At 44.1% G+C, this 144,179-nt stretch overlaps 2 protein-coding genes and 1 long non-coding RNA gene across 3 annotated transcripts; 1 reads left to right on the top strand and 2 right to left on the bottom strand.

Moving 5' to 3' along the window:
* Positions 1-31,394: 31,394 nt before the first annotated feature.
* On the bottom strand, positions 31,395-32,572 carry LOC138674174 (uncharacterized). The gene is made up of 3 exons (XR_011320517.1): positions 32,381-32,572; positions 31,984-32,147; positions 31,395-31,439 (listed from the first exon to the last, which is right to left on the bottom strand). It is a non-coding gene; the product is annotated as an uncharacterized lncRNA (long non-coding RNA).
* A 29,815-nt stretch (positions 32,573-62,387) lies between these two features.
* Positions 62,388-89,650, top strand: LOC138674173 (uncharacterized). Its single transcript, XM_069762086.1, has 6 exons — positions 62,388-62,511; positions 73,526-73,615; positions 79,651-79,816; positions 81,726-81,854; positions 85,141-85,866; positions 88,635-89,650. The coding sequence occupies exons 1-6, from the start codon at positions 62,399-62,401 to the stop codon at positions 88,677-88,679; spliced, it is 1,269 nt and encodes a 422-aa protein (XP_069618187.1). The 5' UTR covers positions 62,388-62,398; the 3' UTR covers positions 88,680-89,650.
* A 5,025-nt stretch (positions 89,651-94,675) lies between these two features.
* Positions 94,676-122,940, bottom strand: CIB2 (calcium and integrin binding family member 2). The gene is made up of 6 exons (XM_069765567.1): positions 122,604-122,940; positions 104,569-104,603; positions 100,937-101,048; positions 98,743-98,890; positions 98,305-98,500; positions 94,676-95,852 (listed from the first exon to the last, which is right to left on the bottom strand). The coding sequence occupies exons 1-6, from the start codon at positions 122,652-122,654 to the stop codon at positions 95,831-95,833; spliced, it is 564 nt and encodes a 187-aa protein (XP_069621668.1). The 5' UTR covers positions 122,655-122,940; the 3' UTR covers positions 94,676-95,830.
* Positions 122,941-144,179: the final 21,239 nt, after the last annotated feature.

Raw genomic sequence — 144,179 nt, 5'->3', positions numbered from 1 at the left:
AATTCCCTTGTCGCCTGGAGAACAAGTTCTAAAGTGAAAAAGAAGAGTCCACAAACTTGATGATCAGTGAGAGATGGAACCATACACCGTCTTACCGTCAAACTTTGATAACACCAAAGTGTGCCTCATAAGTGAAGATGGAGGAGAAACCTCAACAGCGGTGTCAAGAGATCATCTGAAGGTATGCCCTAGCCAGTTGAAAAAACAGGAAATGGATCAAGATATCTTTCAACCTAAGGAAGAAGAAGAAAAGAAAATCCATACCATTCTTGGAGACTTTCCTCAGTCATGGACACAAGTGAACCAAGCCATCGTAGTGCCTGTCTTGACCTTTCCCCAATTAGTCATGCCAGAAAGAAATGTGACTCAGGGCCAACCTTAAAACCAATGGGCTCAAGCAGCAGATACCACACCAGCAGTGGAACAAGAGAATCCACCCCCTGCTATCGGTGAATCTATCATGCCCACAGTGAGTAGAAGTATTCCTAAGAGATCAAGTATACCTGTGCTATGTAGAATCACTAGCAAGAATAGTGAATCTTGGCAGGACATTATCAATCCCTGTACTGCGTAGATCTACCCGTAGTACCAGCCCGTTACAGAGACTAAAATATAAGATGTCAATAATTGTTGTTACCTGTTTAAAAATGTTTGGTTCTGCTGATTGAAAATCTTAAATGGACAATAGGGTAATGGACGGTGAATTGCCCAAAAACTTTACTGTAAATAGTTGGCACCTCTTAAGGTGCATCCTATTGGTTCTACCCACATTGCCAGCGTGGGTAGGGCCTTGATTGTCCCTAAGACCGAAGAAAAAAAAAATGGCACGGACGAAGACCTGGTCTGGATGTTGCGCCTTGTAGTCCACCCAAGCCTACGTTGGTGGTTTAGAACGGGTCCCCAGCATCATTACTGTTGTTGGTGCATAAGGACACCCTGGTACTAAAATGACTGTACCTTTGTAAATATGTTTTGCAACGTTCAAGAAAAACAGCCTCCCATAAAGGGAAGAAAAGCTTATTTATCTGTTGAAATGCACTTCCCAAAATATTTGCATTATATAACCAGTTTATTGTTGTTTTTGTTTTCCCAGTCCAGGAGTACTGGATTTAACGGGGGGAGTGTAACACAGAAGTAGACCAGAACAGAAGTCAGTTGCTAGGCAGTTAGAGTTAGACAGTTGGTGAGAGGAGAGCGAAGGGAGAGGAAGGAAGGTTAGGGCCATGGAAATGAGTCATTCTGCGGTTCTTGGCAAGGAAAATGAAAGCAGAGCAGTGAAAACTGAGAGTGAAGGAGACTGAGAGGGAAAAGAAGCACATCAGAGTGAAGAGCTGGAGAGAGAAGCTGCGACTGGGCTTCCTCCATGCTGAGCGCAGATACCGGTAGCCAGAAGATCGAGGTTGTGGGGGTAACTTCATACCCCATGGCAGAAACTGGTGGACAGCTGATTGTAAGTTACCTGTCCACCATTAACACCGGAGGACACAGTAGCAAATAAAGCCCAGGTCATCATAGAGATCCTGTAAAAAGACTTGAGCTACCTGTCAAACGGGTAGTGTCCTACCTAAAGGGGGACAGAGAGAAAACGTGAGGACCTTGTGTGAGGCCTAAGGCAGCAAGGGACCTGAGCTCCCGCTGAGCAACCCCAGAAATACTCGGCGAGCTATGAGCATCTCGAGCAGAGAGATGCTTGGGCGAGTACTGAGTAGCGGCGAGCATGCTCGCTCATCACTACCTACCAACAGGTAAGCATGATGGAGGAGCCATAATGCTGTGGTGTTGCTTTGCTGCGTCTGGTACTGGAGAACTTGACCATATCACAGGAAACATGAAATCAGAGAATTATCAAGAGATTTTAGAGCAAAATGTACTACCCAGTGTAAGAAAACTTGGTTTGAGTTGAAAATCATGTGTCCTCCAGCAAGATAATGACCTAAAGCACACATCCAAAAGTACACAGGAATGGATGAAATAGAAAAAAAAGGACTGTTTAAAATGCCAAGAAATGAGTCCTGACCTCAATCCCATTGAAAATCTTTGGGGTGAGCTGAAATCTGAAATATTTTTTTGGGGAAAAAGAACCCTGCAAACATTTAAGAGCTTGAACAAACTGCAAGGGAAGAGTGGGATAAAATATCTCAGTGCTGAGAAGTGTAAAAAGCTTATACATGGCTACAAGAAATGATTGAAAGCTGTGTTCAATGCCAAAGGGTGTACAACCAAGTATTAACCCCTTTCTGCCAGCTGACGGAATAGTACGTCAGCTGGCAGATCCCCTGCTTTGAGATGGGCTCCGCGGTGAGCCCACCTCAAAGCCGCAACATGTCAGCTGTTTTGTACAGCTGACATGTGCGCGCAATGAGCGCGAGCGGAATCGCTATCCGCCCGCGCCCATTAACTAGTTAAATGCCGCCGTCAAGCGCTGACAGCGGCATTTAACTAGCGCTCCCGGCCGCGCGGCCGGAGTTGCTTGCACTGCTGACCCCCGTCACATGATCGGGGGTCAGCAGTGCATCGCCATAACAACCAGAGGTCTCCTTGAGACCTCTATGGTTGTTGATGGCCGATTGCTTTGAGCGCCACCCTGTGGTCGGCGTTCAAAGCAACCCTGCATTTCTGCTACATAGAGGTGATCTGTACTTCACCTCTATGTAGCAGAGCCGATCGAGTTATGCATGCTTCTAGCCTCCCATGGAGGCAATTGAAGCATGCCAAAATTAAAAAAAAAAGTGATTAAAAATATAAAAAAAATAAAAAATATATAATAGTTCAAATCACCCCCCTTTCGCCCCAATCAAAATAAAACAATTAAAAAAAAAATCAAACATACACATATTTGGTATCGCCGCGTTCAGAATCGCCCGATCTATCAATAAAAACAAAGGATTAACCTGACCGCTAAATGACGTAGCGAGAAAAAAAATCAAAACGGCAAAATTACTTTTTTTTGGTCGCCGCGACATTGCATTAAAATGCAATAACGGGCGATCAAAAGAACGTATCTACACCAAAATGGTATCATTAAAAACACCAGCTTGGCACGCAAAAAATAAGCCCTCACCTGACCCCAGATCACGAAAATTGGAGACGCTACGGGTATCGGAAAATCGCATTTTTTTTTTTTTTTTAGGAAAATTTGGAATTTATTTTCACCACTTAGATAAAAAATAACCTAGACATGTTTGGTGTCTATGAACTCGTAATGACCTGGAGAATCATAATGGCAGGTTAGTTTTAGCATTTAGTGAACCTAGCAAAAAAGCCAAACAAAAAACAAGTGTGAGATTGCACTTTCTTTGCAATTTCATCACACTTGGAATTTTTTTCCCGTTTTCTGTTAGATGGCATGGTAAAATCAATGGTATCGTTCAAAAGTACATCTCGTCCCGCAAAAAATAAGCCCTCACATGGCCATATTGACGGAAAAACAAAAAAGTTATGGCTCTGGGAAGGAGGGGAGCAAAAAAACGAAAATGAAAAAGCTCCGGGGGTGAAGGGGTTAATTAAGGGGGCCTTTATTGCTGCATATGCTGTTTATTATGTTTCTACTTTTGAAATTGCAACATGTAAGTTGAAAAAAAATGTTTTATTGTTGTATTAATTTGGACCACTAATTAAAAAATGATTAGGATATAACTTTGGTACATTTCCATTTATTTCTGAAGATATTGTACAGTTTATGAAAAAAAAAAACACATGGGTGCCAATAATGATGAGCAGCACTGTAATTGAATTTATAATATGGTAGCATATGTAAAATGTACAAAGTATGTCAAGTGGTCCAATAACAAGGTAATTCAGAAATAAATTTAGTAATCCATGGATATGTGTTAAACTTTGAAACAGTCTTTCATGCACAGGCCAAGTTTTTGGGGATAAGTGGCGCCTTTTCTTATTCTTCTTTTGTAACACACTCTGCACCGATTTTGCTCTCCTTATAGTTTGAAGGACCTCGTGTCCCTCAAATGTCCCTCAAATTTGTTCATGCTGGTCTTGATGAGGGACATGCTGGAGTCCGACGCTCCTGATTTATGAAGAGGTGCATAACTCTTCATGAATTTGGAGTGTCTGATGATTGGCATGTGCCTCTGTGCACTATACCAGACATCTTACTCCAGTCAAGGTCTTGGAGTATGGAATGCTACAGCACATCATGAATAAATGGCGTCATGCCCCTGCTGCACTCCCGTCCCGCCCCAACTCTGCCAAAACGGGCATTTGGCTTGAAAAATGTAGGCGCATCTGCCTAAGGTTGGTGACTTCTAAAAGCTTTTACTTCAGAATTGTGGCATTAAAGTTTTGATCAGTCGGGCCCAAGAAACGTCATTGGGACAGTAAACAGTAAAACTAGGAACATTTTATCTTTGGGAAAAAAATCTCTCTCTTTTCTTACATTTCCAGTAAATGTAGTTTTTGGCTGGGGTGTAATCTGGTGGGTAGAAGATGGTGGTCAAATATAATGAAGTTGTTATAAAACATTGTTGTATTATTGTGTATGAATTTTTCTTTTTGCTTTTTTATTTTCAGGCATGTATTGCAAAATAAATTCTTTAATATATAACAAAAAATTGCATGAGTGTTGCTAGTGCTCCTTCACTGCTCTCTTAATAATTAATAATGTTTAGATTTCTGGTTATCAAATAATATTGTCTTAAATGCCACTAGAAAAAGTAATGACGCCACCTGAGTCCCCCCTCCCCTGAACAGACAGCCAAGAGCCACACATCATGGACTCGTAAGCCACTGGCTGGGGACCCATCTTAGAATATAGCTGATACATTCACATAATAGTATAATCAGGGAAGCAACTGACAGCAGATTCTTCAATTCCTCAACCTTCATAATCTGATACAAATCTTATCACATTTTTCTTCCTTCCTTGTTACATTTGCTAAATCAGCCGATTGAACACACAATGAAGTCGCTTATCATTTCCTTGAAGCAAATCTTCAGGGTCAAATGCATCCCTTAACACATTTCATCTATTCTTTACTAAAAAAATACAAAAAAATACAATACATTCTATTTAGCAATTCTTGTAGCAGCAAGAAACACCCCAAATTGGTCCTTTGGGTGAATTAGGGAAGCCCCTACATGAAGTTTTATTTTTCCACTAAATCTCTGCATATATGTATGTAGTGTAGTATAGGGGATAAGCAGATAGATTTTAAGGACTCCAGGCTAGTGTCCTGGTCAGTGGCACCTGGCGGCTACATGGAAGGTTCGAAAATCTCCTACCCTCTGCCCTGCAATATGTCAGGACTTGGGGGGGGGAGCAGCACGGTGGCTCAGTGGACAGTTTGTTTGTTCTCTCCATGTTTGCGTGGGTTTCCCCCAGGTTCTCTCGTTTCCTCCCACATTCAAAAGACATACTGATAAGGAATTTAGATTGTGAGCCCCATTGGGGACAGCGATGATAATGTGTGCAAACTGTAAAGAGCTGCGGAATATGTTAGCGCTATATAAATAATAAAGATTTTTTTTAAAACGCCATCTGTGCATCATGCCACACAGAAAACTTCGTGCTAGGCTTGGATGATCAAAGGCCGTGCCAAGGATGCTGGAAGTTAAGAGTTTTGCATGTCTCTCGTCTAGGTGCCAGGTACCACTGACCTGGATGCTGGACTGGAGTATTGTGGAATGATCCTCTCATATCTAGTATGTGTGTTAATATACTTATCTACCGCCATCTTCTTCAGCACTGAATGCGTTTATCATTCCTTCTTCTCAGTGATGTCAACGATCTTCAGACTCTTCATGTTACTCTATGAGTGAGTTGAAAGTCTTTTTTACAATGTAGATCTGGTTCAGAAGGAATATTCATGGGGATCCTCTGCACTGCTGTATTGTTGAAAAGACGTCAGTCCAAAATGAAGTTTAATGAGAAACAGTGTTTTTTCTTCTACGCGTTTCAAAGTTACATGAGCTTCTTGTTCAGGAAAAATGAAGGACCACATGTAGAGATACAGAAATGGATTCTTATATACGTGCCATTTTTAAAAAATTGGGTGCCAAGTGTATCACTTGACAATTCAGGCAGTGTCAAAGTTCATTATGATCGAACTTAATACATTTCATCATGACTATGTAATAAGATACACAACAAAAAGTTCACATCAGAGTGGACCATCTGGAAGTCCTTTTTAGGATAATTTAAAATATAGTATTACCGTACCTACTTAAAATACATTAAAAGACAGAAAATAAAACATAACAAAATTATTGGTCTAGAACATACGTTTCTCTAGTAAAAAATATGTTGATGTGTAGCATTTTTATGTGTGCAGCTATTATGTCTGGTGCTATATATGTGAAGTCAGTGAAATGTGTAGAATCATTGGGATCTGATGGTTCCTATTTTGTTGGTTTGGATCGCCCCCAGACACAGGGCCATGGGTTCTCGGTACTGGGCCTCTCTGGTTCGGTTCTGAGGCTGTCACGGTGGCTAGACCCGGTCCGCGACCCTGCTAAGGGGCGTCCAATCAAGGTGGTAGAGGTACAGTCTATCAGGGGTTCGTGACGCCACCTGTGGTGTTCGGTCAGGGTGACCGACGCTGCTGTGGGGTCCGCTGGGGTGATGGAATGGCAGCTGGATGGTATAACCTCCCACAGGTGAAGTGTGTCCCCAGGGCTTCCCAGTAAGGTGGATGGTGATGGTGATGGGGTGCAGGCAATAACGAGGACACAGGGTTGCAGTCTCTTTACCTCTTTACTGAAGACTTCAGGATACTCAATCCAGAGCACGTTTAACAGGGCTCTCAGAGACCGGCCGGTCTGATGGGCACATCCAGAGTTTCCTTCGCAGATGGAAATCGTTGCCTACCACTAGCGCCTGTGTGTTGTAGTCCTACCCTGCTGAGCATTCGGAATAGTCCTCACAACTGCTGTTCTCGTTCGTTCGTTCTCTACAGCTCTCTCTCTCTCTTCAGTTCCAGATGTTACTAGTTTCTCATCCCCATGTATGTTTTGGCTAGGATGCACCCGTATGACGGGAAGGCTTGGAGGTCTTCCGGGATCCTAGAGACGCCCCTCTCCCAATGTTGCCCCCTATGTCTGCTTAGGAAATTTAAGGTAGACAGCCAACCTATAATTGACTGTCCGGCGGAGTTTGAAGTAAGGCTTGAAGTCAGTTACTCCTGCGGTGTTCCGGCCACCGACTACGCGCCTCAGTAAGATGTTGCCTCTCTCTCTCGGCACGACTCTTACTGGCTCTCCTTTGTGCTTGATCTCGTTTACACTGTTCCACAATATCCTTCCCTTCGTGTCTCTCTCCTGGATACCGCCGCAGGGTGTGCAGGTGCGGTTCCGTTACATTCGGTTCTGTTCGCTAGGCACCTGCCAGGTTCCCACGCCTGACAGGGACCCCCCTGTGCCTTCTCCCTGCAACACCCCCTGCCACGGGATGTTGCCTGGTTCCAACCCAGTCAGCTTCTGACTAACTTCCTCCCCAGCCCCTAGTTTTACCAGTGTGAGGAGTGGCCCAATAAATAAAGCCTTTTTCTCCCCCCTAGTGGCCGGAGTGTGAAGTGTAATGTGTTCTGGTGATACCTGGTCAGGAGAACTCCTTAGTGCCGTCAGACGTACCGCCACTCTCCTTAGCGGCAGAGTGCCATACTGCAACGACCAGATCTCTGTGGCGCTGCAGGTTTATTTTTATTAGTTGATTGTTTCCACAAGTTTTCATATTAGTCTCATGTTTTATATAAAATTCTAGGTGTACATTCAAGTATTTATTATTCTAGTCCTGTGGTTTTATTGCCACTGGTGTTAAGTCACATTTGGGTATCATTCTAAAACACATTACCGGGTTTCAGGAAAGAAGAGTGAGGGAATGATGTTTTGAAAATTGGATTCAACTTAAAGAATGCTGTCTCATTCAGGATTAGGTAGCTTTTGGAAAGTGATCCAAACCAGATACATCTGAACAGTGGTGGTTTTATTACTGGGCTGTCACATTTGCTGGAAGCATCTGTAAAGGATAGTAGGCTCTGTAGGCTTATGGTACTTTCACACTGAACGATATCGCTAGCGATCCGTGACGTTGCAGCGTCCTGGCTAGCGATATCGTTCAGTTTGACAGGCAGCAGCGATCTGGATCCTGCTGTGCCATCGTTGGTCGGAGCAGAAAGTCCAGAACTTTATTTCGTTGCTGGACTCCCGCAGACATCGCTGAATCGGCGTGTGTGACGTCGATTCAGCGATGTCTTCACTGGTAACCAGGGTAAACATCGGGTTACTAAGTGCAGGGCCAGCCAGCTGGAAAGCAGAGCACAGCGGTGACGTCACCGCTCTGCTTTCCAGCTGGCGCTCACAGTCAGTGCAGAGAAGCACAGCGCCGGAGGACAGATACCGGAATGTAAGTATGCAGTGTTTGTTTTTTTTTTACGTTTACACTGGTAACCAGGGTAAACATCGGGTTACTAAGCGCGGCCCTGTGCTTAGTAACCCGATGTTTACCCTGGTTACCCAGGGACTTTGGCATCGTTGGTCGCTGGAGAGCTGTCTGTATGACAGCTCTCCAGCGACCACACAGCGACGCTGCAGCGATCGGGATCGTTGTCTAGATCGCTGCAGCGTTGCTAAATGTGACGGTACCTTTACATTGTGTAAAGAAGCAGGAGGTAAAGTTCTGAATGGCAGGTATGTGTCTCCGAGATGGCTGGCCTCGGTGATGTAGGTCCAGGAACAGAGTGTTTCAGTAAAACCATGTTACTGAGATGATTTTGAGTGGAACATACTGTATTTTGTTTTTTTTATTTAGGAGCAACAAAATGAGCTTGGGTGAGAACGTTCACACCCATATACTCCAGCCTGGGACTTCTAGGTCTTATAAAAGGCAGCTGGGTTGGATCAGGTGATTCTGTGCTGTTGGAGAGAGAAAAGACCATTAAATGGTGGACAGACTGTGCCTAAGCCTAAATAATGCCTGGCTTGCTGTGTCAGTGAGACCGTGTTGTTTTACTGAGCCTACCCTGAGAAACGACTGTTTTTTATTATTGAACATTTTTGACTGAACAAAAGCTGTTTGGTTAATTTTGGAAATTTATGCAAGAAAATAAACTTTATCCTGTTTGACACTAAAAATACATGCCTGTGTGGACTTTTGTGCCTATCAGAGAGCTTGAACCCCTACAATTGGTGTTGGAATGCGGGCATGAAGTTTCTGAGATCACAGGTGATTGCGGTGTATAGACTGACTTTCCTGGGTAAAGGAAGCTACAGCAGTTCAAACACGGTCAGAAACCATGGAGTAGCTGGTTAATCAACTGGTCCTGGCCAATCTGCAGCAGCAGCAACAGGCAGCAACAGTGGCAATAGCAGCAGCAGTGGCAACGGCAGCAGAAGATGGCTCTTTTGACAGCTGCAATTCTGCCAATCTAAGGTGACAATACACAACTGAGGAGGACTGTGAGGGTATGTGCACATGTTGCAGATTTTGCTGCGGATCCACAGCGGATTTGGCCGTGCGGATCCGCAGCGGATTTGGCCATGTGGATCCACAGCAGTTTTCCATGCGATGTACAGTACCATGTAAACTTATGGAAAACGAAATCCGCAGTGCAAATGCAATGGAAAATTCTGCGCAGAAAAGCAGCGGTTTATTTTCCGCAGCATGTCTATTCTTTGTGCGGATTCCGCAGCATTTTACACCTATTCCATAATAGGAATCCACAGGTGTAAAAACGAAGGCGAAATCAGCACAAAAACTGCACAAAATCTGCAGTAAATCCGCAAGTAAAACGCAGGGCGTTTTACCTGTGGATTCTGCAGAATCTGCGCACAAAAATCCGCAATGGTATCCACAACGTGTGCACATACCCTTAGAGAGCCACTGCAGAAAACGTCTCCAAGTGATGGCATTGACGCTTTCCTGACTGTGTTTGAGAGAATGACAGACTCAGGGAAACTGCCTCCAGAGAAATGGACAGCTGTCTTTGCTCCATATCTTACTGGGGAGCTTCAGAAAGCCCACTGACATGACCTTGCAGGATGCTAAGTGCAGCAAGATGAAGGCAGAGATTATGGCTTGTCTGGGTGTAACCTTGGCAGTCAGAGTACAATGCGTGCACCTCCAGGGCTCAGGGACAAGCCTCACAGGTCCCAGATGTTTGACCTGCTACATTTTGTGCAAACATGGCTGCAGCCAGAAACCTGCTCCTTTGCCGAGTTAATAGAGTGGTTGTAGACGGTTTATACACTCACTTTCTAGGTCGGTACAAAAGCTGGGATGCTCAAGGAAAGCTCAAGAATGCAAATAACTTTGGGAGCCTTGTGCAGAGATACCTGGTTGTGGAAAACTTTCTGAGCTGTCAAGGGGGCCTGAGGTTAGGATACAGAGGTACCCAAAGTGGGCTGCTGACACCCAAATCCTCGCTTGTGAGGCACCTAAAGACCTAGGAAGTGTGAAAGCCACTTCCAAGGAATCCAACTGAAGCCATTGTCTGCTGCAGATGTCATGCCCCAGGACATAGAGCAACTAATTTGCCTACAGCCTCAGAGCCAATGGACGGCCCGATACTCTGGCATATTTGCATATCCCACGTGCATTGCCGTAACTTAATATGGAGAGGGACTTTAGCTGTGCCAGGTGTCAGTGAACGGCATGACCGTGACTGGACTCCTAAATTCAGGAAGTTTTGTTACACCGATAACAGGTGAGGTAAGGTGTACCCATGGGGATGCCACAAGTATCCCATGGTTCGGGTTGATATGGACCGACTATGGTACCTTGCAGGGCCGGACTGGGACTAAAATTCAGCCCTGGCATTTGATGTTACACAGGCCCACTTGTCACATGGTGACTGTATAATATCTTTGTAAACTTGTAGGCAGGGCCGGTTTTAGGCAAAGTGGGGCCCTAGGCAAAGTTTAAAATGGGACCCCAAATGCTAACATATTGCACATCACACAAAAGCATTTACATGCGCTGAGTTCAGGGCGCTAAATGAGTTTGATTGACAATACTGAAGTTGTTCAACACTTGTTTCCCGGCCTCTTTCCGCCAGCTGAGGAATAATGATGGGACAGAACCATCACTAACAGATCACTAACAGATCACCATACCGTATCATGTTATCAGCAGCACATCTACAGTTTACACCGGCGATGTGCTGCTGAGAACAAGGATTTTTGTTCCGGCAAAAACAATCTGAATATGCAGCATTTTACTTGTTTAGTAAAATATACCCCATAGTCCTCCATATATTATAATGTGCACCACAGTCCACCACAGGGCTGCCACTAGAAATTTCGGGGCCCCATACTGGCAAAATTTTCGGGGCCCCCTTGAAACTCCGCCCAGGCTCCACCCCAGCCCCGCCTCCAGGCTCCACCCCACGAACTGTCCACAGTCCCACCACTCTCTCTTGGAAAATCTCCACTTCTCACCTATCACACATTAACAGTTCCAATCACCAGATCACACATATAGCCGGCAGCTTTTGTTTTGGCCAAAAGATTTTTTAAGCCGCCACCACAACAAGGTAGACACTTTTGGCCGGGCCCTACTCTACTGTAACCTACTAAATATTTGTTAAAATATGCAATACAATTTAGGTATATTTTTATTTATTTTTCAATTTTTAAAATGACCTATAATGCTACATACAAGGAACAAATACCACAACACTATGACCAGATGACATATTACCACCACAGTGATCGAATAATATAAAATACAAGGAACAAATACCGCTACACCATGACCAGACCACATATTACCTCCACATCATGACCAGACCACATATTACCAACAATGACTGAATACTACAATACTGATCAGTAATACAAAAAAACCCCACAATACTATCACCATCAGTGCCATTATGCACAGGAGATCTGTAATTAGTAAGCAGTGTCTGTGTACAGGTAATACAGTGATCACTGGTGACATTACACACAGGAGCTCTGTATATAATGTATAGATAATACAGTGATCACTGGTGACATTGTACACAGGACCTCTGTATATAGTATACAGTGTATAGTGTAAGTGTATAGGTAACACTGACTCACCAGTGACGTCTCTAGGTGAAGTCCTTCATCTTTCATCCAGCACAGACCGCCATCACTTTATCCAGCCAGGACTCGTCTCTGCAGGAAATAAAACAGTTATCTCGAGTTCCGCTTGTAGAACACATTACTTAATTTTCCCAACTTCTACATTACACCACATGAAGAAGGCAACATAGTATCACTCTACACAGTAACAGGACCGCCCCCCCATTTAAAACAGTATACTCAAAAAATAAAATAAATACATCACTGCAATAATAATATCCCTTAATTAGCCCCTATGGTAATATTCGCCATCCTGGCCACCGTGTGTCTCATTCCAGGCTCCAGCCATATGTTCTCCCATCCTGCCCTCATGAGTATCCATTCTACCCCATATGATCTCCCCATCCTGCCCCATCTGTCTCCATCGTATCCATCCTGCCCCATCTGTTTCCAATCCTGCACCATCTCTGTCCAGCACTCTGCCCCATCTCTGTCCAGCACTCTGCCCCATCTCTGTCCAGCACTCTGCCCCATCTCTGTCCAGCACTCTGCCCCATCTCTGTCCAGCACTCTGCCCCATCTCTGTCCAGCACTCTGCCCCATCTCTGTCCAGCACTCTGCCCAGCACTCTGCCCCATCTCTGTCCAGCACTCTGCCCCATCTCTGTCCAGCACTCTGCCCCATCTCTGTCCAGCACTCTGCCCCATCTCTGTCCAGCACTCTGCCCCATCTCTGTCCAGCACTCTGCCCCATCTCTGTCCAGCACTCTGCCCCATCTCTGACCAGCACTCTGCCCCATCTCTGTCCAGCACTCTGCCCCGTGTCCAGCTTTCTGCCCCCCATGTGTCCAGCTTTCTGCCCCCCATGTGTCCAGCTTTCTGCCCCCCCCGTGTCCAGCTTTCTGCCCCGCCCCCCCTGTCCAGCTTTCTGCCCCGCCCCCCCTGTCCAGCTTTCTGCCCCCCCCGTGTCCAGCTTTCTGCCCCCCCCTGTGTCCAGCTTTCTGCCCCCTCTGTGTCCAGCCTTCTGCCCCCCCTGTGTCCAGCTTTACTGCCCCCTCTGTGTCCAGCCTTCTGCCCCCCCTGTGTCCAGCTTTACTGCCCCCTCTGTGTCCAGCCTTCTGCCCCCCCTGTGTCCAGCTTTACTGCCCCCCTGTGTCCAGCTTTACTGCCCCCCTGTGTCCAGCCTTCTGCCCGTGTCCAGCTTTACTGCCCCCCTGTGTCCAGCGGCCTTCTGCCCCCCTGTGTCCAGCTTTACTGCCCCCTCTGTGTCCAGCTTTACTGCCCCCTCTGTGTCCAGCCTTCTGCCCCCCCCGTGTCCAGCTTTCTGCCCCCCCCGTGTCCAGCTTTCTGCCCCCCCCTGTGTCCAGCTTTCTGCCCCCCCTGTGTCCAGCTTTCTGCCCCCCCCGTGTCCAGCTTTCTGCCCCCCCCGTGTCCAGCTTTCTGCCCCCCCCGTGTCCAGCTTTCTGCCCCCCCCGTGTCCAGCTTTCTGCCCCCCCCGTGTCCAGCTTTCTGCCCCCCCCGTGTCCAGCTTTCTGCCCCCCCCGTGTCCAGCTTTCTGCCCCCCCCGTGTCCAGCTTTACTGCCCCCCCCGTGTCCAGCTTTCTGCCCCCCCCGTGTCCAGCTTTCTGCCCCCCCCGTGTCCAGCTTTACTGCCCCCTCTGTGTCCAGCTTTACTGCCCCCTCTGTGTCCAGATTTACTGCCCCCTCTGTGTCCAGATTTACTGCCCCCTCTGTGTCCAGATTTACTGCCCCCTCTGTGTCCAGATTTACTGCCCCCTCTGTGTCCAGCTTTACTGCCCCCTGTGTCCAGCTTTACTGCCCCCTCTGTGTCCAGCCTTCTGCCCCCCCCTGTGTCCAGCTTTACTGCCCCCCTGTGTCCAGCCTTCTGCCCCCCGTGTCCAGCTTTACTGCCCTTCTGTGTCCAGTGGCCTTCTGCCCCCGTGTCCAGCTTTACTGCCCCCTCTGTGTCCAGCTTTACTGCCCCCTCTGTGTCCAGCCTTCTGCCCCCCCTGTGTCCAGCTTTACTGCCCCCCTGTGTCCAGCTTTACTGCCCCCTCTGTGTCCAGCCTTCTGCCCCCCCTGTGTCCAGCTTTACTGCCCCCCTGTGTCCAGCTTTACTGCCCCCCTGTGTCCAGCCTTCTGCCCGTGTCCAGCTTTACTGCCCCCCTGTGTCCAGCGGCCTTCTGCCCCCCTGTGTCCAGCTTTACTGCCCCCTCTGTGTCCAGCTTTACTGCCCCCTCTGTGTCCAGCCTTCTGCCCCCCCTGTGTCCAGCTTTACTGCCCCCTCTGTGTCCAGCCTTCTGCCCCCCCTGTGTCCAGCTTTACTGCCCCCCTGTGTCCAGCTTTACTGCCCCCCTGTGTCCAGCCTTCTGCCCGTGTCCAGCTTTACTGCCCCCCTGTGTCCAGCGGCCTTCTGCCCCCCTGTGTCCAGCTTTACTGCCCCCTCTGTGTCCAGCTTTACTGCCCCCTCTGTGTCCAGCCTTCTGCCCCCCCTGTGTCCAGCTTTACTGCCCCCCTGTGTCCAGCTTTACTGCCCTTCTGTGTCCAGCGGCCTTCTGCCCCCCTGTGTCCAGCGGCCTTCTGCCCCCTCTGTGTCCAGCTTTACTGCCCCCCTGAGTCCAGCCTTCTGCCCCGTGTCCAGCTTTACTGCCGCCTCTGTGTCCAGCCTTCTGCCCCCCGTGTCCAGCTTTACTGCCCCCCCCCTGTGTCCAGCTTTACTGCCACCCTGTCCAGTGGCCTTCTGCCCCCCCCCCGTGTCCAGCTTTACTGCCCCCCTGTGTCCAGCGGCCTTCTGCCCCCTCTGTGTCCAGCTGCCTTCTGCCCCCTCTGTGTCCAGCTGCCTTCTGCCCCCTCTGTGTCCAGGTTTACTGCCCCCCTGTGTCCAGCGGCCTTCTGCCCCCCTGTGTCCAGAGGCCTTCTGCCCCCATGTCCAGCGGCCTTCTGCCCCCGTGTCCAGCTGCCTTCTGCCCCCTCTGTGTCCAGCTGCCTTCTGCCCCCTCTGTGTCCAGCTGCCTTCTGCCCCCTCTGTGTCCAGCTGCCTTCTGCCCCCCTGTGTCCAGCTGCCTTCTGCCCCCTCTGTGTCCAGCTGCCTTCTGCCCCCCTGTGTCCAGCTGCCTTCTGCCCCCTCTGTGTCCAGCTTTACTGCCCCCCCGTGTCCAGCGGCCTTCTGCCCCCGTGTCCAGCTGCCTTCTGCCCCCTCTGTGTCCAGCTGCCTTCTGCCCCCTCTGTGTCCAGCTTTACTGCCCCCCTGTGTCCAGAGGCCTTCTGCCCCCCTGTGTCCAGAGGCCTTCTGCCCCCGTGTCCAGCGGCCTTCTGCCCCCTCTGTGTCCAGCTGCCTTCTGCCCCCTCTGTGTCCAGCTGCCTTCTGCCCCCTCTGTGTCCAGCTGCCTTCTGCCCCCCTGTGTCCAGCTGCCTTCTGCCCCCTCTGTGTCCAGCTGCCTTCTGCCCCCCTGTGTCCAGCTTTACTGCCCCCCTGTGTCCAGCTGCCTTCTGCCCCCTCTGTGTCCAGCTGCCTTCTGCCCCCCTGTGTCCAGCTGCCTTCTGCCCCCCTGTGTCCAGCTGCCTTCTGCCCCCTCTGTGTCCAGCTGCCCTCTGCCCCCCTGTGTCCAGCTTTACTGCCCCCCTGTGTCCAGCTGCCTTCTGCCCCCTCTGTGTCCAGCTGCCTTCTGCCCCCCTGTGTCCAGCTGCCTTCTGCCCCCTCTGTGTCCAGCTTTACTGCCCCCCTGTGTCCAGCTGCCTTCTGCCCCCTCTGTGTCCAGCCTTCTGCCCAAACCCCCCCCCCCGATCGCCGCTCTCCGCTCTTAATAGAAAAAAAAAAAAGTTCTACTTACCTGCCGCGCTCCTGATCTCTCCACGCAGCTGCACTGTGCACTCGCCGGCGACTGACAATGACGTCAGACGCCGGCGACCTGCACGCTGCGGCTGGCGGCTGTTAACTATTGACGTGCGGGCGCGGGCCCGCATGTCAATAGCGTACAGCTGCAGCGCCGGCCGCCGCTAAGGGCCCGGTTCAGCCTGCGGCTGCCGGTAGGGGCCCGGTGAGCAGGTAAGAGGGGGCCCGATGCGGGACCCTCTGCTCACCGGGCCCCTTATGCCAGTCACGGCTGTAATGCCCTGATGGCGGCCCTGGTCCACCATATAGTATAATACACTCCCTAAAGTCCTCCATATATTAAAATACACTGCTCAGTCCTCCACATAGTATATTACACTCCTCATAGTCCTTCATACAGCATAATACACTCCTCATAGTGCTCCATATAGTATAATGCTCCGCCATAGTCATCCATGTAGTACAATTCACTTCCCATAGTATAATACACCCCATAGTTCTTCATATAGTATAACGTATTCCCCATAGTCCTCAATACAGTATAATGCAGCCCACATACAGTATAATGCAGCCACCACCGTACAGAGTATAATGCAGCCACCCCAGAGTATAATGCAGCCACCCCAGAGAATAATGTAACCCCCCAAAGAATATAATGCAGCCCCCCCATAGAGTATGATGCAATCACCCCTCATAGAATATAAATATAATACAGCCCCCTATAGAATATAATGTAGCCCCGAATAGAATAGAATACAGCCCACCTCTCCATAGAATATAATGCAGCCTCATCAAAGAGTATGATGCAATCATCCCTCATAAAAGCTAATACAGCCCCCATAGAATATAATGCAGCCCACCTCCCCATAATATATAATGTAGCCCCCCATAGTATATAAGACAGCCTCCCCCATAGAATATAATATACCCCCTCATAGTATATAACACAGCCTCCCCCATAGAATAGAATATACCCCAGCAATAGTATATAACACAGCCACATAGCATATAACACGGCCTCCCCCATAGAATATAATATACCTCCCATAGTATATATCAAAGCCCGCATATAATATAGCACAACTTGCATAGTATATAGCACAGCCTGCATAATATAGCACAGCCCGCCTAGTAGTATATACAGCACAGCCCGCGTAGTAGTATATACAGCACAGCCTGCGTAGTAGTATATACAGCACAGCCCACGTAGTAGTATATACAGCACTGCCCGCGTAGTAGTATATACAGCACAGCCCGTGTAGTAGTATACACAGCACAGCCCACACAGTGGTATATACACAGCACAGCCCACAGTGGTATATACACAGCACAGCCCACACAGTGGTATATACACAGCACAGCCCACACAGTGGTATATACACAGCACAGCCCACACAGTGGTATATACACAGCACAGCCCACACAGTGGTATATACACAGCACAGCCCACACAGTGGTATATACACAGCACAGCCCACACAGTGGTATATACACAGCACAGCCCACACAGTGGTATATACACAGCACAGCCCACACAGTGGTATATACACAGCACAGCCCACCCAGTGCTATATACTCAGCACAGCCCACACAGTGGTATATACAGCACAACCCACACAGGGGTATATACTCAGCACAGCCCACACAGTGGTATATACAGCACAACCCACATCTCATCCCCCCGATAACGGCTCCACAGTCCAGTTAAAAAAAACAACAAAAAAAACACTCTCCTCACCTTTCCTCTTGCCCGCGCTGCTGCTGGCTCCTGTCTCCTGTCTCGGTGGCTGCAGTCTGCCCGGGACACAGCAGGTGCGCGATGATATGACGTCATCGCGCACCCGCAGTGTCAGAGGCAGAGCGGGGAATGATGGGAGAGGGAGCATCAGCGGACGCTCTCTCCTCCATCATTGCATTGAACTATACCGGCGTCATAGACGCCGGTATAGTTGAATGTGGCGGCGGCACTGGCGGGGAGAGGGGGGGAAAGAGTGCAGCGGTCCACTACTGGCACCGGCCCTTCTGGCATTTGCCAGAAGTGCCCGATGGCCAGTCCGGCCCTGGTACCTTGTCTCACAAAGTGGGAGTTGTGAAGGACTTGTTGCATGCTATGATCAAACAAGACTTTCTGTTGTTCTGCGGAAAACCACAGCACCCGGTAGCTCAAGTGACAACTAGTTTCAGCTAAGATAACAACGTCATTCATATGATGCTACCAATGAATTTCCGTTTACTGTACTGGCTGTCGATGAGGATGAGAACACATCCCCTGATGACAATATCCCCGCACGTGAGGTGACCACGGTATAGTTTGGGACTGCTCAACTCAGGCTCAGGGACTTAACTCTAAAAGGTGCTCTAGAGAATGTAACAGTGTTGAATGGTGTTTCCCAGGAGCCAGGGGCCGATAATCGGTTCCCATATTTTGCTATGAATGGTAACCTGTTGTATAGAGTGACCAAAGTAATGGGCTAGGTAATAGAGCAACTACTTGTGTCTGAACCCTACAGATGTATCGTGTTAACTATGGTTAATTCCCATGTAATGGGGGGTCATCTGAAAGTAGACAAGATCCAGGAGTGGATCTTCCAGAGATTTTACTGTCCCAGGTGTTTTAGGGAAATTAGTTATTGTTAGGCTGACCTTCCCAGTGGCTCACTTCCACAGACCCTTAGTTCCGTTGCCAATTATTGTGATCCCATGCTAATGAATAGGCATGATTTTGGTGGGACCCATGGTAAAGTACGTCAGAGGACATCAGTACGTTTTGGTGGTATTAAATTATGCTACTCGGTTCCCAGAGGTGGTGCAGTTGAGAAAATCTTCCTCTAGATGTGTTACTCGAGAGTTGTTCCAAATATTATCAAGAACAGGGCTTTCTAAAGATAGATTAACGAGTCAGGGGACACCATTCATATCAAAGAACATGAGGGAAATGTGTAAGACCCTTATATTGCAGCCCTGTACCTCAGTGTACCATCCGCAGGTGGATGACCTGGTAGAGAGGTTTCATAAAAACTTAAAGGCAATGATAAAGAAGGTGGTAGATAAGGATATTCGGGATTGGAACTGTCTTTTACCCTACCTATTGTTCTCCATCAGGGAGGTGCCACAAGCATCCATGGGTTTTTCCGCTTTTTAACTATTATATGCCCGACACCCCTGGGAACTCCAGGACATAGCAAAGGAGACATGGGTAATTGAGACTACACCCTACAGAAGCCTAATAGAGCATGTGGTTTAGATGCAGGAGAGGATGGATGAAGTCATGCCTATTGTAAAAGAGCACCTCCTCCAGGAACATGGGACCCAGTCCAGGTTGTAGAATAGATCAGCATCATCCAACTTATCTATAGTGGCCTCTCAGGCCAAGAAAATTGCCAAACTGCATCATGTGAGTGCCATGACAGTTGGAAGAATATGAAGTGAAGTCCGTCCAGCCATTCAAAAGCCAAGAGATGGACGTCCAGGAAAATTATCGCAGTCAACATGTCAGCTCATGAGGAGGCCTATCATATCTTGGGCGACAAACACTGCAGTAGAGGTGTCTCGTATGCTTCGTAATAGTGAGATCACAGACGTCCATGCAAGCACCGTGCGACTTACGCTCACAAGTCTGGAATGGTGTCCTGAAAAAAGGTGAAGAAGCCCCGACTTCAATATCGTAACAAGAAGCGTTGGCTCAAGTTGGCAAAAAAATACGAAAAGTGGACAGTAGAAGATTGGACACAGGTGATTAGGAGAGGTGATATGAAAGTCAATAGACTAGGCTCTGATGGGTGCATATGGCCCTGGAAGAAATAAGTGAAAAAGGGGTTAACTGATCGAGAAATTGAATGAACTGTCAAATGAGGTGGTTGAAGCCTGATGATATGGGGTTGTTTCACTGCCAAAGTCATTGGATACTTGCTGACATGTGCCTGCCATAGCGGCGGATGGAATCGTAATCCATCCGCAGCTATTAACTAGTTAAATGCCATTGTCAAACGCTGACAGTGGCATTTAACAAGCACTTGTAGCACCTGAGCAAGGTTTTTTTTTTTTTTTAATTTAGGTTCTGGGTCACCTCCCGACCGACCGCCCCCCAGCCCCCCCCCCTGATCGCCCGCCCACCTCCCTCCCACCTGCCTCCCACCCTCCTTGAAGACATCATACTCACCCTGCTCCAGCGATGCCTGGTCTCAGCATCTGCAGCTCATCCTGAGTAAGCGGTCACGTGGTACCGCTCATTAAGGTCATGAATATGTGCATATTCATGACCTTAATGAGCGGTACCACCTGACCGCTCACGCAGGAAGAAGGTGCTGCGCTGGAAGTCGGGACAGAGCTAGAGGGATGTTCTACGCTGCGGCGCAGTGTGGGTAAGGTAAGTATGAGGGACCGGGGGGACAGAGAACAGGGGGGATGAAGGAGGACGGTAAGCCGAGCCATGCAAGATGGGAGCGGGGGGGTTGAGAGATGAGCCATGCATACAGTGGGGGGGATATGAGCCATGCATACAGGGGGGGAATATGAGCCATGCATACAGGGGGGAATATGAGCCATGCATACAGGAGGGGGGGAATATGAGCCATGCATGCAGGAGGGGGGGGAATATGAGCCATGCATACAGGAGGGGGGGGGGAATATGAGCCATGCATACAGGGGGGAATATGAGCCGTGCATACAGGGGGGAATATGAGCCATGCATACAGGTGGGGCCGTAGGGGGGGGGAATACGAGCCATGCATATGGGATGGGAAGGAGATGAGCCATGCATATAGGAGGGGGGAATATGAGCCATGCATACAGGAGGGGGGGAATATGAGCCATGCATGTGGGATGGGAGGGAGATGAGCCATGCATACAGGAGGGGGGAAATGAGCCATGCATATGGGATGGGAGGGAGATGAGGCATGCATACAGAAGGGGGGAGGAATATGAGCCATGCATACAGGAGGGGGGGAATATGAGCCAAGCATATGGGATGGGAGGGAGATGAGCCATGCATACAGGAGGGGGATATGAGCCATGCATATGGGATGGGAGGGAGATGAGCCATGCATATAGGAGGGGGGATATGAGCCATGCATATAGGATGGGGGAGAGATGAGCCATGCATACAAGATGGGAGGGGGGCATTATACAGTATTGAACATCATGTGGGGTCATTATACAGTATGGAGCATCATGTGTGGCCGTTATACAGTATTGAGCATCATGTGTGGCCGTTATACAGTATTGAGCATCATGTGTGGACATTATACAGTATGGAGCATCATGTGCGGCCGTTATACAGTATTGAGCATCATGTGTGGCCGTTATACAGTATTGAGCATCATGTGTGGACATTATATAGTATTGAGCATCATGTGTGGCCATTATACAGTATGGAGCACTGAGTGGCCATATTTTTTTGTTTATAATTGTTGTATATGAAACAGTGTGATCAGCAGAGCAGTGCTAAATGGGTGTGGTTGGGACGTGGATATGGGTGTGACTAGTTGTGAAATGGGTTTGGTCAGAGGCGTGGCCTAAAATTTGCAATCTTTATACCTCTTTCCCTTCAAAAGTTGGGAGGTATGATACCGCATTTGCCAGATCACGGCAAAGTACCGCAAATCCCATAGGGAATGAATGAGGCTAAACGCAGTGTTGCCGTAAGTGATCTGTTACGCAGCAGATGCAGAAAAACTGCCCGATCTGCTGCAAAAGGCTACTTTCCCATCAGCGATTCTTTCCAAAGTCACTGCCGATAGTGTCATACTCACCAAAGGGGGAGGCAGCACTAAAAGTGCCTAGGGCAGCAGAAACTCTAAATACGGCCCTGTGTGCACCAGTGACCCATGTCATGTGATCGGGGTAATTGGTGCATTGGCATAACAACTAGAGGTCTCCTGAAGACCTCTATGGTTGTTGATGCCAGATTGCTGTGAGCGCCACCCTGTGGTCGGCGCTCAAAGTAATGCTGTAATTCTACTACATAGGAGCGATCTAAGCATCGCTCCTATGTAGCAGAGCCGATCAGGCTATGCCGGCTTATAGCCTCCCATGCAGACTATTGAAGCATGGCAAAAGTAAAAAAAAATGTTTGAAAAAATATGAAAAAAATATATATATATAAAAGTTCAAATCACCCCCCTTTCACCCCATTCAAAATAAAACAAAATCAAACCTACACATATTTGGTATGTTGCCTTCCTTTCGGGGAGGGTGATGTCACGCTTGGAGGCAAGGGAGATTCTTTCTATCAGGTAAGGCACTCACATTCAACACATCTGGATCTAGGCAGGTGGGGGTGCTCAGGACCCAGATTCAGGGGAGCTTCCTTAGACTTTATGTATCCTGGTCTGGAGGAGGAGTCAGCCACTTGTAGCCAGTTGTAGAGGAGTGAGGAGAGAGGAAGGACATCTTGAACAGACAGAGAGGCCAGCAGCCACGTGGGAGCTGTAGCCTCTGGAAAGAGTAAGAACTTGAAGGAGTTGAATAGTGGAGGAGCTTAGATGGGAAAAGCACAGAAGAAGAAGAGGCTCAGGAGGGGAACAGCGGAAGGACACCCGAGGTCCTGTTGTTCTCCAGGACGTGCGACAGAACCGGAGGGCATAGGACTGTATGTCAATTGCCCGCATCAAATCTGAGTGAAGCAATAACCTGAGAGCCTGAGTCATGATAGAGACCCTATAAACAGGCTTGCACTGTCTATCGTACAGACATCTGTCTTAGGACAGGAGAGAGGGGACTTGAAACTAAGCTTCAAGCGGCAGGGACCTCACCAACTAAAATAGCGCAAGTAGGAAAGGGATCTCCTATTACCTCCAAGCTGGCCGGACCACAGCTACCCTGCACTTGGTACCCTGGACTGAGGACTGCTATCATCAGTAAACCAGGTAAAGACTGCACACCAGTGTCCTCGTTCTTTGCCATACCATCCACCACACCATCAGTGCCCTACACCTGGGAAGCCCTGGGGACCCCGCTTCACCTGTGGAAAGCATCACCATCTTGCTGCATACCATCACCCCAAAGGACCCCTTAGCAGCATCAGCCCTCACTGACCGAACACCACAGGTGGCGTCACGAACAATAGACTTTATTCGCAATACCCCTTAAAAGACCTTTCCCCTTTAATTGGGCGCCCAGGGCCACAGACTGGGTCATAGCCACCGTGACATCCCCTTTAAGACCGTCCCCGGTACCGAATACCCCACGGCCCTGGTAGGGCGTTCCACTAGATTTTGGGGTAGGGATTTAGGAGCGACCAAAAAAGCTTGGGTGGGAAAGGTCACTCCTATACACTCCAGCCCGAGTCTTGCAGGTTTGTCAACTGCATTGGATCAGGTGTGTCTGGAGAGGAAAAAGACTATTAAATGGTGGACAAACTGTGCCTGAGCCTAAGCAATGCCTGTGTGGATGAGACTGTGTTGTTTTACTGAGCCTACCCTGACAAAGGACTGATTTTTGTTATTGAACATTTTGGCTGAAGAGAAGCTGTTTTGTTTATTTTGGAAGTTTATGCAAGAGAATAAACTTTATACTGTTTGACACTAAAAATATATACCTGTGTGGACCCTTGCAGGTATCAGAAAGCTTGAACCCCTACAATTGCAAAAGCCACTTCCAGGTCACGCAGAGCATAGTTTGACCCTGAGAGTAACTGGAAAGATATACATATACCGAACATACAGACACTGACATCCCAGCATACAAACACACATACCCATTCACATATTTGCATACCACATACATATTAATATATACAGTTAGGGCCAGAAATATTTGGACAGTGACACAATTTTCGCGAGTTGGGCTCTGCATGCCACCACATTGGATTTGAAATGAAACCTCTACAACAGAATTCAAGTGCAGATTGTAACGTTTAATTTGAAGGGTTGAACAAAAATATCTGATAGAAAATGTAGGAATTGTACACATTTCTTTACAAACACTCCACATTTTAGGAGGTCAAAAGTAATTGGACAAATAAACATAACCCAAACAAAATATTTTTATTTTCAATATTTTGTTGCAAATCCTTTGGAGGCAATCACTGCCTTAAGTCTGGAACCCATGGACATCACCAAACGCTGGGTTTCCTCCTTCTTAATGCTTTGCCAGGCCTTTACAGCCGCAGCCTTCAGGTCTTGCTTGTTTGTGGGTCTTTCCGTCTTAAGTCTGGATTTGAGCAAGTGAAATGCATGCTCAATTGGGTTTAGATCTGGAGATTGACTTGGCCATTGCAGAATGTGCCACTTTTTGGCACTCATGAACTCCTGGGTAGCTTTGGCTGTATGCTTGGGGTCATTGTCCATCTGTACTATGAAGCGCCGTCCAATCAACTTTGCAGCATTTGGCTGAATCTGGGCTGAAAGTATATCCCGGTACACTTCAGAATTCATCCGGCTACTCTTGTCTGCTCTTATGTCATCAATAAACACAAGTGACCCAGTGCCATTAAAAGCCATGCATGCCCATGCCATCACGTTGCCTCCACCATGTTTTACAGAGGATGTGGTGTGCCTTGGATCATGTGCCGTTCCCTTTCTTCTCCAAACTTTTTTCTTCCCATCATTCTGGTACAGGTTGATCTTTGTCTCATCTGTCCATAGAATACTTTTCCAGAACTGAGCTGGCTTCTTGAGGTGTTTTTCTGTAAATTTAACTTTGGCCTGTCTATTTTTGGTATTGATGAATGGTTTGCATCTAGATGTGAACCCTTTGTATTTACTGTCAAGGAGTCTTCTCTTTACTGTTGACTTAGAGACAGATACACCTACTTCACTGAGAGTGTTCTGGACTTCAGTTGATGTTGTGAACGGGTTCTTCTTCACCAAATTAAGTATGCGGCGATCATCCACCACTGTTGTCATCCGTGGACGCCCAGGCCTTTTTGAGTTCCCAAGCTCACCAGTCAATTCCTTTTTTCTCAGAATGTACCCAACTGTTGATTTTGCTACTCCAAGCATGTCTGCTATCTCTCTGATGGATTTTTTCTTTTTTTTCAGCCTCAGGATGTTCTGCTTCACCTCAATTGAGAGTTCCTTTGACCGCATGTTGTCTGCTCACAGCAACAGCTTCCAAATGCAAAACCACACACCTGGAATCCACCCCTGACCTTTTAACTACTTCATTGATTACAGGTTAACGAGGGAGACGCCTTCAGAGTTAATTGCAGCCCTTAGAGTCCATTGTCCAATTACTTTTGGTCCCTTGAAAAAGAGGACGCTATGCATTACAGAGCTATGATTCCTAAATCCTTTCTCCGATTTGGATGTGGAAACTATCATATTGCAGCTGGGAGTGTGCACTTTCAGCCCATATTACATATATAATTGTATTTCTGAACATGTTTTTGTAAACAGATAAAATAACAAAACTTGTGTCACTGTCCAAATATTTCTGGCCCTAACTGTACATATGCAGCGCCCCAGAGTCCTGGTCATTGCAGTGATGTCGTTCTTCCACCAGGGGGAGCGATGTTACGTTTGATGGCACCAAAGGAGTTCACCCTGCCAGGTATCACAGCCACACACACACTTCACACGCCGGCCACCAGGGGGAGCAAAAGGTTCTATCTATTAGGCCACTCCTCACACTTGGGTAAAACTGGGGGTTTGGTTAGGAAGTGAGAGCAGTTGGAGTCAGGAGAAGGAGCCAGGAGGAGGAGAGGAGAGGAGCAGACTGGGCTCGGCCCAGGAAGGAAAGAAGGACATGGATCTGCGCCTGCAACCCATGCGGCAGCCTCCTAAGAAAGGACAAGAAAGGAAGTGTGCCATAGTGAGTGAGCACAGAAGTCATAGCAACAGGAGTAAAACACCAGTGGGAGACCAGCTAGGAGAAGGCTGCCTCCCACTGAGCGCAGATCCGGTAGCCGGAACACCGAGGGAGTAATAGACTCTACGCTTTACTTCAGAGACCGGCAGGACAGTCGATTCCAAGTTGGCTGCCCGACCTAAGAACCTAAGCAGACAAGGTGGCAACGCGGAGGAGGGGCGACGCTAGGGTCCCTATAAAATAGCCTCAGGCCACCACCGTCATACGGGTTTGTCCTATCCATCTGGGGGACAGAGAGAAGAGTAACAAGAGTGAGGACCCTATGGGAGCTAATGCACGTAGGGACCTACTACGTTACTGTGCGCAAGGGGAAGGCTACTGATTTCCACCTGGATAGGGGGACTCTGGAATTGCCATCAGACCGGCCGGACTCTACCTACCCTGTCATCCGGCACCCTGGAATGTGGATGCTGAAGCCTTCAGTAAAGGTAAAGAGACTGCACCCATCATGTCCTCGTTATTCACCGCGCCGTGCACCATCCACCATCACCATCTACACTTCTGGAAAGCCCTGGGGATATACTTCACCTGTGGGAAGGTATACCATCTAGCTGCAATTCCATCACCTCAGCGGACCCCTAAGCAGCGTCGGTCACCCTGACCGAATACCACAGGTGGCGTCACGAACACTACCGTTATCTACAAACTCTACCCTTTTATTGGGCGCCCCTCATAGGGCCACGGTCTGGGTCGGGCCACCGTGACATCCCAGCCGAGGGAACTGAAGGACCCGGTACCGAGTACCCCATTGCCCTTACGTGGGGGCGATCCACATATAAATATACAGACATGTAAACATAGTTTTACATACTGTATGTATGTATTTAAAGAGCATGTATTTACCTATTGAAATTATACAGCTAAATAACCTCATATACAGACTACCAGAGGGAAAGATAGAATATTTCCCCTGGGTCCATATGAAAAATAAAGATTGTGAATAATCTTCTACTCGGCCATGGTGCATTTGCCCTTCATCTTGTTGTGGGGGACACGTACAGTGTCATAATTAGAAATTGTTACTGTTGGGAACTCTATAAAATATGGTACAATGACATTTCTTTCAATTTAATTACACCATAAAACTTGAATTATTGTATTAATAGATATCTTCCACGATTTATACATCTGTAAAAATACACTTTCATGCATAACAGGCTCTTTTTTTTTATTTTAATCCATGACAGAAATGAGTGTTGCTTATTTGACATGCAAATCTGGATTTTTCCATTAGGTTTGCAAATGATGTAACATGCACCTAAGTACTGTGAAATAATTTACATAACTGACCTATAATCTCTAGCTGTTTGCATCCCTCTTACAAAAAATGCTTTTAGTTGTCAGTACTGGGTTTCATACTTTCCATTTTAATATGTACTATACAATAATCTTTTTCAAGAGGGATCCGCAGCCTGAGATGGAGACCAGCATGGTGTCATACCTGCCAAGTTGTTTTTCCCTGTACTGCTGTGAGCACAGTGTCTCTATAAATTAATCTCTGACAATCTAATTGCTGGGGAAAGGAATCATTTCTCTAGTAATAAGCCTCCCTCAGATTACTTACTTTTTCAACATATGGAAAAATTAAAAAGACTTGATGAATGATTTAAGAATAAAGGTTTAACCCCTTTCCAAATAGGCGATTTTCTATTTATTTTTTCGGTTTTGTTTTTCCTTTCATCCATATGAGGGCTTGTCTTTTGTGGAACTATTTGTACTTTTGAATGACACCTGTAGCAAAGCCAGATAGGACTGTATTAAGTCCTAGCACTGCAGGCCTTCATGAGATGCACCTCACTAGTTTTGACTTGGAACCAGGGCCTGTGTTCACTAGGTGTGTCAGTCTGCTGAATGGAGCAGAGTCGAGTGTACTGAAGGTGGTGAGTGTCCAGCCAAAATGTTATGTTAGCTGGGAGAGAGACAAGACAGAGTCTTTCTTTCAATGGAGACTGCATGGATGAGTAAGGAAAGCTGAGCAGTCTATGTGTTGGAGCTGCAAAGTAACATGAGAAAGCTGCAGTCCTTTCTAGGTGAATACCTGGCTATTTAACTGGCTGGCAACAATTAAAGCATTGCCAGTTGCAGCTTAGCTCAAGTGGTGTGTGTTTGATATCTGCTCTGAGTTCTTATAATCTGATCTTTGTTGCCTGACCATGGATTTTGCCTTTGACCATCCATTTGCCTAACCACTTTGTCTTGATCCCCTAATTCTGTTTCCCGAACTGTGACCTGACTACTCCTTTGTCTCACTCCACTGTTTATGACGTACCCTCCTGTTTTTTGACCTCGGACTCCTAGAGTTCTCTGACTTACAAGCATGAGAAGTGACTCAGCTTCATAGCAGCCTGTTCAGTGTGATCTGTGTATGGAGTTGAATACTTCTGTTTGGTGCTGGAAGCTGCTGGAGCTCAGGCTGAAAGGGATATTGAGACTGGTATGATTGTACTTCTTATTTGAGTAAAGTTTACACCAGGAGAAAAGACTGTAATTTGTTCTAGTGAGCCAGCACTGACATACTGTATATGTGTTCTGCTAACTGAACTGTTTATTTGCTGTTATAACTTTGTGCCCAGTAGGGGCTGTTTTTGTTTTTTGACTCCATATAGTTTTATGAAAGCAATAAAACTGCACACGTTGGACCAAAATGCATTGACTGTGTGAACACTACCTAATGCCTATCTGAGAGCGTTCCCTGGCTTTTGGGGACAGGTAGAGTGAATGTAACAAAGCCAGGTAGTATTAAATCCCAGCACTACAGGTCTTGATTAGATGCACCTACCTAGTTTTGACTAAGAACCAGAACCTAGTTGTGTCAACCACTATCCATTTGACAATCTGAGATATATGTCTTGATCAGTAAGCGTAGAAATCAAGAGTAAAGATAGAAAGGGGCACACCAATATATAATGTCACAGTCACCATCAAGGGGTGCAATACTTAGTCTATAAATAGAACAGGACAAACGAAAAGAGAAAGGGTAGACTAAAAATAGTATGCACAACCCAAAATATAGAGACAATCGGTAATACCATAAAGCAAAACACCTTTATTAAACACCTCAAAAAACATGTTAAAAACATTTAAAAACAAATGTACAAATCCCTATACCCACCATATCCCATAATAAATGACAATCCCATAATACAATAGGAAAACAGTAATATCCTACCCTAGATGCACCTAGTCACATATGCTCTCCTGCAAAAATGTGCCTATACAGGCCGCAAAGGACTCGACCACAATATGTCAGTATCCACTGCTAATAACCAAAAAATGAAACATCCATGCAATACATGGTCCTGAGATTGGAATGTGATAGCATGCTATATAACAGCTGTGGATACAACCTGTCCTGCGTCAATTCTGGTATATGGAGATGCAGCAATGTCAAAGGGCACAGAGCACCACAAGGGTTAAATCCACATAGAGCCAGGGAACATAACAGCCCCAAAATGGCCCTGAGGTAGGAGAAGGATAAGGTGGGAGCGCACCCCACGCGTATCGCTGCCTCCGCAGCTTCGTCAGGGGAAGTGAAACTAAAGGTGCAACAGTGTGTGCTTAAATAATAAATCCAATAAGGTAAATTGCATACCGGTGTGGGAGAGAGAGAGAGAGGTAAAAGCCGGAAGACGCCGGCGACGCCATGACGACAGGAACACAATCATAATGAACGGCAATCCTAGAGCGTCCAAAGGGTCACATGCGCACGCGCAAACCGCGGTATCCGATAGGACCACGTTGCGCACACGCCGTGCCAGCCGGCTAGATGGACACATCATAGGACACAGGGCAAAGAGAAATGGAATAAAGTCCGAGGACCAGACTAAGCTAGCGAGGCCGGCTAGATGGACACGTCATGGGACACAGAGCAGAGGGGGTGGGATAAGGACCAAAAAGCCAGAGAGGGGGGAAGGGAGGGAAAAAAAAACAAAAACACAACAGGTAAAAAGAGGGCAGAGTGAGCATGTTGCAGCAAGACACAGAGGCACAAGATATCCACCCGCAGAATACCGGGAGATATCACAATCATAGACATATACTAGTAATTAAAGGCAAAACCGCCAAAGGACACAAAAAGACAGGGCATATAAAGCCACCCAGAAAACCTGAAAGGGAGAAAGGAATATTATTATTGTTGGCAAGTGCACAGGTATAAGTGCACGTAAACACCTATACAGCAACCATATACAGTATATAACAATATCAGACAAAAAACACACACATATATAAATATAAATATAAACAGACTGATGTCCCTTGAGTCCGTAAGTATATGTACGAGTATTCTCTCAATGCCGCTATGTAGACGTTTCCGGTCCCCAGCTTATAGTCCCATAGTCGATGAGGCCGACACCATCCAGATCTATACGAGAGAAAGCACTCTTCATCACAAGCCCCTTCCGACTTGCCAATGTCAAATGCGCATCCGAGCCCATGGTCCATAATAGGAATTTGCCATAGAATCCGCATTATAGCTGTGAGAGCAAAATCTCTTCTGCATAAGATGTCCTTCCATTTGCCATAATGGCATACCGCACATCCACCCTCCAGGGTCCACTTCATTATCCAATATGTCAAAGACCTCTGCATCCATGTTGGTCCCCACAGTAAGCTTGTAATATCCATATCCCAATTTCCAGGGATGATCATCACCCTTTTGGGTGCGTCCTCAGCCTTCCTGAATGGAGACAAATGCAAAATTAGATATGGGCACCAAATCCGAAGGGAACCAAATCAGACGTCCCAGAAACTAAAAATACCCCAATGAATCTACGCGCCAACTATCCTAGGAACCCCGTGAAGAGCAATTCCTCATTTAGGCCCATGGGTGCGACCGCCTGGAGATCGAAAATCCACCTGGACTCAGCACGCAAGAGATAGTTAGATATATTGCCACCCCTTTCGCCACAGGAAACCCTCTGTAACCCCACAACTTGCAAATCAATGGGCGAACCCCTATGTTTCAGCAAGAAATGCGCCGCCACAGGAGTCAAGATTTTACCTTTGCCTTGGTCCGTAGCCGCCAGGCGTATGGTTGATACGTGTTTTTGAAACCTCTTACATAGTTCTTGGGATGTTTGCCCTACATAGATCATATTACAAGGGCAAATTAGCACATAAATAACATTTCTGCTCCTGCAGTTGATGTAAGCCTTTAACGCATGTCTGCTGGAGTTTGTGGGGTGTGTAAATATGTCCCGGGTAGGCGTCATAAAGGGGCAGACATTACATTCCCCACAGGGGAATGATCCCTTGAGGACAATACCCCTATTAAGTTTGACCGTGGGCCTAGAAAAATGGCTCCTGGTCAACAACTGCCTCAGATTCGGGGCTCTTCTAGATGTCAATAACGGCCTATTGCTGATGACTTGTGTGGTTTGCATATCTGTTTGCAAGATCGGCCAATGTCTAGTGAGGATGTGTCTTACCTGCCCCCAGCTGTCATTATAGTCCGTGATGAACCTCGTCTGCGATTCTCGGGAACGACCCACAGGAATCAAAAGTGAGGCCTGATCATGTTGTCTTGCTCGCTGGAAAGCCGTGGCAACCACTCGTTTGGGATAACTCCTCTGTCTGAAGCGGTCCGTCAGATCCCGAGCTCGCATCAGAAAGTCTTGATCCCGAGTGCAATTACGTCTAATGCGTAAAATTGTCCCGTCGGGACGCCCACCTTCGTGTGCCATGGGTGAAAACTGTTGAACTCCAAAAGAGCGTTAGTAGCAGTGGGCTTCCGGAAAAGGTCCGTGGCCAACTTGTTCCCTTGTACGAAAATTCTCAGATCCAGAAAGCTAGTCGAACTGTTGGAAATAGAGTGGGTTAAAAAGATATTATGGGGGTTGGAATTGAGGCTGTGGATGAAATCAGTACAACCCTCCCTGCTGCCCGACCAAATAAAGAATAAGTAATCGATATAGCGATGCCGATTCCGGACATGATGTTGATATGCCAGGGATGGGCACACAAACACCTCCTCCCACCAACCTAAGAAGATGTTTGCGTAGGTTGGTGCACATTTCGCCCCCATTGCCACTCCAGCTGTCTGTAAATAAAATGTTCTGTCAAACAAAAAATAGTTGTGATGAAGAACAAATTTCAGCAGATCCAACAGAAAAGAATCATGCCCCCGATCCGAGTGTGACAGTTTGTCTAGGCAAAAAGTAACCGCATGCAGGCCATCACTATGCTTGATGTTGGAGTACAAAGACTCCACATCACAAGTTACCAGGTAGAATTCTCCCGGCAGTTCTATCCGTCCACAGACCTCAATAAAATGGGCAGAATCCCTTATAAAGGAGGGCAAGGCCGTGACTATTGGCTGGAAGAAGAAGTCCAAATACTCACTTGCCCGCTCGCAGATACTCCCAATGCTAGAAACAATCGGCCTTCCTGGTGGTTTCTTCTCGTCTTTATGTATCTTCGGCAACATATAAAATGTTGCCGTGACCGGATGTTCCACCCATAAATATTTTTTCTCTTGGGGCGAGATAATGCCGAAACTTAGCGTCCTGCAGAGTAAAGAGTCAAATTTAGACGCAAACACTGCCGTGGGATCTGAAGGTAATTTTTGATAGCATCTGGGGTTAGTGAGCTGTCTATTGGCCTCCTCTAAATATGGTTCAATTGACCACAGCACCACATTGCCCCCCTTATCCGCCTCTTTAATCACAAATTCCTTGTTGCTTTGTAAGTCCCGCAAGGCCCGTTTTTCGGCAAGATTAAGGTTAGAGGATCTACCCACCTGTGTTGGCATTGCCAGAATGTCTCGTTTCACCAGCTCAAAGAATATCTTGATTGCGGGTACCAAGGAAAAGGAAGGCGTTTTAAGGGATCTATTTCTGCCAGGGAACTTTCTTCTGGTACACCCTGATTCGTTCTCCTCCAGTAGGGCTAGTAGATCTTGAAAGGCTTGGCGCTCATCCTCAGGTATTGATTGTAGAATATCTGTTTTTTTGTAGATAACCTGAAATGTGAGGTTCCTACAAAACAAATAGAGGTCCTTAACTAAAGTAAATTTGTCGGCCGTATGCGTGGGAGCAAAAGTTAAACCCCTCTTCAGGACGGCAAGTTCCACCGCAGTAAGTTCATATTTAGAAAGATTTATTACCTGGAGGGTGGATGTAGAGGCTCCAGAGGTCTGTTCCGTATCAGGGGGGGAGGAGGCTTGATTTATTTCCGTCTGGTTGAGTATTTGTGGGGGTAAGTCGGATTGTGGTCCCTGTAGCGCGTTATGCGTTTTCTTGTTCCCCCTCCGTCTCCTCCCACGCCTGGTCCGTGGTCTACCTCGCTTCCGGTGGAAGATAAAAAATCATCACTAGAGCTTTCTTCACCACGAGGTAGAGAGGTGGATATTGTAGCTGCTGTCACGGAACCATGGCCATAGGTTCTAGTACAGCGTGGGTTATCCATTTTAAGTACCCACCAGACGTGTAAAGAATCTGCAGGGTACTGCTTCAATGGAGATAGAAGCCTTGCTTTAATGCCTGAGAGACGCAGCCAGTTGGCTGCAGTCGTCTGTTAACAGCCTGCTGCAGGGGACAACAGATGGAGCTTCCCAGGCTCAACCAGGCGGGCGCCGGCCACGGAGGTCGAGGCCTCCGGTGCGCTTAAGCCCTGATGTTGTTCCCCGGGTCCGATGCCGAAATAGGAGCCCCTCCGGGGACCCTCCGGTAAGCAGTGCCGGTCCATCGGCTTTGCGCCGCAATGCCGGGAGGAATCCATCCGAGCAGCAGGGCCTACATCGGGGGGGAAAAGCCATCCTCCCCTCCGTCAGTGAGCACACAGCGTGGGGTGGCAGGAGCTGCGAGCGCCAGCAAGTCTGCTAGCCCCGCTCAGCGCGGGAGACTTAGGGAGTCTAGGAGACGGGGCCATATCCAGCGGCCCCTCAGCGCCAGGGACAATGCGAGCGGCAGATGGCCGGCCCAGGTAACAGCGTGCTGCCTGATGTAGCGTAGAGCGGGATTGGGCTTCACAGCACCACACCAGTAGCATGCAGAGGGCAGTCAACATCAGCCTCTGACGGGCGGCAGTTGGTCGCTTTGGCCTCCAGTCCTAGTGACACTTCGGTAGCAAGGAGTAAAGCATCTTCCAACGGGCAGCAGGATGCTGGCCTTGTTCCAATCGCATCGCCCACATCAGCTCAGAGGTCTGCAGCACAATTGCATGGCGGTGGCGACTGATGATGGATGTCGGTCCTTGGAACAAGAAAACATGAGAGCTGCAGATGTCAATTGAGACCAGACCAGGACATGTTTGGGATACCTTCATCAGGATTCCGGATCTTAAACTGCTGGGTTCACAGCGCCCAGGCAGCTATGTGAGAACAACTATCCTTTACTTTCTAACCCTGGTTTAGCTTCCCCTGATACTAGGAGCATAGATGTTTTTTCAGGGAAAGCTGGCGGGGGTATGGGTTTGATCCTTAGGGGTCTATGTGAGCTAGCAGGATTATGGGGTCCGGGCATCACAGAGGGGCATTACCGTCTGCTGCCTGGTTGGGGGATCCAAGGGCGTTCGCAGGAATCGGGGGGTTATCTGAAGCTGTAGATATGAGTGGCAATGCGGGGTTAAGTGTGGGTGTTGCGGGTTCTTCAGGGGAGAGTGGTGGGGCAGCTAGAGCTATGACGCCAGTCGAAGGGTCAGGGATCGTGGCTGTAGTTGAGGGATCGTCTGGGGAAAAAGAGAAAGAAGACACAATTCGTTTGGACGATTCAGCCAGGGGGAAAGTGTACGTGTGTTTTGAAGGTCCTTTGGTGGCTCATTTAAAACAAGAGGTGAGGGAGAAAATTTGGAAAGCAGAGTACATAGAGATATTTTCACTACTACCCCTAGAATGTTTTAATTTGGACAGAATGAGGAGGGATGATTCAAAGAAAGAGGATGAAGAGAAAAGGAGGTATAGGTTAATTCCGAGATCATTTTCGAATTGGCTGCAGGTTTTTGCTATCCTAGCTAGCGTTATTGGTGAAAAGGCCCCTGAAAACTGCTCGGGCCTTTTTTGCTACTTGGACGCAATAGGGGAGGCGTACAGGGTTTATGGTGGCCAAGGATGGTTGAGGTATGACGAACAGTTTTGTCAACATAAAGCGTTCCGGCCTCGTATCCGTTGGGATCACAAGGATATAGCGTTGTGGATGAGGGTCATGGTCCCGTATTGTTTAGGTCAAGCCTGTCAGCCTTTTCACAGGGGCGTCGGGAGTTCAGGGCAGTCAGGACACTCGGTGGCATTGCTGAAAGGACTGTGTTTTTTCTTTAATGAGGGGATGTGCAAATTTGGGAACAAGTGTAAATTTAAATATGAATGTTCGGCCTGCGGGTGCATGCACAGTGCAGCAAAATGTTTCAGAGGTAATAGGCAGAAAGGAGGTGATTCAGCTGAAAAAAGGGGTGACTCTGGTGCGGTGGGACGTGATGGAGGGCTTTCTAAGTAGATATCCTGATACATCGGCAGCAGCTTTGCTGCGCAACGGTTTTAGGGAAGGTTTCAAAATCCCATTTGTTGAGCATGAAGTTCAGTTATCTAAAAAGAATTTGAAATCAGCGTCACAATTTCCTGAAGTAGTCTCTGGAAAATTAAGCAAAGAGGTGGCTTTGGGTAGCATGGCAGGGCCGTTTGTAGAGCCTCCTGTCGTTAATTTGAGGGTGTCACCTCTTGGGGTGGTCCCTAAGAAAGAACCGAATAAATACAGGCTGATCCATTATTTATCTTTTCCAAAAGGCTCCTCAGTTAATGATGGTATTGACCCTCAATTGTGTTCAGTAATGTACACGTCGTTCGATATGGCTATGGAGTGGGTTCGTTTGTGCGGTAGAGGGGCCAAGCTGGCAAAAACTGATATAGAGGCTGCTTTCCGTTTATTATCGGTTCACTCCGAGAGTATGCATTTGTTGGGTTGCTTTTGGGATGGCGTTTTTTTTTTTTGTTGATCATTGTCTCCCTATGGGTTGCTCGCTTTCCTGTGCTTACTTTGAGGTGTTCAGTACTTTTCTGAAATGGGTGGTAAAAGATGTGCCCGGGTTAAGTTTGTGTATCCATTATCTGGATTATTTTTTGTTTGTTGGTTCTGCTCAAACAGTGGATTGTTCTGTTTTGTTGCACACAATGGAAAGTGTGGCGAAACAATTTGGGGTACCATTAGCAGAAGAAAAGACAATGGGTCCGGTGACGGTCTTGAGTTTTCTGGGAATCGAAATCTACACTATGGCAATGGGGTGCAGGTTACCGGCAGACAAGCTTATTGCGCTACGCCAGGAGGAGCAGTTAGCTTAAAGAAGATAAACTTACGAGGTTTGCAATCATTGTTATGAAAATTGAATTTTGCTTGCAGGATCATGCCGATGGGGCGTGCGTTTTGTCGGCGTTTATCATTGGCAATGGTAGGGGTAAAGTCCCCTTTGCATTTTATCAGATTGAAGAGAGAATTTTGTGAGGACTTGAAGGTGTGGGCAGTTTTTCTCGATGAGTACAATGGCAAATATCTTTGGATCCGGCCAGTGGTGTACGCCGCCTCCTTGAGCCTCTTGGTTAATATCGTCGAGGAGAGCGGTTTTGGTCTATTCTTTCAAGGGAGCTGGATGGCAGCGGAATGGCCTACGGCTTAGAAGGAGCAGGGTTTAACGGCAAATCGGATATTGCTTCGATTGTTTCCAAGAGTCGTGGCGTTGTCCTTGTGGGGCGACAAATTAAAGAATTCAAAGATCTGTTTTCCTTCCGAACACGTGGGGACGGTAACAGCCATAAACTCGTTGTCAGCGGCAACACCAGCTGTGGTGAAGGTATTGCAACATTTGGTTTTCTTGGGCCTTAAATTTAACTTATGGATTGTGTCTGAGGTTGGTTCTTTGAGCCTGATCCAATCGTTGACGTTCTTTCTCACTTTCAGTGGCAGCATTTCCGGGAGTTGGCACCACAGGCGGAGGCATCGGGTCTGGAGTGTCCAGTGGAGCTATGGAACCTGCCGTGCGGGCTGTAAGGGATTTATTTTCCAGGTCACTGTTGGACAGATCGTGGACTCAATACGGTCAGGCGTGGCGCTTGTGGGAATCTTGGAGGGCTACCATGGAGCAAGACATGGATGAAGATTGTAGATTGTTGTTGTTCCTTGGTCACTACTGGGAAACAGGATGGTCTGTAGCGAAATTGAATACGTTTCTGGCAGGGCTATCTTTTAGTTTTAAGATCAGGGGTTTCAGGGACATAACAAAATCCTTTTTGGTGCGTCAAGTGGTTCGAGGCTGGAAAAAAGGGTGGAAGGCAATGGATGGCAGGTGTCCCGTGTCTTATGAAGTGCTATTAGCTATCGGACATCACTTACGGGAGGTATGTTCCTCTGATTGGGAAGTGGTTTTGTTTAAGGCGGCTTATTCATTGGCCTTCTTTGGGGCTTTTCGGTTAGGTGAATTGATCAGCCCTTCTAAGTGTAAGAAGGGTAATTTGTTGAGAGAAAATGGACGGGCGACAATTAGGTCTTCCTTGGGAGTCAGTAACGCTACGTTGGATTGGTAAAAGGGGAATGGTTTGGAAGCAATGGTTGCCTGAATTTCATCCTTTTTTCCGTTTGGACAGAGTGCCAGAAGTGGTAGTTATACATTTGGTGGGGAATGATTTGGCCAAAAGGCCTTGTAGGGAGTTGAACAAAGATATTAAATTTTATATGTTGACGTTATGGGCCATGTTTCCGAAGGTCCTATTAATTTGGTCTGATATCATCCTGCAGAAAGTTTGGCGAGGTGCCAGGTCTATTGACGGAGTGAATAGAGCAAGGATCAAAGTGAACAGGGTATATCCCGGTTCATGGTGTTCGGAATGGGGCGTTGGTAGTGAGGCATGTGGATTTAGAATCGGGCCAGGGCGGTTTTTGGAGATCTGATGGAGTACACCTAAACGCGGTGGGGACTGATATGTGGTGTCTGGCTATTCTTGATGGCATTGAATTAGGTTTAAAGGTGTGGAGGGACCTCAATGGCTAAGATGTCAGTCCATTTATGTTCGTGGCAGGGGGAGGTCCTCGAAGTCGTTGGAAATGGAAAATGGCAGATTACTGGGGGGATCTTGAGAGGTCCTGGACTCCCCATGAGGGAATTTAACTAGGCGTGGTTCGATTATCCCGCTGGAGGGGTATTCAAGGGACCCTTGGATGGGTTTTTTGGTGGACCAGGTTGATTGTTATCTATCCCTGAGCTGGTGCTTAACGGCTGGGGGTAAGACTTAACCTGGAGGGGCCAATGTGGAATTTGGATAATTGAGGTTTATAACTTTGGGGCTTCGAGGACCACTCCTCCTATTTTTTCGATTGTTAAAAATTGTTTTATACTTTATGTTAATAAAAGGCTGCTGTGGCCATTTAAATCCAAATAATGACTTTGACTGTTTATTGGTGCAAGGGTGCAAGGAAGAGGTTTTTATTCTATCGGTATGGAAAGGCTGGGGGAGCTTGTATTAGGGGTTATTGGGAGGGTTCAATTTAGGTCACTGGACTCACGCATACCATTATGTCAAGAGAGGCCGTACTGGGCCCATGGCACCTAAGAGGAGGCTGACATGACCTGGTTACGTGGGACCTGGGGAGCATATGTTGGTAATTGGCTGGGTATAGGAATAGTGGGGGTTAATTGGCATGTGAGGGGAGGGACAATGGTCAGTTTTCAAAATAAGGAGGTGGGGTTAAGATGTTGAGGGGAGGGGCAGTATAAGAGGGAGCACGTACCTCACGCAGGCATCCATTTTAAATATCCACCAGAGGTGTAAGGAATCTCCCACCCACCCTCCCTTTTTTGCTTGTTAGAAGACGGGGTTGAAGGCTTTTGAAGGGTTTGGTTTCTTCTCATTCAGGGAGTGTTTTAAAGTGAATCGTTTTACGGTATTGATTAATACTAACTTTGCAAGTTGTCATGGCAGTGTGGCGGGGGAGGTCCTCGAAGTCGGTGGAAATGGAACATGGCTGATTACTGGGGGGATCTTGAGAGGTCCTGGACTCCCCATGAGTGAATTATCTAGGCGTGGTTCGATTATGCCGCTGGAGGAATATTCAAGGGACCCTTGGATGTTTTTTTTGGTGGACTAGGTTGGTTGTTATCTATCCCTGAGCTGGTGCTTAATGGCTGGGGGTAAGACTTAACCTGGGGGGGCCAATGTGGAATTTGGATATTTGAGGTTTATAACTTTGGGGCTTCGAGGACCACCCCTCCTATTTTTTCGATTGTTAAAAATTGTTTTATACTTTATGTTAATAAAAGGCTGCTGTGGCCATTTAAATCCAACTAACGACTTTGACTGTTTATTGGGGCAAGAAAGAGGTTTTTATTATATTGGGATGGAAAGGCTGGGAGAGCTTGTATTAGGGGTTATTGGGAGGGTTCAATTTAGTTCACGGGACTCACGTATACCATTATGTCATGCTTTATCACATGGTTTATAGATACTCATAAAAGGCGAGTGTAATTTTGATTTTTATCGCCTGCCATACTCCTCGGATAAGATCCTATGTTGCGCTGATCTTTCCTACAGCTCTGTGACAGTCTGCTGAATGAAGCAGAGTCAAGTATGCTGAAGCTGGTGAGTATCCAGACAAAATGTGAGCTGTAGCTGGGAGAGAGACAAGTCGGGGTCTCTCTCTGAATAGAGACTGCATGGAACAGCTTGGAAAGCTGAGCAGTCTGTGTGTTGGAGCTGCAGAGTAACGTGTGGAACCTGCAGCCTGTTCTGTATCAATTGTGCACAGAGTTGAATACTTCTGTTTGGCGGTGGAAACTGCTGAATCTCAGGCTGAAGGGGATGCTGAGACTGGAAAGATTGCACCTTTTATTTGAGTAAAGTTTGCCTCAGGAGAAAAGACTGTAATCTGTTTGGCTGAGCCTACGCTGACAAACAGCATATGTTCCCTGCTAAATGAACTGTTTATTTTCTGTTATACGTTATTGCTCAGAAGGGGCTGTTTTTAATTTTTTAATCCCTTGAAGTTTAATGAAAGCAATAAAACTGTATATGTTTGGACCAGACCGCATTGTCTGTGTGAACGCTATCTAATACCTACCTGAGAGCAGGAATCCTTACACACCATTAACTTTACCATATCATGCACTGGAAAAGTAGAGAAAAAATACAAATGTGGTGAAATTGCACGCCCCCCTCAAAAAGAAAAATTCTGCAATTGTTTTGTAGTTTTTTTTTTTTTTACGGCATTCATTGCATATGTAAAAATTACCAGGCAGTATGATTCTCTAGGTCAGTATGATTATGGCAATACCAAACTTGTATATTTTAGCTATTTATACTTAAGTAATGTAAAAAAAAAAGTGTATTGTCATTTTCATAGGCCTATAAAAAAATTTTATTTTTTCAATGCAGTTGTGTAAAGGCTTAGCGTGTCAAGTTGATGATTTTACTGTTCCAAATTTGGGATAGTTATAGCATTATGTGTGACGATGGTGCGGACCCACTGCGCCACTGGCCAGGTTTACCCTAAAGGGGCATAACTAAGTGGCTACAGGGCAGAGGAAAGTACGCCTGCGCCGGAGCCGTGGCTGAAGATCAGAAGAGGACGTCATGGAAAGAAGATGGGAGGCGCCGCAGTGGACCAGAGACGCCCATCCGACCTGACCAGCAGCGGGACCGCCCCTGGGTATTGCATTAATCTGCCAATTTGTTCATATGTCCTCTGCATTATTTGCACATTTGCGCTGTATTGTTACATGGATCCTTGTTATTGCATTTGGGGGGATGTAGGTAGGTCCGTTTAGTTTTTAAATGTTTTTAAATGTTTGTTTCTCCCTTCTTTGCCTTTATGTATGGTGAGTTGTTATAATAAAATTTATTACATTAGGCTGATCCCACTGTGTGCATATTCCCTTTTCTCTTGTGTTTTTTCAAAAAACCCTATGTGCACACGTCAGGATTTTCTAGCAGAAATTTCCTGAAAAAAAACGGACATTTCTGTCAGAAATCCGCATGCGTTTTTTTAGCGTTTTTTCACGTTTTTACGTGTTTTTTGTGCGTTTTTTTTGCGTTTTTTCTCAGTGCATAGAATAGCGGGACTAACGTGAAAAATCCGCAAAATTAATGAACATGCTGCTTTTTTTACCGCAATGCGTTTTTTTTCGGAAAAAAACGCATCATGTGCACAAAAATTGCAGAATGCATTCTAAATGATAGGATGCATATGTCTGCAGTTTAAACATTTTAGTCCAACACATCAGGAACACATTCCTATATACAGATATATAAAAAAAAAAAGACCTATAGATTATAAAAATCAGGTCCCAGAATGCTAAGGTTCACAAAAGTAGAAATTTATTAACAACATACAGAATAAAATATTGCTTTCATCATTTATGAAGACGTGCCTCCAATCCAATAACCGACTTTACATGACGTGCAGATATATCACAGTCAGAGGTATAATATTTATACAGAATAGCACTTTTTATAGTTGTTTTCCCTCAGTCTTGCTACTGATGGTACCGTGTATATACCATAAAGGGCCACTAGTGTATACAGGGGATCAATTTGTGCCACAATGAATCACATGTACATAAATCAACTGAATAATGGCTATCAACCTATAGTATTAATCCAGGTAAAATTCCCCCATATAACACCAAAATGACGTATTATCCCAATGATCCACAGGCAGGCAACTAGGGCTAACCCCCTAGGACATATCAGATGGTAATGCAGCCTAAAACAAACATAGGCATGTCTCTCACTGCGTGACTACATGCCCCAATCTATATGGCGTCCGGAGGGTTAAATACCATAAGTCTGCACAGCCATGGGCAAAAAAATCATCAGTAACCTTGCTCACGAATCATAATTACCTCCGCACATGTGTCACAGAAAGCCGGTGTGTAACCCCTACGCGCGTTTCGATGTAGATCTTCGTCTGGGGGCGTGTATAGAAAGAGGAAATGAGGGTCTATTTAAATGAGACCTCAACCAATCACCGTAGTATCCCTGAGCATGCGTGTTAAAGTACTGGCATTGCTTTATGCGCCGATGCCCAGTGACGCAGACATCACATGTCCGCGTTGTCAAGCAACCAATATGACTCACACAGCTGCCGCACACAATGCCGGCTGTCACCGTTATCCAATGCGTCCACGTGCTACGATGCGAACGGCAAGTGCCTATATTATTAAACAGCAAATACCGCCGCCTGAACCACCATGTAACAAAGTTCTACATAAGGCACTGCAATTACGTTATGCGCAAAAGTGATTGGTGACGTAGAAAATACACGCCTGTGTTGCTAAGCAACCAAATAGCCGCCACTTAACCAACCAAAATCACCACAGTTTGCGCAAGCGCAGAGATAGACTACGCTCATGGTAACTCAATGTGGATGGATATATACATGGGACGCCAGATGACGCGGATGATACGCGCCTATGTTACTAAGCCAGATGACGCGGATGATACGCGCCTATGTTACTAAGCAACCAAATGGTCGCCAGCAAACTAACAAGGTCTTAGTGGTCAACGCAGGCGCAGAAGTAAACTGCGCTCATGGTAATTCAATATAACTAGACGTATGCTCACGTGCACCCAATGGCACCACGTGGCCAACAGCCAACATATGTCCATCACAAATCCCGATTGATACAAAAATGGACTCCACCAAGGGTAAACACGATTGTGCTTAGAATATAATGATAGCCTAACTGCCCGTATGAAATATTACTACGGTGGTATATGACCCCCCCAAATAAAATAAATAAATTAAAGGACATCTGGATTCGACTAAGGTTGTCATAATTGTCTAGAATGTATTAACATATTGTGCCAATATCAAATACACTGGGTGCTCATATTGATCATGTTAAAGTGAATGTAAATCAGGGAGACCAGTCTTGTTGGCGCATGTCAATACGGGAGCCCATGTAAAAAGGGGGGTCCACGCGCCCCCGAAGCGACCACCCCAGCCTACCAGCCATAAGGGGTGGGAAGCCGGAGTGATGCCAAGCCCAGGGGCGAGATAACCCAACATGTGGCACACGCTGACATGCGCTCACCGGTTTACCTGAGAAAGGTAATGAGTGAAGTATACTAGTGGTAAATCACATAGTGTACGTGAAACTAGTAATTGTAACCATAAAGTGCTAGTGCTAATGTATATATAAGTGTCACCAATCTGGACTATAAAGCCATAAAGTCCAGATGGATGTTATTAAAAAACATATTGCCATAAAATCCAGGTAAGTATAAAAACCATACCACCATCTTCATAATCAGAAAACCATCATACAATAAAGTGCTGTGTGAAGAACAAAAAAAAAATAAAACACTTTAGACATCATAGATGACTTTTGTCGGATTATGTGTCCCATATTGATCTTACGAAGGAGAGAGTTTTTCATTATCCAATGCAATTGTCAAAAAGTCCTTTTTTCTAAGAGTTCAAAGTACTAGGTCCTCCTTGACAAGCAGGTCAGGTATAAATCAAATGTCCATTCATTTCAAGACGGGATGCTCTAAGGTTCAAAGCAAGGTCCTCCTTGACAGGCAGGGTAGATACAGATCATATGTTCATTCTTTTCGATGCAATGCCAGTTTAAATTCATGGACCAGATACGAAGTAAATGTCCATCTTTGCTCATTCTACCAGCTTGATGGTATGAGGTTGAGGCTCAGTTGATGTTAAAACTATAAACTAATAATGTGAAAGACAATGAGGATATTGAATTACCATGAGCGCAGTTTACTTCTGCGCCTGCGTTGACCACTAAGACCTTGTTAGTTTGCTGGCGACCATTTGGTTGCTTAGTAACATAGGCGCGTATCATCCGCGTCATCTGGCTTAGTAACATAGGCGCGTATCATCCGCGTCATCTGGCGTCCCATGTATATATCCATCCACATTGAGTTACCATGAGCGTAGTCTATCTCTGCGCTTGCGCAAACTGTGGTGATTTTGGTTGGTTAAGTGGCGGCTATTTGGTTGCTTAGCAACACAGGCGTGTATTTTCTACGTCACCAATCACTTTTGCGCATAACGTAATTGCAGTGCCTTATGTAGAACTTTGTTACATGGTGGTTCAGGCGGCGGTATTTGCTGTTTAATAATATAGGCACTTGCCGTTCGCATCGTAGCACGTGGACGCATTGGATAACGGTGACAGCCGGCATTGTGTGCGGCAGCTGTGTGAGTCATATTGGTTGCTTGACAACGCGGACATGTGATGTCTGCGTCACTGGGCATCGGCGCATAAAGCAATGCCAGTACTTTAACACGCATGCTCAGGGATACTACGGTGATTGGTTGAGGTCTCATTTAAATAGACCCTCATTTCCTCTTTCTATACACGCCCCCAGACGAAGATCTACATCGAAACGCGCGTAGGGGTTACACACCGGCTTTCTGTGACACATGTGCGGAGGTAATTATGATTCGTGAGCAAGGTTACTGATGATTTTTTTGCCCATGGCTGTGCAGACTTATGGTATTTAACCCTCCGGACGCCATATAGATTGGGGCATGTAGTCACGCAGTGAGAGACATGCCTATGTTTGTTTTAGGCTGCATTACCATCTGATATGTCCTAGGGGGTTAGCCCTAGTTGCCTGCCTGTGGATCATTGGGATAATACGTCATTTTGGTGTTATATGGGGGAATTTTACCTGGATTAATACTATAGGTTGATAGCCATTATTCAGTTGATTTATGTACATGTGATTCATTGTGGCACAAATTGATCCCCTGTATACACTAGTGGCCCTTTATGGTATATACACGGTACCATCAGTAGCAAGACTGAGGGAAAACAACTATAAAAAGTGCTATTCTGTATAAATATTATACCTCTGACTGTGATATATCTGCACGTCATGTAAAGTCGGTTATTGGATTGGAGGCACGTCTTCATAAATGATGAAAGCAATATTTTATTCTGTATGTTGTTAATAAATTTCTACTTTTGTGAACCTTAGCATTCTGGGACCTGATTTTTATAATCTATAGGTCTTTTTTTTTATATATCTGTATATAGGAATGTGTTCCTGATGTGTTGGACTAAAATGTTTAAATGTTTAAATTCTGTTTTCAAACAGAGAGTCCCTACTAGTATAATGGATTACAGAGCCAGGGAATCCGCTTGGCGTAAGAAAGCAACTAATATGTTCAACGGGAGTGCCTCCGGATCCAATACTGTTACATCTGTATCAGATAAAGAATTGTTTAGACAGTATAAGAATGTAATGTATAAAAAAACTAGATTGTGGTGGACAAAAACAGCGTTGGAAAATTATGTGGAACATGAAATTGTACCCAGGGGTCTGAGAGTGCAGTTATTTCCGACTTTTGAGCTAAAGGATGAAAAATTGATTAAACGATGGAGCAATGCTGCTTCAGCATGCTCGCTTGAATTTCTTAGGATTATTATCGATAGCAATATACAGGCTATTTCTGAAATTGAGAATGAATTGGACAAATTGGAGGACTCTATGAAAAAAGAGATCAAAAAGGAATCATTGGAGGCGTGGTCTGGTGATTTCAATAATGATATGGAGAAGTGGGAAAATGAGATTTGTCAAAGAAAAGTGAAAAAGTACCACAGAGATGTAAAAGACTATGAGGAAAATAGAGTCTTTAGATGGCAATGGAAAAAGAATTATACAGAAACGAATAGACAAAGGCAACCTTCGTTTAGTTCATTTTCATCTACATCGGAAACGAGTACGTCTAGCCTAAACCGGGAGCCAAATATGATCACCAGGTTTGCATCCCGAAGAAATGATCAAAAGAGACAGGCAGACATATTTACACGTACATCTAAAAATAGAGAAGACAATTTTAAGGTAATCAATTTGTCTAATCATTCTCTTACCGATATTCAGCTTCAGGTTCTTGCCAAAGGTCTAACATTTTCCCCTTCTAAAAATTTAGATCCGTTCGTAGCGGTTAAAGACCTCCATCTCTTCTCCCGGAAAATAGTCTTAAAAAGGATGCATTACAAATCAGAGATAGACGATATGTTCCCAGGTACTCAGGAAAAAGAAGCATTGGCCGATTTGGAAGCCCTTGCCGAGGAAAATAGCACCACATCGGTAAGCAATAAATTTCCTATATCTCTCTTAGGTAAATCCAAGAGGTTTCCCTCTCTCGCTCTCTGTCCGGCGGTAGATGTTTTCACCAGATTGGTAACCACTGAGATTGAGAACTTGTGCCAACATGGTTATGGAAACTCTAACTGTAGCAGGGCTGAGAGAGAGGCAATTGATTCATTAGCTAATCTTGCCGATGTGGTGTTTAAACCCTCGGACAAGGGCGGTAACATAGTAATTTGGCCAAATGCTATGTATGAGAGGCAGGCTTCAAGATTACTGAATGATAAGGAATGCTACCGTAAATTGACTGGTAGTCCCATGCAGTCCTTTCAGCAAGAACTAATTCAAATATTGGAGGATGCTTTCGCTGCTGGTATTATCCCGCAGAAATTCTTGGAAATTATTAAAGATATGCATCCACGGCTCCCGACCTTATATTTAATCCCCAAAATCCACAAAGATCCCATGGATCCACCTGGGAGACCAATAATATCTGGTAATGGGGGCTTATGTGAGGTGGTCACTAAAATTATCGACCATTATTTAAAACCTTTGGTGAGTGAACTACCGTCATACATACAGGACACCAACTCGGCACTACGTAGAATTGAAGGCATCCAGTTACATGACGACGCGATTATGGTAACCGCGGATGTAGAGGCTTTGTATACCTCCATACGTCATAAGGATGGCCTCAAGGCTGTACGTTGGTTCTTGGATTCTAGCAATATGGACAAAGATATCGTCCAATTGCTTATGCAATTACTAGAATACGCGCTAACACATAACATCTTTATCTTCAAAAACAGCACGTATTTACAACTACAAGGTACGGCAATGGGGGCCAGTTGCGCGCCCTCATACGCGAATTTATTTCTCGGTGCCTGGGAACGGGAGGTTTTTGTCAGTGAACCTGTACCTCATTCCAGCCAGGTTTCTGGCTGGATGAGGTATATTGATGACATATGGTTCATATGGGAAGGTACGGTGGGGGATTTAACTGCATTTATGAATCTTCTAAATGATAACAAAGTAAATGTGAAACTTACCTTTAAGTTTGGCCGCAAGGTAGAATTCCTGGATCTTTGTGTTAGCACTGATACAAATGGCAATCTTTATACAAATCTCTATAGAAAGCCCACGGCAACCAATGCATTCCTACATGCAACATCATCCCATCCTCAGGCCACAATTCGAGGAATTCCAGTGGGGCAATTCCTGAGAGCCAAAAGAATTTGCACCAACTCTGAGGATTTTATTAAACAGTCACGAGATCTTGCTGATCGCTTTCAGGAAAGAGGATATAGTAGGAGAATAATTAAAAGGGGCTTTGTAAGGGCTAGCAAGAGCTCCAGAGTAGATTTGCTGTACGGTAACAGTGGACACACTACCAAAAAAGTTGATTCTGACCAAGTCAGATTAATTACCACATTCCATAATAAGTGGTATCAGTTTCGGGAAATTATAAACAAACATTGGGATGTGTTGTTCACCGATCCAATTTTAAGAAAAATGTTACCTAAAAAGCCACAGATAACAGCTAGAAGATCAAAAAATCTCTCAGACACTCTGGTTCACAGTTTTTATGATCCAGTAAGACTAAACAAATCTAAAAAAATGACCAATGCGGGTTTCTATCCATGTGGCCTTTGTAAGGCTTGTTTAAATACTGTCAAAACTAAGAGCTTTACTAATTTTGACGGGACTAAAAATTATGAAATAAGGAAGTATATCACGTGCTCGACCAGAGGAGTCATTTATCACGCCACTTGCCCATGTGGCAGAATCTATGTTGGTCTCACCACCCGTGAGTTGAAAATTCGCATAAGAGAACACTGCAGGGACATTGAAAGGGCTAAGGCAGTAAGTGATGAAACAAGCCTAAAAACTCTGCCTAGGCATTTTAGGAAATATCATGCATGCAGTGCTGCAGGTTTGGTGGTGAGAGGCATAGACGCTGTCAGCCTGGGGATAAGAGGTGGGGATATTGGGAAAACTCTAGCCCAAGTTGAAAGTCGGTGGATATACCGATTGGGCACTATGGCTCCTCAAGGTCTCAACGAAACCTTAGGATTTGGAGCTTTTTTGTAATTGTCTCTTCCTCCTTGTCCCTTCTTTTGTCTGATACAGTTTTATGGGTTTATGTGGGTTTTTGTTTTATGTTAATTTTAACCTCATTGTCTTTCACATTATTAGTTTATAGTTTTAACATCAACTGAGCCTCAACCTCATACCATCAAGCTGGTAGAATGAGCAAAGATGGACATTTACTTCGTATCTGGTCCATGAATTTAAACTGGCATTGCATCGAAAAGAATGAACATATGATCTGTATCTACCCTGCCTGTCAAGGAGGACCTTGCTTTGAACCTTAGAGCATCCCGTCTTGAAATGAATGGACATTTGATTTATACCTGACCTGCTTGTCAAGGAGGACCTAGTACTTTGAACTCTTAGAAAAAAGGACTTTTTGACAATTGCATTGGATAATGAAAAACTCTCTCCTTCGTAAGATCAATATGGGACACATAATCCGACAAAAGTCATCTATGATGTCTAAAGTGTTTTTTTTTTTTTTTTTTTTGTTCTTCACACAGCACTTTATTGTATGATGGTTTTCTGATTATGAAGATGGTGGTATGGTTTTTATACTTACCTGGATTTTATGGCAATATGTTTTTTAATAACATCCATCTGGACTTTATGGCTTTATAGTCCAGATTGGTGACACTTATATATACATTAGCACTAGCACTTTATGGTTACAATTACTAGTTTCACGTACACTATGTGATTTACCACTAGTATACTTCACTCATTACCTTTCTCAGGTAAACCGGTGAGCGCATGTCAGCGTGTGCCACATGTTGGGTTATCTCGCCCCTGGGCTTGGCATCACTCCGGCTTCCCACCCCTTATGGCTGGTAGGCTGGGGTGGTCGCTTCGGGGGCGCGTGGACCCCCCTTTTTACATGGGCTCCCGTATTGACATGCGCCAACAAGACTGGTCTCCCTGATTTACATTCACTTTAACATGATCAATATGAGCACCCAGTGTATTTGATATTGGCACAATATGTTAATACATTCTAGACAATTATGACAACCTTAGTCGAATCCAGATGTCCTTTAATTTATTTATTTTATTTGGGGGGGTCATATACCACCGTAGTAATATTTCATACGGGCAGTTAGGCTATCATTATATTCTAAGCACAATCGTGTTTACCCTTGGTGGAGTCCATTTTTGTATCAATCGGGATTTGTGATGGACATATGTTGGCTGTTGGCCACGTGGTGCCATTGGGTGCACGTGAGCATACGTCTAGTTATATTGAATTACCATGAGCGCAGTTTACTTCTGCGCCTGCGTTGACCACTAAGACCTTGTTAGTTTGCTGGCGACCATTTGGTTGCTTAGTAATATAGGCGCGTATCATCCGCGTCATCTGGCTTAGTAACATAGGCGCGTATCATCCGCGTCATCTGGCGTCCCATGTATATATCCATCCACATTGAGTTACCATGAGCGTAGTCTATCTCTGCGCTTGCGCAAACTGTGGTGATTTTGGTTGGTTAAGTGGCGGCTATTTGGTTGCTTAGCAACACAGGCGTGTATTTTCTACGTCACCAATCACTTTTGCGCATAACGTAATTGCAGTGCCTTATGTAGAACTTTGTTACATGGTGGTTCAGGCGGCGGTATTTGCTGTTTAATAATATAGGCACTTGCCGTTCGCATCGTAGCACGTGGACGCATTGGATAACGGTGACAGCCGGCATTGTGTGCGGCAGCTGTGTGAGTCATATTGGTTGCTTGACAACGCGGACATGTGATGTCTGCGTCACTGGGCATCGGCGCATAAAGCAATGCCAGTACTTTAACACGCATGCTCAGGGATACTACGGTGATTGGTTGAGGTCTCATTTAAATAGACCCTCATTTCCTCTTTCTATACACGCCCCCAGACGAAGATCTACATCGAAACGCGCGTAGGGGTTACACACCGGCTTTCTGTGACACATGTGCGGAGGTAATTATGATTCGTGAGCAAGGTTACTGATGATTTTTTGCCCATGGCTGTGCAGACTTATGGTATTTAACCCTCCGGACGCCATATAGATTGGGGCATGTAGTCACGCAGTGAGAGACATGCCTATGTTTGTTTTAGGCTGCATTACCATCTGATATGTCCTAGGGGGTTAGCCCTAGTTGCCTGCCTGTGGATCATTGGGATAATACGTCATTTTGGTGTTATATGGGGGAATTTTACCTGGATTAATACTATAGGTTGATAGCCATTATTCAGTTGATTTATGTACATGTGATTCATTGTGGCACAAATTGATCCCCTGTATACACTAGTGGCCCTTTATGGTATATACACGGTACCATCAGTAGCAAGACTGAGGGAAAACAACTATAAAAAGTGCTATTCTGTATAAATATTATACCTCTGACTGTGATATATCTGCACGTCATGTAAAGTCGGTTATTGGATTGGAGGCACGTCTTCATAAATGATGAAAGCAATATTTTATTCTGTATGTTGTTAATAAATTTCTACTTTTGTGAACCTTAGCATTCTGGGACCTGATTTTTATAATCTATAGGTCTTTTTTTTTATATATATGTCTGCAGTTTGTAATGCATTTTTATCGTGAAAAAACATGAAAAAACCTGAACGTGTGCACATACCCTTAGTAGTGCACAAATGAGGAAATATATCTTTATCTTTTTACTGCATCCGCTCTACACTGGATATGCTCTCCTGTCTCCTAAAATGCACACTTCTAAGAGGTCTTTTGATCAATTGGTGGCAGTCTAAAGACCTGGTCTTCCAACAATCTGCTCAGAATGAAAGGTACTATCACATGTAAAAAAACAAGCTCCCAAAAGTTTAGTCACTCTCTACCGTGCATTTACGTATTTGATTATCAATTATTATTATTGGGTAGCACGGTGGCTCAGTGGTTAGCACTGCAGCCTTACAGCGCTGGAGTCCTGGGTTCAAATCCCACCAAGGACAACATCTGCAAGGAGTTTGTATGTTCTGCCCGTGTTTGCGTGTGTTTCCTCTGGGTACACTGGTTTCCTCCCACATTCCAAAGACATACTGATAGGGAATTTAGATTGTGAGCCCCATTGGGGACAGCGATGATAATGTGTGCAAACTGTAAGAGTGAAGCGATGGCCAGGGGACCACCACGGTGCAGGAAGACTACTGTACACAAGATGAGGTGCAAACAACAAAGGGTAGATTTATTGGAAGGGAAGGAAGGGAATGAGGAAGATGCAAACAGGGGTATACAATGGCAACTGACAATTTACAAGAGTAATAAACTTTATCTTTTCCGTAAAATAGCACGGTGCTCCAACTATTACAGACTCAAAATATGTCTAACAAGCAAATGTAAACAATAAACAAGTGATGATGCTACTCTACATATACCCTCCCTGGCCTTCACTAAGCAGGCCACACGGATCCCGTGTACTGACTATTGAAGCCTACACTAGGCCCTAACAGGTGCACCAAACAGGAACAAACTCACAGTGATGTTGGAGAATCAGGTCCAGTCCCAGGGGGGCCCCCAGCAGTCCAATACGGGGGTGCGCACGGCTTTCTGTCAGCTCTGTGAAACGTAGTCTTCTCCTTGCTTCTGGATCCTAGGTATGCTCCTGGAAACTGTAAATCCCTTTCTCTGTATCTTCTTGGCTCTCTTGCAGCTATATCAGGACACAGTTCTTCTCTCTTTCAGTTATCAGCACAACAAGTCCTCTCTCCAGCAGCCTCAGCTCACACACACTGCTCCAGCTCCACACCTGCACTCTGCACAGACTAGCTCACTACGATTCTTGCGGGGGAAAAGCAGAACATTCCATCATGCCAGACAAGGGGGTGCAGCCTCTTAAAGTGACAGCGTGTTCCTTACTGTCCATAACAGCACCACCCTTTAACATGCCTCCCTTCTTAATGATGGTCGTCCTCAGTCATCACAGCATCAGGGTCAAAGTGTAATGGAGGAACGTGCAATGCTGAAACAGCACCTATAGAGGAGGCAACAAAGGTGTTAAAACAGACAGAGCACACTGTTCTACATATCGGACTGGTGGAAGCCCTGCATTAGACCTCTGGGATCTCCCATGCTCTTGGCTGTCAGGCAAGGCTTGACTATCTTCCAGAGGAACACTTGCTGCAGGAGTCATCGTGGGCTCTTGTCTGGTCTCGTCCTCACGTGGCGGTACTGGTACATCCATGGGATTACCGTCTCTGTGTGGCTGAGGACCCCCTACTGTGTCAGGGACGGTCCACCGCTCATCATCAATTTTACCATCAGGCATGACAGATTCAGGAAGTGGAATAGCGCCTTCAGGCGACAATGGCGTAGAACAGACCTCAGACCGGCAAGGCCGCAGCATATTTCTGTGAAGTACTCTAGGGGCGGATGCCCCAGTCTCAATCTGTACCTTTTAGACAGGGCCATTAGCATACACTGGCTAGATAACTTTGTATGGCTGTACTTCCCATCTCTCACTTAGTTTTCCCTTGGGGCGTTTCTCTCTGACTAATACTCGGTCTCCAGGTTGGAGCGGTAACTCTTGAGTCGGTTTGCGTCCCGCATGTTCTTTTTTTTGCAGCTACTGACCCGTCAACCGCAATTGCAATCATTGCCAAGGTGACAGTTTGCTCCATCAGCTCCTCTGACTGTTCCAAATTCAGCTCAATGATCTCTCGTCCAGCTCGTCCAAACAACAGTAGATAGGGGGTATAACCCGTGGTGGAGTGGACCCGATTGTTGTAGGTCCAGACCAATTCCGGCAGAGAGTCTGGCCAACACGCCTTCTTATCCTCCTCCAACGTTCTCAGCATTTGAAGTAAGGTTTGGTTGAAGCGTTCACAAGCTCCGTTGCCTTGAGGGTGGTAAGGGGTGGTCCGGGACCGCTCGATGCCATACATACGATACAATTCTTCCATCACCTTGCCTTGGAAACATGCGCCTTGGTCGGAATGGATGCGCTTTGGGCACCCATACACCCGAAGTCTTGACAGATGGCTTGCGCCGCCGATTCCGCAGTCTGATCTCTAGTCGGAGTGACTACTCGAACTTAGAGAAATGATCGGTCATCACCAAACAGTATTGCAGCCCCCGGGCCGAGTGTCCCACGAGGAGGTAGTCGATCATCAAGACTTCTAGCGGTTCCTTAGTTTGTTTGGTCTGGATGGGTGCCCTCTGTTCGGTACTCTTAATGAGGTCATATACTCGACATTGTCGGCAAACCTCTTCCACCACAAACTCCAACCGGGGGCAATACACATACCGTTGTAACCATTGGTAGGTTTTCGTGGGGCCGAAGTGCGCTCCAAATTCGTGGGCTTCTTTAGCTACTTCTTGAGCCATTTTTCCTGGGATGACAACTTGCCACCTTACTTCCATATCTTTTGGCTGTTGCCTCTTACGATATAGCGCTGACTCTCGCAACTCCAGTCTATCCCACTGATGTAACACACTCCTCATTTCAGAGTCCAGATCATCTCTCTCTTGTTTGCCAGGCTTCCGCTTTTGAGTTACCCACCATTTCATCTGTATCAGCCCTTCGTCTTCATCCTGAACGTGTCCCCATTCCTCATTGGTTCTCCCCAGGGACCGGGGTAATGCGCAGGCCTCCCTTCTTGACTGGGCTGCAACCATTGGGGGCTTAAACTTGCGAAAGTCTGGGGTTTCCTCCTCTTCGAGTTGCTCATCAAGATCCCCCACTGGAGTCTCCACAGTCACTCTTGACAGCCCATCAGCATTTGTGTTTTCGGTAGCAGAGCGATAACGGATGGTAATGTCGAATTTGGCTAGGCGAGCCACCCACCGTTGTTCTAAGGCCCCCAATTTAGCATTCTAAAGGTGGGCCAGGGGATGATTGTCTGTTCGATCTTGAATCTTGGTACCTGTCAGGAAGCCTGCAAACTTTTCTGTCATGGCCCACATGATGCCAGGTATGCCAGGAGCTCTAACCGGAAGGAGCTGTAATTGTGAGGGTTTCTTTCGCTGTCTCGCAGGGACCTGCTGGCATACCTGATGACTCTCTCATGTCCATCCTGTATCTGAGAAAGTACTGCACAGAGTCCATGAAGGCTACCATCTGTGTATAACAGGAACAGTTGATCGAAGTCTGCGTAGGCCAAAATCGGGGCTGAAGTAAGGGCATTCTTTATAGCCTGGAAGGCCTCGTCTTGTCCCTGTGCCCAGGGGATGCACTGGGTCTTCGGCACTCCAGCGGTCCCCCTCAGCAACTCATTGACAGGACCCGCCACCTTCGCGAAGTCTTTAACAAACCGGCGGTAGTACCCAGCGAGTCCCAGGAAGGCATGGAGTTCTCTCACTATTCGAGGGACTGGCCACTTCTGGATAGCAGCCACTTTTTCTGGCGAGGGTAGAACTCCATCTTGTGACACTATGTGGCCTAGGTACTCAATCTCTCTCTTGAAGAGGTGGCACTTCTTTGGCTTCACCTTCAGGTTATGAGCCCGCAGTCTTCTGAGTACCTGTCCAAGCCGGGCAAGGTGTTCTTCGAATGAGGCCGAAAACACAATGATGTCATCCAGATAGATCAGGGTAGCCTCAAAATTTAAGTCTCCCAAACACTTTTCCATCAGCCTTTGAAATGTGCCTGGAGCATTGGAGAGCCCGAAGAGCATCCGGTTAAACTCGAACAGCCCCATAGGGAGGATGAAGGCGGTTTTCTCTTTGTCTTTCTCTGCCACGGCTACTTGCCAGTATCTGCTTGCTAGGTCCAGGGTGGAGAAGTACTTGGCTTTCCCCAATGCTGTCAAGGATTCCTCGATGCGGGGCAACGGATACGAGTCTCGAACAGTGCAGGCATTGAGTTTCCTATAATCTACAGAGAACCGGATGGTCCCATCCTTTTTCTTGACGAGCACCACCGGGGCTGCCCAAGGGCTCTGACTACTCCGCACCACTCCTGAATCCAGCATCTGCCTCAGTAATGTTTTCACCTCTTGATACATCTTGGGCGGGATCTGCCGGTATCGTTCTCGAATTGGACGATGGCGGATGGGGATGGCGTCTCTTCGTCCCCCGCAGCAACTGCTAGGGTCCACCCCACACCTTCTTTCGGTGATGAAGACATCTCCTTCTGACACACCACTTCACCCTTATGTAGGTAGACCAGGGCCAGATCTGTCCCTCGTGGCAAGGTGACCTCCCCGGGGCCCACATTCAAAGCTCTTATGGGGACATGTCCTCGCTGGACCACAGCTATCGTACGAGCTATGACTTCTTGGTCCACTCCTCCGCCTACCACAGGCTGAACAACCACTTCAAGGTTGCGGTGAGTCCCCACTGGAACACTGGAAGGTATACTATAGTTTCTCGCTCTGGAGGTAGAATTACAGGTTCTTTACCAGGAGCCCTGATGACCCCTACCGTCTGGTAAGATGGCACACTCTTCTGCGTCCCACAGACGCGGATCAGTCGTTGAAGGGCTTCTTGAGTAGGCTTATGTGTAGTAGCCTTCTTCCAATATCCAGGTCCCCGTTTGGTAAACATGATCTGATCGAGTTCACGTAGGATGTTCATTCCCAGTACTACAGGCACATCTTCCTTGATGGGCTCAGGGACTAGCAGGATCCCTTTTCTCCCAACTTCTTGCCCACAGATTTGAATATTCATCCACATGACCCCTGTGACCCGGATCGGTTGTTGGCAGCAAACAACCGGATCAATGTCTCTTTTTCTGGCTTGACCAGGTCCTGGAAATGCTGCTTGAAATACGTTTCTGGCATCGTTATCACTTGTGACCCAGTATCTATCAGGCAATCCACTAGAACTCCTTCGAATTCAGCACGTAGGATGGGGCTCCCAGTAATCAAGTGTTCGTTATGATATGGAGCGGCCTCTCTCCTCACCTCCCCCGCAGAGTGCCGCACTACTGCGGGGGTTTGTAGTTTAACGGCGGCTTCCGCTGGCCTTGAGTATAGTTCCAACAGTCTCTGGCAAGGTGCCCCCGTCCTCCACATTCCCAACATTGGATGCCTCCTCCTCGCCGGGGGGTACCTCGAGCCTGTCCTCGTGCCTCCGATGCCTGACGGGAGGGGGCTTGCTCCCACTGATCCCTTATCGGTCGGGCTGAAGTATGGTTGCATGAGTACGGTGGGTCAGACTGTTGTAGTTCCCCCACTCTTCGCTCCATCTGGGTCAGTTTCTCTTGCACGTTGACAAGGGACCACTGCAAGTCTTGCACCACCTGGACCAGCACCTCCTGATGGTTTGGGTCCCCTCTGGTATTGGTGCCCTGGACACGCATCACCCCAGACGTATAGCTCTCTTCTTTACTTGGGGCCACTGTTTCCGCCAGGATTTGACGAAACGTAAGAGCCGGATCTGCCCGGACCCGTTCTGACAGTGCTCGCCTCAAGGATGTGCTGTGCAGTCCCAGAATGAATTGCTCCCGGAGTATCCGGTCTTTAGAGCCAATGCCGCCAAATCCATCCGCCTCCTTTCTCTGTACCTCTGCTAACACTCCTTGCAGTGCTTTTGCATACTGAGAAATTCCTTCTTCTTCCTGCTGCAGCCTAGGGAAAAATTTGGCGCGAAGGTGTCCGGCACTAGCAGTCTCGCCGTAGATCTCTTCCAGGAACTTCACTAGCTCCTTCAGGGTGCTGTGGGTTAGTTCTGGCTGTAGGCAGACGTTTCTACGTGCTTCTCCCTTTAGGGCAGTTAACGCAATGTCCACTTCAAGGTCTGGGCTGATGTTATAAATCTTCAGGGTGCTTTGCAGCCGGGACACCCAGTCGGACAGTGGCATATTCTTGCCGTCAAACTTTGGTAGCACACTAAATATGATGCCCATAGGGAGTGTCCTTGCAGGGGTTCCACCAATGCCCACAGCATCTCCATTAACATGCCCGGGGACCACCACGGTGCAGGAAGACTACTGTGCACAAGATGAGGTGCAAACAACAAAGGGTAGATTTATTGGAAGGCAAGGAAATTAGGGAATGAGGAAGATGCAAACAGGGGTATACAATGGCAACAGACAATTTACAAGAGTAATAAACTTTATCTTTTCCGTAAAATAGCACGGTGCTCCAACTATTACAGACTCAAAATATGTCTAACAAGCAAATGCAAACAATAAACAAGTGATGATGCTACTCTACATATAACCTCCCTGGCCTTTACTAAGCAGGCCACACGGCTCGCGTGTACTGACTATTGAAGCGTACACTAGGCCCTAAAAGGTGCACCAAACAGGAACAAACTCACAGTGATGTTGGAGAATCAGGTCCAGTCCCAGGGGGCCCCCAGCAGTCCAATACGGTGGTGCGCACGGCTTTCTGTCAGCTCTGTGAAACGTGGTCTTCTCCTTGCTTCTGGATCCTAGGGATGCTCCTGGAAACTGTAAATCCCTTTCTCTGTATCTTCTTGGCTCTCTTGCAGCTATGTCTGGACACAGTTCTTCTCTCTTTCAGCTATCAGCACAACAAGTCCTCTCTCCAGCAGCCTCAGCTCACACACGCTCCTACAGCTCCACACCTGCACTCTGCACAGACTAGCTCATTACAACGATTCTTGCAGGGGAGAAGCAGAACATTCCATCACGCCAGACAAGGGGATGCAGCCTCTTAAAGTGACAGCGTGTTCCTTACTGTCCATAACAGCACCACCCTCTTACAAGAGCACTGCAGAATACGTTAGCACTGTAAAAAAATAAAGATTGTTATTATTAATAATTATTGGCCTCAGAGGCGTAGCTAGGTTTTTAGTTCGGGGGGGGGGGCGAAGCTTCTGAGTGGGCCCCTAACCAGGTAACCTTGACTACAACTCGGTGACACACCCTATTAGTGGAGGAGATCCTCAGCAGATGACCGCGCTGTTACTGAAAATAATCTCTATATAAAGGCCAATATTGATATTACCGCCATATGGCCAGTGGTAGATACCAGCCCTGCAGAACATATAAGTGATCACAGCACAGTTACAGATGGTGACTTACCGCTGACGATCTTTCTGATGGAATCGTTCACTTTTCCCGTCTTTTCCATCTGGCCCAGACCAACATGACAACTTCTTCCAGCCTGGACTCGTCTGCAGAGAATACAACAAAGACACATTTCACTTCTCACATTCCAGCCCCATCACCATGTATTCCCGACCTACACAAACTCCTCATCCTTCTGATACCCCAATGCTGAGCTGCTGCTGCCGTATGTGTCACTATTACTACACCTGATACCCCAATACTGAGCCGCTGCTGCCGTATGTGTCCCTATTAATGCCCCTGATACCGCAATACTGAGCCATTGCTGCCGTATGTGACCCTATTACTGCCCCGATACCCCAATTCTGAGCCGTTGCTGCCGTATGTGTCCCTATTACTGCACCTGATACCCCAATACTGAGCCGCTGCTGCCGTATGTGTCCCTATTACTGCACCTGATACCCCGATACTGAGCTGCTGCTGCCGTATGTGTCCCTATTACTGCACCTGATACCCCGATACTGAGCCTTTGCTGCCGTATGTGTCCCTGTTACTGCACCTGCTGTGTGGTTCTCTGTACCCTCTAAATTCTGAGCACCCCTCTATAATATAGTAATGCCGGGTGCAAGTGCACTAGAAAACAGTGCCCACATTTTGCCCCCTAGAAAATAATATTGCCCTGTGTGCCCCTTTGATAGTCACAGTAACCTGAGTTCCCCTATAACAATAAGTGCCGACTTTACATTTAATAATGTCCTGAGTCTCCCCCCGTACAGCTCCCCTATACAAAGTATAATGCCCCCTAATTGTATAGTACCACCCACACAGTATACTGACCCCTTAGTAGCCTCCAAACTGTTTGATGACTCCAACACTGTATGATGGCCCCTTCACTGTAATCCCCACACTGTATGATGGCCCCATAGATAACCTCCATATAGTATAATGTGACAGATAGTCCTCAATATAGTACAAGGCCGCACCCCCATAGGCAGACCCTGTAGTGTAAGACAGTACCACTATAGGCAGACCCTGTAGTATAAGACAGTACCCCTAAAGGCAGACCCTGCAGTATAAAGCAGCACCGCCATTGGCAGACCCTGTAGTATAAGGCAGAACCCCATAGGCTGACCCTGTAGTATTAGACAGTACCCCTATCAGCAGACACTGTAGTATAAGACAGTACCCCCATTGGCAGATCCTGTAGTATACGACAGCACCCCATAGGCAGACCCTGTAGTATAAGGCAGCACCCCATAGGCAGACCCTGTAGTATAAGACAGTACCCCTATAGGCAGACCCTGTAGTATAAGGCAGTTCCCCTATAGGCAGCCCCTGTAGTAAAAAACAGTACCCCCGTAGGCAGACCCTGTAGTATTAAGCAGCACCCCTATAGGCAGACTCTGTAGCATAAAGCAGCATCCCCCATAGGAAGATCCTGTAGTATAAGACAGCACCCCCATAGGCAGATCCTGTAGTATAAGGCAGCACTCACCCCATAGGAAGGCTCTATAGTATAAGACAGTACCCCTATAGGCAGACCCTGTAGTATAAGGTAGTACCCCTATAGGCAGACCCTGTAGTATAAGACAGTACCACCATAGGCAGACCCTGTAGTATTAAGTAGAACTCCCATAGGCAGACTCTGTAGTATAAGGCAGCACCCCCATAGACAGACTCTGTAGTATAAGGCAGCACCCCTCCTTAGGCAGATCCTGTAGTATAAGACAGCACCCCCCATAGGCAGACCCTGTAGTATAAGGCAGCACTCCCCATAGGCAGATCCTGTTGTATAAGGCAGCACCCCTCATAGGCAGACCCTGTAGCATAAGGCAGACCTCATAAAAAAGCACAATAAATAAATACTCACCTCTCTTCCTCCTTGTTCCAGCGGTGCTCCTTGCTCCTGCTCATCTCCTGACAGTGGGCGCCGGCCGGGGACGTCATCGCGCCTGCTGTCAGTGTAGGCATCTGCGACGTCAGACGCTGACAGGGGGAGGATGGGAAAAGGAGCGCAGAGCAGCGCTCCTTCCCTTATGAATGCGGTGAACTGTATCGCTACATGCCGATACAGTTAACCTTGCGATGACAGGAGGGGGGCCCACTGCTGGCAGTGGGCTTCCCCGCCTGCTCAGGGTCCCCATAGCGGCAGAGCAGGGTCATTGATTCAGTTGCAGTTACAGTAGCGTAGGTCCGGGTGGGCCCCCTTAAAGCTCGAGGCCCTGGGCGACCGCCCCTTCAGTAGCAACGCTACTGATTGGCCTATCTAAAAAGGCTGTAAATCACCCAATGCATGAGTAAAATGTTTATTGGTTTGTGAAATTATTTTTAAGCATAGTTAAATATCATTGTTCTCAGCAGTAGATCATCCTGTGTAAACAAATGCTGCTGCTGAGAAAATAGCTATTATGTGCGCACAGAATGATCATGTTAACAATTGTCCTCCTGTGCACATGAAAGTCTGTCTATACAGGCTATTAAACATTTCACTCTGAAGTCTGTTTTCAAATTTCTGACCAGGACAAATAATTCAATTTTGACCACTGTCACTTTATGAGGTAATTCTGGAATGCCTCAATGGATCCTACTGATTCTGAGATTTTTTTTGTGACATATTGTAGTTCATGACAGTGGTAAAATTTCTTTGATATGACTTACATTTATTTGTGAAAACATCGGAAATTTGTAGATATATAGATTGCACAATCCAATTTGTTGGGAAATTTGAGTACAATTTGACACCCAATATGTAGAGGAAAACTACTGTTTGGGTGCACTGCAGGGCTTGGAAGGGAAGGAGGGCCATTTGACTTTTTGAATGCAAAATTTGCAGGAATAATTAGGGGACGCCATGTCACCTTTAGAGTACCCCTGATGTGCCTAAATAGTGGAAATCCCCCACAAATGACACAATTTTGTAAACTAGACCCTTCAGGGAACTTATCTAGATTTGTGGTGAGCACTTTGAACCCCCAGGTGCTTCATAGAAGTTTATAAAGTAGAGTCTTGAAATAAAAATCAAATTTTTCCTATAAAAATGTGTTTTAGCCCCATATTTTTGGGTAACAAGGGTAAGGTGAAAAAATGGACCCCAAAAATTTGTTGTGCAATTTCTCCTGAGTACACCAATATCCCATAAGTGGTCGAAAACTACTTTTGAGGTACAGTGAAGGGGTTAACTAGCAGGACAATTATATAGCATGGGTCATTCCGGATAATACCAAACTTTAAAAAAAAAAATGTTTACATTGTCCCACTATGGGACATCATCTTTACACTGACAGATCGTTAATCTGATGCTCTGCAATGCATCTGCGCTGCAGGGCATCAGAGTAGCGTCTGACAGGCAGGGAGGAGGCATGGCGGCTCCTGCTCTGAGTAGTAGCTCAGAGGCCACCTTCCCCGAAGGACCCTGCAGCCATTTTTCAGCCCAGGGTCACCATTAAGACCATTGACACAATGCGATCACATCGCGTTTTGCCAATGGGAGCAGACAGGCAGCTCACTCCCTCTGCGATTCTCCTCAATGTCGCTATCACTATTTAGAACAGCATCAGAGGGGTTAAACACCCATGATTGGTGCTGGATGCAATCGTTTGCATTGGTGCAGGGTGTCATCTTTCATATAGAGTTGACACCCACACTCAGTCGCAGTGGTGCTCAGCGTGAGCCCGTGCGATCGAGAAGAAGTATATGTACGGCGGTTTGCGGGAACATTGAATGGCTTCATAACACCGGTCTGCAGCTGATTAAAAGCAGTAATGTGAGTGTACTCTTAGATCCAGGTACCTTATACAGTAGATGATGACTTCTCTGATCGAAATTGTTCTCAACCCATTCTTCATCTGGTCTTGATGCCATTATGACTTTTCACAACCAGAGTTCGTTTCTGCATATTTTCCCCTACTGTGGTCATCTTGAGCACTTTCCGACACAATGCCCTTAAAATAACAGAGCTGCTCTTTTTCATGGTGAGCCCGCATGCTTCCCTTCTCCATACTGAGACCCCATAATACACCTTTCAAAAATATTTATTTTTTTATTCTTTATCCTGGTGTTGCCTCCAATTCGATTTGTCCAAAGTTGGGGACAGTGATGCCAGTGTTGATTGGGCACCGGTATAACATGTCACATCAACTGCACGATAGCCACCGTGGGAACAGCGCTTGCACGGGAGGTGAGTATAAGCTTTATTATTTTATGGGGGCCAAACATTTGATCAAGAAGGTGTTTTCCTAGTAGTGACCAACCCCTTTAACTTTGCCATAGAGTATCAATGAGCAATGATAAATGTGGTTTGTTCTTTTACTCTGTGATGTAACCTTGTTATGTTGTATAATCTTCAATAAAACAGGTTTAAAGAAAAATACAGCCCCAGAGTAACTGAATAGATGTTCCTCCCTTGACAGCCAAAGTTACAGTGTACACTTTTGTTCATTTTCAGACATATTTGCATGCATGAAAATCATCATGTACTAGTAAACGCTGATACAATGAAGTACAATATGTGCTTTTTTGTAACTGTTCAATGCTGTCGTACATGACCCAATGTAATATGAGAAGAGGGAGGCTAGTCTATGAATAGATTCATGCTCTCTTTCTAAAACAATAGATCTATTTAGATATTGAAGGAAAATATGCAAATTATCTATCCTTGTTTTGTGTATATATAAGACACGTTATAGGTCTTGGCATTCTTACACACAAAAAGGAACTCATCAGGGAATGTCAAAAAATGACTTAAAAGGGACATTAGGAAGAACTCCAATGGAACTACCAGTGATGCAGGGTTCAGATGATGCTCTTCCCGACTGGTTTCATGGCATAACGTCAAGAAGGTGAGTACACAGATGCAAATGATAATATTGTATTATTGGCAAAATGAACCCCACCAAAAAAAATGAAAAAGAAATGCAAAGAAAAAGAACACTAAGATGTATAGTATGTGTATATGAATCTGTATGTACAGTTGTGCTAAAACTTTTCATACCCCAGCAGAATTTTTGCTCTCTTAGCCTTTTTTTTCAGAGAATATGAACTTATATGAATATAAGTTTTTCTCCACTCATGGTTAGTGGTTGGATGAAGCCATTTATTGTCAAAGTACTGTGTTTTCTCTTTTTAAATCATTATGACAGCACAAAACATCCAAATGACCCTTATCAAAAGTTTGCATACCCCATTCCTTAATACCATGTATAGCCCCCTCTAACATCAATGACAGCTTGAAGTCTTTTGTGGTAGTTGTTGAAGAGGTTCTTTATTTTCTCAGATGGTAAAGATGCCCACTCTTCTTGCCAAAAAGCCTCCAGTTCCTGTAAATTCCTGTGCTGTCTAGCGTGAACTGTGCACTTGAGATCTCCCCAGAGTGGCTCAATGATATTGAGGTTTGGAGGCTGAGATAGCCACTCCAGAACCTTCACTTTGTTCTGCTGTAGCTAATGAAGGTCGACTTGGCCTTATGTTTTGGATCGTTGTCATGTTGGAACGTCCAGGTATGTCCCATGCTCAGCTTCTGGGCTGATGAGTGCAAATTTGCCTCCAGTTTTTGCTGATAATGTGCTGCATTCATCTTTCCTTCAACTTTGACCACGTTTCCTGTGCCTTTGTAGCTCACACAACCCCAAAACATTAGTGATTCACCTCCATGCTTTACAGTAGGAATGGTGTTTCTTTCATCATAGGCTTTGTTGACCTCTCTCCAAATGTTACATTTATGGTTGTGGCCAAAAAGTTGAATTTTGTTCTCACCACTGCAAATTACCTTATTCCAGAAGTTTTGAGGCCTGTCTCTGTGGTGGTTTGCGTATTGTAGGAAAGATACTTTGTGGCATTTGCGCAGTAATGGCTTTCTTCTGGCGAATCGACCATGCAGTCCATTTTTCTTCACGTGCCTCCTTATTGTGCACCTTGAAACAGCCACACCGACCATGGTTTTGTTTTTACAGAGCCCCTGATTTTCCATTTTTTAATCACAGTTTGAACGCTGCTTACTGGCATTATCAATTCCTTGGATATCTTTTTCTATCTCTTTCCTGTATTATACAGTTCACCTACCTTTTCCCGTAGATCCGTTGACAATTCTCTTGCTTTCCCCATGACTCATAATCCAGAAACATCAGTGGCTGGATGAAAGACGCAAGAGTCTGTCTGGATCCCAGAAACTCACTCAGCTTTTATGCACACACACTAATTACAAGCAAACAGGTCACAGGTGAGGATGTTACCTTTAGTACCATTCAAATCAATTTGTATTAACTTCTGTGCATGTTATCAGGCCAAAATCACCAGGGTATGTGAACTTTTGATCAGGGTCATTTGGATGTTTTGGGTTGTCATTATGATTTAAAAAGAGAAAACACAGTAGTTTGACAATAAATGGCTTCACCCAACCACTTACCATGTAAGTGGAGAAAAAGTTTTGGTGTTATCATTCATATTCTCTGAAAAAAGGCCAAGAAAGCAAAAATTCTGCCGGGGTATGTAAACTTTTGAGCACAACTCTGTTTATTGCTTGGATATGAAAAGCTTGAATATACCATACTATTGAAATTTCACTATATGTACATGGTTACAGTGAATATTATTTCCAAATGTTGTGCACTTATAGGTGACATATCAAACATATTTACACACACACACACACACACAAACACACACACACACACACACACACATGCCTTTATGAAGCAAGGCTTTGCTAGAAACCAAATTCTTCTTGGCTGCATTAATAAAGATAATTCAATGGAGATGATTCATTGTACTTGCCAGTCTTAATGAAGGGCTCACCGGAGTATGAAGCGCCAAAGAGAAGCACAGCACCTATGAATTAGATGCATCTTCTCCATGGCGTGCACCTCCGTGCTTCTTGCCAGGGACTTGAGTAACATTTCTGGGGTAAGAAACACCAGCACTGCTGAATTTGACGGGCAAGTGTAGCCATGACCTGCCCTGGCTTCTCCCATATTTTGGCAGAGCTCCTTCAAAGAGGCATAAAAACGCCAAATGTTGCACAATTTTTATGCAATTCCATGTTACTAAAAAATGTGCAACTTTTCAAATTGTTTTACGCCAGTTTTCTGACTTAAATACTTTGATGAATCTCCCACAATGTCAATTTATATAACCCATATATATGTCAGAAATAAAAAAATATGTTGCACATGTTTCAATCAACCATAATGTTTTGCAAAAAAAAAAACATTTACTCTAGGATAGAAAGAGTGTGGACACGGCACTTCCGCGTTCGGTGCTCAAGTAGGATCCTATGTCCTAAATAATCGTAGATAAAACTTGGCAATCAAAAGTCTGTATAGATGTTATTTATTAAGTGCAAGCAATCCCAAATATAAATGTAGACACTTCGGTCAACACATGACTTTCATCAGTAATGCGGATTGCTGTAGTGAAAGATAAAGAAAATGGTAATGCTCTACAGCACGTGCTGCCAATCCACAGGGTCAATACTTTCTTTATCTTTCACTACGGCAATCTGCATTACTGATGAAAGTCACGTTTTGACCGAAACATCTACATTTATATTTTGGATTACCTGCACTTAATAAATAACATCAATACAGAGTTTTGAGAGGGAAGTTTTATGTACGATTACTGTAGAACAGGGGTCCCCAACCTGTAGCTCGAGAGTCACATGTGGCTTGGACCTTGATGTGTGGATCGTGGCTGTCTGCTAGCTTGGTCTACCAGGTGTAACAAACAGCTATTAATAGCAGATCTCTAGATGGGGAGTTTTGTGTGTAGCCCTGCAGATCTGAATGGAGGTAACACAGGAAACCCTGGAGCTTGGCATACTGCCTTGGTGAGATTTCAGTGGAAAAGCTTTGGCTGTTATACTGCTAATAGGGGTTCTGGGTGTCACTACTCCGAGCGAGGCAGGAGCTGGCTGAAGCACGAGACCCTCTCTCCGAGCTGAATTTTGCTAGCGACCAGGGCCGTATTTAGAGTTTCTGCTGCCCTAGGCACTTTTAGTGCTGCCTCCCCCTTTGGTGAGTATGACACTATCGGCAGTGACTTTGGCAAAAATTGCTGATGTTAAAATAGCCTTTTGCAGCAGATCTGGCAGTTTTTCCGCATCTGCCGCATAACGGATCACTTACGGCAACACTGCATTCGGCCTCATTCATTCCCTATGGGGCTTGCGGACATGTGCGGCACTTGCAGTTTTGCTGCGATCTGGCAAATGCGATACTTGCAGCAATGGAAAAAATGCTGCTAGCAGTGTTTTTTTGTCTCAACGCAAGTGCAAAACCGCAAGTGCCGCACATGTCCGCAAATAGACATCACAACCTGTCCCTGTACCTTGATAGCTCATCCCTAACCATCCCTCCCTGACCTAAAACTACACTATAAAGCTTTAGAAAAACAATTTATTAACTGACATATTCCTATGATAATGAGGACTCCAGGCTACGGCGTAGACTGGGACAGGCAGTCTCCGGATCTCCATTCTCTCTGTGCACACCCTCAGTCCCTGCTTCACTGCCTCACTGCCTGTGCACAGACATCCCTCCACCGGACCCGATAATCACCGCTTGCAGTAGCATACCGGCAGAGGTGTATGTCGGTTTTCTGGCACCCGGGGAAAGAATTCATTTTGGCGCCCCCCCCAGCACACATGCGATTTGCACACTTAGTCATGTACCGACGAGCTTCTCTTCCTAATACTCTGAATTTTCAGTGAAAAACAGAGAGAAGCAGAAGAGAAGCTTGTTGTCACAGGACCATAAGGCTATGTGCACATGTTGCGGATTCTCTGCGGATCCGCAGCATTTTTTGCAGTGCAGAAACGCTGCAGATCCGCAATTGATTTACAGTACAATGTAAATCAATGAGAAAAAAAATGCTGTGCACACTTTGCGGAAAATCCGCTGCGGAAAATCCGCTGCGGTTTAAAAGAAGTAGCATGTCACTTCTTTTATGTGAATCTGCAGCGTTTTTGTACCCATTCCATTATAGAAAACCGCAGGGGTAAAAAACGCAGCAAATCCGCAAGAAAACCGCAGCAAAAACGCACAAAAAATGCTGCGGAAGCACACAAAACAAATCCGCAGGTGCGTTTTCTGCCAGGAGAGGCAGAATCCGCACCTGAAATTCCTAAGCCTAATCCGCAACGTGTGCACATAGCCTCAGTGTGAAAGTCGCATGTGAGTGAAGTGTCCATGCGACGACTACTGGAACCTGCGGAGCGAATCCTGACATCGCAGGCTACTGAATTCTCATAACGCATGCACTGCACACTTTTAGGATTCTCCCTTGCCGGTGGACAGTCATGTCAGCACAAGCATGTGATTTGTATACTTCTGACCACATTCCGACTAGACGTTCCCAGCCTCGCTCAGTTCATTTTCATAGAGTGAGGCCACACATGTCTAGTCAGCACATGACCGCATGTATGTAAATCGCCGGCACGAGAGAATCCTGACAGCGTGCAGTGCGCACTGTGAGAAGTCAGAAGTCTGCAGTCACAAAGAATGACTGCAGACTCATCACAAACCTGGACATCCCCTGTAATGCTCCTAACATAAATAAAACATAAGAGTTAGTTAGTATCACAAATAACATTTATATCCAGGTACCTTATAGATGACGTCGCCTCTTGAGCCGTTCTCCTTCTTTTCTTCATCTTGTCCAGACCCCATGATGAGTTTTCTCATCCACAGCCGTCTCTGCAGACTTCCATCTTCTCCGCTCTTTTGCAGAAAATCTCCACATGATGCCCCTAAAGATACAAGTGTCATTATAATGCTCCTGAATGAAAAATTGCCCCTCACTATATTGTCTGCACAAAACATGACCCCCACACTGTCCATCTTATGGTACATGCTCTTTACACTGACCTCTCCTTTCCATACCGGCCCCCTCTTCACACTGTCCTCTCACACTGTATACCCACTATAGGGCCCAGTATTTATACTGTACTCCCCTCCTTGGTATACTGTCCACTCCTGGCTGTGCCCTTACACTGTCCCCCATGCTACGTATCCACTACTCAGTTTCTATTCTGTGCCCACTCACTTTTCTCCCCCCATACTGCCTCATCACACTATTCCCCTCCCTCCTCATACTGTCTCCTCTCACATCCCTCCTGTTCACCATACTGTCTCCTCATATATTTACCCCCTCACTTTCTATACTGCCTGCTCACCTGACTCCCCATACTGTGTCTGCACACATCCCATCACCCTCACTCCCCGTACTCTGTCCACATACATTTTTCACATCACTACTCATACTGTGCCTGCATACATTCCCCCGTTCGCTCCCTATACTGTCTGCACCCATCCCCCGTACTGTTTCCTCATACATGCCCCCCCATTGCCCATACATGCCCCCACTCCCTTAGTACTGTTTCCTCATACATGCCCCCATTCCCCCGTACTGTTTCCTCATACATGCCCCCATTGCCTAGTATTGTTTCCTCATACATGCCCCCCATTCCCCTGTACTGTTTCCTCATACATGCCCCCCATTGCCTAGTATTGTTTCCTCATACATGCCCCATTCCCCCTTTTGCTCTTCATTTTGTGTCCTCAAATCTCACCCCACACATTAAATCCCCCATCCCCGCTCCAATTCTCCCCACACATAATAAATCCCCCTATCCTCACTCAAATTCTCCCCACACACAATAAATCCCTCCATCCCCACTCCAATTGTCCCCACACATAATAAATCCCCTCATCCCCACTCAAACTCACCACACACATAATGAATCCTCCCATCCCCACTCAAATTGTTCCCCACTCCCATCTTGTATGAATGGCTCGGCTTCCCCCCTTGTATGAATGGCTCAGCTTCCCCCCTTGTATGAATGGCTCAGCTTTCCTCCCTCTTGTATGGATGGCTCAGCTCTCCCCCTTGTATGAATGGCTCAGCTTTCCCCTTTGTATGAATGGCTCAGCTTTCCTCCCCCTTGTATGAATGGCTCAGCTTTCCTCCCCCTTGTATGAATGGCTCAGCTTTCCCCCCCTTGCATGAATGGTTCAGCTTTCCCCCCTTGTATGAATGGCTCAGATTCCCCCCCTTGTATGAATGGCTCAGTTTCCTCCCCCTTGTATGAATGGCTCAGTTTCCTCCCCCTTGTATGAATTCCTCAGCTCTCCCCCCCTAGTATGAATGGCTCAGTTTCCTCCCCCTTGTATGAATGGCTCAGTTTCCTCCCCCTTGTATGAATGGCTCAGTTTCCCCCCTTGTATGAATGGCCTAGCTTCCCCCCTTGTATGAATGGGTCAGTTTCCTCCCCCTTGTATGAATGGCCCAGCTCTTCCCCTTTGTGTGAATGGCTCAGTTTCCTCCCCCTTGTGTGAATAGCTCAGTTTCCCTTCCTCCCCCTTGTATGAATGGCTCAGTTTGCTCCCCCTTGTATGAATGGCCCAGCTTCCCCCCCTTGTATGAATGGCTCAGTTTCCTCCCCCTTGCATGAATGGCTCAGTTTCCTCCCCCTTGTATGAATGGCCCAGCTTTCCCCCCTTGTATGAATGGCTCAGTTTCCTCCCCCTTGTATGAATGGCCCAGCTTTCCGGCGCTCCTGCTCCCATCTTGCACGCATGATGGCTCGCTCCCCCAACCTCCCTCCACCCTCCTTCATTCTCCCCCGTCTTCCCTGGCTGTCATACTCACCTTTCCACAACGCGCCAAACCCAGCTCTGTCCCGACGCGGCAGTTTCTTCCTGCGTGAGCGGTCACGTGGTACCGCTCATTAAGGTGATGAATATGCGTCCATATTCATCACCTTAATGAGCGGTACCACGTGACTGCTCACACAGGACGAGCTGCAGGCGCTAAGACCAGGCATCGCTGGAGTAGGTGAGTATGACATCCTCAAGCGGGAGCAGGGGTTGTGAGGTGGGAGATGGGCGGGCGCAAGCGGGGAGGAGACCCCAGACTTAAGTTTAAAAAAAAAAAAAACAGAACAAAAACCTTTCTCAGGTGCCGCCCCCCAGACCCTTTCCCCCCCCGCATCGTCCCGCCCTAGGCACGTGCCTTTCATAGCTGAATGTGGCTTTCAAGGTCAGGAAGGTTATGGACCTCTGCTCTAGGACAACGCATTATGCTATATAAAAGCTTTGCAAATTGCTGCACTACAATCCTTTTCTGTTTTTCCTCTTGCGTTGTCATGTAAAGAAACTAAAATTGATGCATTTAAATACTTATTCAACATATCTATTGATATCCACTGACCCGAACAGCTAAGATCTTTGCTTTAATCCTGGACAAGTGCCCAAATGTCCTCAACAATCAACAATGCATGATCATCTACTACAGTCTCTTCTAGATGATCATTGATATTTACTGGTCACTGCTTTAAAAAGGGCAGAAAAAAATGAGTCAAGTGAACGTGTGATATCAGAGGAAATTCCAGACACAACAAATAGAAAGGGATTTCCTCTGAAAATTCCTGGGGTCACTCAGTCACTACAGCATATAAAGTAGGGGAATAGGCGGAGGTCGGCCTGAGCAATGAGGGCACTCGCAGATTAGGTATCATATTCCCTTATAGGCTTTGGGGTACTTTATTTTACTATTATGGGGCATTGTGGTTGCTGTTTTGGTTTGCAATACCTGCTCTTTTTATGTGGCCACTGAAGATGTCTCCATTAGGGTGGCATTGCTGATGTCATGCTGTGGCACTGTGATTGCCTACCATTGGTCTGCTTAGATACCTCAGACCAGCTGGGTGCTATGCCAAGATACCGTTTCCTTTTGGGGACTATACCCTGAAACTTTTAAGGCTCTAGTGTAATAGAGTGCAGGGTTGACTATGTCACCATGGAACAGATAGACCAACTGTTGAGGGGAATTTATTAACAGGAGTAAGATTCTCCTCGCAGGGAGTAAACAGGGGGTTAATAGAGATAAAGCAAATAGTAAACAGTTAAGCGGAATCGAAATGGTTAATGAGTGTTCTTGTAACTTATCAGTCCAGGGAGGTCCTGACTGGAGGCTCCTTATGCCAGCGTGGGTACAGTCACCAGCAGCGCTTGAGATCCTGAAGTCTCTCCTCTGTTTCCTAGGAACTGGAGACTCCGGGGTTAAGTCTTTGCAGTCTTTTCTCCCAGTGAAGCTGGAAGCAGGAAGTAACTCAGCCACTCTGCTGCACAGTCTCTGTATATTAGCCTGGCAGTCTTTCTGCAGTAGCAATGCTACACACACACCGAGCAGTTTACTTGTCACACTCAGGGGTCCTGGCTTGTCACTGTGGTCACCGGGGCTGCGCGCTCAGGTCACTGTCAGGGGATACGTCTTCTCTGATTACGGAGGCTTCCAAGTCCACACTCTCACATCCAGCCATCACTACGGCTGGTATCTCAGCCTCAGTGCCCTCACGGGGAGCACTCTCTCTTGGGGAGTGCGGCGCTGCAGCCTGCTTTCTCTCTGGCGCGCTGTCCCCTCTGTCTCACGTGCTCTGCTCTCCCGTTCTTTCCTGACCACACCCCTCTCTCTTCCTCTCTGCCCCCAGCAGTCACATGATCCCCTCTGTGCAGGGCAGAAAGTCCTCCCCCCAACAACCAAGCTGTCCGACTAAGCGGTTCCAGGTAAGGAGCAGGGAAAGCAACCTCCTTACATTAGCAAAGTCCTTGCATATTTCAGATAGAAATTGACCAGCACACTCAATCAGGGCAAATAGCTAGTGTGAGCAGCAAAATCAAAATTTTTACAGTTGGAAAGGTTTTATTATTAAAAAAAATCCTACATAGATTTTTTCATTGCCACATCCATAATGACCCATACATTAAAAGAAACACATTATATATCCTCCACAGTGAACGCTGAATAAATATAAAAAGAAAACTGATTTCTTGCTGATTCTGTTTCCCAACAAAAAGCAAAATTGGAGCTGAAAAAGTCTTCAATATCCAAAAATGGTAAAAAAAATTAAAAGTTATCCTGCAAAAAAGGTATCCCTTAGGGCTAATTTACACGTCCCACTTTCACGTGTGAGCGCTACTCATGTTTTTCATGAATAGCACTCGTACCTATGATAGTGTATGATTCCATTAACATGTCATTGTTTGTGGACCGAGAGGTCCATGGAAAGTTCCAGAGACATGTGTGATTTTCATCTGACGGATCAAAATTATCAATGCTATCAATATGTCCAATATATCAAAAGTATCGTCATAATCATAATGACCTGCAGAATAAAGTACTCCTGTCATTAACACTAAATTATCAGTACTGTTACAATAAGCCCCCCCCCCCAAAAAAAAAAAATCAATGGGGCCCAGGAGCTGGTTACTGATGGGCCCTTGGCACCCCAGTCCGACACTGTGTGCTCGACTGTCTTTTTTTGCTGCTTTGTTGGCAGAGTTTAGCAATTCCAGATGTTTTAGCCTGATTCACCAATTGCAATTTAACTCCAGTCCCCCCTGGTGTATTTTTAAGTACGCCAGCACTTTTGGCACAATTGTTGGGACTTTTTGTGGCAAAACTTGCAAAAACAGTTTAAGACAGAAGAAAGCCCATTGTTGACTTTGTGCCAAATTCATTAATTGTGTGTGCCCTTTTGTTGAATTTCTCAGTGGCATCATTTTGGGGTTCATAGAACTTATTATCGACTTGTTAACAAACTTTTTTAACTATTTATTGGAAGAAATATATACAAAACAACAGTTTTGCCAATTATTTTTTTTGCGTTTGAAATTTTTTTTCTATTTACCGTGCTGCATAAATAAAGTGTTAATATTATTCCAAGGGTAAGTAAGAATATGGCAATAGCAAATTTCTAAAGTTTTATCTTTTTTTTTATTCTTTTGTGCAATTAATACACTTTGAAAAAAAAAATAGTTTTGATATCATATTCTGAGCGCTATAAGTTTCATAATTTTCTATCAGCCAAGCTGTTTGAGGGCTTATTTTGTTGCTAGAGAAGATGTACCTTTTACTGGCACCACTTTTTGATCACTGTTTAACGCTTATTTTCAGCAGTTGGCATGAGCAAACAACATTAAATCTGAAATTGTATTTAAATTTTACTCACAATTTATACTTTATGTTTTATTACTTTTTTACAGGAAAAATCACTTAAAGAAACATAAGAAAAAACTTTTGGGGGTCATTGTATTGTAAGAGCACTAATTTTTTCATTTTTCTGATTATAGAACTGTATGAGGGCTTGTTTTTTTGCCTAACAACCTGTAATTCTATTGTTACCAATAAGAAACTCATATGACTTTTTGATCAATTTTTATTTATTTATTTTTTAAGCAGAAGTAACAAAAATGGCAATTATGGCATAGTTTTTCATATTTTTTTTAATGGCATTCACCGTGCCGGATGAAAATTAATACAGTTTTACAGTATGGACTATTACTAGTGCGGCAATACCAAATATGTGAAGTTTTTCTGCAGGGGGGTTGGGGTTTTTTGTTTTCAGCTATACCATATTTTTACTATTAAAACTGTGATTGCATTATTTTTCTTTCAAAGTACATACTAGTCCTAAATGGAGACTTGGACATGCAATCCTTGGATCATGTTGATGATAAACTGTAGTACTCATGTGCCTTATCTCTCTCGTCAGTCTTTGACTGACAGTTAGCCAATCAGGCTCTGCCCCTGGAGTGATCTGATCTGCTGAAGTATAGGGCAGACAGAGTCCATTGACAGGCACCCGACAGGCTGACAAAGGGAGTCATCTACTTATTTCATATTGCATTTTTTTAATTATTAAGTTTTATTGTTTATGACAATTTCATGGTGTGCGTATTTTTGACAACACACAACATGGTGTTCTATTCTATGAATGTACATTTTTATATTGAATAACTAAATGTATTATATGAATATTTTTGAACTTAATTAGTGTGAACGCACTGAATTTCATTTCAGAGACTGTGAAGAACTTCTGAAAAACAAGGAGCTGGGACACTTCATTATCAGATTAAGCCAGAGAACATTTGGATACATTCTGTCATACAAGTGAGTTTAATAAGAAAAACATTAAAAAATGGTTAGAACGTACTCCATCAATGTTGGTCAATGCAATATTTACAAGAGAAATAGATATGAGCAGGATAATGAAGTAGTAATTATTGGTACTGTACAGTTAAAGGGGGTTGTCTAGGATCATCTTATTTTTTTTAACTATGTGTATAAAACCTAACATAGAAATAACAAAAAACTGACTGACACATCCAAACTAGTGTTAATAGGTGATAACTTAGGAGCAACTACCTCCATGTACAATATACAAAAAAGTTGCACTCTATCGTGCTAAAGCATGTCAATATGAAATATGAATAGCTATTCGGCTTCTGCATACTAGAAAAAAAATGAGATGCTGTGCACACAATTTGGCCAAGTTATGTCTGCCCATCAACCAGTGTCAAGGTAGTCTCCTGCTAGTGATTCAGCTATTCTTCCGGGCTCCTCTGTCAATGGGGCATGACTGCTGACATCATGCTGATTGATAGCCGACTCCACGCAGTGAAGCAGCAAGGAGTCGGCTGTCAATCAGCATGACATTGGCAGTTATGTGTCCTCAACAGATGAGAAGCTGTTGCTCTGTTGACAACGCTGTTAGTTCTTCAGCCCATAGTGGAAAAATGTAATAGTCCTGGATAACCCCTTTAAATCTCTTTAACCCCTTATTACCGCCGATACGCCTTTTAATGGTGGCAGTTAAGGGTACTTATTCCTCAGAAATAAATGTTACCACTAACATGAAGTACAGTATGTCACGAAAAAACTGTTTCAGAATCAGTAGGATCCGTTGAAGCGTTCCAGAGCTATAACTTCATAAAGTGACAGTGGTCAGAATTGTAAAAATTGGCTTGGCTAATAAACACCAAATTGGCTCTGTCACTAAGGGGTTAAAAGATAACCTGTTTGAGAAAACCATCCACTTATCCAAGACCAGATATTGTTACCTCGGCTCCCGTGGCTCCGCCTCCTGCCGCCAGCCCGCTCGCTCTCCCCGCTGCGTCCTCTTCTTCCCGGGGCTCGGTCCTAGCGTCGCGATGGGCGTCCTCTTCTCTCCGGGGTTCGGTCCAGGTGTCCCGGCGTGCGTCCTCTCTCCATCTGGGTGCGCGCTTCTGTGGCTTGCGCAGGCACAGTCAGGTCTGACCGTGTGCGCTCCCTCTCCCTCTTCTCTTCCTGCATGGCCTGACCCGGAAGTTCTTCCTGCCAATCGGTGTCCAGCGTCAGGTACTTCAGGCCCTCCTTCCTTCTTGGAGGTGCCTGATTATTGAGTTACTTTGCTTTAGTTAGGTCGCGTATTTGCCCTTTGCTCCTCTGGTCTTTTGCACTTTAACCCCTGGTTCCTCTCTTGTCTTCCCTCAGCCTCCGTCTACCTCCGTTCCAGTGTCTCTCCTCCGTTCCTGCTCCCGTGTACTTCCGTTCCAGTGTCTCCCCTCAGTGCCTGTGCCCGTGTTTCTCCTCCGTTCCTGCTCCCATGTACTTCCGTTCCAGTGTCTCCCCTCAGTGTCTGCACCCGTGTTCCTCCGTTCCAGTGTCTCTCCTCAGTTCCTGCTTCCGTGTTTTCCCTCTGGTTTCTGTTCCTTATGGTCCTCAGCTTCCCCTTTTGTCTCTTTCATTGAGCCGATCCCTGGTCCTGGCCTCCGTGGTTCTTGAGGTCACCGCGCTTGCCTCCTAACAGTCCCTGTATAGGGGTTGGTTCCTCTGGAGTGCTCGTTCGGGGTAGCTTTGGTTCCACGGTCCAGTGGGTCCACTCCTTGTACCCTATACCCTCTGGCATAACAGATATCATGTTACAGACTTTCATTTCCACTATGTGCTATACATACTGGCCATCTTACCTGGGAGAACCGCCCCTATATCCGATTTTTTTTTCAATAGACTCACTGTATGTCTCTCATTTGTGTTGTCCTATCCTTTGAGCTATATCATTTTTTTTTTTATCTACCAGCTAACACAGAACAAAGATATATTTTTCTTGCTAAATCCTTGGAAAGCATTTCAGTAAATGCTCCAACTTTAACACATTTGAAATTGATGTTATATTTAATGTCATTTATGTGCAATTTTCCTACTTGTTTTTTTTTCTTGCAAACTTCCTGCTCTCTTGGGATTACCCTAATATAATTCGGTTCTCAGTTGCTAATGGTTTGGAGAATGATAATATCAATGATAGAGGAGACACTCAGGCTGTCATGAGCATATGATCACTTATATGAAAACTGCTTCCCCATCTATGTCTCTGCTTCTAGCTGGCGCCTCACTGGTGAGGCCACCTTAGCAGTCTGAGAAGGACTACTAATACAATAATATATATATATATATATATATATATATATATATATATATATATACACAGTACAGTCCAAAAGTTTGGACACACCTTCTCATTTAAAGATTTTTCTGTATTTTCATGACCATGAAAATTGTACATTCACACTGAAGGCATCAAAACTATGAATTAACACATGTGGAATTATATACTTAACAAAAAAGTGTGAAACAACTGAAATTATGTCTTATATTCTAGGTTCTTCAAAGTAGCCACCTTTTGCTTTGATGACTGCTTTGCACACTCTTGGCATTCTCTTGATGAGCTTCAAGAGGTAGTCACCGGGAATGGTTTTCAATTCACAGATGTGCCCTGTCAGGTTTTATTAAGTGGGATTTCTTGCCTTATAAATGGGGTTGGGACCATTAGTTGTGTTGAGCAGAAGTCTGGTGGATACACAGCTGATAGACCTACTGAATAGACTGTTTGAATTTGTATTATGGCAAGAAAAAGGCAGCTAAGTAAAGAAAAACGAGTGGCCATCATTACTTTAAGAAATGAAGGTCAGTCAGTCTGAAAAATTGGGAAAACTTTGAAAGTGTCCCCAAGTGCAGTAGCAAAAACCATCAAGTGCTACAAAGAAACTGGCTCACATCAGGATCGCCCCAGGAAAGGAAGACCAAGAGTCACCTCTGATTCTGAGGATAAGTTTATCCGAGTCACCAGCCTCAGAAATCGCAGGTTAACAGCAGCTCAGATTAGAGACCAAGTCAATGCCACACAGAGTTCTAGCAGCAGACACATCTCAACAACAACTGTTAAGAGGAGACTTTGTGCAGCAGGCCTTCATGGTAAAATAGCTGCTAGGAAACCACTGCTAAGGACAGGCAACAAGCAGAAGAGACTTGTTTGGGCTAAAGAACGCAAGGAATGGACATTAGACCAGTGGAAATCTGTGCTTTCATCTGATGAGTCCAAATTTGAGATCTTTGGTTCAAACCACCGTGTCTTAGTTGATCAGTAGAAATCAACTAGTAAATTTGTTAATAAGAGTGGATGCTAACATATTGATAATATTCTATTGTTACAGACAAGCTGGAAGAACTCCTATGGGAAATATATGCAAATAAGGATTTACACTTTAAGGCCGGCTTCACGCTCAGCGTATGAAAATACGGTCCGTATATTACGGCCGTAATACGCTGAAATGTCCCGAAAATAGTGGTCTGTAGCTCCTCCGTAGGCAGGGTGTGTCAGCGTTTTTTGCGCATGGCATCCTCCGTATGTAATCCGTATGGCATCCGTACTGCGTGGTTTTCTCGCAGGCTTGCAAACCAACATACCGCTATAGAAATGATCCATGTGTCCCAAAAAGAAAAAAAAAATATATATATACTGTCTATATATATATATATATATATATATATATATATATATAAAATGTCATTAGACACATATATGTATATATATTAATATTTTTTCCAGCGCTATACAGCTTGAAAGCCGGTAATTCAATTACCGGCTTTTTCTTTCTCCTTCCTAAAACCCGACATGATTTGAGACATGGTTTACATACAGTAAACCATGTCTTCTCTCCATTTTTTTTGCAGATTCCACACTACTAATGTCAGTAGTGTGTATCTGCAAAATTTGGCCGTTCTAGCTCTTAAAATAAAGGGTTAAATGGCGGAAAAAATTGGCGTGGGCTCCCGCGCAATTTTCTCCGCCAGAGTAGTAAAGCCAGTGACTGAGGGCAGATATGAATAGCCTGGAGAGGGTCCACGGTTATTGGCCCCCCCTGGCTAAAAATATCTGCCCCCAGCCACCCCAGAACAGGCACATCTGGAAGATGCGCCTATTCTGGCACTTGGCCACTCTCTTCCCATTCCCGTGTAGCTGTGGGATATGGGGTAATGAAGGGTTAATGCCACCTTGCTATTGTAAGGTGACATTAAGCCTAATTAATAATGGAGAGGCGTCAATTATGACACCTATCCATTATTAATCCAATTGAATGAAAGGGTTAAATAAAACACAAACACATTATTTAAAATTATTTTAATGAAATAAAAACAATGGTTGTTGGAGTATTTTATTCTACGCCCAATCCAGTCACTGAAGACCCTCGTTCTGTGAAAGAAAAAACATAATAAACCAACAATATACTTACCCTCCGCAGATCTGTAACGTCCAACGATGTAAATCCTTCTGAAGGGGTTAAAACATTTTGCAGCAAGGAGCTTTGCTAATGCAGGCTGCTCCTCGCTGCAAAACCCCGGGGAATGAGTCTAAATATAGATCAATGAGCTATATTTAGCTTCATTTGCGGTGAGGCGCCCTCTGCTGGCTGTTTATAGATCGTGGGAACTTGCCTAGAAAGCCTGGGAGCTTTCTAGGAAATTTCCCACGATCTATGAACATCCAGCAGAGGGCGCCTCACCGCAAATGAAGCTAAATATAGCTCATTGATCTATATTTAGACTCATTCCCCGGGGTTTTGCAGCGAGGAGCAGCCTGCATTAGCAAAGCTCCTTGCTGCAAAATGTTTTAACCCCTTCAGAAGGATTTACATCGTTGGACGTTACAGATCTGCGGAGGGTAAGTATATTGTTGGTTTATTATGTTTTTTCTTTCACAGAACGAGGGTCTTCAGTGACTGGATTGGGCTTAGAATAAAATACTCCAACAACCATTGTTTTTATTTCATTAAAATAATTTTAAATAATGTGTTTGTGTTTTATTTAACCCTTTCATTCAATTGGATTAATAATGGATAGGTGTCATAATTGACGCCTCTCCATTATTAATTAGGCTTAATGTCACCTTACAATAGCAAGGTGGCATTAACCCTTCATTACCCCATATCCCACCGCTACACGGGAATGGGAAGAGAGTGGCCAAGTGCCAGAATAGGCGCATCTTCCAGATGTGCCTGTTCTGGGGTGGCTGGGGGCAGATATTTTTAGCCAGGGGGGGCCAATAACCGTGGACCCTCTCCAGGCTATTCATATCTGCCCTCAGTCACTGGCTTTACTACTCTGGCGGAGAAAATTGTGCGGGAGCCCACGCCAATTTTTTCCGCCATTTAACCCTTTATTTTAAGAGCTAGAACGGCCAAATTTTGCAGATACACACTACTGACATTAGTAGTGTGGAATCTGCAAAAAAAATGGAGAGAAGACATGGTTTACTATATGTAAACCATGTCTCAAATCATGTTGGGTTTTAGGAAGGAGAAAGAAAAAGCCGGTAATTGAATTACCGGCTTTCAAGCTGTATAGCGCTGGAAAAAATATTAATATATATACATATATGTGTCTAATGACATATATATATATATATATATACCTATTCTATGTGTACACATTTATTCTACCTATTCTACTGGAAGCTGTCAGTGTGATTTTACTGTACACCGCACTGAATTACCGGCTTTTCTCTCTAACAGCGCTGCGTATTTCTCGCAAGTCACACTGCTTGTCCGTGTGAAATCCGTATTTTTCACGCTTCCATAGACTTTCATTGGCGTATTTCTTGTGCAGTACGGTGACAAACGCAGCATGCTGCGATTTTGTACGGCCGTAGAAAGCCGTATAATACTGATCAGTAAAATACGGCAGATAGGAGCAGGGGCATAGAGAATAATTGTGCCGTATTTTTTGCGAGTTTTACGGACGTAGTTTCTGCGCTCTTACGTCCGTAAAACTCGCAAGTGTGAAGCCGGCCTAAGAATGAATTACATAGATTTTTTTTCTTTTTCTTTCAGAGGGAGAGACAGATGCCGACATTTTGTTATAAACCAGTTGTCAGATGGAGAATTGGTAGTATCAGGAGAATGTTATTCCCATGAAAGTTTGCCTGCTCTGATATCCTATTACCAAAATACACCTATCGAGCCCTTTGGAGAGAAGCTGTCACAATTTTTTATTAAGGTATGCTATAATCAAAAACAGTATAAAACCCCTTTCCTCCTTACTACTCAATGCAGATGGTATTTTCAGCTAAAGAAGCACTCCTCCCATCAAAATTTGTATTCTCTTAACATATTGCAGTCATCATATTATATAGCACTGTGTACTTACAATTGATCATTTTGCCTTTCTACCCAGCTAATGCTCCTCTTTTCTCTGCTTTATGTAGAAACAAGAAGTCTATTTTCCCTGCATGAACCATTTTCCTATTCAACTCCTGTCCCAGCTCCTCCGCTCCTCCCCCTGCCAGGGACTTTTGCAGTGACTCCTGACTCATACAGGCAAAACTGACCTCCTGTTTCTAAACAGAGCTTAGAAGGATTTAGCTAGTCAGTTTTTAATCATGTGATATCATAGACCTAATGGAAAAGAGAAGAATTAGCTGGGTAAAAATGAAAGGCAAAATAATCAATTCTAAGCACAGAATGGTAAATAATATGATGACTGCAACACATTAAAAGGATAAAAACTTTGATTGGAGTGCATCTTTAAGTTGGCTGTAAAATTAGTATAGATGTCGCCTGATAGCTATTTCTCACGTCCTCCTTACAGCTCCACGTGAGGAGATAGGACAAAAAAAAAGTTGAAATCCACCATCCCTTCTTTCATTTTAGATCTGTTAATCTGGGAGAGTCAGGACTGGACACCACAACACAGATTGTCACCTAGCTCTTCGAAAATGGGTGGTTTCTGTGAAAGGTCATCTATTATGCGTGGCCATCTTTTCTTTGAAGTTTCCTTTGACTTTTACTTGACATAGTGCTTTGTCTTTAGCTAAACTCTATTCATTTGCAGACGCTACACATATAAAAGTGTTGTTGTGTCTTGTAAAAGTTAAAGCAGCTGCTCTTAAGGTACCGTCACACTAAGCGACGCTGCAGCGATACCGACAACGATGTCAATCGCTGCAGCGTCGCTGTTTGGTCGCTGGAGAGCTGTCACACAGACAGCTCTCCAGCGACCAACAATCCCGAAGTCCCCGGGTAACCAGGGTAAACATCGGGTTACTAAGCGCAGGGCCGCGCTTAGTAACCCGATGTTTACCCTGGTTACCAGCGTAAACGTAAAAAAAAACAAACACTACATACTTACATTCCGTGTCTGTCCTCCGGCGCTCTGCTTTCCTCTGCACTGTCAGCGCCGGCCAGCCGGAAAGCAGAGCGGTGATGTCACCGCTGTGCTTTCCGGCTGTCCGGCGCTCACAGCCAGTGCAGGGAAGCACAGCGCCGGGGACAGACACGGAAGGTAAGTATGTAGTGTTTGTTTTTTTTACGTTTACGCTGGTAACCAGGGTAAACATTGGGTTACTAAGCGCGGCCCTGCGCTTAGTAACCCAATGTTTACCCTGGTTACCAGTGAAGACATCGCTGGATCGGCGTCACACACGCCGATTCAGCGATGTCTGCAGGAGGTCCAGCGACAAAATAAAGTGCTGGACTTTCCCCAGCGACCAACGATCTCCCAGCAGGGGCCTGATCGTTGGTCACTGTCACACATAACGATTTCCTTAACGATATCGTTGCTACATCACAAAAAGCAACGATATCGTTAACGATATCGTTATGTGTGACGGTACCTTTACACCCAAAAACAGTTACACCCTAGTTGTCAAGTTCACAAAGGGCTCAGTGGTAGGACCTACAGGATCACGTAATAATAAGTAATATCACTAGTTTTTTTGTTTTTCAATAGCAATGGTCTTGTTTTAGGGAAAGCAAACTTCAAAAGAAACAGATTCATTATGTATGACTTTATTCCTCAGTAATTTGTGGTTAAGGATCATACATTTTCTTTTCATATTATTAACGTTCATTTGTTAAGAATTTTATTTATCACACTTATAAAATTATCTATAATATTTATTCTACAGTTTTCGGAAAGTAACAAGTACGACAACATTCAGGGATCAAATTCAATGAGAGAAAAAACAGGACTTCCAAAAAACAATGGTGGCAACAACTCAAATGGACAAAAGAAGCAAACTGAGGACAGTACAGAGGTACATTTCATATATATCATCATAACAATCACATAGACATTCCAATGACAACCTTCTATTTCCCTTTAAAGGAAACCTGTCAGCAGAATTGTGCTCAGTAAACTTCTGACACTGTCAGCTTGGCGCAGTTATACTGATTAAAATGATACTTTGGTTGTTGTTTAATTTTTATTTGCAGTTTTCAGTTAGACTTCTTTTACACTTGCCATGTTTTTGCGGACCGTTTTTGCGGCCCAAATAGATGTCTATGGGGTCACAAAAACGGGCTATTCAAATTTGTCGGCATGCATTACACCATATGGCCATGAGGGCCGTATTTACAGTCGTGAAAAAATATCGAGCCTGCTCGATATTTTTCATGGCTTACAGACACGGCCCCCCTTGAGATCAATGAGGCCGCAAAAACAACGGAAGCTTGCCCAGTGTGCTAATTTTGTGGTACACCGTGAAGACCGTATTTGCGGAATGCCGTATTTTTCCTTGGACACTCCCATATACTTCCTGTTTATCACTTCGAAGGCCTGCAGAGAAACAAGATGGACCTATTCCAAACCAGAAAAACGGCGATCCGAGATTTTTGTGCCCCGTTTTTGCAGCAGACCGTGAAAATTATGGCAATACGGCGCACACAAAAGCCCGCAAAAACGGGCCGCAAAAAACGCGGCAAGTGTAAAAAAAAGTCTTAATGGGATTCTCGTGCTCCGGGGTGGCCTGTGGGGGGGTCTTTTTGCGGTGCTCTTCTTTATATATTCATCTGTATAGCTTATGGCAGGTCACTGATCCCTCAGTGACCTGCCCCCTATTTTAAATACTGCATATCTTATTGTCTTTTTTTAAAAATTACATTCATCATGCAGGCGCCGGCATTCCGAATAATGCTACTGCGCAGGCGCGGCCGGCACCATCTTGATGGAGCCAAATTTTGGAAGCAACCCGATTTTGGAAACTACACCTCTTGATGAATTCATCTAGGGGTATAGTGAGCATTTTAAGCCTCAGGTGATTCACAGAATTGTTTAACATTGGGCTAAATAAATGGTGTTTTTTTGCCACTAAAAATTTACTTAAGCCAAGTTTTCAATTTTCAAAAGGGATAATATGAGAAATTGAATGGTCCAATTTATTACGCCATTTCTCATGAGTATGCCACTATCCCGTGTGTGGTCAAAAACTACTTTTGAGGCACAGTGCCTTTGCACTGGAATGCATAAGGCGCTATACTGGAGTTCAGATGTTGCTGGAATGATTTGAGAGTGACATGTCAGATTGGCAGAACCCCTGAGGTGTCAGAACAACAGAACCCCCCATAAATGACTCCATTTTACAAACTACACCTCCAAATGAATTCATCTAGGGGTGCAGTGATCATTTTGACATAACATGTGCCTCACAGAATTGTATACCATTGGGCGATGAAGAAAGAATAATTACATTTTTACCACTACAATGTTTTTAGCCCCAAATTTTTCATTTTTTATAAGGGCTAACAGGAAAAATGGACCTCACAGTTTCTTGTGAAATTTCTTCTGAGTGCGCCAATACCCTACATGTAATGTGGAAATACTTTTCAGGCACAGTGCAAAGCTCAGGAGGGAAGGAGCACCATATTATAATGCAGATATTATTGTCATGGTTCACGTTTGCCATGACCCACTGGAAGAGCCACTGAGGTGCCAGAACATTAGAAAAACCCCATAAGAAACCCCATTTTAAGATTTACACCTCTCAATTAATTTATCTAAGAGTGAAGTGAACACATTGATAAAATGGGTGTGTCACAGAATTTTATACCATTGGGCAGTGAAAAAAATATAATTACAATTTTACGACTAAAATTTTGTTTTAGCCCCAGATTTTACAATTTCACACTAAGAAATGAGTAAAAATGGCACCAAGATGTGTCACAGAATATCTGATGAATGTGGAAATACCCCATATGTGGCTGTACAGTATTGCTTAGCCAGGTGGTGAGACTCGGGAGGAACGGAGCGCTATTTGACTCCAGGAGCGCAGATTTTCCTAGAATACTTTGCAGACTCCATATACAGAGCCCCTAAGCGCTAGAAGAGCAGAATCCCAGCAACCTCATTTTGGAAATTATACCCTTCGGAAATTTATCTACAGGTGTAGTGATGATTTGGCTCCATGGGTGTTTTCCAGAAACAAGCAGCAGTGGATGTTGCTGAGTGAAAATTGCAAATCTGCCGTTAATGTGCCTATACATTGTAGTGCCCAGTACATTGTAATGCCCAAAGATTGTAGTTCCCATTATGTCCAGCTCATGCATCTGGAGACATGCACCCTTAAATGAAGTTGGCTCTCATTACTGCAGAAATGCCAACATGTGGACGCTACATGTGGTTTAGTTACACTGGGGATCAGAAGGGAGGAAGGCATTTAGATTTGGTAGTAAAGAATTTGCTGAATTTATTTTGAGGAGTGAGGAGCGATTTCACTTTTTCAGAGCCTTTGTGTTACCAGTAATGTATAAACCCCCTATAATTCCAGTAACAGATGACGGACGTGACTGGGGACTGCTTTCTTTATGTATGAACGGATAGGACTTTTAATATGAATCAAATTGCAAAATTGCTTGTTTTTGTCATTTTAATTATTTATAAACATGAGACAATTCCTTTCAATGATAACACATACAAACAAGATTAATGGCAAACTAAATGTATGTTCATTATATCATATATCTACTAAAAGACTAAAAAAAACTTATTGGTTGTAAAATGTATAATTTACTATTGTTTTACTATATTATTTTCAAATACTATATTATTGCAAAGCTATGAGTTATTATAATATACTTCATTACCTTATCTTGCGTCCTCTCCCAAACTCTATGCTCTAGTGCTGTTTCAGTGCTTCTTTAGAAGCTCTGTTTATCTGCTGCTCAGCAAGATCTGTACACTATGTTCAAAAAGTCTGTGTATGAAATTTTCCCTGTATGGGATGGGAGCAAAGAAGCTCGCACATGAAAAATCTTATACACAAACTGTTTGAAGACTGAATAAAATGGACGTATATTGCTGAGTAGCAGTTCAAAGGAGCTTGTAAAGGAGCATGAACATAAAAAATAATGCATTATATATAAAAAAAATCATAACTTTGCAATGTGTGGAGTATTGAGTATTGAATAAAAAAGTTTACATACTGATCACTGTAACAAAAATAATGTTAGTTGGCAAAAATGTTTTTATTTTTTTTCTATAACCAGTACTATTTTTTATAACCAGTACTGTAACTAACAGCAAGTGTATTGTTTAAATTGTTGTAGGACACTGCGCCACCATTGCCAGAGAGAAATTGTTATCTAGATGAAGACGACGCTGATGAGCAAATCTATGCAAAGACTAAAAAAGAGACGAATGGAAATCCATGTTCTCCAAATACTAACAAAGATGTTCATTATTCTCATGTAAAAGAAAGACAAATCAATAAGAAGAATGTGGTGAAAACCAATCCGCAAAATGTGCTATATTCTGAAGTTAAATTAGACCATAGCGTGCCATCAGCCCTAGCGCATTTACATGTCTCACCACAGGCCTTAAATCAAGAAGCACTAAAATTATCAGCAGACAGAAGAAAACCCAAACTGATTTCAAACTTAAATGAATGTGAGGTTCTGGAAATGAGGTTTGCAACATCTATTCAGACAGTTAACAGTAAAACTTCATTCTTACATGCTGGACCCGAAAGTCCTGATAGCTCATTTTTGTTTCCTACTGCTCTATCCAACTGTGAGGCTGATGAAACCTATGCAGAAATACCCTTTAGAGACCCCCACTACATGAATGAATACCATGCAATGGACAAGATAGCAAATTTCTCTATGTGCACTACAAACACATTTGATCATGTTTCCACTCGGACATCAAAAGAATTTACTTCTAGAGAAATGAACAGGAAAGTGGCCAATGCAAGCATTGCACAAGACAATGCATATGAAACTATTTCAAGAGATATCACACAGCTAGCTGTAAGAAAACAGAATGCTGCAAAGGTATGTCTACTCTACTTTTTTCCTAAAAATGTAAAAATGACATGTTATGGCCATAACATCTGTTTAGTATACATGGGAAGCTTGACCGATGTTGTTCAAACTGCTCTATACCTTACACTGCCATGTATCTTTAGATTAGATAAATTATTTGTTAAGCTCATATGGCGACTGGATCACTGTCTGTTGTGCGCAGTCACAATATTGTTTAGCCTTAAAGATGTCACTACTTGGATAACTTCTTCTCATATCCCTTGCTTGGCCCCCATAAAAAAATAAAGCTTAAACTCACCTCCTGTGCCGGCACCATTCCCTCGGTTTCGGCACTCGCTCTCCACGGGGCTCCGATGCTGTTGTTGTTACATGTGACGCTGGTGCTCAATCAGCGCTGACGTCACTGTCCTCGCCTCCTGTCAAACTGAGCAGGAAGAGAAAGTCCGCGATCAGCTGCAGCCCGGACTTCCTCTTTGTGTTTGATTTGTCCGAAGGCGGAGACAGTGATGCCAGAGCTGATTGTGTCACAACAACCCATAAGCCCCAGGAGAGTGAGTGCCAACACCAAAGGAATGGCGCGGGCACGAAAGTTGATTATTAGCTTTATGATTTTATTGGGGCCAAACATTTTGATCAAGAAGGGATTGTCCCAATAGTAAACAACCCCTTTAAAATTAGAAATGCCCTATAATACAACAGGATAAGGAGACCTCAAAAGAATAAAATAGATTTTCATTCAATCATTTAATCATTAAAGAGGAACTTTCACCAAACTTATCATGTTAAGCCTGAAACATGATGTAATAGCAGATACAGAGCTGAATAAATTGTTGTTTTTTTTCTAATTTCATCTCTCCGTTATGAAGATATTAGCATTCAAAGTATTTAGCACGTAATGACTAAACTTTTGTGAATGTTATCAGTTTTCACTGGGGGCATGTACTTCTCCCTGTATGATGCTGACCAATCATAAGCAAGCAGCAATACAGCAGAAAAAGAAGAAATCCGAGCATGGTGTCATTACATCTCAGGAGAACAGACTCCTGTGTGAGATGTGAATACACAATGGTCTGATCTTACGGCAGAGGGATTACAAGTTGCCTGAGCACAGTCTTTTTCCTGTGCTGGTGGAGGCTGTAGGTTTGCGTTGTTGAGCATGCTGCTGGATACAGTTTACCATGGCTGCTGCTTCTTCACTTCGGGGTTTTACTTTTCTTCCTAAAATGGCATAACAAGTGACTTTCCTAATTCTTCCAGAATGAGTCTTTGTTTATGCAGTTTATTGGCGTTCCCATCAGGGTTTATTTTGGTGGAATTATAATCTAATATCGGTGGCTTTTTGTCATCTCGACTACTTACTGCATTGTCATGGTGTATTGTGCTCATCAGAATAACCTGTTTGTTTTTTGGGAATGTAAGAAACCACTGTCAAACGTATCTCCAGTAAAGTAAATAGTTGAACTATGAACATCTTTTACTTAGGATACCTTGGACAGTTCAGGCTTGCTTTTTCTTATAGTGCCCAGCATGGTAAGTTTGAGTTTTAGCGTCAGCTGCCCCAGTCGGTATGATGTAAAAAAGTTGTCACATGTCACATTTTGTCCTTGGTCCATACGTGAAATCTGAAAAGAATCGCATTCCCTGATTCTTTTCAGCTTTTTCTCCAGGCTTTTTTCCTGCATATATCTGAGTGTTTAGAGCGTTTGAACTGCTGTTGTCAGTAGGTGTCCATATCTTGATGCCTTACTGAGAGCCACAAGTTGTTCATCCACAGTGACATTTTCACCAGTATTTTATAATTTTGGAAGAATCTCTCTCCATTTATCCCAAACTTCTCTGATAGTGGCTAGTTATCAGAGAATTATCTGATGTTAGCAGAGGACAATTTTCCTGCCTGGGCAGAAGGCTGCAAGTTCCAAATTACCTTTTTGTTTTTAGACTGAATTGTTTGCATCATACTAGTTGTCTGTGTATCATGTCTCATCAGATTCAGCTTCAGAATCAGAATTCTCGTAATCACTTTCCCCGCCACTTTTGTGGTCCTCATCTTCAGACACTTTCTCTAGTTAGGTATCTTCTTCAGAATCTGAGGCGTTGGCTAGCTTTTACAGTTCAGCTTCACTCAATGGATGCCTTTGCCACATTTTTACCCAACATTCCAAACAATGGACACTTGCGACTTTCACGGGGTAAAATCAGCATTGTAGAATAAAATAGCACTACGTGAATAAACAATAATAATAATAAAATCGCAGCAAACACTAACCAGTTTAGCAGCAATAAGAGCTTATATACTACAGTGAAACAGACTTGCAGACCTGTACGCAAAGCCCATCCATGTGCCCACGAACCTGCAGGAACTGGAGAAATCGATAAACAATTGTAGATGCAATAGATAATCTACAATGATATTATAAATCATTTATGCAATTGAAAGTATGTTGGGGGATCTGTAAAAAACACTACACTACATATGTAATAATCATTGCTTCATACAAAAAAAGTTAAAAGAAAAAAAAGATAAACACTCATAATAACACCTATCCATAAACAAACTCACTAAACCATGATTTGTAGATCCTCATAATAAATAGTCTGCAGCTTCAAAAACTTTTTTTCTGGTGAAATAGAAAAACTTGGTGAAAGGTCCTCTTTAAAACCACTCATAATTAGTTAGACAGAGAGATTCAGTAGGATAATATTGGATAAGTACAATAATGTGAGAAAAACATAGACATACTAGTTACTATTCTAATTTTTTCTTTATTTCTGTACAGGTTGAAAAACCAAAAAGATTCTTTTTTGGGGACAAGAAGAAATAATCTCTTCATCTGAAGAAGAATTATTTGTCATTTGTCTTTGGAAACATTTGTGACAAATGGCTAAAATGTTAATGATAAAAACTTCAAGAAATGAAAAACATACACAACCAGAAAAGCTCCTTTAACATACAGCTGATAAAGTGGATTAACTATTATAATACATTCTGGCTAAAACAAACATGCATCTTGGCTGCTTCTCTGATTCTTATTGTTTTATTCACAGTGTATAGTGTTGTAACTGCTAGACAGGATTTCCACAATTTTTGTTTAAAAAAGGATCTGTCACCAAGTCAAAATAGTCCAGTTTTGCTCATATTTTTGCGCCCTTGTCTATTCCACTTTTTGATTTTTATAAATTTGGAACAGGGTTCCAGAGATATGGGAATTTTTATTAAATGCAAATTTTTATTATCTTAATCAATGGGGGATTCTCTGAGGGCGTGTCTCTAGGCTGTTCTGCATAATTACCCTGCAAGCACCGCCCCCTTGTTAAAGGATATAAAAAGTAGCACTAAATAAAAAGGTCCATATATCTGGAATAGTACGGTGAATTGAAAAAAATAAAAAAATCCTTAGAGGAGGAGTAGGACTAAAATAAGAGCATACATCTGGCAACTTTGACCAATTGATAGGTATTCCTTAAAGCAGTACACAGTATTGCATGAACAGAGAACTAGATGGGGTGTAAGGTGGCTGTGGCACTGTGGCTAATGGACATTCTGCATACTTATCTTAATATATTTAAGACAAAAAAAATTGAAGGACCTCAGTATAAGGCTAGGTTCACACCAAGAGAATCGGATCACACTATCCTGACAATCTGCTCAGTACTAAATTATATATGTTCCGAGGCCATAATTGTGCAAACTTTTCAAAAAACTAAGTTTTGCTCTGCATACCTCTGTATAGTGAGGGCCAGAGATGGACACTGACAGCTTGGTGCCCTTGTGCAAGAAATGTGTCTGGCCCCCCTTCCTTTTATGGGGAGTCTGGGGACAAACCTATATATATACAGTGGGGAAAAAAAGTATTTAGTCAGTCAGCAATAGTGCAAGTTCCACCACTTAAAAAGATGAGAGGCGTCTGTAATTTACATCATAGGTAGACCTCAACTGTGGGAGACAAACTGAGAAAAAAAAATCCAGAAAATCACATTGTCTGTTTTTTTAACATTTTATTTGCATATTATGGTGGAAAATAAGTATTTGGTCAGAAACAAAATTTCATCTCAATACTTTGTAATATATCCTTTGTTGGCAATGACAGAGGTCAAACGTTTTCTGTAAGTCTTCACAAGGTTGCCACACACTGTTGTTGGTATGTTGGCCCATTCCTCCATGCAGATCTCCTCTAGAGCAGTGATGTTTTTCGCTTTTCGCTTGGCAACACGGACTTTCAACTCCCTCCAAAGGTTTTCTATAGGGTTGAGATCTGGTGACTGGCTAGGCCACTCCAGGACCTTGAAATGCTTCTTACGAAGCCACTCCTTCGTTGCCTTGGCGGTGTGCTTTGGATCATTGTCATGTTGAAAGACCCAGGCACGTTTCATCTTCAATGCCCTTGCTGATGGAAGGAGGTTTGCACTCAAAATCTCACGATACATGGCCCCATTCATTCTTTCATGTACCCGGATCAGTCGTCCTGGCCCCTTTGCAGAGAAACAGCCCCAAAGCATGATGTTTCCACCACCATGCTTTACAGTAGGTATGGTGTTTTATGGATGCAACTCAGTATTCTTTTTCCTCCAAACACGACAAGTTGTGTTTCTACCAAACAGTTCCAGTTTGGTTTCATCAGACCATAGGACATTCTCCCAAAACTCCTCTGGATCATCCAAATGCTCTCTAGCAAACTTCAGACGGGCCCGGACATGTACTGGCTTAAGCAGTGGGACACGTCTGGCACTGCAGGATCTGAGTCCATGGTGGCGTAGTGTGTTACTTATGGTAGGCCTTGTTACATTGGTCCCAGCTCTCTGCAGTTCATTCACTAGGTCCCCCCGCGTGGTTCTGGGATTTTTGCTCACCGTTCTTGTGATCATTCTGACCCCACGGGGTGGGATTTTGCATGGAGCCCCAGATCGAGGGAGATTATCAGTGGTCTTGTATGTCTTCCATTTTCTAATTATTGCTCCCACTGTTGATTTCTTCACTCCAAGCTGGTTGGCTATTGCAGATTCAGTCTTCCCAGCCTGGTGCAGGGCTACAATTTTGTTTCTGGTGTCCTTTGACAGCTCTTTGGTCTTCACCATAGTGGAGTTTGGAGTCAGACTGTTTGAGGGTGTGCACAGGTGTCTTTTTATACTGATAACAAGTTTAAACAGGTGCCATTACTACAGGTAATGAGTGGAGGAAAGAGGAGACTCTTAAAGAAGAAGTTACAGGTCTGTGAGAGCCAGAAATCTTGATTGTTTGTTTCTGACCAAATACTTATTTTCCACCATAATATGCAAATAAAATGTTAAAAAAACAGACAATGTGATTTTCTGGATTTTTTTTCTCAGTTTGTCTCCCATAGTTGAGGTCTACCTATGATGTAAATTACAGACGCCTCTCATCTTTTTAAGTGGTGGAACTTGCACTATTGCTGACTGACTAAATACTTTTTTGCCCCACTGTATATATATATATATATATACAGTATATATATAGCCACACACACATACGTCTATATATTACATAGTCTCCTTTATTGTGTATATTGCCGTCCCTTATTATACAGTGCCCTCTCTTGTTATGTACAGTACCATCCCTTACATATTGGATTATATAGAGCCCTGTTTTTTTATTACAATTTAGATTGTGAGCCTCATTGGGGACAGCAGTGATAATGTGTGCAAAACTGTAAAGCGTTGTGGAATACGTTAGTGCTATATAGAAACAAAGATTATTTATTATTATGGACTGGTCATCTGGTCACCGGCTCCTCCATCAGCAGTCATTTTATATCTAAAAAGAGAGGGGACTATGTAATAAAAGAGGGCGCTGTGAATAACAAAATTAACAAGAACACACTATGTAAGAGACAGCACTGCACATAGCAGCAGAGGAAGCTATATAAAATAAGGGACTACACCGTATATAACTAGAGGATGTATGTAATAAGGGAAGTTGTTATACATAATAAAAGGGTAAACTATGTAACTAAGGATGGTGTTATACAGAATTAGTGAGTACACTATATCGAAGGAACTGTGTTATACATAATAAGTACATACACTATATACTAAGGGACTGTGTTAGACATAATAAGCAATAATAATATCTTCCTCCACCTCCCCTGTTCCTAAGTCCATTATAAGTCCCCCTTTCTCCCATCCCAATCCCCCACACCCCTCATTGTCCTCTTCCCCGTGCATTCCATTATTGTCCTCTCCCCTACCACATCATTGCTCCATTCCACCACCTCCATCATTTCCTCCTACCCCACCACCCCCATTATTGCCTTTTCCACCACCACCATCATTGCCCTTTCCACCACCTCCATCATTGCTTTCTCCCCTACCACCCCATCACTGCCTTCTCCATCACTCCCATCATAGTCTTTTCCACTACCACCATCATTGCCTTCTCCCCACCTCCATCATTCCCCTTTCCACCACCTCCATCATTTCCTCCTCCCCACCACCCCCATTATTGCCCTTTCTACCACCACCATCCTTGTCCTTTCCACTACCACCATCATTGCATTCTCCCCCACCACCCCATCATCTTTCTTTCCACCACCTCCATCATTGCTTTCTCCCCTACCACCCCATCATTGCCCTCTTCATCACTCCCATCATTGCCCTTTCCACCACCTCCATCATTGCCTTCTCCTCCACCACTTCCATCATTGTCTTCTTCCCCACTACTCCCATCATTGTCTATTCCACTACCACCATCATTGCCTTCTCCCCATCAATGCCCTTTCCACCACCACCATCCTTGCCCATTCCAACACCTCCATCATTTCTCCCCCTTCCACCCCCATTATGGCCCTTTCCACCACCTCCATCATTTCCTCCTCCCCCACCATCCCCATCCTTGCCCATTTCACCACTTCCATCATTTCCTCATCCCCCACCATCACATCATTGCCCATTCCACCAGTTCCAACATTTCCCCCTCCCCCTCCATCCTCATCGTTGCCCTCTCCATCACCCCATCATTGCCTTCTCCCCATTATCCCCATTATTGCCCTCTCCTCCACTTACACAGACACACACAGCACCATTCACCTCTCTGCAAATTCCCCCGCAGCGCTACGCATGCACGCACACACAAACACCACCACTCATCTCTACACACACACACAGCACACATACATACAACAAAACACACACAGCACCTCTCACCTCTCCGCACGCTCTCCCGCAACTGAAGCATCACCGTCGGCAGCTTCCTCTCTTTCGCACAGCCGGCCGCTGAATGATTATGTCATCCAGCGGTGCTGCTGTCTGTGTGAAAGGAAGTGCGGGCAGAAAGTAGGACAGATTTCTGAAGCTCTGCTCTGCTGCTATATTCTCTTGTAGGCAGCGGAGCTGCAGGGATCAATCCCTGCCCGCCACACATAAGGGCAATCTGGTCAGGGGCCTCCGGGAGCCTCGGGGTTGGATAAACAGGCCAGATTACCCTCATTATTAGCCACCCTGCAGGGGCCCTCATCCACCTCCGGGCCCCGATGCAGCTGCCCAGGTGGTATGTTTGCCCATGGTGAGTGCATGTTTTACAGTGCAGGTAGTATATATACGGGCAATAGTAACTGCATCTGCCATATTACTAGAACATTATCATTCTGCCCAAGCATTTACACTGCTGTGTTGTTAGAGCATATCCAGTATGCAACTTACGAGTTCTAAAGTAAATGTCAGGTGCATCATACCTAGGCTTTCTTGGACTTTTTTATTATGCTTTGAAAAAGTAAATTTTTTTTCTCATTTATTGGAAAATTACCACATGCAGGTTATCCTGACTTTGTTTACTTAATGCATTCATGTTTGGTTCATTCAAGACATCTTAACGGGTGCTTCTCATGACTGAGGTTCACTGATCCCAACCTGCTAACATCGGTGCGCACTATGAGAAGATGGAGAACAAAATTTCTCCATCTTCTCCATTGTGCGAGTCCACAGTACCCGGACTTCTGATGATTTCCATGCGCTTATTGACTTGCATGGGTGAGTTTTTCTTATTAAATAAAGGGACTGCACATGGATGACAAGTTAGAAAAAAATCGTCCTGCTCTCCTGGAAGAGAATAGGAGAAATTTTTATAAGCTAGTGTGAGCGAACCCAAAGGGTACAAAACACTTGGTTATGTTCTCATCCAGGAGAGTGGGATGAGTTTTTCCTCACTTGTCCGTGTGCAGTCCGTTTTGTTACTCAGCACCCATTAATATAATTTATAAATATAAATATTGTTATTGTTATTAATCTTTTATAGGTCCATTTACAGTTTCCTATGCTGCAGAATTGTTATGTATCCATAAAAACTGGATGCCATAAAGATGGTCTGTGTGGCCGTATAAACCTTATAATCTACTTTGTATATACTAACCTAATAAAGAAGATTGTGCATACTAGAGCTGGATCTCTTTCATTTCTACTCAATGTGATTTGCATACATGTGATGATATGCCGACTAAAAGGGCGCAACCTCGCTCAATCCAAGAGTATTGAGTATCTAGTCAGAATGTGGCCCGAAGTAAGCACATTGCTCTAGGAGCAGACCGCGTGATGTGAGGATTCATAAGTCTGCAATCACGTGGCTGTAGACTTGAAGCTTCGAATTGGACAGCCCCTTTAACTTAGCCATGAAGAGCTCTGTAAAGCAGTTGCACTACTCAGCTTTGTAGCCCCATCATTCTTAGGATCGGCGCGGGCGCTCATTCCCCACTGATCAGATCACTTCTAATGGTGGTAAAACTACTTTAATAAAAAAACAAGTATTGGAAGAGCGTTTTATCATCAGATCATCATGATCAATCATATGTTAAAGAAAAAAGTGACAATCGTGGACTGTGCAACAAATTTTTCTTTACTTGGAACAGAAGATACATTTCATTTATTTAACTGAATACGATTCTTGTCAGAACAATGAAACAAATGTGTCCATTGCTTGAAATGCATGAAACCTCACAATGATTATAAAAGGCACCGTGTTAACTCCAGGAGAATCGTTAATACCTCTGTGTTCCTCAATGTCTATCCCCCACATTCAGCAATGCCTACTAGAAGTCCACTGATTTGTCACGACTCTGTAGAGGCCTTGTCATTTTGTGACCTCCTTTTTCATAGACTACATGGATGATAATACCTGTCCTTGCATTCAAGCTAGCCCTTATAAATGTCCATTCTTCCTTCTCAGAGTGAAGCTCAATGAATACTTCTGCTACATCTAAGAGCAGATATGTGGCGAGTCCATCTGTAAATACTTATTCACGGAGTCTTCTTTTGTTGGACACAAGATATGACACTGAATGATTGAAATTGTTATTGAGAACACAAATGGGGTCTTCAGAATCTTTAACATTTGCTTGAAATGCATATAAGTGACTACAAAAAGCCACCAAATGTCCCCAAGTTCTAAATTCATGTAATGTCTACATGTTAAGTCTCATTAGATCTTCAAATAACATTGTTAGTACTTCCACTGCTTTTCTCCATCAAGACTTTCTTTAAAGTGTTCCAATTGTTCCTGAGACATCTTAAATGCCGGTCAACGACAGTTCAAAGTGGCATTTTGTTCCAACTTCTCCAGCACAGTTCTTTTCTCCATCAGATATACTATAAGCCCTTTGTATTTCATGTTTTTAGCCTAGATGGATAAATGTAGACTAAGTAAGAAAAATAAGTGTCCAAAAATATAAGAAGTGAATGAATATATTCTGCAGCTCTATATGAACATCCATGTGTTAAGGCCCCGCATAATCAACGTTCATCTTTTTTTCTGGAGTGACATTTTATACAAAATCCTTTTTTTTTGCTTTAACAATACAAAAGTGCAGGCAAATTCGTCATTCAATTTTAAGAAGACTAAACTTCCTGTTGTGTCGTCGGCTTCCTATGAAAATACGGCCAAGTAATTTTTTGCAGTTTGGGAAGGCTTGGTCCTGTGGATGCCTGAGATCCAATCGTTCCGAACCACTGATTTCATTGAATCGCAGCATACTCATATCCTTATATGGAAGGTACTAAAAGAAAGAGAAAAGGGGTTATCTAAGCTAGCAGTAAATAGGAAAAAATAATGAAGAGGTCTTAAAAAGAAACATTTGTATTAATTTCCACAAATCAATAGCATATATAAAAATTAGAAACCGTTGTAATATTTCTTATTAGAGAAATTCTTTTTTCTTTTCCAGGACTGATCTAGCACTCTGTAAACTCTGTGTTCAGTAGTAAAATCGGGATTCAGTGAATACATTTTTTAACATTTCTGAGAAGCTGACAGTTGCTGTCAATTGAGAACTTGCATCAGAATGTCTGTGTCGGAGTCTAGCCCCTCCCCTTACCCTCTCCACAGAATCTTATGACCACCAACAGTCATCTCCAGCTCAGTAATGGGAAATTCTAAATACACTGAAGACAAATTTTAATCATGACTTGACATGAACATCTTGAGATTGAAAGATCAATCCAGGAAAAGAAAGCAGATTATTTGTGTTAAGATATATTACAAAGTTTCTTATTTTCACACGTACTACATTAATTTATTAAAAAGCAACTCAAGCAATCCAAACTAATGGGACATTGTAAAGAAGCTCTACATGTTATTTTAAATGAATTAAGTTATTTAGTCTTAAAAAAAGAGATAATTTTATGAAAACAAGAAAAACAATACTGTCATAAAGATAAATACCAAAAAAAACAAAACAACATAAATTTACACTAGAGTTAAAAGAACCAATCACAAAGTTAAGCTACCACTTTCTGTTTTAACAATACAATCAAAGTGATAGTATTCCTATTTCAGCAATTCGGACTCACTGGCTATAAATTCTCACTGGTGTAAATTGATTCGCAGGACCTGGCCCACTGGCCATGCCAGTAATCTCTGGCTGCTGGTCAGAAGTCCTGAGAACCATCTTCTAATTGATGACAATCGACGCTCTTCTTTTGATTAGTCAATTAGCATCATGCCGCAGTGATGAAGTCGCACCAGTAAGGCAGGATAATCAAAAGAAGAGTCACAGATGTCAGGAGATAGGAGGTGGTTCTTAAGGTACCTTCACACATAACGATTTCGTTAACGATATCGTTGCTTTTTGTGACGTAGCAACGATATCGTTAACAAAATCGTTATGCCTAACAGCGACCAACGATCAGGCCCCTGCTGGGAGATCGTTGGTCGCTGGGAATGATCAGGACCTTTTTTTGGTCGCTGATCACCCGCTGTCATCGTTGGATCAGCGTGTGTGACGCCGATCCAGCGATGTGTTCACTGGTAACCAGGGTAAACATCGGGTTACTAAGTGCAGGGCCGCGCTTAGTAAGCCGATATTTACCCTGGTTACCATTGTAAAAGTAAAAAAAAAAAAATAGTACATACTCACATTCCAATGTCTGTCACGTCCCCCGGCGTCAGCTTCCTGCACTGACTGTGTCAGCGCTGGCCGGCCGTAAAGCAGAGCACAGCGGTGACGTCACACAGTGCAGGGAAGCTGATGCCGGGGGACGTGACAGAAATCGGAATGTGAGTATGTAGTGTTTTTTTTTTACTTTTACAATGGTAACCAGGGTAAATATCGGGTTACTAAGCGCGGCCCTGCACTTAGTAACCCGATGTTTACCCTGGTTACCCGGGGACTTCGGCATCGTTGAAGACAGTTTCAACGATGCCGAAGTTGTTCCCCTGATCGTTGGTCGCTGGAGAAAACTGTGTGACAGCTCCCCAGCGACCACACAACGACTTAACAACGATCACAGCCAGGTCGTATCGCTGGTCGTGATCGTTGGTAAATCGTTTAGTGTAACGGTACCTTTAGGGCTCCTTTCCAGCAGCCACAGATTACTGATGTGACCGATGGAGTAGGTCCTGTGATTAATGCCAACTCTACAGAGCACCCTTTTGCAGCTGTTTGTGCCTCTGATTTTACACTGAGGCACAACTTTAAGTATTATGGATAGCATGGTATTGTTATCGTATTCTCACATAGAAGCATCGCTTGGCAATAAAATGGCAGAAAGAGTGCCTAGGTTTGTTATATGGACAACAGTGACTATTTGCTACTGCACAACGTCTACAAATATCTCAAGGGCTGTCACATTGTATAAGGATCATCTTTATTCTCATTTGCACAAGGAAAGACTAGAAGCAATGGGAGGAGACACAGATTAGAAATTAGAAAAACTTTTTGACAGTGAGGGTATCAATGAGTCGAACAGGCTGCCATGAGAGGTGGTGAGTTCTCCTTCAATGGAAGTCTTCAAACAGAGGCTGGACAGACATCTGTCTGAGATAGTTTAGTGAATCCTACTTTGAGCAGAGAGTTGGACCAGATGACACAGGAGGTCCCTTCCAACTCTACCACTCTATGATTCTGTGGTTCTATGTATATCTTATCTCATGCACTACCAAACCACACATGTCAAAAGCCTGATATAACTGCACACATTTGCTGTTCTTCTAATTGAAAAATCAATTACCTGAGAAAATCTGGTGCTTTAGAGATCATATTCTCAAAGTCTGCGAACGCCAGTTTTCCATCACCATCCATATCTGCCTCCTCAATAACCTTCTCACAAACCAGAGTCACCTCTTCCTCCTCCAGTTCTTCTCGTGTCAGCTTATTCAGAGTTTTCTCCAGATCGGATTTACAAATAAAGTTATCTGTGTTAAAATCTAAGAAAGACACAAGAGAAAAAACGTTTTGAACACTAAAGGCCAATTGATATGGGCTGTCTGCAACCGTTAAGCAACTGCTCATCGGCTATGTGCCGGCTAATCGGCGGCCATATAAACAGACCGATCACACTTCTGTGTGCACTGGACGACTACTACTAATGTTTAGCTTCCTCTCGCATGACTTCTATATTCAGACATATACGAAGGTGTACATAAATACGATACTACAAATAAATTACCATAGATCTTAAAGGCATAGATTGCTTTCAGCTCACGGGGAGCCATTTCGCTCATCACGGAGAACATATCCACAAAGTCATTAAAGCTAAGGTTTCCTTCTCCATCTTCAGAAAAAGACTGCACGATTCTCTCCTTGAAAGGATTTTCCTGGAATGACAAAAAAGGTAATGTTCACTATGAAGTGTAGTACAAGCTAAACTCCTTCCGTTTTATTCCTCATATATTACTTTACACCCCTTGCAATAGGTCAAGTGATATGTGCTGCCATATCAGCATTGTCAGGTGGCTCGTATGGGGAGCATTCTAACAGTAGAGGCCTTATGCACCCCATGAGGTCTAGGAAAGCTTTTCTGTCATGTGAGAACAACCCATATAAAGAAAGTGCTGAGGCTATGGCTATTCAAGGAAAGGAACAAAGCAAAAATGTCCAAAAAAGTAAGAAAAAAGGCAGAAACAGATAAATACGGTAAGTAAAACGGATCTGGCTAGAAATAGATATTACTGTTTCATGCACCAACCCATATTCGGCCTCTATTATACCTGGGTGCATGAGGCAGTAAGATTTCTGCCTTTTTGTCTACTTTGGATATTTTTGGCTTTATTCCTTCCTTTAGCCATAGCTTCAACACTTTCTTTAGTCTTTTTTTTCAGAGAATATGAATGATAACAGCAAAACTTTTTCTCCCCTCATGGTTAGTGGTTGGGTGAAGCCATTTATTGTCAAACGACTGTGTTTTCTCTTTTTAAATCATAACGACAACCCAAAACATCTCTGAAAAAAGGCCAAAACAAGTAAAAATTCTGCCAGGGCATGTAAACTTTGGAGCACAACTGTATATATGTTAAAAATGCTATATGTTGTAAGTTTTATATAAAAGGACATGATTTCATAAGCTAAAGTGCAAGTTGCTGCTGTGTGTTCACCTCTTCATCATGTACTTTGCAGTGGTCCATGATAATTTTCCAGGAACCATTATTAGTTTTGCAGCATGAAGTGCCACAGGTGGAGTGCTGGTATTTATGGTCCTACGTGCTGCTCCCCATGTGTCACCTGAGTGATTCCTAAATGCATATATATCTATCAACGTGTGACATTTGTCTTTCCGTCACTTACATAGTCAAACAAGGGATAAAACTCTCCTTGTCAATAACATTTTTCCTTCCAGTCTCTTTTTCTGCCTGATTAAATTTGACATTTCAGACGATTTTTGTCATAGTGGAAATGCTTACGTAAGTTAATAAGTTACCGTGTGGCTTTCCTCTCGTCAATATTTACTGCATAAAAGGTTTGTTCATTGAAAATAAGTTTTCGCCTATCCATGGGATAGATGACAACTTGCTGATCCTTGTGGTCCGACTGCTGGGACTTGCACTGAGCGGGAAATTTTTATTCTTGATGGGGAACTTTTATCCCCGATACCAGATAGAACGGCCAGTTGGATGCTACATTCATTCTCTATGGGACTGCTGGAAAAAGATAAGGACAGAACTCAGAAGTTCCATAGGAAACGAATGGAGCAGTGGTCAAGCACATGCACTGCAGCTCCATTCTAACTGGGAGAGAAGATCCCCATTCTTCCTACAGTAGAAGGTCTCCCACAAGTGATGAGCGAGCGTGCTCGTTACTCGGGTTTCCCGAGCATGTTCGGGTGATCTCCGAGTATTTCGGCGTGCTCGGAGATTATGTTTGAGTCGCCGCAGCTGAATGATTTGTGGCTGCTAGACAGCCTGAATACATGTGGGGATTCCTTTACAAACAGGCAACCCCCAGATGTATTCAGGCTGTCTAACAGCCCCAATTCATGCACAAACATAATCTCCGAGCACGCCAAAATACTCGGGAGATCACCCGAACATGCTCAGAAAATCCGAGTAACGAGTACATTCGCTCATCAATAGCATCCCACCGATCAGCAAGTTATCACCTATCGTGGACAACCCCTTTAAGCTGAAGTGCTAAATATCTATAGAGAATATAATTAGCATGACAAAACCTTTACAAGGAGACCCTTTATGGTAATACTATGTAAAACATGCTGACAAATCTGTGACAGTCTGTCACAGTCACGGATGCATTTTTTGGATTTTTCCATTAGTTTATGAAACTTTTCAGTAATAAAACCTTGAGAAACACATCGGCATTATTTCCTCCATTCTGTGCCATTCATTCATGATTCAGCAGCTAAATCTCACCATTAGTTCCGGCATATTAATAATAAGTTGCATGGGTAGTTTGACATCAGGGTCATCTGTGTAATCCATTGGGACAATATTAGGAGCCAAGTCATAAAACCTTGCGTGTAACCTGCAAGAAACCCATAAACATCTTCTGTAACATGGTAAAGCATATTCAGATGTCATTTCAAAGTCATTTTTAAGTGCTTAGCATAATCCCAGAACGCTAATGCCAGTGTACATGGCGGAACAAGCAACGAGCTACAGCGTGTCCCTATGTATCACCCTAACAGGTCTATGTATCTCACATAATGGGCCTGTGTCAGATGTCACCGTAACCAGTGTCACATCCAGAAGATGTCAATAACACAGAATCCTTGGCCATAAATCTCACTGTCATCCACCACCAGGTTTGAAAGTGTCCTTGGATAAATCTTACATGTTGCAGATCTAGCAGCTAGATCATAGCACTCAATTTTTCAAATTGGTGTACTAGAACCAGGGAAAATAGGCAATTGTAAGGGTATGAATGACTTTGACAAAAGCACATTGTGATGGATAGACAACTGGGTCTGAGCATCATCAAAACATTAGGTTCTATTGGGGTATAATAAAATAATTGTTGGGCTCTACCAGGGTCTGCAATATAAAGAATATCAAGGAAGGACAACAGTTGAATTGGTGACAGTCAGGGATCATACAGGCCTATTGGTGTCCATGGGGGCAATGGCTAGCTCATCGGGTATTATCCTACGATAGAACAAATTACTGAGAATCACAATTGGATTGTTCAACATTGGTAGATGGCGGCCTGATCCAATGATTGTAATTGCGTAATTAGGAAACAGTTGGTACCAAGATGCAGTATGGGAAGCAGGCAAGCCAATGGAGGCAGTGTAATGTTCTGGGCAATGTTCTGCTGGGAAACATTGGGTCACGGTTTACATGTGGATGATACTTTAGCACATACTTCCTCCCTAAACATTGTTACGATCAGGTACTAATAGGATATAGGTACTTTCAGCAGCGTCATACCACTGCCATACTACTAAACTTGTTCAGGAGTGGTTTCAGGAGCATGCCAAAGAACTATGGGTGTTAAACCAGCCACTGAATTCCTCAGATATCATATCAAGCTGATTGAAAATCTGTGGGATAAGCTGAAAAACATGGCTGATCCAGAAAGGCCCCACCTCACAAATGACAGGACTTAAAGGGAACCTGCCAGTTGATCCATAGACAATCCATGGACAGCATGAATCAAAAAACAGAAAAGGAAAAAAATCAGCTCATATGTCTTTCCTTGAACGCCGTAGTAAGTAGTAAGCATCACAGAAAGAAGGATCCAGGTCCACAGAGTAAACATTTTCTTTATTAGTGAATCCAAGAAGTATCGTTTCTCCTTGCAGAGAATGACATGATAAGCATGTCGAGGTGAGGAGACTTAAAGCCGCAATGCTCCTCTAGGAAATATGCAAATTGTCTCTTCAGAGAGGAAGAAGACTAGAACTCTAGTGCCGCCTATTGGAAGTAGCAATCCTAACAGTCAATGTTGACCCTTCAACGAGCCTTGTCACATGACTTAGGATAATAGCCAAACCAGAATCTCAACTTGCAGACACTGTGTTTCGGGAGTACTGCCCCTCGTCAGTGCAAAGTGGAGATCTGGTTTGGCTGACTGAGAGGCGTCTGACCTAAGTCATGTGACAAGGCTCGTTAAAGGGTCGACATTGACTGTTAGGATTGCTACTTCCAATAGGTGGCACTAGAGTTCTAGTCTTCTTCCTCTCTGAAGAGACAATTTGCTTTATTAGTGAATAAATTCAATTCCATTGGTGAGGGTTAAAATGTCATCAATAGCATGGTTATAAAGTCCATGACCATATTCAGATGATCGGCCAGGTGATTTACGCCTACCCTCAACACTGGAATTAAAATGGTTCACTTATAAAGAAAATGTTATTCTGTGGACCTGAATCGCTCTTTCTCAGCATGAATCAAACTCTATCTGCACAATTGCAGCCAGGTTTGTTATAATCTGAAATACAACAGTGCTTTAAAGGAAACAAAGTTTGAAGCATCAACTGGGGTTTTATGGAGAGACCTGACTAGTCTAGCAAGGTTGATTGACAGGTCTTTCCCTTATGTGTACAAAGCAATAGTCAGAAACTGAAGCAGTGAGGGAAGAAGCTTGCTGAGGGCTGCACTGGACTAGTCACATCTCGCACTACAGTCTCCGGCTGGGTCTTCAAACAATGTTTGCTCTGAAAGGCTGGAGCATTTCGGAGAGAGACACACCTAGTTGCAATCATGCCGCCAGGTTTTGATTCATGCTGTTGAGCAATATGAATCAAGTCACAGGTTCTCTATAACCCCTTCACGACCACAGGTATTTGTTTTTGTGTTTTCGTTTTTTGCTCCCCTTCTTCCCAGAGCCATAACTTTTTTATTTTTTTGTCAACATGGCCATGTGAGGGCTTGATTTTTTGTGAAACTGACATCAACATTTTAACATATTGTGTACTGGAAAGCAGGAAAAAAAAAATCCAAGTGCGGCGAAATTGCAAAAAAAGTGCAATTCCACAGTGTTTTCTTTTTTTTTTTTTTTTTTTTTTACTATGTTCACTAAATGCTAAATCTGACCTGCCATTATGATTCTCCAGGTCATTACGAGTTCACAGACACGAAACAGGTCTAGGTTCTTTTTTATGTAAGTGGTGAAAAAAAAAAAAAAATTTGGTTAAAAAAAATAAAATGGCGCAATTTAGTGAGACCTGTAGTGTCTCCATTTATCATGATCTCGGGTTGGGTGAGGGCTTATTTTTTGAGCACCGAGCTGACATTTTTATTGATACCATTTTGGTGTAGATATGATCTTTTGATCACCCGTTGTTGCATTTTATTGGAATATAGCGGCGACCAAAAAAAAAAGTTATCTCTGACGTATGGAATTTTTTCTCATTACACCTTTTAGTGATTGGGTTAATTTTTCTTTATACTGATAGATAAGGTGATTCTGAAAGCGGCGATACCAAATGTGTATATTAGATTTTTTTATTGCTTTATTTTGAATCAGGCAAAAGGAAAGGGTGATTTGATTTGAACTTTAATCTTTTTTATTTTGTTATATTTTTAAAAACTTTTTTTTTACTTTTTGCATGCTACACATAGGCGATGATCAGATCACCTGTGTGGAGCAGAAATGCTCACTTGCTATGAGCGCCGACCATTGGTGGCGCTCATAGCAATCTGGCAATGACAACCACAGAGGTCTGCTTCAGACCTCTGGTGGTCATGCCGACCCATTGGTGACCCGTGACCATGTGACGGGGGGGGGGCACTGATGGGTGGGATTTATGACGCGCTTCTGGTAAGCGCGAGTTAAATGCCGCTGTCAGAAATTGACCCTGCGAAACTTAACAGACACCGTGAGGGGTGGTGGAGACTGTGCTGGAGCTGGGGAGGGCGAGTAAAGCAAAGGGTTTTTTTTTTTAAACAGACTGCAGCCTGGGCCCGAGAGTTTTCTGAAAACATTAAAACCATTTAATTTTAAAAAGATGTAGCATATATAGAGATGCTGTCAGGCTAGTGAAGCCCAGTCTTGCTCCCAAGCCCTTTAATTTCTCTGTATATGCATGATCAGTACTTACCGGAGAATCTCTTTACGTGTGAAAAAAGTACAGTCCTGAAAGAGAAAATTAAAAAGTTTTGCATTAATTTTCAAAAAATTCAATTGCAGCAGAGTCATATACAAATTGTGTTATTTATAGTTGGTGCTTCCGCTAAAGCTGCGTTGTGAAAGTACAGAACAAACATGACAGCTAATAAGACAAACATTTTCTCATTCATAGTAAAACATATCTATATATATATATATATATATATATATATATAATTGTCTAAGGTGCACTTCTGTCTGTCCCGGAAATCCCGCGTCGCTGATTGGTCGCGGCATAACGCGGGAGTAACGCAGTCCGTTAACGCTGCCATTAACCCTCTAAGTGTGACCAACTTTTTACTATTGATGCTGCCTATGCCTATAAACTGATGTTTATAATTATACCATTTCGATGTACATACCGACTTTTGATCGCCCATTATCGCAGCGACCCAAAAAAACGTAATTCTGGCATTTTAAATTTTTTTCTCGCTACGCCTTTTAGCAATCAGGTTAATTCTTTTTTTTTTATTGATAGATCGGGTGATTCTGAACGTGGCGATACCAAATACTTGTATGTTTGATTTTTTTAATTGTTTTATATTGAATGGGGCGAAAGGGGGGTGATTTGAACTTTTATATTTTTCTATTTTTTTCATATTTTTAATCACATTTTTTAAAATTTTTGCCTTGCTTCAATAGCCTCCATGGGAGGCTAGAAGCTGATTGCCTTGTGCAGGCATGTACTACGGAGGACAGAGAATGAACTTCAATCCAATATTGCAGCCAGCATGCAGCCAGCGGGTAAGGAAAGGGTGAATCAAAAACCCAAAAACCCCGCCTCCATGGCTGAAGATTGTTCCCTCCAAATTCAGGTGACAGTGTCCCTTTAAATGTCACTGTCAGTTTGACAGCAACATTTAACTAGTTAATAGGTGCGGTTGGGTCGCGATTCCACCCGCGCCTATTGCAGGCACATGTCAGCAGTTGAAAACAGCTGACACGTCCTGGCTTTGATGTGGGCTCGCCGCCGAAGCCTGCATCAAAGCGGGGGTTCTGCCATCGGACGTACTATTTCGTCCAATGGCAGAAAGGGGTTAAGCCAGCTTAGTAATGGAGAGGTGTCAATAAGACACCTATCCATTACTAATCCCACAGTTGTGAAATAGTTAATAAGACACACTCACTAAGAAAAAAGTATTTTAATGAAAGAATCAAACACACAGGTTTTTAATATCTTTATTGCTCGCTCAATCCAAGCGAAGCCCTCGTTCTGCTGTAAAAAATTAAAAAATAGAAAAGCAACAATATACCATACCTGTCCAGCGTACAGTCAGTCCCACGCAGTAATCCATATCTGGGGGCATTTACATTTACAATCGGGAGCACTGCTAATGCAGCCATTCCCAGCTGTAAATGACTGGGGAATGAATGAAATACAGGGGGCGGAGCTTTGGTGATTAGCGGTGCCGTCACCGAAGCTGCGCCCCCTGGCGGCATGAACTCTGCAGCATTGGAAAGTTTCTGTATATTTTCCCACGCTACAGGGTTCATATGAGTTCATGCCGCCGGAGTAATAAAGATATAAAAAACGTGTGTTTGATTCTTTCATTAAAATACTTTTTTCTTAGTGTGTGTGTTTTATTAACTCTTACACAACTGTAGGATTAGTAATTGATAGGTGTCTTATTGACACCTCCCCATTACTAAGCCGGCTTAATGTCACCTTACAATAGCAAGGTGACATTAACCCCTTATTACCCCATATGCCAAAGCCACAGGGTAGTGGGAAGAACCAGGCAAAGCTCAAGAATTGGCGCATCTAATAGATGTGCTTTTTCTGGGCAGCTGCGGGCTGCTTTTTTAAGGCTGGGGGCCCATAGCCATGGCCCTTTACCAGCCTGAGAATAGCAGCCCGCACCTGTGAGTTTTGCCGGGTTTGTATAAATATAGGGGGGGACCCCACGTCTGTTTTTCTCTTCATCCCTTCTCCCCTGCTCTCGCTGCTTTCGCCCGAGCAGGGGAGAAGGGATGACAGCCGGCTTCAGCACCACAAGCAGGGGGACAGCGTTTACTGTAGCGCTGCTTCCCGGCGCTGTCCATGTGGTCCTGATGAGGCATACAGATGTACCACATGAGCACACGGACACGGATATCTTGGTACCGATTTTTCCAGTACCGGAAATATCTGGACGTGTGAAACCGGCCTTAGGCTGTGTGCACATGTTGCTTTTTGATGAGCACATTTGATACAAAACCTTAAGAGATTCCTGATGCCATCAAAGTGAAGGAGAATCCTGAAGTCTCATGCACACTTTGTTTATGACTTGCAGATTTGGTGCAGATTCGAATCTGCGGCATGTCAAGCGTTTTTGCAGTGTTTTTTCATCCATTGACTTTAATGAAGGCTGATGAAAAACACCATAAAACACAATTATAAACTTGATTGTGGATTTGCTGCATCTTTGCTTAAAAAAATGCAGTGGTGTTAATAAAAGGAAGTGAATATGATGTGCCCCGGAAGAAGAGAAAATACCACAATTTAGAGTGTATAATTAATTAATTAGCCTGTTAATGTTATAGTTTGTTCACTATCATCATTAGGAAAGTCCAGGTGATGCAAATTTCCCAGCTGTATAAAAACCCAGCCTTCTCTAACCTTGTGCCAAAAAACATCAGCCATGGGTTCTTTTAAGCAGCTGCCTAGAACTCTTGAAACTGAAAATGGTGGAGAACTACAAAGCAGGAGAAGGCTATAAGAAGATAGCAAAGTGTTTTAAAGTTGCCCTTTCCTAAGTTCAAAATGTAATTAAGAAATAGCAGTTTACAGGAACAGTGAAGGGCAAGATAAGGTCTGGAAGACCAAGCAAAATTTCAGTGAGAGCTGCTGGTAGGATTGCTAGAGAGGCAAATCAGAACCCCCCACTTGACTGCAAAAGACCTTCACAAAGATTTAGCAGACTCTGGAGTTGTGGTACATTGTTCTACTATTCAGAGACACCTGCACAAATATGGCCTTTATGGAAAAATCATCAGAAGAAAACCTCTCCTGCATCCTCGCTATAAAATTTAAAATGTCAGATGCCAGCTCCTGCCTGCTGAAGTTGTTTTTTTTTCAAAATATAGTATACTCATTATATAAAATAGGGGGCAGGTCACTGAGTGATCAGTGACCTGGCAGAAGCCATACAGATGAATAGCTAAGTGGAGCACCACATGAGGACCCCCCACAGACCCGCCCCGAAACACAAGGATATCATTAACTCAAAACTGAAAGTAAAGATTAAGTAACAACCACAAGATGGAACTCATCAACCAAGGTATTATTTTAATCAGAATAACTGCGCCATCCTTCCAGTGTGTGTAGTATACTGAGCACAATCCTGCTGGCAGGTTTCCTTTAAGAGTTGCAAGCCTCTTAATGAATCAGAGGTGTCTGACAAGTAGCATGGGCTGCCAAAGTCAAAAGTCTTCAGTCTAGAACTGGATTAAGATTTCTGGTGTAAGGAATACCACAGTTTGTCATGTATTAGACAAGCTGTGGCTCATGCCCCAGCCCCTAGTGTGAAAACTGCAAAAGTCGCAAAATTTTCAATAACTTGTAATTGCACAAACATATTGTGACCTCTCAAAGCAATTTATGCCAGCATTCTGGCGAAATTGCTTTGATGAATCAGGACCCAGCTCTAGCTTCCTGTTTCAAGAAATAACACATGTACATTGATAGGGTCAGGATTGAATAGTCTTAAGTTTTGTATTGAAGTGTCTAATGAGCATGTGCAAAGGTCATTTTTGCAGTTTTTTTTTCTGCTGAGTACTCATGTGTTCTCTACCAGTCAGCCACTATCATATTCCCCAACCTGCAACTTATCTCGTAAAGAATAATTATTTATCTTTCTAACATCATATGTGGGGGGACAGTTGGGAGACCCCATTAAACGTTAGACCTTCGACTGAGACCAACCATTTTGGTGGGTTCGGTTGTCATTAGTCTAATATGTATGGGGTCCATTAAACTGCAAAATCCCTTTAAGCCTGTTTTAGAATAAATTAGTTTCAGCGAATGTTGTTTATAGTGTTGGTCCAGGGCTACAGACAGAGATGGGGTCGTGGAGTCTGTGTCCATTTTGGTGGATAAAATGGAACGACTTCAACTTCTAAAATCTATAATAAATTGGGTACAGTAGTACAATGCAGTATATGCGGTAAATGATTTCATAATTTGGGAAAGTTATGAAATGTCCTATAAAGTCTGTTCCTGATCTAAGGATCTCGGCTTTTAGTTGAGATGAATCTGTGCTGCACTTTATGTACATGCTCAGTAGTGAGGCCAAGCTGTGGGATTGGAGTTGTGGAGTCGGAAGTCAGAAATATTGAGAAGTCTGAGTCGGTGGTTTGGTTTACTGACTCCACAGTCCTGTGTTCACTGTGGGACTGGGGTTCCAAGGGCCCACCAGTAACGAAATCCAGGGCCCAACTTTTCGGCTACATGCACATGTGACATTATCCTCAATCACAAATGTATATAGCAATGAACTGGGTGGATTGGTAAATGAATAAGGTGCTGCCTCTGTCTGTATATAGTGATTCAAGTATATTGTGCCAAGTACTGCTCATATAAGAGGGTGGTGGCCCACTCTTGCACAGGGTCCCACTGGAGGATTCTCCTGTTCTCCTGTGGGCCAGTCCAAGCCTGCATGTGTTGAACTCTGGCTAGTAATGTCAAGTGTCAAGACCCCAAAGCTTAGTACTTAACTGTGTAGGTATAGATTTGTTTTTGCTTGTAATCCCATGTAAAATACTTCATGTGTCATGTCTTTTAACCTACGGTAATCAGAAAGAAGTTTATCAGAGATGCATACAGTGCATTTAAGGACAAGGCACGAAGGCAGACTGCACTGTGACTGCATCAGACAGGAAGAATTTCTGAATGATGAAAATTTAGATTTATTGCTTATTTCCTTCCAAATCCCCTTCTCTTTGCGATCTGCCTTTCCAAAAACCGAGAAATGAAATGCATGCAGTGCAACCAGAGCGCCCAGTGACCTTAGAAGCAGCAGTGTTAATCACAGCAGCACAACCTGAGATGATATCACTCAGAACACTCTGAATGGGCTGCTTCAGCATAATCGGAGTTAAATGAACTGGCCAAATAATGCCTCATCATATTCCAGCAGCTTGCTGATGGAGCGTACATGGTTCACTGGAATGTGCATGAACACGGTCTCACAATAAAAGAAAATTGTTGTATCAAAATTTGGGGGATAATTCATTAAACAGTTTTTGGCAGAATTCTGGCATAAAATGGTTTGAATTTGGCACCTCTTAATCTAGCACAGCCTGTATCAAAATTCGTGTGCAAAATGCCAGTCTTGATGACTTGGGCATATTTTTTTTGCAAACTGTGATGCTTTAGTTACATACTGGGGCCCCGATTCATCAAGATAAGTTTTTTACACCAGTCTACCTATGTAACTATGAAGTAGTCACTAGAGCTCTTATTGGCATTTTCACTGGTGACCTAAACGGGAAGAACAGTCTCCAGTATTCTATAGTACGTTCCACATTTCTGAAGATATGGAATTTCCGTCTGACCTGGCATACCATAAGCAACACACTGTATAGTTGGTATCAGATTCTTTTGCTGAAATGTTATGTTGGGCTGGGCTTTCACCAATCATGTTGCTGTCTCCACCTTCTTCACTACCACCAGGTAAAAAGCTAAGACAAACTTGTTTCTTTTCCAAATTTGAAGGGCCTGGTTCATTAAGATTGTCATTCTGCACACCAGTATTAATGAAGGGACCACTGGAATGAGATGCACCTAATTTACATAGAGGCGCATAAATTACGCTACTAAAGTGGATTAAACTTTGATCTATTTGCTGGGTGGACCTCACCACTCCCCACCCTCCTCACTTTGACGAAACTGGTAGGGACTGGGGTAAAAATGCTACAAGTTGCAACATTTTTGCACAAATCTAAGCTCTGAAAGATAATTTGTGATATTTCAAGATGTTTTATGCCAGATGAGTTTTCAGGTTACGTCTAAAGGTTCTAAATATAAGTGACAATCTGACTTGGTGAGGTACTCAATTTCAGAAAAAAGGGGAATGCTCTTGAAAAATCTTACGGGAGATTGGGCGAGGAATGTAAGGGTATGTTTCCACGGTCAGGAATGGCTCAGTATTGGTTCAGTATTTGCAGGTGAAATCTGCACCAAATCTGCATCTGTAGTCACTGGCAGGTCACCTGCGTTTTTGATGTGTTTTCCCGCATGTGTTTTTGATGCGTTTTTTTCATTGCATGCGTTTTTTTTGTCACTTGAAATAAAGCTAATTGAAAGTTGGCTTCTGCGACGGAAACAAAAAGTGATTTCCTGTTTGCAGATATATTGGGATATGTTCCCACGGTCAGTAAACTCTGCGGGTTGGACGCTGTGTACATCTGCAGTGTCCAACCCGCAGCATCCAGCTGTAACAGCATAGTGGATGGGATTTCAAGAAATCCCATGCCCACTATGTGTGCACCAATGCCTGCGGCTCACCCGCAGATACGAACATGCGGCGCATCTTTCCAGACCGCGGCATGTCAATTTATGTAGTGGAGACGCTCTGTCTCTGCTACGCAAATTACCATTCACTATCATTAGATGAGGTAAAACCACATTATCTTCCAAGTCACGTGTATTAAGTGGGGTAACGCAGCTTACTACCCATGTGTACTAATTTAAATAATAGTGAATCTTGTGACACAGCCAGACATACACGACACAGGAAGTGGAGGAAAGCACTGAGAGAGGTCCCCTCCTTTTTAATAAATAAATAATAATTTTAAAAAAAAATAGCGTGGGGTCCCCCTATATATGTTAACCAGCCAGAGAAAAGCAGACTACTGGGACTGGTATTTCAGGCTGGTAAGGATCCAATATCCATGAGCCTTACCAGCTTGATGATACCAGGCCACAGCAGTCTGCTTACCATGGATGGTTAACAAAAAAAGTAGGATCCCCTCCAAAAAAATGACGTGGGGTCCCCCTATTTTTGTTAACTAGCCAAAGATAAAGCAGACAGCTAGCTGTGGCCTGGTATTTCAGGCTAGTAAGTATCCAATATCCATGAACCTTACCAGCCTGATAATACCAGGCTGCAGCAGTCTGCTTAGTTTGGATGGTTAGCAAAAATAGTGGGATCCCCTACAAAAAATGATGTGGGGTCCCCCTGTTTTTGTTAAACAGCCAAGGAAAAAGCAGACAGCTGCGGCCTGGTATTCTCAGGCTGGCGAGGCCCATCGATTTTGGCCCTCACCAGCCTAAAAATAGCAGCCCGCAGTCGCCTCACAATTGGCATATCCAAAGATGTGCCAATTGTGGCACTTTACCCGACTCTTCCCACTTGCACTATAGCGGTGGCAAGTGGGGTAACATTTGTGGGGTTGATATCACCTTTGTATTGTTTGATGACATCAAGCCCATGGATTAGTAATGGAGAAGCGTCTATAAGACATGTAACCATTACTAATCCTATAGTTATATGGTAAATAAAGACACGGTCAGAATAAAATCCTTTAATAATCTTAATTTACCATATTTACTGCATCGCCTAATCCCCAACGCTCTGGATCTCCTGCAAAAAAATAAATAAATAAACCAACAAATACTCCCTGTCCGATGTAGTCCAATAATAGATTGTCCCATGACGAGTCCAGCACTGCTACATCAGGATGCCCTTGGCTAAACAGTGGCAATATGCCACCATCCAGCCTGGCATCCAGACACAGCAGAGCTTGTAGATGACCACCAGAGGTAACTCGGTCTCTGGCGGTCACCTATACTGCAGTTCTCACATTAGCTGATCAGCTGACAGTGAGAACTTTACTAGTGACCAGAGATAACCACAGCAGTCACATGCACGGCAGTTCTCGTGGTCAGCTCATCGCGAGAACTGCAGTGGATGCAAACTTCCAGCTGAAACAAGGTAAGACATTATTTAAATTAGTACACATGCGTAGTAAGCTGCGTTTCCGCACTTACTACGCATGTGACTATAAAGATGATGCGGTTTTACCACATCTAATGATAGTCTATGGGAAATTTATGCCGTGGAGACTGAGCGTCTCTGCATCATAAATAGACATGCTGCGGTCTGGAAAGATGAGCCACATGTCTGTTTATGCAAGGAGCAGCGGGCGTCTTTTAGCGCATAGTGGAGATGGGATTTCTTGAAATGCAGTAACATCTGGACGCTGCGGGTTTGACACTGTGGCTATACGCAGTATCAAACCCGCAGCGTTTACTGACCGTGGGAACATACCCTATGGGTATGTTTCCATAGTCCGTAATGGCAGCGCTTTGGACACAGCTCCGACCAAAGCGCTGTCGGCTTTTGTACGTGCGCTGATTCAGCATGTGTTCATTGAACACATGTGGAATCACCGCATCCTATACTTAAGGTACCTTCACACTGAGCGACGCTGCAGCGATCCAGACAACGATCCGGATCGCTGCAGCGTCGCTGTTTGGTCGCTGGAGAGCTGTCACACAGACAGCTCTCCAGCGACCAACGATGCCGGTAACCAGGGTAAACATCGGGTTACTAAGCGCAGGGCCGCACTTAGTAACCCGATGTTTACCCTGGTTACCAGCGTAAAAGTAAAAAAACAAAAAAAACACTTCATACTTACCTTCCGCTGTCTGTCCCTCGGTGCTCTGCTTCTCTGCCCTGTGTAAGCACAGCGGCCGGAAAGCAGAGCGGTGACGTCACCGCTCTGCTTTCCGGCCGCTGGGCTTACACAGGGCAGAGAAGCAGAGCGCCGAGGGACAGACAGCGGAAGGTAAGTATGAAGTGTTTGTTTGTTTTTTTAACTTTTACGCTGGTAACCAGGGTAAACATCGGGTTACTAAGCGCGGCCCTGCGCTTAGTAACCCGATGTTTACCCTGGTTACCAGTAAAGACATCGCTGAATCGGCATCACACACGCCGATTCAGCGATGTCTACAGGAGGTCCAGCGATGAAAGAAAGTGCTGGCCTTCTAGCTCCGACCAACGACATCACAGCAGGATCCTGATCGCTGCTGTGTGTCAAACTGAACGATATCGCTAGCCAGGACGCTGCAACGTCACGGATCGCTAGCGATATCGTTCAGTGTGAAGGTACCTTTAGACTGTGTAATTTATCTTGCGGAGACTAAGCGTCTCTGCAAGATAAATAGATATGCTGCTATTTATAAAGACGCGCCGCATGTCCGGTTACGTAGGTCTGCCACCTGCGTCTTTGAACGCATAGTGGAGATGGGATTTCATAAAATCCTTTCCACTATGCTGTAACATCTTGATGCTGCGGCTGTACGCAGTGTCCAATCCGCAGCGTTTCCTGACCGGGAAACATACCTTTAGAGAACGGAGGAGAGAAGTAGGTCTTGTCTGGAATAGGGGATTATGTGTGGGAAGATATCAGGAGGTTAGTTTTGAGATGTGTGGAGCAAACAGATTATGAAAAGTTTTGTAAGTCATTGCTAATAGTTTAAACTAAATTTACTGAAGAATTGACAGCCAATGAAGGGATTTGCAGGGAGGATGCGTATAGGGGAACTGTCGGTAAGCTAGATCGTGTGGGAGAACCTAGTCATCCTAAGCAAGGTACTGTATATACGGTAATTACCGATAATAGAAACATAGGAGGGAAAAGAATCTCTGTTCAAAGCAAAGTTGTAAAGCACATAAGTGTACAAGCATGTACCTCCATGTTAAATCCCAGTACAAATATACACTACCCAAGCTTACCCATATAATAGGTGAATGGTTCTCCCAGTTCCACCAGTGGCCCCCTGACGCACGTTTCGCAGTCAGCTTTTTCAAAGAAAAATGGGAGAACCATTCGCCTATTACATGGGTAAGCTTGGGTATTGTATATTTGTACTGGGATTTAACATGGAGGTACATGCTTGTACACTTATGTGCTTTACAACTCTGCTTTGAACAGAGATTCTTTTCCGTCCTATGTTTCTATTATCGGCATTTACCGCATATACCTTGCTTAGGATGACTAGGTTCTCCCACACCATCTAGCGTACCGACAGTTTTCTCCTCCACATTTCTCCTGTTTTATATGTGTTATTACAATGTTTTGATCGCTAAATTATTGTCATTGGCTTTACTACAATAATAAAATAATATTGCTTTTAGATATTATGAGTTTTGGGATTTTTGTACTCCGTTCTCTTGTCTTGTGTGTATTTTGGAGTTTTCCTGTAGGTCCTATTGATGTGGACAATAGTAGTGGGGGAGCGATACTTCTCTGCTCCCAGCCATTAACTCATTTTATGCCTTATGGTTCAGGTATGTATAGGGGAACAGGTAGATTAATCAAGCAATGGGGAGAAGAATGGACCTGAGAAATGCAAGAGTGTTAGTTTGGAGGCAACAGAGAAGGACATTCCAGTAGTCAAGGTGGTGGCATACACTAACATTTTAGTAGATTCAGGGTTGAGGAGAGGACAAATTCTGTAAATATTACTGAGTTGGAGGCAGTAAAGCATCTACTATATAATTGTCTAAGGGCCACTTCTGTCTGTCTGTCTGTCTTTCTGTCTGTCACAGATATTTATTGGTCGCGACCTCTGTCTGTCAAGGAAATCCAAGTCGCTGATTGGTATCGCCAGCTGCCTGTCATGGCTGCCGCGACCAATCAGCGACGGCCACAGTCCGATTAGTCCCTCCCTACTCCCCCTGCAGTCAGTGTCCAGCGCCCGCTCCATACTCCCCGCAGTCACCGCTCACACAGGGTTAATGCCAGTGGTAACGGACCGCGTTATGCCGCGGGTAATTCACTCCGTTACCGCCGCTATTAACCCTGTGTGACCAAGTTTTTACTATTGATGCTGTGTATGCAGCATCAATAGTAAAAAGATCTAATGTTACAAATAACAATAAAAAAAAAACACGTTATTCTCACCCTCCGACGTGGCGTCCTGTCCTCGGCAGTGCAAGCGGCAGGTTCCAGTGCAAAGAATGCTATGAGAGAAGGACCTTCCATGACGTCACGGTCATGTGACCGCGACGTCATCACAGGTCCTGCGCTCATACCAACCCTGGGACCGGAAGCTGCAGTGCACCCAGTCCTCATCTCTCTCTCCAGCCTGCAGCTATGGCATTTCCAGGAGGAGGCTACTATCCGGCCCTGGGGGTGAGTGCTGCGCCGCGGCCTCTGTGCACTCACTGACTGCGTGTGGTTAGTGATGAGCAGGAGGGGGGCTAGGTATAATCGCATGCGGTACCCTGTGTAGTCTGCACAGGGCGCTCACAGGGTGGTGTGCAGGGATGCACAGGGTGTGGTCCCTCACTTGGTCCCTGGAGGAGAAGTCACTTTTAAGGCAGTTCCCACATTTTGCAAATTGGACCATAGTCCTGTATAGGAGGTAATAATGCAAAAAAGGAAGTTCGAGGAGCCACGTAATACTACGTAGCTGGGCAATATAGTAAGTGACTGGGCAATATAGTACGTGGCTGGGCAGTATAATACGTGGCTGGGCAATATACTACGTGGGCTGTGCAATATACTACGTGGGCTGTGCAATATACTACGTGGGCTGTGCAATATACTACGTGGACATGCATATTTTAGAATACCCGATGCGTTAGAATCGGGCCACCATCTAGTAAAGTTATAAAAGTTTAAATGTGTGGTTTGAAGGACGGTACATCATTGCATGATTACAGATTACTTTACATATATTACTGGAATACATACCTCCATAAATCAACAAGCATTACAAAACCTGCTAATCATACATATGTATAACCATCCCTTTCTCTCTCTCTCCATATATATATGTAAAGCTGGCCTTTCTTATACCATTCTCCCTCATTTGCTATCATGCTGAGGATATCTGTTTGGCTGCCTAGATTCTAAACTCTCAGCCTGATTGGATTATTGGTCGCTATTGTCTTGGTGGAGACGGCTGTATGGACCTTTCTTTTGAAATGTGGAGGTAAAGTCACAGGGCCTGGACACTCATGTTTAGACATTTATCAAATACAAACAGTAACAATTACATTAAAAATAATAATGGTATTTTAGCTAAGGGTACCGTCACACAGTGAAATTTTGATCGCTACGACGGCACGATCCGTGACGCTCCAGCGTCGTAACAGTATCGCTCCAGCGTCGTAGACTGCTGTCACACTTTGCAATGTACGACGCTGGAGCGATAATTTCATGACGTATGTGCGATGTAGAAGCCGTTGGTTACTATGCGCACATCGTATACGATATATGTTACACCATGCGATCATGCCGCCACAGCGGGACACTAGACGACGAAAGAAAGTTTCAAACGATCTGCTACGACGTACGATTCTCAGCGGGGTCCCTGATCGCAGGAGCGTGTCAGACATTGCGATATCGCTCGAACGTCACGGATATATCGCTCGAACGTCACGAATCGTGCCGTCGTAGCGATCAAAATTTCACTGTGTGACGGTACCCTAACACCATCAAAAGAGCCATAAACTGGTCCCACCAGCCAGGGGTGTTAGAGATTGGCTGGCCTTTTGTTTAGTATGGAAATCTAACTTCTCAGGTATTCTTGTTCCTTCCTGCTCTCATCTACACATGCAAAAAGGACTTGGTAGGTGTCATACTGTAAATAACTTCATTGTTATGTGAAGGACATAAGAACAAGCTGATTATGATACATATCACTAAATACCCTCTACTTCTGGATCAATGCAAAGCGCAGTGTCTTCACGCACAAGCTGCTTAATTTTTCCTTGCCGATTTGAAGCATTCAAGCTCTCATTCAAATCTGTGGTATGTCAATTCATTCAGCGTTTATGCATGCAACGTTTTTGCCAGTTCAAATGAATGGTAAAAATGCATTAAAAATGTGCGTATTTTACACAGCATTATACCTGCCAACATAGAAAAATCTGCTGTGAAGACCCATTGTGTGCACGTGCCCTATAATCTGCAGTGGATTATAGATTTACTGTAACGTTTCAATCAACAGCATGGCCTACAGTATGTGTTGTGGAAATAATGCACATTGCCAGCTCAGGCTTTAATTAATTGCAATACAGTGACCGAAATATTAAAATCGTGTTGCAGTTTTTGTGCAGCGCTGTAGGCCGATTTAACAGGTTATTCAGAAATGATTTCTTCTAATGGATTTCAGTTGCAGAAATGTCTGCAACAAATTTGCTTGTGTTGAATTTATGTGATGGTTTTACTGGTGAAATCTTTTTATGCCGTGAAATCTAAAGAGTGAAATGTGCAACAAGTAGCACGTAGTTTTTGCATCAGATTCACTGCCACCAATTCCATGGCAGGAAAACGCTTAATGTGTGAAGAAAATATCAAGCAGAAATGCATTCAGCCAAGAACCATGGCCAGTTTTGATCATTAATGGACACATAGTGCAAAATTATCACCAGTTTTAGGGTTCATGAAGATGTCCGTGGATCTCAGACCGCACGGCACAGACTGACTGCGGCAGCTTAGGTTGAGAGAGCCATAGTCAGTATATGCATTTTGATCTGAGAATCTGATCAAGATTGGACATGTCTATGTGATTTTGTGTGGACCACTCCATTTGCAAAAATACACACACACACACACGTGAACAGCTCCGTAGAATATAATATCTTCTTGTACCACAGATAGAGCTCGTACAAGAAAATCTGGGGTCTTTATGAGCCCCTGAGATGCTCTTTACCCATTATTTGTTTGTAATTTTTGTTTTCAAAATTAAAATTGAGTGGCAAATTAGCGCTCAGTTTGAAAACCTTCTCCATTTCATGGTGGCATGGGTTCAAATCCATGTGACATCTTCAACCTGAAAAAATAACCTTAGGCCAGTTTCACGTAAGAATAACACGAGATCATTTATTATGCCTCAGGTCTAATGACCCAGACTGTCAGCTGCATATATCCTTGACTACATCCGTAATATAAACTTGAAAATCTGACTGTATTATGTTGAGGCCAAAATAGCCTAGGATTTTTTTTCATATTTCTTTTGTTATTTTTTTTCCATTAAATTTTGCAGTTTGGGAAAAAATGTTCTAGTGTGGCCACAATTAGGAAGTTCTTAGCATAATACTGTTTAGATTGTAAGTTCTCATGGACAGAGCTCTTTCTCCTTTTGCCTAATAGTTTGTAGATTTGTTTAAGGTTTTGCCATTTTACTTGTTTGTTATGTTTCCAAGTGTAAATTGATGCTAAATATGTTGAAACTTCACTTAGATCTGAAACAATATTATGATATTAAAGGCATTGTCTGGAAACATGATAAGTGTTTTGCCAATTAGCAAAGTGTGGTTCAAATTCCGCGCCAATTCGCAGGTGGACTGCGACTGTCACTGATTTGTTCGCGGCCGGGCGTGACCAATCAGTGAAGCCAGGGCCGGCTCCAGGTTTTTGAAGGCCCCGGGCAAAAGAGTCTCAGTGGGCCCCCCTCTTTAACACATACCACGATTCATGATGCACAGATACAGCAGAGAAATATAGCACAGCAAAGTAGCGTATAATACAGCTCACGTAGTATATAACACAGCCCACGTAGTATATAACACAGCCCACGTAGTATATAACACAGCCCACGTAGTATATTGCCCAGCCACATAGTATATAGCACAGCCCACATAGTATATAGCACAGAGATGTATATAACACAGCCCATGCAGTATCTAACACAGCCCACATAGTATATAGCAATGTGAGCACCATATCCCTGTTAAAAAAAGAATTAAAATAAAAAATAGTTATATACTCACCTTCAGTTGGCCCCCGGATCCAGCCCAGGCCTTTCCCGCTCCTCACGATGGTCCGGTCCATGCATTGCGGTCTCGCGAGATGATGACGTAGCGGTCTCGCTAGACCGCTACGTCATCATCTCGCGAGACCGCAATGCACTCTTGGGACCGGAGCGTGGCAAGGAGCATTGGTAAATGCCTGGGCTGGATCCGGGGGCCGACGGAAGGTGAGTATATAACTATTTTTTATTTGAATTCTTTTTTTAACAGGGATATGGTGCTCACATTGCTATATACTATGTGGGCTGTGTTAGATACTGCATGGGCTGTGTTATATACATCTCTGTGCTATATACTATGTGGGCTGTGCTATATACTACGTGGCTGGGCAATATACTACGTGGCTGTGCTATATACTACGTGGGCTGTGTTATATACTACGTGGGCTGTATTATACGCTACTTGGCTGTGCTATATTTCTCTGATGTATCTGTGCATCATGAATCGTGGTAAGTGTATGAAGCTATTAGTTCAGGAGACCTGAGGTCAGGCAGTAAAATGGACTAATCTATAGGAGGCTGTAAGTTCAGGTCAAGAGACCCAAGGTTAATAGTTGGGGGATAGTGACTATAACATGGGACTGATTTCCCTGAGGCTGTTGGTTCTGGTCAGGACATTCACAAAATTTACGTCTGCAACAAAGTGCAAAACATGTTCATGTGAGTCACACACACTACTAAGTCATAGTGGTCCAATAAGATGAACAGTCTCTAATCCACTTCTCAGCAGAGAAAACAAATTTAGACCATTAGCATGACCACTACACTCAATTAGTGGCCACAGCGGTCACATGCCACATACTTCACCGATGTTCAGTGCTGAACACTGATGCCAGTTGTGGGAACATACCACTAAGGGCACTGGTTGCATTGGTCACATGTTGGCCGCTAGTAACCGGAGAACAGTAGATCCCCCAGAGGTTCAGCTCTGGTCTAGGAGGGGGAGAAAAAGGAGAGTAATATTTCTTTTTGTTTTACATCATTTACGTTTTTAGTTATTGCTTTCTAAATTGTATAATCCCTTAAAGTGAACACTATCATTTTAACTACTCACTTTATTGCTTTGGACCCTACTGTGCCTCAAAAGTAATTGGCTTCCTATAAAAAATTTGTCCTGTTCTGTATGCATTCTGGGCTGTTTATGTGATATAGATAGAGAGAGAGGAAAATTATATCTTGAGCCAATGATAGAGATGATATACTAGTGCGTTCTGTACACAGCACCGGACAAAATATGTTGGTGTTACAAATTGCAACAAATTAATGTCTTAAAATTAATAATAGTAAAATAATATTGCATCACATAAAACACTAAATATAAATGTGCTTCCTAGAACCTAAACAAGGCCACTTTCAGATGGGTGTAATACTAATGAAAGTGGCCTGACAGTCATTTGCTTCAGTGCAGGCTTAAATTGTGTCATTACTACAATATACACTACTGCGCTATGTGTATTATTTAACTTCCATTACTCGCAGTCACAGGGTTAATGACTGTAGGGGGATGGGGATGTTCTGGAGGATATGTTATCATTGTCTAGAGTTCCAGGTTTGTTCTCTAGAGCCTCTGGGATGAATAATTCAGGCCTGTGCTAAGGATAAGATGGCACTCTGTATATATATGGCAAAGCATTGATGGATCTCTAAACATATTATATCCTCTTATCTGTACTCGGCATCCCCTCTCTCCTCAAAGAACGCTATGGTTCAATGACCACCTCAGAATCACACTGTAATAGTGTCTTCCTGTGAGTCAAGATTCCAGACAATTAAAAGCAATAAAATCTATAAAAATATGGTTTTATGATAGATTCCCCAACATATCAGACAACCGAATGGAAAACATAAATGAAACAATATAAAAGAGTGTAAAATGACGGAGAGTAACGAGCAGTTAGGATGCAGTTCTCTCCTGAAATGCCCTCTGGAGGCCATGAATTGTGGCCCTCACAGAATATACTCCCCTCATTCCCACATCTTCAGAAAAGAAAAGAGGTGGTCCGCTCCAAATCATGGTCAGCCCTAATGCTGGGATCTTGAGCGCACTCATGGATATTAGGCTGAACCTGGTCACAGATAGCCATTCTCTACCTGTGACAAACACTTTCTGAAATATGTTGATAGTAATAAAAATGATATTAATAAAGAGGCAGATTATGTGCAAATTTTCTTTTTCTTCTATCATAATAATGTTCTTTTTAAAATACAGCTGATATGGCCTCAAAAGCTTCGCGTCCCTAGGAAAAAAGAGGGAGGCTGGAAGCCAGGCTTTGGAGAACGTCTGTCAACTCTGAAAAATTGGTGGAACCTTTAGTAGACAATACAACGGAACAAGGGACAAGAGAAGCTGAAGATGCCCTAGGACATTGCGATGTTCTACACCATTTCCTGGTATCCACAATTTAGCACAGCCAACTCTCCACCCAACTATCACTCAAACTTTCCAAACTGATGCCCCAACTCCAGTCCCCAGCTCTCATATATATCTGTCATGCATTCTCTATTTTTCTGCGGCTATCAACCAAAACCACAATGATGATCTGCACTCACCACAGGCCTTGCTACAATCTCACTGGACAATGTCTCTCAATGTTCTGATGTTCTCCTGCCATCCCCTCAGTACAGCATTTATGTCAAGGCCATTTAATGACCATTCTATGTGAGTCACACAACAGTAACATATCATTTCCTGTCTCAGCTGTGCTTGCGCATCACAACAACTTAATGGAGTTTGGATACAGTTCACATTCAAGATTAATGCCATCACACTATTTACAATAAATATATATTACAAGAGGTAAAATAATATATAGAATAAATAGAACACATCCTTACATTTGTGAGTATCATCATACACCATAAATGTCTATGCTACAAATATATATAGAATATGGAATAGTAGATTATATATATATATATATACATATATATATATATATATACATATATATATATATATATATATATATATATATATATATATATATATATATATATATATATATATATATATATATATATATATATATATATATATATGATTGGAATCAACTCTGTGGCCATACATATTTTTACATGATTGACCAAGAATGCCAGGTAGCAGGAATAAATACATTATATATATATATATATATATATATATATATATATATATATATATATATATAGGTATTCCTGGTATCATACAACATACAGATGGCTGTGCTGGACCTTACCTGGTAGGCATCTAGCTGTTCATCAGTAAATATAGTTTGCTTATTTCCCATGATAGATGAGGGCTCCTCGGTCTCCTGAAACTCATCACACAGGGAGGAGAAGGATGACTACCTGGTGCAGGCATTGGCATTTATACTGGGGCAATTAGGGGCATTGGCTTCATAACAAAGCTTCTTTGAAGCAGCAAGACAAAAAGGATGGCCTTAGGAAACATCCACTGGCTGTTGTTGAAGGGTTAATGTGGCTTTCATTGAATGCTCAGCAGCTTCTTGCTTCCAGATCGCCTGTGCATGTTTTATGTGCTTCTCTGTGCATCAATAAGGACAAGACACTCCCTCTAAATTAACACATCTCAGCAAGTCTGCAGGCAGCCACTAGGGGGCGCTAAGAAAGCAGATTGTATCTGCAGGATATCATCAGTCTGCTCAAATGCTGAAAGGGTAAAAATGTCATTGGCAACATTACTGTATAAATACATATATATAGTGTATCATGTTAGGGGCATAGTATATTTAATAGTATGCATTTAATGTCACAATAAACACAGCAAGGAATTAAAAAAAAGAGCTAATACATTACATTTCTGCTTGGTTAAAGAGGTGGTCTGGTTAAAACAGGATAGGTGATAACTTGTTAACGCTGTGATCCGCACTGATTAGCAGAAAAGGGCACTTTTAGCCCACTCAGAATATGCAGACCCGACCTGCCATCCATTCATTGCCAGTGGGGCACTGCCCTTGACTTTTTCCTGCAGGCCCATAAGGAATGAATAAAGCAGCCATTGTGCACCTCACTTGCAGCATCATCTTGTAATAAGGATAAAAGTGCCCCTACAAATGCAGATGGGTGAGACCCCCACTGATCAGCAGCTGGTCCCCTACCCTGTGGCTAGGTGATAACTTATTTTGCACAAACAAACCCTTTCAGCAACACAACACGAGTGACTCCAGTTTATCAGGTTTCTTGACTCCAACATTAATCATGTTACAGGGAGGGCTCATTATATGTATACAGAGGTATTTTACATATGCGCAATTTAAGTAAATCTCTCCATGGAAGACATAAAGGGAAAAGAGGGTGATTGTATTATAATGATTAAATGGGTTCAACTATGTTATTTAATATTATTATTGGTTTTTAGAGCACCATTGATTCCATGGTGCTGTACACGAGGAGGGGTTACATGCAAAATACAAACAGAAATTACGATGAACAAACTAATAGTGACATTTATACATATTAGTCCAAAATATATAAAGAACACATCCAAAGCAATGACATATACCAAGAAGAAAAGACCTATCCAAAAAATTAAACAGGCCACAGAATGTTCAGTTCAAACCAATAATTTATTATAAATAGCTGAGATAAAAACTCATTGCATAATATATACATTTTTCATAATATACATTTTTTATGATGATATACAGAATGCCTCCAATCCAAAAACTAGTTCCATGTGAAGTGCAACAGACCACAATAACCAATTATAGTATGTAATGAAATAAGTCTGAAATAGCTTATTCCTCAATTTATTGTGGGCCTAATTAGTGGGTACCATGGCGACTAATTTACCTAAACAGGACCAAATGGACCATGCTCAAAATGCCAATATATATACATATATCCCTAGTATCTCCAACAGCCTGTAAGGCTTATATACTAATATATACCACTTAGTCTATTGCAAAATATGGTCTAGCTGTATAATCAGGTGCCACTGTGCATATACATATAGCTGTTACGCCAAGGCAGCCTACACGGCTCATATATCTAAATGTATGTCTATTTGCTACAACAGTCTATAAGACTTGTATGCCAATATATACCAGTTTGTCTGTTACAACAATGGTCTAACTATATACTCAATATACCAACATGCACATATGCACCGCTACCGAGCCAAAGCTGCCTACACGGCTTTTTAATTTTAATACATTTACAATACAGAGAAACCATAAAGTGCTACAGTAAACTGCCTATTGGCATCCAAGTTGTTAGTATTAACCAGACAGTCAAAGACAAACCGCAGCTGCAGGGATTCTGGAAATATTTTTGAGTTGGAGGTGGCAGGAGGTGGTAAGGGCTTGGATGTGTGGTTTGAAGGACAGGGCAGAGTCGAGGGTTACTCCGAGGCAGCGGACTTCAGGTACAGGGGAAAGCGTGATATAATTTATTGTGATAGATAGTTCAGGTAGGGAAGATGTGTGAGATGGAGACTGCAGGTTGCACCTTGAGGATTCACTGGTGCCGGGAGCAGTGTGTGCGTGACTGCAAGAATGTGATACATGCGGTCACAAGCCGACTAGACATGCATTGCCTCGCGTAATGTAAGTGCAACGAGTGAGGCCGGACACATCTAGTCGAAATGTGGCCTAAAATTGCAAGTCACAGACATACGGCATCGGGGAATCCTCACAGAGCATGCGATGTGTGGATTCATAAGTCTGCAGTCATATAGAGTGACTGCAGACTTGTACCCTAAAGGTACCGTCACACTCAGCGACGATGCAGCGATATAGACAACGAGCCGATCGCTGGAGCGTCGCTGTTTAGGTCGCTGTAGAGACGTCAAACACGGCAACTCCAGAACGATGCAGGAGCGATCCAGTGACGTAATGGCGACTCACTTATCGTTCTCGCTGGTTGTTAGCTCCATGTAAAACATTGCTGGCATCGTTGCTTTTGATGTCAAACATGACGATACACGCCAACCTGACGACGAAATAAAGTTCTGGACTTCTAGCTCCGACCAGCGATGTCACGGCGGGATCCAGATCGCTGCTGCGTGTCAAACACAACGAGATTGCTATCCAGGACGCTGCAACGTCACGGATCATTGTCGTTCTCGTTGCAAAGTTGCTGAGTGTGACGGTACCTTAAAGGTACCGTCACATTAAGCGACGCTGCAGCGATACCGACAACGATCCGGATCGCTGCAGCGTCGCTGTTTGGTCGCTGGAGAGCTGTCACACAGACAGCTCTCCAGCGACCAACGATGCCGGTAACCAGGGTAAACATCGGGTTACTAAGCGCAGGGCCGCGCTTAGTAACCCGATGTTTACCCTGGTTACCAGCGTAAAAGTAAAAAAAACAACCACTACATACTTACCTACCGCTGTCTGTCCCCGGCGCTCTGCTTCTCTGCTCTGGCTGTGAGCACAGCGGCCGGAAAGCACAGCGGTGACGTCACCGCTCTGCTTTCCGGCTGCCCGGCGCTCACAGCCAGAGCAGAGAAGCAGAGCGCCGAGGACAGACAGAGGTAGGTAAGTATGTAGTGGTTGTTTTTTTAACTTTAACCATGGTAACCAGGGTAAACATCGGGTTACTAAGCGTGGCCCTGCACTTAGTAACCCGATGTTTACCCTGGTTACCAGCGAAGACATCGCTGAATCGGCGTCACACACGCCGATTCAGCGATGTCAGCGGGAGAGCCAGCGACGAAATAAAGTTCTGGACTTTCTGCCCTGACCAGCGACATCACAGCAGGGGCCTGATCGCTGCTGCCTGTCACACTGGACGATATCGCTAGCCAGGACGCTGCAACGTCACAGATCGCTAGCGATATCGTCCAGTGTGACGGTACCTTAAGGCTAGATAACCTCTTAATATAGTCAAGTAGGTTATGGGTGGTAGGGAGATGAGCTATAGTCTAGTCAACACTATGCGATGCCTATGGGTCTATCATTCTTCTCTTCCAACAGAAAGGAAACAAACATCTTATTCATGCAGTTTAACATTGTTAAGTCCTTCTCAGTCCCTGGCTTACTAGAGGTAGGGATCCTGAGTAAATGACACGCAAACAAGGTATTGTGTGATCATGTACAGGGGAAGCCCAGGAGCACATCTCTCTCTCTGGGCTTTGCCCTCCCTTTATATAGAAAAGAATTATTCTTTTACAGACATGCGCACAAGCGCTCATATTTCACTATCTCTTACATAAACAATCTATACCAGTCTTTATCAGTAGAAAGTTACATCATCTGGAAGGTGAATGAAAGGCTGCTATTGAAAGAAGGAATGCACACATGATTACTTCCATAAAAGGAAATGTCAAGTCAGCAGAAATGTATCTTGTTGTAAGCGAGATTTCTCAGGAAGAAGACAAGATGGATTCCTTTAGTTCAGTCTGATCTCCACAATTCCCCCCTTTGACATTTTCTTTTATTTATTTTATTACCACAGGGCCAAAGACAAAGCCTTTATTTGGTATTACACATGTACATGCTTGTATTCAATAAGAGAATCAAATCTAGTATTAATTCTTCCGTTTAACTCTCGCAACCTTTTCTTTGTTTTGCAATAAGTACAGATATTACAAAGGGATAGCAAAATAAGCGCAATAATCAGTATTAGCAAAGGATAACATAAGAGAAGAAGGAAAAAAAAACTTTATACTCTTGCATCTATTACACAAAGTTTATCTGTGCATACTGAGATACTCTTGAGCACAATCTGGAATAGTACGTATATGACTACAATAATCATAACTATATGTATTATGCTCTGCATAATCCCAGCAACCCACCCACCGATTCCTCTGAACCAGTTGGCTGGGTTAAGAAAAGAAAAGGTATCTGACCACCAGCTATCCTTATTTTGGTCATTGTCTTTGTCATACTGATCCCTGAGTCGTTGTACGTCTTTTAATTTAAATGTCATACTCATAGTACTATTCGGGTCTATATAATGACAGCAGGTGGGTCCGATGATTTGACACATACCCCCTTGTGAGGCAGTTAGGTAATCCAATACCAGGGTATGTTGGTTAGTGACTATTATAAGCTGATTCTGTACAGCTATACTAGTGTTTAGTATATCCAATATATCCCAGATCTGATCATCTAGATAATCCGTGGCTCTAACTAATTTATCCCACATCTGTGTTAACATAGGATAAATAAAAATGGTACTAGCAATTTTGTTAGGAATTCCCATTTGTACTATATGTGGCCTCCCCGAGGGACGTGGTGAGTTATCTGCAGCTCTTTTATACAGTGTGTGCTTGGGCACGGCTTGCATATTCACTTGTTTATTTGAAATTATGAATGTAGCCGGGGTTAGGCGTCCTAATGTACAAGTACCCTTTATACCTACGGGAAGCCATTTATATGCTCCTTCTCCGCATATCCAAAATGTACCTTCAGGCAGATCCCATAGAGCTGAGTGCTGCAATACCAATCTGTGAGCCAAGTCCACAAATCTAGATACATTCTGAAGCATACACCAAGAGGGTTTTTGTCCCAAGGGGCTACAGTACCCGGCTGCGGGATTCCCACATACAGGCATTCCTTTGATATACTCATCGGATTTATTACAAACCAGGTTCCCCAGCTTACTTGTACAACTGTTTGCATCACCTTGGGGGAACAATTTAGAATGTTTCCATTTTCTATTATGTATGTATCTTTCCAATACTACAGGTTTGAAAGCATCAGAGGGGGGGACGGTTGTACTGAAACTAAGCTGTAGATTTTCTGTGGGGACCTGTCCTAAATTAGTTAATTCAGTCTTATTTCTAGGTACCCATTTTCCTCCCCTAAATGCTAAATATTGTAGATGTGTGTTACTCCCTGAGAGATTACCCTGCCACCAAGGAAATTCTACCCATCCCACAATTGGTATGGCGATTGTAGTATTCCACAGCCTAGCATTACCAATTTGGTTGTTGGCCAGGTTGTCTGAACAATTAGGCCAAGCGAATATTTCTTCTGCTAATACGGGAACTGCTAGAAAAGGTATACTTGTGGCTGATACCGGCGAATGGGTACAGATCCAACAATCTGTCAGGGTTTGTGTATTGTTTAACAAGTCATGCACTAATTTTCTATGATGTTGTACGAATCTATTGTTCAAAGGGGCTAGAGAATTCAGTCTATCCCACGCCTCCGTTGAGGTTATCATTATTAACATCAATATCATGAGTTTATACTGCTTTTCTTGCAATGGCTTGCATGTATCCATGATGCCTTTCCTTCAAGCTTGACTGATGTAGGTGTTGTCAACAGGACTTGGAAGGGTCCGTCAAACCTTGGTTCTAGAGCCTTTCTGGTGTGTCTTTTTACATAGACTTGATCACCTGGTTCCAACTTGTGACTTCCTTCTGTGTTGTCAGGATCTGGAAGGGAAGCAAAAACTTGTGCATGCACCTTAGTTAATTGTTTCTGAAGATTTTGCACATAAGAAGTCAATGACTCAATATTTAACACAAGTTGCTGTGGAAAATAACATCCTAAATTGGCAGTCCTGCCAAACAAAATTTCATATGGAGACAGTTTAGTCTTACCCCTTGGGGTATTGCGTATTGAGTAAAGGGCCAGTGGAAGGCATTCTGTCCAAGGCTTTCCTGTTTCAGCCATGGCTTTCTGTATTTTTAATTTTAAAGTTCCATTCATGCGTTCCACCTTACCAGAACTTTGAGGATGGTACGGAGTGTGTAACTGACTTTCAACACCCAACATTTTCAGTACATTTTGAAATATTTCTCCAGTGAAATGAGTACCCCTATCTGACTCGATCACTTCAGGGAGACCGTAACGGGGTATCAGTTCGGCAACTAGCTTTACAGCAGTGTTTTTAGCTGAAGCCTTCCGAACTGGATAGGCCTCTGGCCACCCCGAGAACATGTCCACACATACCAACACATACTCATACCCATTACTTTTTGGCAGCTGGATAAAGTCTATTTGTAATCGCTGAAACGGGTAGAGAGGTCGGACGTGGTGCTTCATAGGGGTCTTTGTTGTCTGTCCGGGATTATGTGCCAGGCATATAGCGCATGCAGCACAATAGTCTCTTGCATAGTTGCCAAAACCTGGAGCCAACCAGACTTGCTTTGCCAGTAGTGTCATTGCATTTGCAGACACATGAGTAGGGTGGTGCAGTCCACCAACTACAATCGGATACCAGGCTCTAGGTAGACATATTAGTCCATCTTTCTTCCAAATTCCCGCTTGTTCTTCTGCCCCTTCCTTTTTCCACCTGTCCCTCTCCTCTTCTCCTGCATCTTCCTGTGCTTGTCTCAGTCTATCTTCAGTATTTTCAGTGGGGTTTACAGTATGAACCTGTTGTAAGGGTTTGACAGCTGCTGCTTTGGCTGCTTTATCAGCCCTATCATTTCCCCTAGATTCCCTAGTGTCGAGTCTCACATGTGCAGCTACCTTGATTACTGCTACTTCTTTTGTTTCTTGTGCAGCCTCTAAGATCTGTTTGATCAGAGAAGCATGTTTTACAGGTTGTCCTGACGCTGTCATGTAACCTCTAGCTCTCCAGATTACTCCAAAATCAAACACAATACCATGTGCATACCTAGAATCAGTGTATATATTAGCTGTCTGGTTCTCAGCTATTTTAAGAGCTTCAATCAATGCTGTTAGTTCTGCTTCTTGTGCAGACTGTTTCGGTGGAAGTGGTTCTGCTTTGAGAGTTTCAGATTCTGACACAACTGCATACCCTGTATGGAAGTTACCTGTGTCATCTGCAAACCTACTACCATCTATAAACAGCTCTAAATCTGGATTTTGAAGTGGTGTTTCGGATACATTGGGTAAGCCTACCGTTTCTTGTAAAATGAGCTCTGTACAATCATGTGTGTCTGTAGGGAAAAAATTTGCGTGTGGATCAGTGTCCTTATTCCCCCCTTCAGACTCGAGAGGTAGCAGTGTAGCTATATTGAGAGTCTGAAGCCTAGCAAATGTGATAGTAGAGGGGAGCAACAAAGAACACTGTAGCCGCAAATGTCTGGCCATGGAAATGTGTTTTGGTTGGACCTGGTTTAATATCCCATAAACATCATGTGTAGTTTGAACTGTGAGTGGATACTCTAGGACAATTTCTGATGCTTTGTCCAACAATAGTGAGACAGCAACAACTACACGTACACAGGTTGGCGCTGCTCTAGCTACGGGATCTAACCTTGCTGAAAGATATGCAATTGGTCTTTGTTTCCCTGCATGCTTCTGGGTAAGAACTCCTGTAGCATGGGAATCAACTTCTGCAGCCATAAGCTGAAACGGTTTGGTGTAGTCTGGTAGTCCTAACGCTGGAGCTGAAACAAGGGCATCTTTTAATTGTTGGAACGAAATCTGACCTTCTTTTGTCAACAAATAAGGTTCACTTTTTACACAGTCATACAGTGGTTGCATTAGTTGACTGGCATGTATAATCCATTGTCTACAATGAGACACTATTCCTAAAAATGCTCGTAGCTGTTTATGATTTCTAGGCTCATTCATCTGTCTTATTGCTTCAGTTCTTTGTGGTGTAAGATGCTTTTTACCTTGAGAAATGCAATGACCTAGAAAGACCACTTTGGTCTGACAAACTTGTAGCTTTTGTCTATTCACTTTACACCCTTCTTTTTCTAAAAAACATAGTAAACTCACAGTGGACCTTTTTGCAGTTTCTAGATCTGGGCAGCAAAGTAGTAGGTCATCCACATACTGCAAAATTACTACCTGTGGTTCGGGTTCAAACCTCTGAAGGACTGTTTGTAGGGCATTTGAATAAAGAGTAGGGGAGTGTATCATTCCCTGTGGAAGGCGTGTCCACGCCAACTGTTTGCCCTTAAATGTAAATGCAAACAAATGCCAACTATCTTGGTGTAAAGGAACCGAGAAAAATGCATTTGAAAGATCTATTACAGTAAATACTTGAGAACTGGCTGGTATCTGTGATAGTAACGTATGAGGATTGGGTACAACTGGGGTGATTGGATCTAGAACTTTGTTTATTTCTCTTAAATCATGTACCATACGATATTTGGGCATAGAACTCTTATCAAGAGTTCTCTTTTTGACTGGATACAGAGGAGTGTTAGCAGGTGATTGTATCTCTACCAAAACTCCTTTCTCTTTATATCCCTCTATCTGTTTTGTAATCGCTAGTTCCTGCTGGGCACTCACAGGGTATTGTCTGAGCTGTGGGAGAACAGTTCCTGGTTGCACAGATAGTTTTACAGGAGAGATATGCAATAGTCCCACATCGGTGTCACCCTGTGCCCACAGTGTTTCTGGGACCATTGAGAGGTCTAGATCTGTGGTGTACTCTTTTTCTTCAGCATAATCCTCAAAAGCCTGAATTCTAACATATTGTTCTAATGTTTCTGCATCATCAGGGATAGTCAGTATAACTGTGCCATCTTCCCTAAAATTGATGTTAGCTTCTAATTTCTTTAGGACATCAGTTCCTAACAAACATGTTGGGGCACCTCTGGCATACAAAAATCTGGATGCAAAACATTTAGGTCCTAATGAGACCTCTAGGGGCACAGTATATGGCAGTGTTCGAATTACCCCATCATAACCCTTAGCAAAAGTTGTTTGTTCTGAAATATCTTCCGGATTCGGAAGAAAATCTTGATTCAAAATTGAGGAAGTTGCACCTGTATCTATCAAAAATGGAATCTCTCTCCCCCCCACATTCACCTGTATCATAGGTCTTCTAGCTGGTAGGGAAGTTTGTAACACATCGAGTCAATCTGAATCTGGTATGGGACCATCTATGATGGTAGATTTCTGCTGGTTGTCCGTTTGGGGAGGGTTATTTCTGGGAACAAATTTGCCTGACTTTATATCTGCCAACTTCTTCCTGCACTCTCTTTGGAAATGACCTGGCTTTTTACAGTAGTGGCAAGGAAAGTTGTGTCTCACTCTTCCTCCTGTATTAGCTTGTGCTATTCTAACAGGCTTACGATTCTCTCTCATATCCATGACTATTCCTAAACATCGTTGTTTCACAATATTTGGTTGTTCAATTGTTCTCCAATCTGGAGTAGAGGATTTAAATTTTTCTCTGATTTTCGGATCTAGCCCCTCTATTAATTGTTTTGTAAAAAGTCTCCTTACTGAAGCATCAGTCAAATCCAATCCTTCATCCCTAAAGCTATTTTCTAATTCTTGACTATATTCTTCAATACTTTGCCCAAATTTCTGCATAATCACACCCGTAGATCCCCTTTCCCTCTGTTTTTCTCTCATGAAAATTATTAATGCCTCTGTGAACTGGGTACCTGATGCTTCTGTCTGTAAGGCACCCCCTTCTGCCACTGGTCTATTGGGCTGTAGGTGTGTCAATAATTCCTGAAAAAGTCCGGGGGACATTTTCATTCTACATAATTCTTCCCCGTCCGCCCAGACCCCAGCATGAGTCTGCATGATTTGTTGTATGTATTGTGCAAATCGGATGGGATATTGAGTGGGATCAGGCGCATTATGCAGGAGGGACATACCTTCAGCAGGGGACCAAGGAAAATACTGTCGGGTCTGGTGATATCTAGTTCCCATTACCCCGTCAGCACCAGGTTCCCTAAAGGGTCTTGGTACTACCCTAACAGGGGCAAGTACAGCGCCATGTCTAGGTGTACCACAGACTAGGCAATCATTTCTCCAATCTGGATTTTGTTGTCCACAGTGTGAACATACCCATCCTCCTACCCCACCAAGATTGGGATACAAGGCTGGAAATTGTTTTCCTCCTTCTGCTCCTCCAGATGGTACAAATGATTGGGCTTTTGGATCTAGGTAAGGTGGTGGGATTATGTCACAACTTTTTCCCTTCCCCATAATCCATTTGGAAGTGTCTGGATCATACTTCCAATTCTCCTCTTTAGCTGTTTTTGAGACCTCTATCATACAGTGTATGATTTCTTCCCACCCATTGTCTTTGATAATTCCACCTCGTTCTTTACTCAGTTTTTCCCATTCTGTACTGAACATAAGTGCTTCTGAAATTCCCAATTTTTCTCTTACCCTTCTAATCTGACTTCTGACTGTCTTCCCACATCTTTCCTGTATGATATCTGCTGCTTCCACTTGTCCTAAGACGGTTTTTGTCTGTTTATTTCCCATTTTTCTTTTTTATTTTTTTTTTTCAATATTAGCTATTTCTACCCCAGGTGACGTTTGGACAATCACTTATCCTAGGTGATGTCTCGTTGCCTTCTCTCCTAGGGAGCTAAAATATTGAAGGGCTGATCTGCTCCATTCTTTCTAATGTGCAGAATGTACTTAAGTGCTATTATGCACGCAAACAGACCCAGCAACACCATACAGATCACAAAACTTTCTGTGTCAGTTAGCATACTTGTCCCAGGCTCATGGACCCGCGTCCTGGGCTCATTCTATCAAACCTTATCCAGAAATGAAGGAGGTTAAGCACTTAAATGAGAGTCAAGCATGGGCGGAGGTCTCCCCGAAAGGACGCAACCACATGACCCAGTTAGGCTGACTTCCGTGTATAAGGCTTATACCCCAACTATTTCGGCTTATTTTTCTACGCACTTTTGCTCTTCTTTCACAACATACCACAACCTTCACACTGTTCACACACTGCCAGGGACAGGACTCATAAATCTATACAATATAGTAACCCGAGTTTTATAGGTATCTACTCACTACTAGACTAACCCAGCGTGACACGGCTCATAGAGATCTTTCGGATAATACAAGGCAGATAAAAGAGAACTAATAATGTCTCTTACCTGGCCAGGTTTTTCAGTTCATTTGCCGTCCATTATCCCAGATCTCCATTGTCCGTATCTGCAGGTGAATCTCGAGCAAATACTCTCATCTCGGGTCCCTGTTCGGTGCGCCAAAGAAATGTTAAGTCCTTCTCAGTCCCTGGCTTACTAGAGGTAGGGATCCTGAGTAAATGACACGCAAACAAGGTATTGTGTGATCATGTACAGGGGAAGCCCAGGAGCACATCTCTCTCTCTCTGGGCTTTGCCCTCCCTTTATATAGAAAAGAATTATTCTTTTACAGACATGCGCACAAGCGCTCATATTTCACTATCTCTTACATAAACAATCTATACCAGTCTTTATCAGTAGAAAGTTACATCATCTGGAAGGTGAATGAAAGGCTGCTATTGAAAGAAGGAATGCACACATGATTACTTCCATAAAAGGAAATGTCAAGTCAGCAGAAATGTATCTTGTTGTAAGCGAGCTTTCTCAGGAAGAAGACAAGATGGATTCCTTTAGTTCAGTCTGATCTCCACAACATTAAAAATGTACATTCCTACGTTAGGAATGTGGTAGGAGTCCTGAAGAAGGGGTGCAAGACAATGGGGTAGTTTTATAAAGCCAAAACATTCCTGAAGGTAAAGGCCCCTTCACATTAAGCGACGCTGCAGCGATACCGACAACGATCCGGATCGCTGCAGCGTCGCTGTTTGGTCGCTGGAGAGCTGTCACACAGACCGCTCTCCAGCGACCAACGATGCCGGTAACCAGGGTAAACATCGGGTAAAGGTACCTTCACACATAACGATATTGTTAACGATATCGTTGCTATTTGTGACATAGCAACGATATCATTAATGAAATCGTTATGTGTGACAGCAACCAACGATCAGGCCCCTGCTGGGAGATCGTTGGTCGCTGAGGAAAGTCCAGAACTTTATTTCGTCGCTGGACTCCCTGGAGACATCGCTGGATCGGCGTGTGTGACACCGATCCAGCGATGTCTTCACTGGTAACCAGGGTAAACATCGGGTAACTAAGCGCAGGGCCGCGCTTAGTAACCCGATGTTTACCCTGGTTACCATGCTAAAAGTAAAAAAAAACAAACACTACATACTTACCTACCGCTGTCTGTCCTCCAGCGCTGCGCTCTGCACTCCTCCTGCACTGGCTGTGAGCCGGAAAGCAGAGCGGTGACGTCACCGCTCTGCTTTCCGGCTCCCAGACAGTACAAGAGGAGAGCAGAGAAGCAGAGCGCAGCGCTGGAGGACAGACAGCGGTAGGTAAGTATGTAGTGTTTGTTTTTTTTTACTTTTAGCATGGTAACCAGGGTAAACATCGGGTTACTAAGCGCGGCCCTGCGCTTAGTTACCCGATGTTTACCCTGGTTACCGGCATAGTTGGTCGCTGGAGAGCGGTCTGTGTGACAGCTCTCCAGCGACCAAACAGCGACGCTGCAGCGATCCGGATCGTTGTCGGTATCGCTGCAGCGTCGCTAAATGTGAAGGGGCCTTAACTAAGCGCAGGGCCGCGCTTAGTAACCCGATGTTTACCCTGGATACCATGCTAAAAGTTAAAAAAAACAAACACTAGATACTTACCTACCGCTGTCTGTCCTCCAGCGCTGCGCTCTGCTTCTCTGCACTCCTCCTGTACTGGCTGTGAGCCGGAAAGCAGAGCGGTGACGTCACCGCTCTGCTTTCCGGCTCACAGACAGTACAGGAGGAGTGCAGAGCACAGCGCTGGAGGACAGACAGCGTTAGGTAAGTATGTAGTGTTTGTTTTTTTTAACTTTTAGCATGGTATCCAGGGTAAACATCGGGTTACTAAGCGCGGCCCTGCGCTTAGTTACCCGATGTTTACCCTGGTTACCAGTGAAGACATCGCTGGATCGGTGTCACACACGCCGATCCAGCGATGTCAGCGGGAGATCCAGCGACGAAATAAAGTTCTGGACTTTATTCAGCGACCAACGATCTCCCAGCAGGGGCCTGATCGTTGGTCGCTGTCATACAGAACGATTTCATTAACGATATCGTTGCTACGTCACAAATAGCAACGATATCGTTAACAATATCGTTATGTGTGAAGGTACCTTTAGAGAAGCCAATCTCGCATCAATCAGTTGTAAAAAAATGATTACAAAAAGGGAATCGACATAACAGATACAGCCTGGCATTTTTCAGAGAAAAAAAAAATGAAACAAAATGTGGAGCTGTTCTTAGAAAATGTAGAACTGTTGGTATAAACTATCAATGACTAAGGTGCACCCCAAAATGGGACCATTAAAAAAACAACTTATCGCACAAGAAACAAACTATCATGAAGGTACAGTGATGTTTTACCACCGAAGTTACACTACCCAGACCCCCAACCTCTGCTCAGACAGATCATCTTGAAAAATGGCAAGCATAAATGTAAAAACTTGTATACCAAGGTCAAAATGTAATTTGTACCATGCCATAAGTGCCATTAACTAAAATTAACAAAAAAATACAGTACGGTACTTTAACTTTTGAGCTTTTGAGCTGATGATATTTGTGCAACACAATAACTTTCCTCTTGGATGAGCACTCTGTTTATGATCCACTCTTAAAGGATCATAGATACATAGATGAAAAATACTGATAAGATACTGAAGTGTGAATCAGGCTTTGTTCCCTTAAAGGGAACATGAAGCAGGATTGTGCCATCTTGGTGGAGACAATTTTTTTTTCTCTAGCCAGATGGCACCGCCAGCGCCTGCACAGTAGCATCTATTGGATTGCCGATAGATGCTACTGAGCAGGCGCGTCAGGCGCCATTTTGAGACCGGATTTGCCCATCATACATGTGATCACCTGACTGCTGAAGGTGATTTTTTTTTCCAAAACATATAATCAGTTTGTGAAATAGAGGGCAGGTCACTGAGAGATCAGTCATGTATGTCAGATAATACAGATGAATACCTAATCAGAGCACCACATGAAGACTCCCCACAGGCCGCCCCGGAGCACGAGCAGATCATTAACTAAAAACTGAAAATAAAGATTAAACAACAACCACAAGATGGATTTCATCAACCAAGGTATCATTGTAATCAGTATAACAGCGCCGACCTGACACTGTGTGTAGTTTATTGTGCACAATCCTACTGACTGGTTCCCTTAAGTAACGTACACACATGGCCATAATGGTGCTGTGAAACTGATTAAAATGATGTATGTGGTGAAGAAACCCGTTTTGTGTATTTCATGTAATCAGGGTTTGAAGTTTTCTTAAGGTACCGTCACACTAAGCGACGCTGCAGCGATACTGACAACGATCCGGATCGCTGCAGCGTCGCTGTTTGGTCGCTGGAGAGCTGTCACACAGACAGCTCTCCAGCGACCAACGATGCCGGTAACCAGGGTAAACATCGGGTTACTAAGCACAGGGCCGCGCTTAGTAACCCGATGTTTACCCTGGTTACCATCGTTAAAGTAAAAAAAAAACCACTACATACTTACCTACCGCTGTCTGTCCCCGGCGCTGTGCTTCTCTGGTCTGGCTGTGAGCACAGCGGCCGGAAAGCAGAGTGGTGACGTCACCGCTCTGCTTTCCGGCTGCCTGGCGCTCACAGCCAGAGCAGAGATGCACAGCGCCGGGGACAGACAGCGGTAGGTAAGTATGTAGTGGTTTTTTTTTTACTTTAACGATGGTAACCAGGGTAAACATCGGGTTACTAAGCGCGGCTCTGCGCTTAGTAACCCGATGTTTACCCTGGTTACCAGCGAAGACATCGCTGAATCGGCGTCACACACGCCGATTCAGCGATGTCAGCGGGAGAGCCAGCGACGAAATAAAGTTCTGGCCTTTCTTCCCCGACCAGCGACATCACAGCAGGGGCCTGATCGCTGCTGCCTGTCACACTGGACGATATCGCTAGCCAGGATGCTGCAACGTCACGGATCGCTAGCGATATCGTCTAGTGTGACGGTACCTTTAGAATCACAACTTTGTGCATCAGGGCAGGACTGTGGGTAGGGTCTTTGACTCTGCCAAGGTCCCTGCGCTGCTCCTGTTTTCTTTATCATTCTCCAGGTTTAAACTTTGTGCTGGAGCCGTTCTAGCCGTGGGCGGCATTTGCACTCATTGGTCTCCTGGCAGTCTTCAGGAAATTGGCAGTGGAGATCTAAATCTGTTCATGTGCCACCACCGGCACCATTTTGCTAATGAGTGCCAGGAGATCAATGTGCGCAAGCGCTGCCTGCAACGAGGACAGCTCCAGTGCAAAGTTTAAACCAGGAGGATGATAAAGCTAGCAGGAGCAGCAGAGGGTCCATAGCAGAGCCGAGGACCCTACACACAGTCCCGCCCCGATGCACGAAGCTATGATTATAAGAAAACTTCAATCCCTAATTATACAAAATGCACAAAGCTGTTTTTTTTCACCACAGGTATCGTTTTAATAAATATCACAGCGCCATTATTATAGCCATGTGTGTACTTAGCAAAATCCTGCCGACAAGTTCTCTTTAAGGCAAGCACCTTCTGTGTTAGGCTGTGTGCACACGATGCGGAATTTGTGCGGATCCGCAGCGGACTTTTCTGCGCAGAAACGCTGCAGTTCCGCACAGTAATTTACAGTACAATGTAAATCAATTGGAAAAAAAAACTGTGCTAATGGTGCGGAACAATCTGCATGAAAACTGCTGCGGATCAAAAGTAGTAGCATGCTACTTCTTTTGTGCGGAACTGCAGCATTTCTGACCCCTTCCATAATAGAAATCCGCAGGGGTAAAAAACGCAGAAAATCCACAAAAAATCGGCATCAATTCTGCAACAAAAACACACAAAATCCGCATAAAATCTGTGGCAAATCTGCACTTGCCTTTTCTGATTACCAGCAAAGTTGAGTTTAACTCAATTCCTCTCTCCTATAAATATTGTCCAGCCAAGAGAAAATAATATAAAATATAACTTTTAATCATATTAAAGTAAAAGCTACCCAAAAAAAAGGAAAACAATGATAAAGTGTATCTTAAAATCTCAATTATCAATATTTATTGTCCATCCGGACCAACATCACATAGGGATATGGATACCTCCTCAGAGGTCCCTATTAAACATGCACTAAATTCAGTTCTGATCAGATTAGATGCCCGATCATAAATAACAGGACCGAAAATTAAACCATCCCGACATCATACATGATGCTCCTATTAAAGGGATATAGCTACGGTCCCTATGTGGACTAATTAGCTTGGTTACGTTCTTTGTTTGTCATACACAGAAAATATAAAAGAAAGATCTCACCCATCAGTCCTGCAGGCATCGATCATCCCCTCTTTGTTTCCAAGCAACCAAGCTCCTTCAGAGGGAGTGGATCCAAAAAAATGACCTAGTATGCCCTGTATAGGCTAGTATGGCCCTGATCCCAGAACTCCCGCCCTTACAAGGGCAGTCCACATCTGACCCTTTTATAGAATAGCCCTATTTGTCCCTGTATGTCCCGACGCGTTTCGTCTCTGCCACGACTCCTCAGGGGACCTCTATGCTCAAATAGGGTACTTGGCTACTGCGTAAGAAACTAGGGTTCCATCCTGGTAATACTCGGGCTTGCAATGGCTATTCGTCACACCCACTTTGATTACCTTTATAAGCTATACACAGCACGAAAATCAGGTGTCTAATCATAATAACTCACCCAATCCAATACCGCCGCTTATGCACGCCATTACGAACACTGCACGTGTCTTCTAGCATGGCCGCTATACTTCCGGTTTACTAGTGTGAGGTCACCATTCACCATGGTAACAGTTGCGTCCTTGCAGCGAGCACACCAAATATGGCCGCTCCATATCCGGTACACCGCCCGGAAGTAGCCGCTGGAACGCAACTTGCGCTTCAGACCAATCTATTACAGCGGCCGCAAATGAACTAACCATAGGTCACCGCGTATACAAATCGCTATGGAAACCTGCCTACGTCATTACGGTGAAAATGCCACTCATGACAACACCCGGAAGTCTCATCTGGAACGCAACCTGCGCTCCACTATGACCTATTAAAGCAGCCACTATTTATGGCAGCTTTTTACATTATCATATTTAACTTATTCAAGAATAAAGAAAACATAACGCGGCGGAATTGTTATGTTGATGCGTCTAAATTATGTACTTATAAACCATACCATAATATTCTAAAGCAATAGAGAGATACATACAATGGCTTGCCAATCAAACTGCCATGACCACATTACTTAATATTATCTCATACTCCCGCTTAAAGAATGGTGATAGAATCGGTGACATAAATTCAGAATAACGGGTAAAAAGCCTCAGAAATGAAATAAATAGGTAGTCCAGATCTAAACAAGTATTGACAGTACGTTAACCAGAGAGAAAATAACAAGCAAACTCTCATTTATAGTATCTTAAATGAAACAACTGTAATTAAGCTGCTCATTGAGCCCCCTCGGAGCTACAGTATTCAAGTGGAAAATCCACCTTGTTTCTTTCTGCAGAACGATTTTATCCCGATTTCCTCCTCGTATTGGTCTCGCCACTTTCTCGATGCCCATAAATTTGATAGAATCTGTATTACCTCCTTGACAGATATTAACGTGTCGTGCGACCGGGGTATCTCTCCTATGCACCACATCTCCAATGTGCTCCCCTATCCTTCGTTTAAACTCTCTGATGGTTTTCCCGACGTATTCTTTCCCACATACACAGGAGGCTTTGTAAATGATCCCCTTTGTACTACAATTGATGAATTCTCTCACCATGTACTCTTTCCCAGTAACATTACTGGTAAACCTGTCGCCTGTGATGATGTGGGAACAGGCAACACAATGTCAGAGTTTAAACGAAGGATAGGGGAGCACATTGGATATGTGGTGCATAGGAGAGATACCCCGGTCGCACGACACGTTAATATCTGTCAAGGAGGTAATACAGATTCTATCAAATTTATGGGCATCGAGAAAGTGGCGAGACCAATACGAGGAGGAAATCGGGATAAAATCGTTCTGCAGAAAGAAACAAGGTGGATTTTCCACTTGAATACTGTAGCTCCGAGGGGGCTCAATGAGCAGCTTAATTACAGTTGTTTCATTTAAGATACTATAAATGAGAGTTTGCTTGTTAGTTTCTCTCTGGTTAACGTACTGTCAATACTTGTTTAGATCTGGACTACCTATTTATTTCATTTCTGAGGCTTTTTACCCGTTATTCTGAATTTATGTCACCTATTCTATCACCATTCTTTAAGCGGGAGTATGAGATAATATTAAGTAATGTGGTCATGGCAGTTTGATTGGCAAGCCATTGTATGTATCTCTCTATTGCTTTAGAATATTATGGTATGGTTTATAAGTACATAATTTAGACGCATCAACATAACAATTCCGCCGCGTTATGTTTTCTTTATTCTTGAATAAGTTAAATATGATAATGTAAAAAGCTGCCATAAATAGTGGCTGCTTTAATAGGTCATAGTGGAGCGCAGGTTGCGTTCCAGATGAGACTTCCGGGTGTTGTCATGAGTGGCATTTTCACCGTAATGACGTAGGCAGGTTTCCATAGCGATTTGTATACGCGGTGACCTATGGTTAGTTCATTTGCGGCCGCTGTAATAGATTGGTCTGAAGCGCAAGTTGCGTTCCAGCGGCTACTTCCGGGCGGTGTACCGGATATGGAGCGGCCATATTTGGTGTGCTCGCTGCAAGGACGCAACTGTTACCATGGTGAATGGTGACCTCACACTAGTAAACCGGAAGTATAGCGGCCATGCTAGAAGACACGTGCAGTGTTCGTAATGGCGTGCATAAGCGGCGGTATTGGATTGGGTGAGTTATTATGATTAGACACCTGATTTTCGTGCTGTGTATAGCTTATAAAGGTAATCAAAGTGGGTGTGACGAATAGCCATTGCAAGCCCGAGTATTACCAGGATGGAACCCTAGTTTCTTACGCAGTAGCCAAGTACCCTATTTGAGCATAGAGGTCCCCTGAGGAGTCGTGGCAGAGACGAAACGCGTCGGGACATACAGGGACAAATAGGGCTATTCTATAAAAGGGTCAGATGTGGACTGCCCTTGTAAGGGCGGGAGTTCTGGGATCAGGGCCATACTAGCCTATACAGGGCATACTAGGTCATTTTTTTGGATCCACTCCCTCTGAAGGAGCTTGGTTGCTTGGAAACAAAGAGGGGATGATCGATGCCTGCAGGACTGATGGGTGAGATCTTTCTTTTATATTTTCTGTGTATGACAAACAAAGAACGTAACCAAGCTAATTAGTCCACATAGGGACCGTAGCTATATCCCTTTAATAGGAGCATCATGTATGATGTCGGGATGGTTTAATTTTCGGTCCTGTTATTTATGATCGGGCATCTAATCTGATCAGAACTGAATTTAGTGCATGTTTAATAGGGACCTCTGAGGAGGTATCCATATCCCTATGTGATGTTGGTCCGGATGGACAATAAATATTGATAATTGAGATTTTAAGATACACTTTATCATTGTTTTCCTTTTTTTTGGGTAGCTTTTACTTTAATATGATTAAAAGTTATATTTTATATCATTTTCTCTTGGCTGGACAACACTTGCCTTTTCTGCCAGGAGATGCAGATTTTGTGCGGAAAATTCTGCACCCCAATCCGCAACGTGTGCACGTAGCCTTAGGCTGCCGTCACACTAGCAGTATTTGGTCAGTATTTTACATCAGTATTTGTAAGCCAAAACCAGGAGTGGAACAATTAGGCTGGGATCACACATACGCGAGACACGGCCGAGTCTCGCAGGTGAAAACCCAACTCTGGCGCCGGCACTTCGGAGCGGAGCGTGCGGCCGCCCAGCAATACATGGAGCCACATGCTCCGCTCTGGAGTGCCGGCGCCAGAGTTGGGTTTTCACCTGCGAGACTCGGCCGTATCTCGTGTATGTGTGATCCCTGCCTTAGAGGAAAAGTATAATAGAAACATATGCACCACTTCTGCATTTATCACCCACTCCTGGTTTTGCCTTACAGGGCTGGACTGGCCATCTGGCAATTCTGGCAAATGCCAGAAGGGCCTGTCTGGTTGTGGGCTGCCTTGTCTGCTATGTTGTTAACAGAATCTGTGTTCTCAAGATACCCATACTGTTAAGAGTTGTGATGGAGCACAAAGTCGCTGACTCCGTCACTTACCCCAGCAGGCCACGGGAATCATTAGAAATATTGGTCTTGTAGTAAATCTTGCTTTCTTCAATCCAGGGTAATGTTAGTAATATATCCCCATCTGGTGCTCTGCCTTGCGCAGGTGTGTACTATGGAGGACAGAGAATGAACTTCAATCCAATATTGCAGCCAGCATGCAGCCAGCGGGTAAGGAAAGGGTGAATCAAAAACCCCAAAACCCCGCCTCCATGGCTGAAGATTGTTCCCTCCAAATTCAGGTGACAGTGTCCCTTTAAGGCCAGCTGAGTAATCTGGCAGTAATACATACTGCTACCACATGTTTTCTAGGACTCTAGCTATACTTCTGTTACAATCAGGTGCCTGATGTTCTACTTAGCTGCTTGTGAGTGGTATACAACACACAGCACTATTTCCAAATCAGCTATGCTGTTCGTAGCGTTGTTCACCCCCTGAAATCTGTTGTACCAATATACCTGCCAACCTACTCATCTCTGCTAATCCAAGATGCTGCCGGCCTACTTATCTCTACTGTTCCAAAGTGCTGTCTGCACCCACAATTCTGCTAGACCAGGTACTTGCCAGCCTATTCGTCTCTGCAAATCCAAGGTGCTTTCTTAACATTAAACTTTGCTGAATCAAGTTATCTAATGGTCCCCGCTGCTTCATGTGCTGTTACTCAACTGCTTCAACACCTCCAGTCCTTGCTCAACATGGCCTACAGCTTATCAAGTCCAGCCTGATTGCCTCTCTAGTTTCAGGGTATTGTCCACACCCTCAACTTTGCTGCATCAGGGTATGTGCACCCTACTTGAGTCTACTAATCCAATGTGTTGTCCTTAAGGCCCCGTCACACTTAGCGACGCTAAAGTGATCCCGACAACGATACGACCTGTCAGGGATCGTTGCTGCATCGCTATGTGGTCGCTGGTGAGATGTCAAACTGTGAGATCTCCCCAACG

This window comes from Ranitomeya imitator, chromosome 4 (assembly GCF_032444005.1).
Source record: "Ranitomeya imitator isolate aRanImi1 chromosome 4, aRanImi1.pri, whole genome shotgun sequence".
NCBI lineage: Eukaryota > Metazoa > Chordata > Amphibia > Anura > Dendrobatidae > Ranitomeya > Ranitomeya imitator.
The sequence above is the reverse complement of the archived record's forward strand: the minus strand, read 5'-3'. Positions and strand labels throughout refer to the sequence as shown.

Bases quoted from the DNA above. Each gene is read 5' to 3' on its own strand.
- LOC138674173 (XM_069762086.1), top strand. From the start codon at position 62,399: ATGTCAAAAAATGACTTAAAAGGGACATTAGGAAGAACTCCAATGGAA. The intron at 62,512-73,525 runs GTGAGTACACAG...ATTTCATTTCAG, and splicing joins CATGGCATAACGTCAAGAAG to AGACTGTGAAGAACTTCTGA. The intron at 81,855-85,140 runs GTACATTTCATA...AAATTGTTGTAG, and splicing joins AAACTGAGGACAGTACAGAG to GACACTGCGCCACCATTGCC.
- CIB2 (XM_069765567.1), bottom strand. From the start codon at position 122,654: ATGGGAAATAAGCAAACTATATTTACTGATGAACAGCTAGATGCCTAC. The intron at 98,891-100,936 runs GTGAGATTTAGC...TTGTCATTCCAG, and splicing joins TTAATATGCCGGAACTAATG to GAAAATCCTTTCAAGGAGAG. The intron at 95,853-98,304 runs GTAATTGATTTT...TCTTTCTTTTAG, and splicing joins AAAGCACCAGATTTTCTCAG to TACCTTCCATATAAGGATAT.